General features: G+C 35.2%; 1 protein-coding gene across 1 annotated transcript; it reads right to left on the minus strand.

The window, feature by feature from the left end:
- Positions 1 to 3,905: 3,905 nt before the first annotated feature.
- On the minus strand, positions 3,906 to 121,095 carry LOC148942880 (endosome/lysosome-associated apoptosis and autophagy regulator family member 2-like). The gene is made up of 12 exons (XM_089102385.1): positions 121,069 to 121,095; positions 117,855 to 117,990; positions 114,562 to 114,717; positions 112,926 to 113,140; positions 92,576 to 92,726; positions 88,514 to 88,635; positions 39,509 to 39,744; positions 32,236 to 32,580; positions 25,796 to 25,981; positions 16,270 to 16,402; positions 13,914 to 14,198; positions 3,906 to 4,033 (listed from the first exon to the last, which is right to left on the minus strand). The coding sequence occupies exons 1-12, from the start codon at positions 121,093 to 121,095 to the stop codon at positions 3,983 to 3,985; spliced, it is 2,043 nt and encodes a 680-aa protein (XP_088958511.1). The 3' UTR covers positions 3,906 to 3,982.
- Positions 121,096 to 128,684: the final 7,589 nt, after the last annotated feature.

Raw genomic sequence — 128,684 nt, forward strand, 5'->3', positions numbered from 1 at the left:
CCTGAAACTAATAGTTGATGACGAGGGGCAACTTCTGTCTAATATTTCAGGTAGCACGTTACTTGTTTATGGATGCTATCGCCATCTTTCTGGTATTAGCATTCAACCGAAGAAAAAGAAAAAAAGATCTATCGCTCCACCAATATTATAAACCATATCATGTCTATATGTCGAAACTGCTAACTGTCTAAAAATAGTGTTGTAGACCATGAAATTGCAAGTAAAATGAAAATTGTATTAGTATATAATATCGCCAAGGAAATTAAAGGAAATTCAACGAAAATCAAAGCATCAGTGAACATTAAGAGTCAAGATAAAACATTAGGTATTATATTTGGAATGGATTCAAAGCATTTAAATTTTTTATTATGATATCAATAACATATAGTATTGTACGTGTCATGATTTCAATAAAAATATTTCATTGAATTACTTTGCTATGTTTCCGATTTTTGTAGAGAACGCCAGAATCTCCACCATTTAGAATATCTATTCAAAAGTCAGAGTTGCACGAACATGAATTGTCAGACATAGATACTACTACCAGGCGCACTTCAAATATTTCATTTCTGTCGTCTATTTATTTATCGTCATAGATGGCAATATTTTATTTTACTAACCCAAGTGCTGTCATCTATTTGACTTTGATATAGATGACAGCACAACAGATTTTTTACCCTCACACGAGTACCTGCAGCCAACCTAAAATCATATCCTTTTTTCAAATAGCTGCATTCAAGTTAGGCTCATTTAGGTTTACTTAGCCTAGTAAGCCACGCTGAGTGAACTGCTGGTAACTCCATCATTTAGAATGTCTATTCAAAAGCTAGAGATACAAGAGGAATTTTAAGACACAGAGACTACTACCAGGCGCACTTCAAATATTTCATTTGCTGCCATCTATTCATTTATTGTCATAGATGGCATATTTTTACTAAACCAAGTGCTGTCATCTATTTCAATTTAGGTGTATATGGAAGCACAACTAATTTTTACCATTACCCGGGTACCTGCAGCCAACCTATAATACCACCTTTTTTCAAGTAACTGCATTAAAGTGAGGTTCATTTAGGTTCACTTAGCGTGGCGTGCCACGGGTGAAGGCGCTCTACGGGTACCTTGGTGGAGTTAAAAATTAGTTGTGCTGCCATCTATACTTTTAATTGAAATAGATGGAAGCACTTGGTTTAATCCTTCGGCACTCCAAACACTTTCGACTATTAAAAAGGGCAGTAGCCCTTTCAATTTTCAATTGAATGAGCTTTTTTCTAATTTTTACGACAACAAATTCAGAATTTCTATGAAAATTTCTCAGTTTATTCCAGAATTTTTTTTAGATGTGTTTCAGGAAAGTACGAGGTGTGGGGGAGGGAGGTGCCAACCCTCCGATCACTCTCAAACTTAAGCGGGCACTAGAACTTTTGATCACCAATCCAATGAGCCCCTCCGAAGTTCACATCATCACCCTTTCTATGTATACCTTATATGCCTCCAGGGCATACTTATAACCCTTACCCTGAGCGTTGTTGGTTTTTTATCCTCAAAGACATAATTTCCGGACCTTTCAATTACTTTGAACAAAATGGCTATCTTAAAATTTGATTGGATTTATTTGGAGATATGGTGGGGGTGGGATGAAGGGTTAGTTGCCCTTCAATACCTTTTGAATATTTAAAAGGGCACTAGCGCTTTCAGTTTCTAGTCGAATGAGCTCTTTCCGAAGTTTCTACGACAACAAATGACCATCTTGAAATTTCGATTAAACGCATTTAGGGAAAATACGAGGCGTGAGTGGGGGGTATCCACCCTTCGATCACTCTGAATCTTAAAAAAGACACTAGAACGTCTGATTATCAATCCAATGAGCCCCCTTCGAATATATAGGCTACCTTATATGCCCCCAAGGCATAGCTTACAACCCTTTCCCTAAGGGGTCTGGGGGGTTGTCATCCTTAAAGTCATAATTTCCGGAGCTTTCAATTATGTTGAGCAAAATGGCTATCTCAAAATTTTGATTGGATGTGTTCGGGGAGATGGTTGGCGTGGGAAGGGAGTTACGTGCCCACCAATCACTTTAGAAAATGTAAAAATTTCTATCAGATTCATTTAGGGAACCCTTAATTTGAGAGGTCTGGGGAGGGGGGGGTTATCTTAAACACATAATTTTTGTACCTTTCATTCATGTTGAACAAATAGCTATCTCAAAATTTTGATTGCATGTGTTTTGGAAAAGGGTGAGCGTGGGAGAGGGGTAAGTCCCCCTCCAATCACTTAGATCTATAAAAAAGGGCAATAGCCCTTTCAATTTCCAATTGAATGAACCTTTTTCGAAGTATCTATGACAAAAAATGGCCATCTAAAAATTTCTATCAGATCCATTTTGGGAACCCTTGCCCTGAGGGCTCTGGGGGCGAGGTTGTCATGTTAAAGACATAATTTTTGGCCTTTCATTTACGTTGAACAAAATGCCTATTTCAAAAATCTGGATGTGTTTAGGGTAATGGTGGGCGTAGGAGTGGGGTTAGTTGCCCTCCGATCACTTTTGACTATAAAAAAGGGCAAGAGCCCTTTCAATTTCCAATCGAATCAACCCTTTTCGAAGTTTCTACGACAAAAAATGGCCATCTCAACATTTCTATCAGATATATTTCAGGAAAATATGAGATGTTGGGGGTATCTAGCTATGATCACTCTGAATCTTAAGAAGGGCTCTAGGACTTCTGATTACAAATCCAATGAGCCCCTTCCAATGTTTATACGATCACCCTTTCTATATATATATACCTTATATTCCCCCATAGCCTAACTTACAATCCTTACCCCGAGGGCTCGGGGGGGGGGAATTGTCATACTCCAAGACATAATTTCCGCGACTTTCAACTACATTGAACAAACTGGTTATCTTAAAATTTGATTGGATATGTTTGGGGATATGGTGGGGGTGGGATGAAGGGTTAGTTGCCGTTCAATACCTTTTGACTATTTAAAAGGGCACTAGCCCTTTCAGTTTCTAATCGAATGAGCTCTTTCTGAAGTTTCTACGACAACAAACGACTATCTTGAAATTTCGATCAAACGCGTTTTGGGAAAATACGAGGTGTGAGTGGGGGATATCCACCCTTCGATCACTCTGAATCTAAAAAAGCACACTGAAACTTCTAATTAGCAATCCAATAAGGCCCTTTTGAAGTTTATGGATCACTCTTTCTATATAAACTGTATATGCCCCCAAGATATGACTTACAACCCTTGCCCTGAGGGCTCTGGGGGAGGAAGATATAATCCTCAAAGATATAATTTCTGAACATTTTGACTTGATTGAACAAAATAGTTATCTCAAAATTTTGATTGGATGTGATTGGGGAAATGATGGGCGTGGGAGGGGTGTTTCTTGCACTCCAATCACTTTCGACTATTAAAAAGGGCACGATCCCTTCTATTTACAATAAAAGTAATCGTTTTTGAAGTTTCTACGACACCTCCTTTGATATGAAGTGCCCTGGTCTAAAAGAAAAAAAAACAAAAAAACTAAATAATATATTGTGGCCACATCGCTCTTTACTTGGGCAAATTTTCAGGTTAATTTTGTGATGAGGCAAATTTGACCAGGCAAATTTTCTTCTGGAGGGTAACTTTAGACTTGATGAATTTTATATCTTTAGAAACACCATAAAATCTGATTTTATATATACGATGGTTTGGCTGAAAATATTCTTCCCCTTTGTGCGTCAATGTTTAAAAATGCTTTAAAATATCTCTAAATAAAATGGTGAACTTCCTTTGGAAAAGCCAGCTTACCTTTTGTATGACAATTTTCAAAGACGGTGAAAAGAAAGCTACGTGTGTTTGGCTCTAAAGAAACAAAAAATACCCTGAACTGAGCTGGTCGAACAGAAATAGCCATAGAAAGATAAATACTTTAATCCAAAGCAACCAAATTTATATTAAATTACTCCTTATGAAATAGTTCAAGACAAGGAATTCACATCTTGGGATCTGTTAGCTTTATGGTCTCAAATGATCCATTCTCAGCCTGAAAAAAAAGAATTATTCAGGGCTATTACCAACAAATGTAAATTAACTGACACAATTTAGGCACAAATCAATCATTGGTCTGCATCATTGCAGATTACTATTACCAATATTCGAAAGCGTATTATTAAAAGGATTGTTTTACAATCTAACATTTTACAAAACATAATATTTTTATAAAATAAAGACTTTTGCTAGACAAAGTATTAAAGCTTGGCTCTCAAAACAAATCAGATAAAAACATCTAGTCGGTTCCTCGTCTCTACTCGGTTTCCTAAAAAACTAGAGTAAACCTACTGCTGTAATTCTTTGGTTTCCACGGTCGTTTTATGGGTGATCCCGTTTATCTAGCCTTAGCTGCTGAATTTTTTGGTGAGGGGACTAGTACTACACACCCAAATATTACGGATTATTTTGATGATATGAATAATAATACACTACGAAATTTTTCAAACAGGGTGTTTGGCTCAATAAACTACCTTTGAACCCCATAGTGTATCAGAGAATTCCTTTGCTTGGGCTGTTTGTTTCAATCCCGATGAACTCGAGGGTGTGTTGAGTAAATTGGTGGAATTCACACCATGCAGCAGCCCTACCGTTCACAATGAAGGTGAAAAAATTTGCACGGGACATGAAATTCCTGTAACGCCCCCTGTTTTCGCCAAAGTTCTACTCAAGCAATTGCCTTGCACAATGTATATGTTTATAGGGTTGAGTTTGGGGATTCGTTTAATTCACTAATAGTGGGTAGCATCATGACGGATCCGGTAAACATACTGTATGGAGCTGTGCCCTATATGAAAGGAGCTGTAACTATATGAAAGGAGCTGTGCCCTCCTCAACACCTCGCTCTTTACGCTAAAGTTTGACTTTCTCACAACTCTTTTTTTTAAACAATAAAAACTTTAGCGTAAAGAGCGAGGCGTTGAGGAGGGCACAGCCCCTTTCATATACGGAATAATTTCTGTTCGTTTTAAGTTTTAATGTCGCTCCTTACTTTCAGTTTAAAGAAATTTTTTTTATATTTAAAGGCTGCGAAAGCGGGGGGTTTGGGGGGCGGACGCCCCCCAACTGTTCCTCCTAATCCCTGTACGTTTTAAGGTTCGACCTTGTAACTCAGCCTCTTTAACTCTTTAGAAACCGTAGTTTTTTTCAAATAATTTCTGCACATTTTTGTACAGTTTACTGCTCAAGGGTCGACCTTGTAACTCAGCCTCTTTAACTCTTTAGAAAACGTAATTTTTTTCAATTAATTTTAAAAAGAAACCGATTTTTTTTTTAAATTTTAAATTCAATATGTAAAAAATTTTCTCTGACAGTGAATCGAATCCGATTGTTCCACCTGAGCTTCTAGAGTATCAACCACTAGACTCAGCCGACACACCTGTAATTTTTTTTTAGTAAATGGAAGCTATTTTCGACGCAAGCGAATTCCCATGAAACTTGATATTTGGTTTTTGGAAAACAGGAAAGGAGTGATCAGATTGAGCTGAAATTTCGAGGATAAGCTCCCAGGTCCCAGGAAAGCTCATCCTCTAAATTTCAGCCCGATCAAACATCGTTAAAAGGGGGTTGTGGTGGGAAAAATTAACATGGGCTAATATAGGAAAACAAGGTTTTTCGTAAATGTAAATTCGGGGGATAATTTTTTCGGTCTGAAAATATCAAAAGATCCTAACAGGTCGAAGACTGCTTTTACTGAGTCCTCATTGCCCCGGTTTCGGGTCCAACTGTTGCCTTTAGGCGTAGCTAATAAAAAAAGATATGAATTTTAAGTGGATCGATTTGGTTTTTTGAAAATAGGGAAGGAGTGATCGGATTGAGCTGAAATTGCGAGGATAAGCTCCCGGGCCCTATGAAAGCTTAACCTCTAAATTTCAGCCCAATCGGACAACGTTAAAGGGGGGCTGTGGTGGGAGGGTCCAAACTTCCGGCCCAGTTTACCCCATGAAGATAAAGTCGGAGGAGGATGAAATTTTGCAAGTTTCTTAGTTTGAGCTTGGGCTAGAAAATTCGATTACCGCCGTCTCTCTGCAACATCTAGGACCTGAAATCACTTAACATTGTGGTGGGTCGCCTCTTTATAGAGGCACAAGTGTGCCTCCTTGAGAGTAATTCGGAAGGGGGTGGGAAGGATGGCAGTAAGGCAATACTCGTATAAAAAATTAATTATTTAAGTGAAAAGACGGATGAGGTGCATTTTCGTTATGTACAAACTGAAAGGCTACCACTTCATCTGGACTTTCATAATTTTGAGGGTGTATTTCTGGACTGGGTGGGTAGTACAGTGACAAAATTGGATAATTGTAGTGAGAGGGGTAGTGGGTCGGTGGTTTTATTTATTGAGAGTTTAGATGTTAATGTAAGTAAATTTAAAAGAATTTTATTTTAAAGGGTGGGACGGGGAGTTAATCAATTATAACGCAGATTTAAAGGAACGTCAAGGTGTACAGCACTTATGTTTTGATACAAGGCTTCAGTGCTTCAAATATGCATTCCTCGTGACAGCTCACAAACCCCAAAAAGATGATGCTAGTAAGACAAAGTTTGACAATTTAACAGTTAATGGGGGGCCCAAAATTCCCTAAAGTAGATCTTAATTGTTTAAATGGCCAATATCCGGTAACAGTTAAAGGGACAAATATTTTTGAGTGGACTACTGAACATTAGAAGATTGGTTTTACTGTTTCAAAATATTATACAGAATTTGAGGAGGCTGGGAGCAGTAATCAAAAAGGGGGTAATATATCCTGTGAAGGCTCCTTCCATTGAATCGGTGAAACACTGGATATGGCATGCTTATAAGCCTGCCAGTGAACTCGATTCAATAGGACATTTTCTTCAAATACCAGATATTAGTCGGGTTTTAAATGTGGGTAAAAACCGTGGGAGAACATCCTACTATTGTCCAGCGTGTCTTTCTATTTCCCACACAGAAAAAAAGTTAAAAATATCATATGATGCACTGCAAGCGTCATGGGTGCCAATCTGTGGAAACAGTTAGCGGTAACATGGCCATCTTTGCGATTTAAGAACTTTCAGTATTCACTCCTACAGAGTAACAAGGTTATCTTACACTACGAAGCCTAACTCAAAGATGTGTACGATCCATCAAATTTAAATCATGTTAAAAAATGAACCCATTGCAGTCTCTTGTGCCAACGGACAAAAAGACTTGTGTCACACCATGCAGTTGGTAGAGGTTTGTGAGACATTGGGTGGGGAAGATTGTATGGGCGCAATCATGACAGCACTTATTAAAATGCAAATAATTTAATTTCACGTCTGCACAGTATTTCCGTTCCAATGACCCTATCACCAGAGTATGCGTTGGCCATTAAAAATAAAAATAGTGTCTTGTGTTTGTAAGAGGAAATTTGTTGGGGGTATTGGGGGAGGTGTGTTAGTCCGCGACCATGATCATATGAGAAACCCAATTTTATAGGAGGGATTAACTTTCGTTAAGTGGCCCATCAATCAAATAATGTAAACGATAAACAACAATATTATCTACCTGTTTAAATGCACAATTCCAACTATGATTCGAAATTCGTATTACCGGAAATGACACATTTGCAGTGATGTGAAGTTGTAGATCGCGCGTAGGTAGATGTTTTTTTTCAAATAATATCATACCCAAATCAACTGAGAAGCTGCTGCTCTTAGAATATAAATAGAAACAATAGATAATGGTAATACGTGCTTGAATAAAATCCGTTTTTTAGACTTCTAGGGTTTCTTCCCCTAATCCCTAAGTCAATTAATACAAGTACATAAAAGCAACAAATTTAATAGTTTCCCCCTCTTTTAACAGCTTTTTCCAGACGATGAAACGTATGATTTATTAATGTGTACGGGCATATACCCGTATGAGTACTACAACTCCACCCCAAGGCTTCTTGAGGATACATTACTGTCTATCGAATCGTTTTATGATTCACTTCAAGAGATTCAATGCACCACTGCCGACAATGAATTTGCTAAGATGGTGTGGGCTAAGGGGGGTGTAAAAATGGGGAATATTGTTGTAAAATATGCCTGGCAATTGATGTATTCACGTTGCTAGAGATTGTGTGTAAAACCACGGATAAAATCTATAAGGAATTTGGATTGGATTTCGTTTATTATTTTTCCACTCCTCATCTGGTGATGGATTTAATTTTTAAATTCGGCAAAGAGAAAATGGACTTGATCATCGCCTTGGATCAGCATCTTTTGTCTTGACAGATCAATGAGGGAAGGGTATGTTTTTGATGGAGATCATATGCTTGAAACTGACCCGACTGGACAAAAACAACTGTAAAGTCGGATGCAGTTTATTCTGGATATGAATCCCCTCTATCCGTATGCAATGTCTCACTAATCTTTGCCATGTATTAATTAAAAATGGCTTAACACGGATTTTGGATTTTCGTGCATAAACGTCAGTGACTAAGGACTCTTTAAGTCTATATAATTTTTTTTTGGTAGAGGATGGGGGTGTACTGGACACCTTCCAAACAAAAACTTATTGCCGACCTTCATCTGAAAAAGAATATTGTTTTACATCATGTTCTTTTGAAATGGATGCTAGCCAACGGTTGCAAGGTCCCAAATATACATAGAGACCTCCAATTCGACCAATAGCCATATCTGAAAAAATCGTTTATTGACATTTTTTCAGTAAACGTTCGGAAGCAGAATTGAAGGTTGAAAAATAAATCTTTGAACTCATTTTAAATTCATCCTTCAGTACAATGTGTGAGGGTGTGCGAAATAGAAGGTGTTGTGACGTTTTAACTGACCTAAAAGAATGTGCTCGAATCTTTGCCGATCCAAACTTCACATCATTCACCTTCAAAGACTCCAATATGGTCTTCTTACATAGGAAAAAGGAATGTTATTTTAAATAAAAATTTTGCTGCTGGTAGCGCAATTACAGAAATCTAAAAAAGATCATGTTGTAATTCTTTTACAGTGTGTGTAGGCGCCAAGGGCAAAAGGAGGGAAAAGTTCATGTATATTTTTGGGGACCGATTCACGTTTGCTAAAAGTTAAAACCGAAAAAGTATTAGACGATTTGGAAACCAATATGCAAATTAGTTCTCGATAGGACTTTATCAATTGGGACAATGCAAATTTACCCGGAGCTAGTGAAGCACTAGGCCCCAAATCAATTATTATTATTATTAAAATCCGAGACGGGGATCGATATGATTTCCACTGGTGCGACTGCAGGTCCGAAGGTATACTGTGTACAAACACACAACAAAGAAATAAAAAAAGTCTGAAAGGGGGTGTCTAGACACTATGTGAAAGAGAATTTCGACATGAGTGCTTATGCAAACTTTTTGGAAAATAATCTCATTCCAAAAGCAAAATTTGTGGTGATTTGTTCTTTAAAATTTCAAAACTACACAGTTAGAGGGGAAATAATGGCATGTCACCCGTATCGGATAAAGTCTATGTGTTTGCGGATGGTGTGAAGGTGCTAGTCCCTGGAAATTATCTAACTTCGGACCGAGATGTATGTCTAGAATACAGAGGTTGTCTTGGTCTGTAAAAAATTCTATACTAGCTGGTGGTGGGAACCATTTTTTTTATAGGTGGGAGGGGATCCTTGTTTTCCCTCATCTCATCAGTGTTTTATGTTCTTTAGCAAGGTAGAGTTGCTGTTTTATGTCAGTTTTTTTTGTAAATTAATTTTAAAACTTTTTCCACAAAATAAGTTTTTCAAAGAAAAGTAAAGAGCTCCATTAAACAAAATATGAGCAAAAATAAAATCAAATGACCTACAAAGCGTGAAACTACCACAAATCAGCATCGATAAATAAATGAACCCCAAAACGAACAGAAATTACAATAATTAACCGAGTCAAACTCAAAACAAGCATAAATTAACATAATTTGGGCACAAAACCCCTATGCCTTCCCAAGACAAGAACAAAATTTGCACTTTACTGAAAAAAAATAAATATTTTTAATAAATAAACTTTAACTTTTTTAAACTTTTTAATAAACTTTAATAAATAAAATAATATTAACATTTTGATTACTAAATATCAGTATATGTATGTTAAACTGACAATGCACATTCATTTGTATTTTTTCAGTAAAGTGCAAATTGCCTATGATATAATTGTAAAAAAAAAATTTTTTTATTGACCCCCACGCCTCAAGCCCGCCTGGGGGGGAGACCGGTTTTCTGCCGTCCGAAAACGGCCACCACTCGATTTGTTTTTTTTTAGGGGGGGAGGTAAATCCTTTCTAAGTATAAATATAAATGTGATAAGTTTTTTTTAATTTTCGTAGTGCCTTTTATTGTAAAATAAAAAAATGTATTTTCTTTAAATTTATTTTTGTAGTGCCTTTTATTTGTAAATAAAATACATGTTTTATTCTTTAAATTTATTGTTCTCGAACATAGGGAATTATTATTATTTATTCAAGGGACAGATACATTCTACAGTTAGTTGTAATTTAACATTGAGGGACTATGTACCAATTTAAAACTCCATTCAGATCATTTCTTTACCATTTCTTTATCCGTGTCTATCCACACAAAACTTTTAACAATAATATTTCAAAATTTTAATAGAATCTTTTTAGAAAATCCAGAAACATTTACTATTTCTGCAGTGTCTGGCAAGAATCCAACGATTAAATTAAGACTATTGCGCCAGACACGAAATTCATACAGGGACTGGACATTTTTAAAATAATTGAACCAAACTCTTGGTTTATTAGAGATATTACAATTGTTCACTGTCCAGGCTCATCATGAACAGACCCCGTAGCCCAAGTTCTACACAATCTCTTTTATCAGAGCAAGTGAGTGAGGAAACTTGCTTTGAATTGTACTTATTATATCATCAACAGGGTTGTTCGTCATTCGCGTTCCCTCATAACTTTAAACAGACAAATATATCCAGGTGAGCCGAAATTTCCACTCTCAGCATATAATCAGACTACAAATAAACTCTATGGTTATATTCCACTGGACCTCAATCAGAACACACCCGAGGATTTACGTGTAGCCACTGATATTTTTGACAATGAAATTACTGAATATCTGCCAATGGACAGTAAAATAGGTCGTTAGGTGCCATCATGACACTGAAAAACTACATGAACATATTTATTTTGAACAACATTTATTCACCGTCCTAGGTAATTCAAAACCGTGGCTTAGGAAGGTCATACTCAAATATGGTATGGACAGAGAATTCATTAATTTGATATAAGACCTTTATTTAAATTTAACTAAAGGCAATTTTCAACCGCCAGAAGTAGTTAAGCAACAAACAAAGCAACATCGTTCACTTTTCCGTGCCCTAGCAGCAGCAGCCAAAAACAAACGAAACGGTTTTAAAAGAAAACAACTTCCTCAAGTGGGTGGCAGCTTCTTTACACTTTTACTGCCCATCATTGCAGGACTTGTAGACAGTTTTATTTAAATGGCCAAACCCTACAAATTGACTCCACTAGAACTCGCTCTTTCGCCAAAAGAGCATTTCGAGGACAATCTCTAAAAATTCATTATCAATGAGACAAACACCAACAATGAAAAATTAATTTGCTTCAAAATGCAACTTGGCGCGTTGAGAAACATAAACCCTACCGTGAGAAAACAGTCAATATAAATGTCATTGATAACAAATAGGAAATAACTCAATATTCAACGCCACCATCACCACCACCGCCGCCGCCTACACCAAAAGAAGAAGATTCTTTCTAATGTTTTGACAAGTGTTGCATACCTAATACCTCATTCCTATCGTGAGCAATGTAAAAGACTCTTGATTTATCTAACTGAAAGTGAACATGTTCAAATTGATGCTAGTGATAATCAAGTTATAATTCATGGCAAGACCTATATTTTACTTGATTTTTTATCAGGTTTAATACAAAATCGTAAAAGACTTGTATCATTTGACAGTAATTTGCATAAATTTTTAAAATTGTCACTTAACACGCCAAGTGACAATGATTTGACGAGAGTGGGGGACTCAAGTGAAAGCGTCTTAATATTGCTACATCATCCTCACCTGTTAGTAAGCAAAAGGGCAGTGGATGCTTCACTACGTATTTACGTTCAAAATGGTTGAAGTCTTGAAACATGATCATGAGAACATAGGTGAAATGGGAAGTTTAGGTTCACCTACTACACTCGCTCCATTCGCTGGACGCGAAAAGAAGCTAGCGGCAGATTATTTAAAGAATGAATCAATTTACACCCTACATCGCAATCATAGAGTTCGTGGTAGTCACTATCGAAAAACTAACGCTTTTTTCCCCTTTTCAAATATTACAAGCAGATATTTTGACTCTAGATGAGATTCAACGGCGTCCCAATGAGCCATAAAAGTACACTCTACTTACAATCAGTGTTGCTTCATGATTGTATTCAATCCGTTTTGTAGTCTGGATATATACATTACATTCACTTTTGCAGAAAAACTTAATTGTTCTTCCATCTTCCATCCAACTGGGATACTGAGTAACTCACCATGCAACTTTTGTCTCAATGATCAAGTGAGGGGTATCGTGCGCCTGGCTGCTCGTATCCAAAGGCCCATTTAACCGAGAAATAACATCTGGGAAGTATTTAGAAGAATCTCCGTACCAACAAGAAATTGCAATAACGTCATACGTTTCTGCTCGGAATGATGGGGTACTTTGCGCTCAGAATGATGGGATATGGGCCCGCTTGGAGTAATGGGTATGGGTCCGCTCGGAATGAAGGGATTTAGACCCGCTCAGATGGATTGAGGGGATATATGTGTCGTCGGAATGAGGGGATATGTTTGTCGTCGGAATGAAGGGATATGTGTGTCGTCGCAGTGATGGGATATGCATGTTGTCGGAACTATGGGATATGTGTGCCGTCGGACTGCATACTAGCATACTACTTCAGTTGGACGGGCATTCAGATACAAATTGGTTCAGTTACACGGGGTTGAGTTGCACGGTGGTTACGTTCCCCAAAGGTTCAGTTAAATGGGGTTGCGTTGCTCGACGGTTAAGTTAAATGGGGTTGCGTTGCATGAGGGTTCAGTTACATGTACACTGGAAGGTATAAAGGATTCCATAGATCTAGTGGCCTTGGCCCTCCAGAACTTTTACTTCCTGTACGTCAAGATTGTTTCATTCTATAATTGAGACTCTTGGCAACATATCTACAGCCTCAGACACGACGAGGGGAAAGAGTTTTCCGGATAGTAGGATCCTGAAAATTGACATAGGTCCGAAGGACGTAGGGCCTTCCTTTGTCTCCTTGCAAAAATTGAAAGGTTCCATGAAAGCATGTCTCCCTCTTAAAATAGGGACCTTAACAAGGCTTAAAGACCGGCAAAGCCTGGTACTTACATAAGGAGGAGAACATTCTATCCCATGTCCACAAAGTCTTGGAACATATGATTTCTACTTTTGACTCTTATATCTTCCATTTAGCTAATTATCCCATCCGGCAGCATTGTGTTGAAAATCACAAGAAGATTCCTGTTTGTTCGCTAATAAAATTTACCGCTGCCATTCTTTTTTCGATTGGTATTCAAAGGAGCTTTTTTTCTATAAATTATATAGAATGAAGCCAAGACATTCTTTTGCAATGAGAAGTACCACTTTCAATTCACATGGCAACGTCACTTTGCTACCTATATTGTGTTTGTCCTAGGCATTTCCTTTATTTTGCTGCATACTTAAAATAATTTTTATGAATGTTTTTTCTTTTGTCATTTTCAAATTCAAACTGCATAAAAAAAAATTCAAATAACCCAACCAGCAGGATTATGTGGTTTAGAACTATTAAATACCATCTGATATTCTGTTTTAATTTTTTAATTACTAATATACAAATAAGATATAAGCGGCTAAGACTTTAAAATGAGTTTTGTACTTACGCGTTTTTGATATGTTGATCTAATTTTCCTTAAAATTTTGGCACTTCTAAGGGGTATTGTAATTGAAACCTCTTCATCTTCACCTTCTTCAAGAGCACAAGATTCAGCAGCTTCTAACTCAGTATCTTCATCCATGTCATGGTGCCCATCGTCTTGCTCGGTATTGGGCTTTGTGCTGGCAACTAGTTTCATATATTTATATTCTAATCGTCGAGTTCTCTTCCAAACGCAAAGCAATATAAGGCACAGTAATAATGCTGATGTGATAGCAACCACAATGATCAGCTAAAAAATAATTCTAATGTTTTATATCAAGAAATTTAATATTTTTGGCAGCCATCTCTTTTTTCTTGGTGATACTATCACTCATCGTTTTCATAACTTAATTCCAATCTACTCTGAGTAACTCAAAATTCATCTAGAAACCTAAATTTATCTCAAGCGTAGATACAACCTATGGAACCAGCTATGGTTTTTTGGGAGTTGGTCAAAATAGATCGTATATGAAATTGATTGGGTAAGATCAACTAAATATTAGTAGAATTTACAGGAGCATGCACACAAATACGAAAACAATCTTTTTCACAGCACGCTTTTTACCAATCTGAGCAGTTAAATTCCAATTCATACTGAATAAGATTTTTCTTAGGTTATAGCTGCCAGTTCCACCATGAGTGGTGTTTTTTTTAACTATTGTTAATAGCTATCAGAGCTGTCCTAGCCGAATGGTCAGAGCGCTAGCCTTGAAATCCTGAACACAGGGGTCCGAGTCCTGGCGGCACTGGTTATTTGGTTTGGGACAGGGTCAATGGTGTAACTCTGTAAGCTCAACCAGAGTCTACCCAGCTGTTGCTGGGAACCAGGGAAAGTCTGGGGGAACACAGGTATTGTCGGATGATTTGCCCCCAGCCATACATTGCATTCCCGGCTGAAGGCAGTGAATCAGGAGATCAGTAACTGCGCAACGCAGACCATTGGCCAGCATGCAAAAAAGTCAAGTAAGTTAATATTAACCATTCCAGGAGCCCAACCATAAATTTGCCGTTTTTAATCATCGGCATTTGATTCTTGGTATTGAGGCAAATTAAGCATTCATAACTTAGTTTGTAGCACCTATTCAGGACAAGGATGGATATTAATGATCATCCAGGAGTCCTCTACGGGGATTACCTCAACCAGTTGAACCTGCAGAAACGTATCCCCTTAATAAAATGTAAGGGAGAATACGAGGCGAAAAGTTTCAGGGCTTATAAAATAAATGTTACTTGGCATAATCCTACGTTTATGTTCAAATGGTGCCATATTATGTAGTTGCACAAAACTACTAGCTCGGACATCAGGTTATTTCTTTTACTTATTAGATCCATCAAAAAAAAGATTTCCTTTTGAAAAGCTTAATGTCGCCTAGTTTTTTGTCGCACCTGCTTTATCTTTTTTGTTGCCCGCTACAATTGTCACAAAGAGAGATAGGTCCTTTGGTCTTAGGCTCACAAATACTGAAACTTGTTATCAAACTTATAAAATTTATAGGATTAACACATTGTTGAAGTATTTAACGCTAATACAAAATCTTACTCAAAATGTATATTTTAACAGTGGATTTTTAATATTTGCTGACTTCATGGAAATTGTGGCTATTGAATTAGAGTAGGCTCTGTGCACATTATGTAAAGGTGAAAACACAACTCTGGCCATCAAATATCAGAACAAGGGTGTATTACCAAAAATAAAGTTATTTTACTGGCTATTGACCGATCCAGAAACCCGTGAAGTGGACGTAACCGTGACTACAAAATTTCTCAAGTTTTTTTATGATGATTCTTAACATTCTTCCATTTCTTTCGACCTGAGGATAGAAAGTTAATCAATCTGGCATGTTGCTGCCCTATTTGTTTGAAGCTTAATGCCCGTGCCACATCATAGTCACATTTATCGATAAAGAAAGCCAAATATCATGAATGGCAAGGCAATTTTCTTGATTTTAGCGTCACACATGTATTTAAAAAACAAAAAATTAAAATTGCAAGAAATTAGTTTGAAGAGTTTGCACCAACAGTAATTTGTGTCCAACTGTTCTCTATTAGTGCTAAGTCTTCTTAACTTTTGTCAGATTCCTCTCCCAGATAGAAAAACAGCTGTTCTAAGATTTCATCTTTTCTAGTCTTAAAAATTATGCCTTAAAACTTGACTCTGATTGGTCAGTCAAGAAATTTATGTTTGAAGGTTGAATAATGTTCAACTCGAGAAATTACGAACGGCGAAAGTAATTGGCGCTGTACTCGTGCGTAATTTGGATTTTATCAACAACCGTGACAATAATGTGGCACGGGCAAAAGTGATCAGAGAAACAACATACCTGAATCGTAACGGGTATTTGGGAAGTGCAAGGAAGTACTTTCTTTGTTGGACCGTTGGATGGAAATTGACAACTTTTGCTTGGAATGTAATGCACAATCTGTTTTCCGCTTACGCACTCGCCCTTGACAATCCTTAAAAATAAAGTGAGGTATAGACAAAATAAACGATAGCAAATGTTGAAAAGCATAAACGTTAACAAATTAGAAGTTCGGGTATTTTCCTCAGAAGTACATGTTGACATCATATTTAAAAAAAAAACTGTAGAAAGTACAAACTAAATTCAGAAAACATCTAAGTTTCTAATGAATATTTGACAAGTAGTCAAACTGAAGCTCCATTCGTATAATTGGCTATGGGCTCAAAAATGTGGTTAAACTAAATCATATTTAAATAAACTTAACAGAAATTGGCCGTTTAATAGGAGATTATTAATCAATTTTCCTGGAATGGAAAAACAAACATGCATTTACTATTTCAGGAAGCTTATGGAGGTAATATATGTCAGAAATAATTACATAGAGATTTGTGGGTATGTAAAACGTTCTAAACCTGAAACTATCCCAGATATCACTACTACTATGAATGCTACTGCTAATAGCTCACTGCAGCACTAGACTGCCAGTTTAACCTAACCTGAATGGAACTAGAGAGACTGTAGCTCCCAAAAGAACCTTATTATAACTTCACAACGTCAGCGTCTTTCACCAGCCGAATCTATTCAAAGCTTCACTCTTTACCGCTACCATAACTTCCAACTTCCTTTAAATCCTTCCTTAGGATCTCTTCCTATTTCACCTGGCAGTGACCGGTTTTTCTTTTAGCCCAAATGGGTAGCCAAAAAGACTTATCTTTGACAATCTATCATTCTTCTTCCGTAAAACGTCTTCTAACCATCTGAACCTTTTTTTCATTATAGCCCCAAAAGGTGGGATTGAACCGGTTTTTTTTCGCACAGCTTGTTGTGACAAGCCGTCATACGGTCAAAGGTTTGTCAAACGGATACCAAAACTGTTCTTTATACACTTCCTCTGGAAAATATTTTACAAATCTTCCTCAGCGTTTCGATGCTGTCGAGTTTCAGAACCATAGTTGACAACTATCAGTACCATAGCTCTCAATATTTTAATCCTGGTTCGCACACCTATCTTCCTATTTTTTCTATTCTTTTGGTTTCCGAGACGGGCAATCAAACAGTTTGTGGTAACGAACTGAAAGTAAGAAGCGACCCGGCTCAATAGTAGCCGAAACTCTAAAAGACGGAATTTTGATACCAATAGATATACTAAAAGAATCGGCTTATTATGCTTATTTTAAATATGTAAGTTTAATTAAGTTTAGTCTTACCATTTAAAGTGTTCGAGCCTGAGAAAATTTGCCTGATTTTTGAATAAGGGGGAAACACCCCCTAAAAATATTAGAATCTTAATGAAAAGCACACCATCAGGTGTTCCATATCAGAAAACCCTACTGTAGTGGTTGCATGCTCTTATCTGCATAAATATCGAATTTTGTGTTTTTTTGCAAGAAGAAAGATTATTTTTTTTTCCAGGGGTGATCGTATCAACCCAATGGTTCTTTGTGAGACGGCTCATTGGAACGGAAATTGCAAGTTCAAGTGCCTTTTTTAAGTTATCAAAAAGATAGAAGGGCAACCTGGCCCCCTCCCTCGCCACGTTTTTCCCAAAAGTTGTCCAATCAAAATATTGAAATAGCCATTTTAATCATTATATTTCAAAGGCCCAATAACTATGACTTTGGATATAGCATGACCCCCCCCGAGGCACAGGGGAAAGGTCTTTAAATAATAAAATTTCGCCCTTTTTTACACATAGGCCTAGTATTTATTATTGTGAAGTATGTATACGTTTTCAGGTGTGGGAGGGGGGAGGGTAGATAATTTTTTGCTTGGAGTTTTTCTACGGAGGAATTTTCTATGGGAGGGAAGTTTCCAGGGGTGGACCAGTCAGGGAAAATTATACACTGAAGGAATTTGTCAGAATTCCTACACAAAGTTTTTTTTAAATGTCTTGCTTTCTCTTTTCCGTCGCAATTTTACCTGTGGCGGGGCCAGATTTCCTGGCATTAATTAAAAATGATCAGAAATAAAATTTTAAAAAAAAGTTTTTTCAACTGAATGTAAGGAACAACATTAAAACTTAAAACAAACAGAAATTATTAGTAGAGGTCTAAGTACCATTTTGCGTACTGCCATAGGAATCTCCATGCTATTTGCGTACTGCCATAGGACCATGTCATTTGCTTGCCTGTATAGGACCATGCTATTTGCTTGCAGGTATAGGAATTCCCATGCTATTCTAAGGGATTATGTTCCCTCCCATACTATTATAAGGGCTTATGTTCCTTCCCATGCTATTCTAAGGGTGTATGTTCCCTCCCATGCTATTCTAAGGGTTTATATTCCCTCCCATGCTATTATAAAGGTTTATGTTCCCTTCCATGCTATTCTATAGCGCCATGTCCCTTCCATTGTTATTGTATGGGACTTCCGCACGTGATTAAATACGTTATGGAATTATTTTTTATATGTATATTCCCTATTGGTACCATTCCAAACGAGCAGGGATTCCACTCCAGTTCCTAAAAATTGGAAAAAAGATAGCAGTATGAATGGTACATGAAATGGGACAAGAAAACCCATGCATCTAGACACGTGCATTTTAAAAGTTAGCTCGTCACTAATTTCTTAACAAGAAATCTCTGAATAAAATATTTTTGGAGGGATGGGATGATTGGAGAAGGACTTCTTAGAGTACTTATATTGCTGTACTGTGGGCCGACTTGCTAGCGAAAGCTAATCTGCCTTGGAAACAGTTTGACGTGTTCGGGGAGATTACGTTCCTTGGTGTATGATTGACATTTGCAAAAAAGGGGTAATTAGTGATTGGATAATTTTTTAACATAAAATCTCTGAATAAAATATTTTTGGGGGGATGGGATGATGTGAGAAGGATTTCTTAGAGTACTTATAGTGCTGTACTGTGGGCTGACTTGCTAGCGAAAGCTAATCTGCCTTGGAAACAGTTTGACGTGTTCGGGGAGATTACGTTCCTTGGCGTTTGATTGACATTTGCAAAAAAGGGATAATTAGTGATTGGATAATTTTTTAACATGATATCTCTGAATAAAATATTTTTGGAGCATGTACATGACGATGGAGAAAAAGGGTTAAAATGATTAGCAATTACGAGCGAGGATTCCCCCATTGGTTCCTGGCACTAGGCTACGCATATCAAGTTGAAAATTTGACAGACTGAGGTATTTGAGGTGGAACTTGAACTAAATCAAAATACACTATGTGCACGCAGATTTTCAAAATGGTATATCTCAAAAAAAGGATTTGTGCATTAAGTTGGAACTCTCAGAGAGTGCTTAAAGGGAAAATCAATTCACCAAAAGGAAATATGTGCACGCTCAGGCCTGGATAAAAGGGTTAAGGTGATTAGCAATTACGAGCGAGGATTCCCCCACTGGTTCCTGGCAGTAGGCTACGCATATCAAGTTGAAAATTTGACAGAATGAGGTATTTGAGGTGGAACTTAAACTAAATCAAATACACTATGTGCACGCAGATTTTCAAAATGGCATATCTCAAAAAAGGGATTTGTGTATTAAGTTGGAACTTTCAGAGAGTGCTTAAAGGGAAATTCAATTCACCAAAAGGAAATATGTGCACGCTCAGGCCTGGATAAAAGGGTTAAGGTGATTAGCAATTACGAGCGAGGATTCTCCCACTGGTTCCTGGCAGTAGGCTACGCATATCAAGTTGAAAATTTGATAGAATGAGCTATTTGAATAGGAACTTGAACTAAATCAAAATACACTATGTGCATGCAGATTTTCAAAGTGACATATCTTTAAAAGGGATTTGTGTATTAAGTTGGAACTTTCAGAGAGTGCTTAAAGGGAAAGTCAATTCACCAAAAGGAAATATGTGCACGCTCAGGCCTGCCAGTGAAAAGAACGAAACCTCTTTGAGTCACATTTTTTTTTTCGTAAATTCGATGTTTCTCTATGATTCAATCCCAACGTCCCCCTGCTCTGAGTGTTGAAAATGACTTCACGACATTATTTTAGTTTTTTTTTCTTGCCCCAAACTATTTTTTTTATATCATGAACCCTTTAGAGATCAATTTGAAAAACTTGGAGAAAGTTCAAATAGAATCGTTACTGATTAGTGCGTAAACTACAAACTGACAAAAATATCCAGAACTTTTTTTTCTTATAGCCTTGACTTTGAAGACAATTCTTCATCTTAATTGGCTTTAGAAATATTTTTTTTAATGCAGTTGAAAATTAAAAATGTAAATGCGTATTTCAAAGAAATAATAGTCTTCTTAATAATTTAATGTCGATAAACAGTGGAAATTGGTTTTCTTCAGTATTGTTTGTGAATGATTAAAGATGGTGACTAACAAAAACATCTGAAACTAAAGAAAACCTTAAAATTTAGTAAATTGTCAAACAATAACAAAATGTATTCTCTTAGTTTAACTGAGGTATTGGACCTTTCATCTATGCCGAACAAAAAAAAACTAGTTGAAGTTGTGCTTAAATTCTTCATCAATATAAAATCAAAAACATGAAAATTAAAAATGTAAATGCGTATTTCAAAGAAATAATAGCATTCTTAATAATTTAGTGTCGATAAACAGTGGAAATTGGCTTTCTTCAGTATTGTTTGTGAATGATTAATGATGGTGACTGACAAAAAACATTTTGAAACTAAAGACAAACCTTAAAATTTAGTAAATTGTCAAACAATATCAAAATATAATCTCTTAGTTTAACTGAGGTATTGGACATTTCATCTATGCCGAACAAAAAAAACACTAGTTGAAGTTGTGTTTAAATTCTTCATCAATATAAAATCAAAAACATGAAAATTAAAAATGTAAATGCGTATTTCAATGAAATAATAGCCTTCTTAACAATTTAATGTCGATAAACAGTGGAAACTGGTTTTCTTCAGTATTGTTTGTGAATGACTAAAGATGGTGACTGACAAAAACATTTTCAAACTAAAGAAAACCTTAAAATTTAGTAAATTGTCAAACAATATCAAAATGTAATCTCGTAGTTTAACTGAGGTATTGGACCTTTCAGTATTATTTTGTCGTGGTTTACTATATCACAGTTACATTCTCTTGATTTTTCAAAGTTCATTTTGGATTTCTTTCCTTGAAATGCAAGAGTTGGAATATTTCAGTAGTGTGTTGTTATGGTTTACCTTGTCAGAGTTACATTCTCCTGATTTTTCAAGTGTCTTTTTAAATTTGTTTAATGAAATGTAAGAGTTGGAATATTTTAGTAGTGTCTTGTTGTGCTTTACCTTATCACAGTTACATTCTCTTTATGTTTCAAAGTTCCTTTTTGATTTCTGTCGTTGAAATGCAAGAGTTGGAATATTTCAGTAGTGTTTTATCGTGGTTTGCCTTCTCACAGTTACATTCTCTTGATATTTCAAATTTCATTTTGGATTTCTTTCGTTGAAATGCAAGAGTTGGTATATTTCAGTAGTGTTTTGTAGTTGTTTACCTTGTCACAGTTACATTCTCTTGATTTTTCAAAGTTCATTTTGAATTTCTTTCGTTGAAATGCAAGAGTTGGAATATTTCAGTAGTGTTTTGTCGTGGTTTACCTTGTCACAGATACATTCTCTTGATTTTTAAAAGTTCATTTTTGGATTTCTTTCCTTGAAATGCAAGAGTTGGAATATTTCAGTAGTTTTAGTTGTGCTTTACCTTGTCAAAGTTACATTCTCTTAATTTTTTCAAAGTTCATTTTGAATTTCTTTCATGAAATGCAAGAGTTGGAATATTTCAGTAGTATTTTTTCGTGGTTTACTATGTCACAGTTACATTCTCTTGATTTTTCAAAGTTCATTTTGGATTTCTTTCCTTGAAATGCAAGAGTTGGAATATGTTTTGTAGTGGTTTGCCTTTTCACAGTTACATTCTCTTGATTTTTCAAAGTTCATTTTGAATTTCTTTCATTGAAATGCAAGAGTTGGAATATTTCAGTAGTGTTTTGTTGTGCTTTACATTGTCAGAGTTACATTCTCTTGATTTTTCAAAGTTGATTTTTGAATTTCTCTCGTGAAATACGAGAGTTGGAATATTTCAGTAGTGTCTTGGCATGGTTTACCATATCACTGTTACATACTCTTGATTTCTCAAAGTTCATTTTGAATTTCTTTCGTGAAATGCAAGAGTTGGAATATTTCAGTAGTGTTTTATCGTGGATTAACTTTTCACAATTACATTCTATTGATCTTTCAAAGTTCATTTTGAATTTCTTTCCTTTAAATGCGAGAGTTAGAATATTTCAGTAGTGTTTTGTCGTGGTTTACCTTGTCAGAGTTACTTTCTTTTGATTTTTCAAAGTGCATTTTGGATTTCTTTCCTTGAAATACAAGAGTTGGAATATTTCAGTAGTGTTTTGTCATGGTTTACCTTGTCACAGTTACATTCTCTTGATTTTTCAAAGTTCATTTGTTGATTTCTATCGTTGAAATGCAAGAGTTTGAATATTTCAGTAGTGTTTTGTTATGGTTTACCTTGGCACATGGGAGGGAACATAAACCCTTAGAATAGCATGGGAGGGAACATAAGCCCTTATAATAGCATGGGAGGGAACATAATCCCTTAGAATAGCATGGGAATTCCTATACCTGCAAGCAAATAGCATGGTCCTATACAGGCAAGCAAATAACATGGTCCTATGGCGGTACACAAATAGCATGGAGATACCTATGGCGGTACGCAAAATGGTACTTAGACCTCTACTATTATTACATGTATGAAGGGGATAGCAAACCTCCTCAACATCTCGCTCTTTACGCTGAAGTTTGAATATTGTCCCAAATCTTTAAGAACAACTCCTGAAACACAAGAGTCGCTGGATTAGAACAATAGGAAGATGTTTTAAAATCGCTGAATAATTTTAGCGTAAAGAGCGAGGTATTGATGAGGGGGAAATCCCCTTAATACACGTAATAACTTCTGTTCGTTCTAAGTTTTAATGTTGCTCCTTACTATCAGTTGAAGAAAACTGGGTTTTTGTTTAATTTTATCTAGGATCTAAGGTTGGGGCAGTAGCTTACAAATCTAAAACCGAGAATGCCGATTGCTAATTTTGGATTGCAGGAATATCAATAAAGTGATGTAGATAACATGATAGTAAATACGATGTTAAGGGTAATTTTCTGGGATAAATTTTCACCGGGATTGAATTGTCAAACGGATATTTTTGTGGGGAGGAGGATTTTTCCGTGTATGTAGATCCAGATTTCGTGGCATTATTTATAAGACCATCAAAAATTAAATAAAAACCAAGTTTTATCAACTGAAAGCAAGGAGTAACATTAAAACCTAAAACAAACAGATATTATTACGCATACTAGGGAGGCTGCCTCCTCATCAACACCTCGTTCTGTATGCTAAAGATTGAATTTTGTTCCAGTTCTTTAAGAACGACTCCTAAAACACAAGAATAATTTAATTAGAACAATAAGAAGCTTTTTGAAAAGAACTAAAAAACTTTGGTGTGAAGAGCGAGGTGCTGAGGAGGGGCTACTTTAAAATTAGGCTACTTTAATTATTATTATTGATTATTATTATTTTTATTTATTAGGCTTTTTTATTTGGTTACTGTAAAAAGTAGAGTTGCGACAAAGAGTCAAACTCTAGCGTAAAGAGCGGGGCAATTAGGAGGGGACAGCCTCTTTCATATAATTTCTGTTCGTTTTAAGTTTTAATGTCGCTCCTTACCTTCAATTAAAAAAACTTTTTTTTCATTTAATTTGTGAACGTTTTACAACTAATACAGGTTCGAATTTGGCTCACCATACATGAAAAATCAAAACAGAATTTGCTATTAATTTTGGCAAAGTTTCCACCTGTTTGAAATTTCCTCTGGAAAGTTCACTTCCAGAAACCAGGGCAACCCTTCATATGCAGAATAATTTCTGTTCATTTTGAGTTTTAATGTTAGTCCTCACTTTCAGTTGAAAAAAACTTGTTTTTTAAAAGTAATTTATTATTGTTTTTCAAATAAAGCCGGTAAATCTGGCTAACTCTCCATGAAATATTCCCCCTCAAGGAAAACTCCTCCTTGGAAATTTCATTCCACGTAAGATACATATTCACTCCAGAAAGTTCCGTCCCCGCTGAAGTCCCTCCCCCCATCCCGTAAAATTTCTTGCGGACAATTCAGCCTGAAAATGTCTCCTAAGCATACTTACATTTGAAAAAGACTTTAATTTCTAATCGGTTTCTTGATCACTCTGGAAATACCCCTTCCAAGGCAATTGTTTCCTGGAAATCAAAGCACGCAGAAAATAGCACCTGGATAATTCCCCCTGATAATTCCAATAATTCCTGATAATTCCTGATAATTTCCTTATAATTCCTTGATAATTCCACATGCAAAATTGAGTTGGCAAAGATAATGTAAGACAATTTACAAGAATTTCGTATATGAATTCTGTTAAATCTTCCCAGTACAAAATTTCCCTGGAAAAGTCACCCTTCACTCTAAAAAAAAATCCCTACCCAAGGAAAATTCTCCCTATGGAAACTCACTCCAAGCAAAAAATCCCCCCCCCAAAAAATGTCTGTATACTTCCGAATAACAAATACTGTGCGTAAATGATTGGCAAATTTCATAGCTCATAGTCATCTCCCTACGGGATATGGCTGGTCATTTTACCCTTAAAGACACAGTTATTGGAACTTTCAACTATACTGAACAAAATGGCTATTTCAAAATTTTGATCAGATAACTTTGGAGAAAAAATAGGTATGGGGGGCCAGCTGCTCTCCAACCTTTTTGGTCACTTAAAAAGGCCAATAGAATTTTTAATTTTCGTTTGAATGAATCCAGTCCCGATCTTCTAGGACCATTACTTCGACACAACCATCCCTTGTGAAAAACCAACAAATAAACTCGCATCCGTGATCTTCCTTCTGGTAAAAACAGCGGAATTCTACATTTTTGTAAATAGGAGCTTGAAACTACTACAAAAGGGTTTTCTGGTACGCTAAACCTTATGGCGTGATTTACAGTAAGATTCCTTGAATTTTAGGGGAAATTTTCCCCCTATTCCAAAAATCAGACAAATTTTCTCAGGCTCGTATTTTTTGATGGATAGAACTACACTTGATGAAATTTACATATTTGGAATAAGCATAATAAGATGATTCTTTTGATGTATCTATTGATATCAAAATCAAAGTTCTGATGTTCAGAGTTTCAGTTACAATTGAACCGAGTCGCTCTTTACTTACTGTTCGTTACCACGAACTGTTTGACTATGTGTTTTTTTTTATCGATACCCGAATTCACAAGCTCTGCTCTTCGCTGGGGGTTACTGGTTTTTTGTTGTATTAAGATGTTTAAATGAAACAGTTGAAACAGAGTGACACCTGAATATAAAAACTAGCCTGTCCGCTGTACAAAACAATTAGGTTAAATTCTGAAACTGAGGGCAAACAAAAACTTACATGTAATCGGATGACGAACAAAGTGGACAGTTACTGGCTGACGTCCAAAGAAAATAGAAATTACAGCCATCACAAGTGCCATCTGGACAGTGGCTGGGTAGCTGAATAGTGCCATCTAATGACTCTTTGGGGTTGCAACGAAGAGTCACTGTTGTAGCTCTTCCTTTGGGACATGTTCGTGTCACGCTAAAAATGTTGTCTTATTTAACTATAAAATCGCTTAGATCGATCCAAAACACAGCAGCTCAAAAACAGATATTTTTCCAGGAGAGTGGGAGGTTTTCATGCGCATTACTTTTGTAGGTTAAGAGCTTGACTGACTCTTAAATTTATAAATTCAGAGACATACGTAGTTTTTGTACGTGTTTTAATAGCCTTTTCAATTATACTATATCATGACGCTATGAAAACAGTGATCTATATCAAAGATAGGCAAACACCTAACCAAGGTAGCGTAATATTTTCTCGACACAACTTTCACGTAAATTCAGGATTTGACGGTGGCTCTTCATAGCTTTCAGCCTTTCTGTAGGACGGCTAGAAGCATCTTCGAAAGCCCATAGCATTTTCTTAGGCTCAAAAATCCTTTTAATTTTAAAAAATCTAACGCAGCTTTGGCTATACCAGCATGGACATTCACAGCAGTCCAAGCCCAACATAGAAGTTCAATACTAGGCCCTATACTATTTGGTTGGCATGCGCTCGGGAATGAATTGCAAGTATTAGAATATTAACAGCTACAGCAAAACTAAAATGTCACATCTACACGTGCTGCTCATTTTTATTGTGCCATGTGGTATAAATATAGACGGTTCAACCATCATGCATGTAGTTACGTATATTCTGTTCTTACTCTTAATACTGACTATAGTTTTCTGTCAAAGGAAATGGTTATTATTATTATTATTATTTATTTCTAACCCACACTGTACAGAGGTACAATACGTTGAGTATCACGAGGACAAACACATAAAATGCAATACAAATCAATACAGAAATCAAAGATTATCAGTTACAGATTAACATATAAAAATTTGAAAGAAACTAAAACAAAAAAGAAATAACATGAAAGGAGGGGGAAAAGAAGAAGAGAGAAAAAACTCACAAATTGCAGAATCTAATAAGCAGAAATATAGACACAAGCTGTCATTATTATTATCATTATTTGATTTTTACTCACTCTTTACAATACTAAAAAATGTAGATGACCAAACAGAGAAAAACAACTAAACAAATAAAAAAAACTTACGACTGAAAAAACCTGATAAGGTGATGGTGCGGAGAAATACGGATACAAGCAGTATTTAAATTTTCTTGTGTAGGGCTTCCAGTTTTTCAGTAATATTAGGAACAAGAAATTTATTAATAATTACCCGGTTTTTGGTCCGAGGTGGAAGAAACAACCAAAATTTACAAAATCTAAAAAAATTAATCCAGATTCTTTTTAACTCATTTATCTTATGAAGGAGGAAAATTCCTGAAGCAAAAACAATTGAATGGTCACAAAAAGTTGAGTAGAGTTTGGCCAACGCAAGTTTATTATATTGAACTCTATTGGCAGCAGTCTTAGCATATCCTAATTTAATTTTAATATTAATATCTGAGACTGTGTGCTGGCGCAAGCTCGGAAGACTATTAGTAATAGAAATACCGAGCCATCGAAGAGAATCTACGAGAGTGATGGTAAAGCCACTACAGCGAAGGGAAGTACTAGAAGTGTTATTAAAAGAAAGAAATTTACATTTATCTACATTAAGAGAAAGGCCTATGTCTGAAAAAGAAGTGGCAACACAAGAAACCATATTAGATAAACCAGTTTTAGTACGGCTTATAAGAAGCAGATCATCAACGTAAGCCAGGTATGAAACATCAGAAAAACCAGAGAGATAGGTAGCCGATATCTTTGCCAGAACTCCTGAAATACATAAATTAAATAGGGTCAGAGATAAAACTCCCCCTTGCCTTAAACCTCTTTTCAATTTGATAATAGAAGCTGGCACAGATTTCAGCCGAAGAAAAGAATCAGAGTACCAGTACCGAAGAAGTAAAATAACCGATAGATTGACACCGCAACCACGAAGAGCAGAAAAAAGCAGACTATGACACACACTATCAAAAGCTTTTGATCGATCTAAAATACAAAGATATATACTCCTTCCCTTAGAAGAATTTTCAAGGAGCAAAGAAGATAATACACGATGTGCGTGTTGACAACCTAATCCGGGCTTAAATCCAAACAGGTTATCTCTCTCAAGCATATTATTAGTCACAAAAGGTAGTAATACATGGTCAAGAACTTTACTAAAAGTGCAAGAGACTGTAGTAGGTCGGTAAGAAGAGCAAATTAAAGGAGAATTTTCCTTTTTTAAAATTGAAGAGACAGAACCACACAAAAAACTCTCCGGTACACTAGAAGTACAAATACACATCTGGAGAAGTAGGTGTATATGGTCAATAAGGGGGGAGCAATCTAATAAAAGGTGAAATCTAGATATACCATCATTATCAACATTATCTGATTTAATTTTTTTAACTGCTTCAACCTACGGATGAAAGAGAAATGGGAAAACAAAGACGCTGAGATAGAGGGGTACTAAAAATTGCAGAAAGAGAATGAGTACACAAAGAATGCACACGGTAATTAACATTAGAAAAAATAGACTAGTAATGGCCATACCAAGCAGATGCAGAAACACAATCACTACTTGGCACATCACTTCTTATCGACTCAGAATTAATAACTTTTCGCCATTCTCTCTTTGACACTAGAAAATCCATACCACAATAACACATTGACTTAAGATATTTTTTATATTCACTGCGCGTCTTACGCTTAAGGTCAGATACAATTCCACAAGGCGGTGTATCACATTCATTCCAGACTTTTAACCAAAACTTAGCTTTATTTTCAAAGTTTTTAAATTAGGATCTAAAGACCAAATAGGTTTTTGCGTACCACATCTAACACGTTTTAGTGGTACTGCAACTGCCTCGGCATCTTTTCGACATTTAATTATTTGATTATAATAGCAATCCAGGTCCTTTTTGCAGTTCACTTGTATAGAGCTCTGAAGCAGATGATAGGGAACTCGTATATCAGACAGCAGGCTTGTTAGTGTAAACGCATAGAGAGGAACATCAGCTTTCTTTCAATTACTTTTTTCAAACCATTTTGAAGACCAGGGTACTTTACAAATACTTGCAGGGTTTAAACTCAGCGTAAGAGTAAGTGAGACAGGGAGATGTTCTAAGTCTTGTTCTTCAGCGTGTACAAACAGCGTGTAATACTATGTGAGCAAATAATGTGATCAATATTGCTCTTACAGCCTGAATGGTGAATATAAGAATACGGATGAGTTTTGGGTATAGTATGATAAGATGGAAGGAAATCTAACAACAAATCACTTCTCACTGATCAGTTATTTATATCCGTATTGAAGTCACCAATGATCATATAATCTAGAGAAATAGAAAGAATTTTTTCCACTAAAAACTTCAACATGTTACAAGCTTTAGCATATCTAGCCATCGATCTGGAAGAACGGTCATCATAAGGCAGATAAGAATTAATGAAAACTATAGTGCCCATACGAACAGCCAAAAAAGGCTCATCCGAGTAAAAAATCACCGGCGAAACCAAATTGGGATTGCGCTTAAAAACACAAGCTAGCCCGCCGGATGGGCGGCCTCTTGTGGTTCTGGCAGTAGTAAAAAACACATCATGATGAAGGCTCCGACGCAAAACGTTAATGCTAAAGTCTGTAAGAAGATGCTCCTGTAAACAGACCAAATCAAAATCATTGTAGAGCTCATCAATAACGAGTCCTTATCCTTTTTACCATTAACATTAAACGATATTATTGAAAACTCCAAATTCATTGCAAAAAGTGGAAGCGCAACATTAGTTCCTTAGATACAGGGCAGGACAGGCTTTAAGAACGTGGAACGAACAACGTGGCATAATGTCATTCGTTTAAGCAATACCGACCATCATGTGGACACCTTTACCTTCCCCTTTTTTATCCAGCTGGATTTTCAGGATGGACCATGCACATGCCACTTCAAACACTTTATGCAAGTCGTCCACATCTAACACAACTTGAATTAGCGCATTATTGTATGGTTTTTTGACATGACCACGCCAGAAGCCTCTGCAAGCTATAACACCCGACCTGCATCAGATGGTTTTTTATATTTTCGTTTTGTTGGACAACTTTTCCAACTATACCTTGTCGATAAATGCATTCGTGTTGAACGTGATCGTATGAAATGGACACAGTTGAACCTGAAAACTATTATGACCTAAAACTACGTAGCTGTTACAAGACTTATCAACGACTTAGCTGCGAAAAAGAATTTAGTTGCTGGCAAAAAAATTAATACTATCGTCATCATTCACCGGGTCAACACGCTACTATGCTTAATATTTCGAAGATACCATTGCTATTGTTCATCACCTTGGACCCCCTGATTTGTTCAGAACTATGACTTGAATTCCTGATCGGTCAGAAATTTAAAAATCAGCGCGTACTATGTCTGATGAGAAGAACTTTATCATAGAGCAGTCCACTCAAGAGCGTGTCGATCTCGTTGCTCGAGTTGCGAAACAACAATTTAACGAAATAATCTATAATATGGATAAAAGACAGGTGTTTGGAAAGGTGGCTGCATATGTGCACTTAATTGAAATTTAAAAACATAGACTACCACATATGCATTTGCTATGGATCATGAGTTTTGGTGATTGAATCAATAACCCAGTCGAAATTGATTTTCTAGTTTCACCTGAAATTCCAAATATCGACGACCCTTTATAACGAGAATTAGTATTACAATGACTGATTCATAACCCGTGCGGGTTGTTAAATCCATATGTCAGTTGTATGATTAATAAATAATGAAAATTTGCAGTGCCTCTTCGGTTTTCCAACGCAAAACAATTCAGTTACATCTCTATTGGGCGATAAAAACTAAGGTATCGCATATAAAAGGAGTTCGCATCATCTGCAGTTTGGTGACAAGCGACAGCAAAAATCCATATGTGCAAACCTGCCGCGTACCAAGTAACGGGACTCGGCCGAAACATCGGGCTCCCATCAGCATGAGTGACAGATTTTGTTGTTGCTAAAGTTGTGGTCGAAACCGATAAGAGTTTTGGCTCCTTTCATGGCGTTTGCGGTTAATTGTTTACTGAACACTTTTTTAAATCCCTAGCCGGTTCAGGATTGGTCTTAGTGGGATAACGAAAATTATCGGGAAAATTTCCACAAATTAAAATTTTAGAAAGGGCCTCGGTCCCTTTCCCTCCCTCATGTAAGTGCACATGCCAGAAGCTAACGAGTAGAATCTTTCAAAAATGAAAACCTAAACTCTTTTGCCCGAATGAAAACGCTCTATGTCACGTTTTTTCTTCTTTTTCTTTTATTTATTTACTTGTTAGTCATGCTGGCTCAGAAATTTCTCTAATATCAAATAAATTATCCAATAAATATTAAATCAAAATATAAAATAAAAATTAAATTAATAGAACAATAGAAGCTTTCAATATATTTCCCATTAAAAGAAAACGTCCCGAGAGCTTCAAATTCCTAGGACAAAAGGTGCTAATGTTCTTGCTTAATAAATTCTCAGCAAACAATTAAAGCTTCCTCACATTACCATTCAAAGACTAATGTGATAAATAAATGTATTATTAAGAGATATTCCAATAAATATATTTTAAAAGATTTATTTTAAAAACAGATATTAGAAACCCAGCTGGGCCAAATTCCCCTCTCGGGGTTAAAACAAAACCAGATTAACATAAAAAATAGATTTAAAGACAGAAAATAAAGATCTTACTCATGATAAAGATCTTATATATCCGAACTACTTTACGATAGGTCAGCAAAAAAGTACCAACAATATTACTTCTGAACAATACCAACTTGCCAATACGCAGGTTTGGAGACATTGCTCCTGCTGGAATTAAGAGTTCTGAAATTTACTTTCCTTTTCTTGTGTTTCTTCTTGAGAAATTCCTTCTTCAATTAAATCACTATTCAGCGTAAATATTACACAGCCTTTGCTCAAAAATCCCAAATAGGAAACAGACTAATAGAAAAGCTGTTTACTTTTAAATTCGCCTTCATAAAATGAGAAACTAAATACCACGTATGTAATCCCTGTATCTCCGTAATCCACATATGTAAATTACAAGTAAGCGCACCTATTTCACCTAGTTTTTTTTGTGTTGAGATGGTATTGAATTAGCGTTTTCATGTTTAAGGATATATATTACAATGACCATCATGGACTTTGGACAAAAGAAATGTCTATGTGGTTGCAGCTCCTCATTTGTAATTCTGTTGAACCACCACCAGAGTGATTATTGGATTAAGATGATATACCAATCAAGAAATCACTTTGACTACAAAACATATACACAAAGATTTACTTACGTTGAACTTGTATAGAACGCGTAAAGGTCAGACTTCTGTTCATCATTTTTAATAAATTCTTCAAGGACTTGAATCCCATTCAGTTGAGGCTTCCGACTAAAACCCAGGAGCTTATCGGCAAGATTGACAACTTGGGTGGATGATGGGTCTCCTGATGAATTGGGTATTAGGGTTGATCGGCATATCAATGATGTTACTGACTTGGATCCTCCTGGAATTGGACTAAGGGTTGCATTATTTCTGCATGTGACAGGAGTGATCCCACATATACTGATGTTGAATACGTGAGAATACTGAATCCCAGCTGAGGTGAACAGACGACTGCCCAAAACTTCTTTATATGACCTGGCAAGAAAAAGCATTAGGCTACATTTGGCTTTATGAAATAGTCGCAACACCAGTTAAGACAATGCTAGTGGGAAAGTATGATTTGACTGCCTGACCAGCCAGCTGAAAGTATTGCATCCTCAGAACAGTTTCAATCTGCACAAACTACTGTCGTACAAAAACAAGTTCCATAGTGAGAAAAGTTTTTTGGTGGTGGCCCTAGCCTTTGAAATATCACGCCCTCCCAAAGCGTAAAGACACCTTCAAAATCGGTTTAAAGTATTTTCAAAACAGAAAACTAAAAAATCTCCTTCGCAAGAGAGAGGAGAGTTCTGCTATACCTGGGACTATAAGATTGGAAATATTTCAAACTAATATGAAAGCCTGTTTATATTTAATTAAAAATTCCCCTTCCACCAGGGCGAAACAATGCATACTTATTACCGCAACTATAACCCAACGCAAATTTGAAACTATTAAGATAGCCGATATAAGCTTAATTTATGGATATTAGAAAGTGTATTGCCAATTAAGTAATTATTAGTATCTCAAATTGGTGAATTAAAGCAGCATTAGTGTACACAAAACTTTATATGACCAGCTTTTTCGAGACAAATGAGCATTAATAAAGTATCTGTGTAGGTAATTAGTTGTAAATTTTAGTTAATTTATTTATGCCTAGTTCATAAGCTGCACTGAATTCTAAACTAATATCCACAAGCCACTTGGGCTTATGATTAGTTCAAACGTCTATCCGTCATTTTGGAAATCTGCTCCATCTACCGTCAATCCATCTACTTTGGAAATTCTGGGCAATTGGATAAATATTTAATCTTATGAGCACAAGAACGATGCCTCATTCAAAAGGATGACTTGAAGAACAACTGAGCTACCATCCTTTTTAGCTACCATCCTTCTATAGTGTTTGGAATAACTACTACTGCTACTAGCAACTCACTTCAGTACCAAGCCACCTGGGGCCAACACAGCTACGCACGCTCTTCATCCATCCCAATCTATTCAAATCCATCCTTTTTAAACCTCGAAGTTCCCATTTCCCTTAAATCTTTCTTTGTGACGTCCTCCCATCCCATTCTGGGGTAACCCGCTTTTCGTCTGGCCCTAGACGGCTTTAATATCGCCCTGTTTAATACCATGTTAAATTTTACTACTGTTCAAAATAGATAGCGTGAAAGTATATGACGAAATTATCCCAAACACTATCACTAGACTTGAAATATTGGTAAAATAATACAGAAATACCCGAGATGATTTAAATTTAATAGGGGCAGAATATACGGGATTAGCTATTGGGGAATTTTGTCATGGTTATTCACTATGAAATATTTCTTTATAATAATATTTTGAAAAATATTCGATTTGGCTGTTGTTAAATTGAGCTAGGGGACAGTTGGGAAGTTCCAGCTAATATTCAATTACAATTAATTTAAATACTATTGGAAGAAATTTAGTCATTTTTCAATAGCGCTGCCTAAGTAAGGAACGACGCTGGCACAATTTATTATTTATTTTGTTTCCTTTAGCCCTGGCAGTTCGTATCAAAGGAGTTGTCGTCCGTGAAATTGAGCTAGGAGACATTTGGGAAATTCCAGCTAAAATTCAGTTCCAATTAATTTAAATACTACTGGAAGAAATTTAGTCATTTTTCAATAGCGCTGCCTAAGTAAGGAACGATGCTGGCAAAATTTATTATTTATTTTGTTTCCTTTAGCCCTGGCAGTTCGTATCAAAGGAGTTGTCGTCCGTGAAATTGAGCTAGGAGACATTTGGGAAATTCCAGCTAAAATTCAGTTCCAATTAATTTAAATACTACTGGAAGAAATTTAGTCATTTTTCAATAGCGCTGCCTAAGTAAGGAACGATGTTGGCACAATGTATTATTTATTTTTTGTTTCCTTTAGACCAGGGCACTTCGTATCGAAGGATTTGTCGTAAACTTCGAAAAGGGCTCATTCGATTGGAAAGTGGAATGGCTAGTACCCTTTTTAATTGTCGAAAGTGATTGGAAGGTAACTAACACCCCTTCCAGGCCCACCATTTCCCCAAACACCTCCAGTCAAAATTTTGAGAAAACCATTTTGTTCAACGTAGTTGGAATATCTGGAATATATGTCCTTGAGGAGGACACTTGCCCCCCCCCCAGCCCTCAAGGCAAGGGTTGTAAGTTATGCCCTGGGGGCATATAAGGTTTTTACTGAAAGCGTTGTTGTAGGAACTTGAAAAAAGGCACATTCGATTGGAAATTCAAAGGGATAGTGCCCTTTTTAATAGTCGAAAATGATTAGAAGGAAACTAACCCCCCTCTCACTCTCATCATTTCCCCAAACACATTCAATCAAAATTTGGAGACCCAAATTTTGTTCAACGTAGTTGAAAGGTCCGGAAATTATGTTACTCAGGCTGACACTCCCCCCAGAGCCCTCACGGCACGGTTTGTAAGTTATGCCCTGGGGGTATATACGGTTCTTTATAGATAGTGTTCTCGTAGAATCTTCGAAAACGGCTCATTGGAATGGAAATTGAAGTGGCCAGTGCTCTTTTCTATAGTTGAAAGTGATTGGAGGGCAACTAAACCCCCTCTCTTACGCCCACCATTTCCCCAAACACATGCAACCAAAATTTTGATATATTGATTTGGTTAGAAATAGTTGAAAATTTTGGAAATTAGGTCTTTGAGGATGATAACCCCCTCAGAGCCATCAGGGCAAGGATTGTAAGTTATGCCCTGGGGCATATAAGTTTTTTTTTATAGAAAGCGTTATCATAGAAACTTCCAAAACAGCTCATTTGATTGTAAATTGAACGGGCTAGTGCCCTTTTTAATAGTCCAAAGTGATTAGAGTAAAACTAATCCCCCTCTCCCCCCCCCCGTTTCCCCAAACACATCCAGTCAAAATTTTGAGATAGCCATTTTGTTCAGGGTAGTTGAGATTTCTGGAAATTATGTCTTTGAGGATGACAAACCCCCACAACCCTCAAGGCAAGGGTTGCAAGTTATGCCTTGGGGGCATATAAGGTTTTTATAGAAAGCATTGTCGTAGAAACTTAAAAAAAAGTCCAATTCGATTTGAAATTCAAAGGGCTAGTGCCCTTTTTAATAGTCAAAAGTGAATGGAAGGCATCTAACCACCTTCTAACGCCCGCCATTTCCCCAAACACATCCAATCAAAATTTTGAGATAGCCATTTTGTTCAACGTAGTTGAAAGATCTGCAAATTTGTTTTTGAGGAGGACTTTTCCCCCACAGCCCTCAGGGGAAGGCTTGTAAGCTATGCCGTGTCGAGATATAAGGTTTTTTATAGAAAGTGTTGTCGTAGAAACTTCAAAAAGGGTTCATTCGATTGGAAATTCAAAGGTCTAGTGGACTTTTTAATAGTCGAAAGTGATCGGAGGGCATTAGCCCCCCTCGCACGCCCACCATTTCCCCAAACACTTTCAATCAAAATTTTGTGATAGATATTTTGGTCAACGTAGTTGAAAGGTCCGAAAATTATGTTTTTGACGACAACACTCCCCCCAAAGCCCTCAGGGCAAGGGTTGTAAGTTATGGCATGGAGGCATATAAGGTTTTATAGAAAGCGTTTTCGTAAAAACTTCAAAAAGAGCTAATTTGATTGGAAATTGAGAGGGCAAGTGCCTTTTTTAATAGTTGAAAGTAATTGGAGGGCAACTAACGCCCACCATTTCCCGAAACAGATCCAATAAAAATTTTTAGATATTCATTATGTTCAACATAGTTGAAAGTCCTGGAAATTAGGTCCTTGAGGATTGTAAACCCCACAGAGCCCGCAGGGCAAGGGTTGTAAGTTATGCCCTGGGGGCATATAAGGATTTTATTGAAGATGTTGTCGTAGAAACTTCAAAAAGGGCTCATTGGAATGGAAATTGAAAGGGCTAGTACCCTTTTCAATAGTCGACAGGGATTGGAGAGCAACTAATCCCCTCTCACGCCCACCATTTCCCCAAACACATCCAAACAAAATTTTGAGATAGCCATTTTGTTGAACGTAGTTTAAATTTCTGTAAATTATGTCTTTGAAAATGACCAATCCCCCAAACCCCTCAGGTCAAGTGTTGTAATTTATGTAATTTATCTAAATCCTTTTAAATTTTTTGGTAATTTACCTAAGCCCCAAGCTTTCTAAAAGCCAGAATATAATTTGTACTTTATAGAAAAAATTCTTTTAAATGTTTTCACTTTTATAACTTTAAGAAATATAAAATTAATTAAGATTTTAAGGAATAAATATCAGCATATGTATATTAAACTGTCATGCGCATTCATTTGAATTTTCTTCAGTAAAGTACAAATTATATTCTGGCTCTTAGAAAGCATAGGGGTATTGAACCCTACTCATACTAATTTCCACTTGTTTTGAGCTTGACTCTGTAATTTATTTTAATTTCTGTTCGTTTATGGTTTCATTTATTTATTGATACTGATTTGTGGTAGTAGTATGCTTGGTAGACTATTTGATTCTATTTTTGTAAATTTTTGGTGTAATAGAGTTCTTTATTTTTTTGAAAAAGTTATTTCGTGGAAAAAGATATTTTAATATATATATATATATACATATATATATATATATATATATATATATATATATATATATATATATATATATATATATATATATATATATATATATATATATATATATATATATATATATATATATATATATATATATATATATAAATTGAACAAATCAAACAGTAACACTCAACACCTTGAAATCATAACTTTCGTGCCTCTAAAACATTCTCCATAAAACCTTCCACCAAAATAATTAGCTCCCTAGAAGAGATATCCAGGATACCAAGGAGCCGTGACGCAACCCCTCAAAAAAACAATTCCTTAAATTCTCCAAACTTCGGCTATTACTCATGTAATGTACAATGTATATGATGCACCTTGTCCGCAAAGAAATGACGTTTGTATATCGCTTAAATTGGCGTTATCTGGTGCTAAAACATTATAGAGTCATTCAATGTACCACTGCCTGCTTTTAATAGCACATATATGTATTCCTCAGTGAGTATTATTTCGCATAATTTCTTATATTGTGTTATAGACCAGCACAGCCTTTCAAATTTTCGTGGAGATTTGACAATTATCCCATGGATTTGACAACGATTCATAGTATATTCAGCTTAAATAAGCCCTTATAGAAAAGCAAGTTTCCATAGTATTTTTACCAAAAGGAATTCATCGTTATAATTAAAAAACTAGAGAATTCACTAATGCTATTGTCTTAAGCATTAATTGTGTAAAATGAGTTTGATCGTTCGCAGAGGACAATCAATTGATTAATACCAAAAATTGGTGCAATTAATTCCAATAGCCAATATGGAATATAATTTTAATTATTGTTTTACATTTCGTTTTTCTTTTTATTTAAATTAGCAACAATTATTGAACTTAATGTACAAGTGAATTTCATGCTATATTTCACCTAATCCTAAAATGATTAAAATATTACTGAGTATAATGCATCTTGATTCGATTCAATCTGTTAATTTGGCTCATCGGTTTTAAGGATTAGTTGTGCAAAATGATTTCGATCGTCCACAGGGGACAATTAATTGATAACAATAAAAAAATAGTGCAATTAAATCCAATAGCCAATTTGGAATATAATGTCAATTATCATTTTATATTTCTTTCTTCTTTTTTTAAATTAAAAATATTGAACTTAGTGCACAAGTGAATTCCATGCTAGATTTCCCTAATCCTATAATGATTAAAACATTACTGAGCATAATGCAACTTAATTTGATTCATTTTGTACTTCCTCTTTGAAATCGTCAAACGACATCGTGATCTCTCTTTCATTCAAATTTTAGTAGTAAAATTTTTAGGAATAAAAAGCACCCACCTTCACGACATAAGCGGAGCAACATTTATTGAACCCATACAAAAGGAGCTGGCTTTTAGCCATCTCTGTACACTCACTTTGATCTCTATGGTTGACAACTGAAGCCTTCAGCCATCGTATTCTTCTCATTACGACGTCATATTTCAGGACTTCAAATTTTCGCTGTTGTATAAAGATTTTTATAATCTTTGTCTATTTTCATCGTTTTTCTTATAAATCATTTGGTATAAATTTTCACGTTTCTAGCTGTGATTAGTTTAAATTATTTGTAAGTGCTAAAGAAAGTGTGCACGCACACGTCTGATTTACATATGGATATAGATGGCTTTGCTGCATGTTTTCTTAGCACAATATTACTCTCAGTAAAATAGTACAATTGGGTTTGACCAGGAACCAATATTTTGCCCATTTTTGGGAGGGGAGTATATTGAATAAACAACTTTAAAATAATATGGTTGAGTTATTATCAAGTTTTCAGACAATATTTCAGAAATATTTTCTTATCATCAATATCAGGCCCAAAGGTCTATTAGTCAGGAATATTTACCAGCATTTAGAATAAGCTTGTTTATAAACCAAAAACAACTTGGGGCTATTGATCAAATATTAATAATTATTTAAACACTTTGGCTAGTCTGCACTATGGTTTTCATCTGCGGATTTAAAGTTATTTCTGGGGTCAGAATCCCGTCTGCCAGCTATAACGGAGTTCCAGCCAGTTGAAATTTCACTTTTGAATTTAAACCTTCATTTTTGAGCTATTAAATAAATAAACTATTAGTTGAGTCTTCTCTTGTGAAATACTGTCATAAGAACCTCGTGTGCAGTAAAGACAAGTATTTTTTTTTCTTCTAATCTTGCACAAAAGAAACAAGACACATGGTGCTTATACTTTTGAAAAAGGTATCTTGAAAAGGAAAATATTTATTGAGTAATACTAATATTTTAGAATATCCTTCTAGTGTATAGATTGAATTTTATAAAATTTTTGAAATATCTTTTTAGGAACTTTACTCCAGCTACACAGAGATCTTTGACCTGCTCACCTTCCTGTCAATGAAATATTGTATCCAACTCCGTCTATTTTAGGCATACAGTCAGATCCACATTTAGTTCTGCCCTCAACAGGTACTAATCCATTAATGCACACTTCACAAGATGCCCCATTATAAGGCATAGCTTCAGCCGCTACTGTGCCATCGGGACAAGCAACACATTCTGCAGTACTTATCTGGAAATACTTGCCCCGAGGGCAAGTTGTACAGCTGGAAGAGTCAGCACCCTGAAATTAGAATTTAGACAGAAACTTTAAAAAGACAAATAAGTATAAAAGTCTAAATGTCCTCCAGAGCCAATGCTGGTGCATTTGGCGTCGAATAGACGTTTCAGTTGGTGAGTCTTTTTTACAGGGACAAGTAGCAAGCTTGTCGCCCACCTTGCTGCGGCGGGGATCGAATCCTTGACCCCGTATGGCCAAACATAACATCAATCCTCTGTGATACAACAGGGTGAAAAGGACACATAGCAACGTAAAGAATTCTCTGGGTGCTTTTGAAGAACCTGCCCGAGAAGTTCCTTCATAAGTGCAAATGAAAGCGTGCAAAAAAATATATTTATTTTAATTTTGAAAATTTGGTTTCTGTTAACATCGGTCCTTCTCCCCAGATTGATTGTGAGGATCTTTATATGGTGTTTTGCCTGTTAAGAAAATTTTTAACGATTTGGTATAAGAATAAAAGAATCCGATATTCAATATGAGTGGTTTACAGAATATTTGAAATTATATATCACAAGTAACAAGTGAAAAATGAAAAGATAAAATTCTATTAGCATTTTATGGTTCCAGAAAATGATTTCGCCGTTCTAAGCTAAATTTTAAACTTTTAACTAGTCGTTTCAACACAGAAAAGTTGAAACAAACAAAAAGAAATCATGGGATTAGGAAAATGAAAGGACCTGACAAAAAAATAACTGGAGCTAATGGGCTGTTTTAAGGTATGGAGTTAAGACGAAACTGCTAAGTCTTTTTATTGGGCCAGTCATCTTCAATAGAATACAACGTAAATTGCACATTAGTTCAAAATATGTGTGATTATGAATGTTTTTGGATGGTGTAGGACACCCAATTAGTTATAAGATAAATGTCCCTTTTTTCTTTTGTAAATTTTTGTAGTTACTGTTTCTCTATAGTTATGTTTATTGACAAGCTGTTCTTATTGCAAAACTCAGTCACTGTTCATTGTTCGACTTTGTAACTAACATTCAATATTTTTGCCTACAAAAGAATGAGTCACCATCTACAAGTGCTTCAACCAATTTGTCATCAAGTTTAATTTGAACTAATACATTCCCTTTTCTCGTACCACTATCTTGGTTGATCACATAAAAAGGCCGTGGTCACTTGTCCCATGCTTTGGGTAGTGAAGTATAAGCGAGCTGTGTAATTTTAGTTTTTCGATTTTTACAACTAATTGCAAGGAGAATAGAAACGATTTTTTTTGTATTTACTTCGTAATTTTTTACCATATTTTCGGACTAGGGTGGTAGATACTACTACTGCTGCTGCTACTAACAACTCAATGCAGCATCAAGCAGCCTGAGGTCAACACAGCTACACACGCTCCTCCTCCATCCCAGTCTGTTTACAGCCTCCCACTTTAAGCCCATCCAAGAAGTTTCAATCTCCCCTAAATCCTTTCTTGTGGCCTCCTCACACCCAATTCGGGGACTACCTGCTTTTTGTTTGGCCCTAGATGGTTCGCCCAAAGGACGTTCTTTGACAATATGTCATCCTTCACCCGCAGAACGTTTTCTACCCATCTCAACATTTCTCTCATCGTAGCCTTAGAAAGCGGGAAAGGACCACATTTTTGTGCATCTTACTGTTTGACATAGGGTCAGTCAGACGGGTACCCGAAATAATCCGTAGACTACTCCTCTGAAAAAATCTAATAAGTCTTCCTACAACTTTCAGAGTGCCTACGTTTTCGAACAATACTTGACCACTGTCATCACTGTAGCTTCCAATGTTTTGTATTGGCTTGTAGACTTATCTCCGTATTTTCCAAAATTTTTCAACTCTGAAAAATTCATGGGCCTTGGCTATTCTATTTGTAACACCAAATAGTTCGCGGAAACAACCCGTAAGTAATGAACGACACGGCTCAATACTAACTGAAACTCTTCAAAACGGAATTTTGATATCAATAAATACATCGAAAGAATTGGCTTATTGTGATGATTAAAAAAATATAAGGTTCATTAAGCTTAGTGTTATCCATAAAAGGCTATAAGCCCGAGAAAATTTGCCTGATTTTCAAAAAAGGGGGGAAACAACCCCTAGAAGTCAAAAAATTTTAATGAAAATCCCACCATCAGATTCAGCTTATCAGAGAACCCTACTGAAGTGGTTTCAAGCTCTTAAATGCAAAAAAGTGGAATTTTTAGTTTTTGGCCAAAAGAATAATCACGGGTGCGTGTTTTTTTTTATTTTATTTTTTTCTTACCAGGGGTAATCGTAAGGAACTAATAGCCCTAGAACACCGAGAAGGGACTCATTTATACGGAAATCAAAAGTATTAGTGCCCTTTATAAGTGACCAGAAAGATTGGAGGGCAACTAGCCCCCCTCTCTTCGCTCCTTTTTCATCAAAATCGTCTTATCAAACTTTTGAGATAGCCATTTTGCTTAGCATATTTGAAAGTCTCAAAACTATGCCTTTGCAGATAGCTTGACACAGCCTCTAGTCTTCAAGTCATTAAATAAAAAAACAAGTTTTTTTAACTGAAAGTAAGGAACGACGTTAAAACTTAAAACGAACAGAAATTATTCCGTGCATGAAAGGGGCTGTCCCCTCCTCAATGCCTCGCTCTTTACGCTAAAGTTTTTCATTGTTAAAAAAAAAATAGAGTTGTGAGAAAGTCAAACTTTAACTTAAAAACGAGGCGTTGAGGAGGGGACAGCCCCTTTCATGCACAGAATAATTTCTGTTTGTTTTAAGTTTTATCATCGTTCCTTACTTTTAGTTAAAAAAAACTTGTTTTTTTTTATTTAATTTTTGAACGTTTTTGAATTAATGCAGGTTTTGATTTTGGCTCACCGTACATGAATAATTAAAACAAAATTTGCATATTAATTTTACTTTTATTTTGTTAAATGGCTTTCTCGAAACTTGTTTAATTTTATTAACGAACGTTATTATTAGTAATAAATATATGTAACTTACGAGTTAACTTACGTATCGAACTTCCATATTCATATATTTTTAATAAATATATTAGAGGGTTCGCCCCCTAGTCAATACCTTGCTCTTTAAGCTAAAATTCGAATTTTTTTCCAATTCTTTAAAAATAACCCCTTAATCACAAATGCCGTTAATTAGAATAAATAGCTCTTACGAAAGTACAAAACAATCTTTGGTTTAAAGAGCGAGGTATTGACTAGGGGTTCAACCCAATCATATACGTAATGTTTTCTGTCGTTTTAAGTTTTGATGTTGCTCCTTACTTTCAGTTAAAAAAAATTTTTTTTGTATATAATTTCTGATCTTTTTTTAAATAATGCTGGGAAATCCGGCGCCCCCTTCATAGGAATGTCCCTTCCCCCATGAAAACTTCCTTCATGGACAGATCCTCCCACATAATCCCGACCCACTTCCCCACCTCTCCCCCTACCCCACTCCCCCCCATTACCAGAAAAAATCCCCCCTGAAAACGTCTGTATAGATCCCAATAACCAATACTATATGTTAACATTTGGTAAAGTTCATAACTTTCAGCCCTCCCCCCTGGGACTTCGAGGGATTAAGTCATCCTAAAAGACATAGTTATCATATTTTCGACCATGTTGAACAAAATGGCTATCTCAAAATTTTGATCGGGTGATTTGGGAAAAAATTAGCGTGGGAGGGGGCCTAGTTGCCCTCCATTTCTTTTGGTCACTTAAAATGGGCACTAAAAATTTTAATTTCCTTTTTAATGAGCCCTCTCACGATATTCTAGGAAGACTGGGTCGATACGATCACCCCTGGGGAAAAAAAAAACAAAAAAACAAATAAACACGCATCCGTGATCTTTCTTCTGGCAAAAAATGGAAAATTCCACATTTTTGTAGAAAGGGGCTTGAAATCTCTGCAGTAGGGTTCTCTGATACGCTGAATATGATGGTGTGATTTTCATTAAGGTGCTATAACTTTTATGGGGTATTTCCTCCTTTTTTCGAAAATCAGCAAAAAATTTCAGGCGCGTAACTTTTCATAGGTAGGACTAAACTTGATGAAGCCTATATATTCGAAATTAGCATTAAAATCTGATTCTTTTGATGTATCTATTGGTATCAAAATCCCGTTTTTTAGAGTTTCGGTTACCATTGAGCCGGGTCACTCCTTACTAACAGTTCATTACCACGAACTGTTTGATAAAATTTGCCCATTATTTACGTATAGTATTTGCTATTGGAGAATACACAGGCATTTTCTGGGGGGGGGGGGGTATTTGTACTAAGGGTGCGTTTCAATGGGGATAATTTTCCAATGGGAGGGAAACTTTGGGGGGTGAACTTTCTGGGGTAAATTTTACACAGGGGTTATTTGACAGAATTTCTGTAAATGTTTTGGGGGAATTATTCGGGAAAAATTCTCAGCGTGTTTGGATTTCCATGAAAAAATTACCAAGCAATGGGGGGATTTCCGGAGTGATCGGGAAAACGATTAGAACTTAGTCTTTTTCAAATAAAAGTATGTTAAGGAAATTTTTTCAGGCTGAGTCACCTGCAAGAAATTTTACTGAGGGGGGGGGGTCAACGATAAAGGAATTTTAACAGGAGGAGGGTCGAATTTTAAGTGGAAAGAACTTTCCACGGAGGAGTCTTCCGTGGGAGATGGGATTTTTTCATGGAGGGTCAGCCAGACTTACCAGCATTATTTGAAAAACGATAAGGAACAAAATAAAAAACAAATTTTTTCAACTGAAAGTAAGTAGCAACATTAAAATTTAAATCGAACAGAAATTACTCCTTATATGAAAAAGTTGCCCCCTCCTCTACACCTTCCTCTCTACGCTAAAGTTTAACCGTTTGTCCCAATTTTTAAGAACCACTCCTGAAACACAAGGGCCGTTTAATTAGAATAGGAAGCTTCTTTAAAAGTGTTTAAAACGTTAGCGTGAACAACAAGGGATTGAGGAAGGGGGCAACCCTTTCATATACGGAATAATTTCCGTTCGTTTTGAGTTTTAATGTTGCTCCTTACTTTCAGTTGAAAAAACTTGTTTTTTTTATTCATCTTCACTGCATCCACCTTCTTTACTAATAAAACCACATAGGTAAGCAAATCTATCCACTTAATCAATATTCTTGTTACCCAACATCACCTTCAGTTATTCCCAGCCCGAACGTCTTAACTTTTTAACATTAAATTTTAACCCTCTTCTTGCGGTCTGAGCTCTCAAAACATCCAAAGAATCATTCATTTTGCTAAAATTTTCATATATGACGCTCAAACCACAAAGACAGATCCAGGGGGCGGGTGGACCCTGGGCCTCCTAAGAATTTTTTTCTAGCACCCTCATTCCTTGTTTTTTTTCTTTTTTTCACTATTTTCTTAAAATAAATTTGTTAGTTTGGTCCATTATTAGTGCCCTTGTCACATTGCCACTCCCTAAGGATTTTGTTCTAGATCTCTAAATCCAAGATGTTGCCCCTGTTAAATCATCAGCATAATCTAAGCCTATGAGAGTAAATACTATAACATCACAATGTGGTGTAATTTGGAAGCGTCGAAATCTAAGTTTTAATTTTGGTATTCCAAAATCCCTACTTTTTTCATTCTTTTTATTTGCTTGCTTTGTCTTTGGTGGCTTAATTCTACATTCGGGGAAATATTCTGAGGGGCTTTCTATTCTATTCTACAGCTTTGGAATGTATTTTTTTTTCTTTTTCACGGACTATAATTCGTTTAAAATTATTTTAACTATCTAAGCGTTAAGACTCTTAAGTACTTACTTCAATATTTTTAAATTTAGGCCTATCTAAGGGAGCCTAAAATTGGCATTGGTCCAGGTGTTACGTTAATCCAGTCATGGATATTGCACAAAACGTTTCTTACAGGCTCTCCATGTCTCTGCATACAAATGTTTTCCGCTGTCTCCATTGTCTTGTTATCATATCAGCTTTCATATGAACGCTGGAGTTCTGACATTTAATTTCTAGTCCTGTTATTTATCTTACAAGACAATGCTTTTTTAAAACGTGTTTTTGAATTTTGATTACAACGGGCCTTAGTTTGGTCTTTACTAGGCTACCCCAAGGCCGTACTCAGGATTTTTTTCGGAGGGGGTTTTACTCAGATTTTTTTCGGAGTGGGTTTTACTCAGATTTTTTTCGTGGGGGGGAGGGGGGGGGGGGGGGGGGTTACACGAGAAAACTTCAAAAAACGCATGCAAAACTTGTTTATATCCATTTTTGTTACGTTTTTGCGATTCAAAAAAACATTTCAAACCCCCCCCCCTCTGGGTACGGCCTTGGGCTACACCTCCTGAGCAATCATGATCAAGCACATCTTGTATTATTTTATCAGACTTATTTAGTTTGAATAATAAGGGATCAGTTATACCATGGGCACCGGCATGGGGGGGGGGCAGGGGGCCATGCCTCCCTGGAAATTTAGAACTATAAAGTAATTATAAGGAAACCAAAGGAAAGAGAGCAGACTAGGGAAAAACAATGGAAAAAATGTTTGTTGCCCCATGGTTGGCTGCCTGCCAATAGATTTTGACCCATAATAATGAAAATATAAGTTCTAATTTGTGACTGAGTAACCCCTAACCCGTTTTCCACAAACATTTTTTCTATATGATTTAGTTGGAACACAAAAAAAAAAAATCAAATTCTTCACAGTAATGAATGGTAGCCTAAGTAAATAACGATCTTTGTCAATAATGAAAGCATAAAAGCCTAACTATTGATAACATTCAGTCAAAGAATCAGCTTTTTATGGTGATCTTAGTATATATTTGTTTATTAGTAATTAGTGCAGTTATTAGAACACAAGAAAGTTCGAATAATTATAGAAACACAGGGAAAACAACTTAATAAGGAGCAATTTCGGTAAGAATATGCCGTCAACTTTTGCTTGCATTGCAAGAGTACCCAAGAGCTGATATATGAAGCCACTATAATCAGAAATGTTTCACCTGAAAGGAATGCTGGGAATTTCTGTATTTTCCCCCTGAACGAAAGTAGTAATAGTTTTGTAGGTTTTTTTTGCACGAGAATGTTGGCAGAGAGCGGGCACGCATGTTCTTTTGAGGATTGCCTTAACTCGAGACTAGTTAGCTATTAAAAAATTGGATTTTGCAATCAGAATTGTTTAATTAACATTTCCAAAAAGGGGTAAGGGATTTGCGGATTGGAGTTTAACTCGATAGTAGTTTGCTATTAAAAAATTGGACGCTACAATCAGAATTGTTTGATTAACATTTGCAAAAAAAAGGGGTAAGGGATTTGCGAATTGAGGGTTATCAGTTAAGATAGCTCCTTGCCATGGAACATAGTAATCCGAGTGATCATTGGCTGATCCATTGCATGCGTAATTGAACCAGCATATCTGATGATGGAAGACCGGAAAAAATATGCCTTGACCTAGCTTTACTTCTTCGATGGGTTCCGTATGATACATAAGTGGTGGGTGAAGGCAGAAGGATTTCTTAGAGTACTTATAGTGCTGTACTGTGGGCCGACTTTCTAGCGAAAAACCCGTGTGATTGACTTTGAATAAAAATTTTTAACAAGAAATGGCTGAAAAGTGTTTTGGGGGAGATGGGATGATTGTGTACTGTATAATACACAAGTGATGTTTGGACAGTGTTGTCAATTTAAAATAGTTTAACGTTATACTATACGAAGAAGTTGATACGAAGAGGGGTGTAGATGACAAGAAAAGAATTGTAATATTGGATAGCTTTACTTCTTCGATGGGTTCCGTATAATACATAGGTGGTTGGGTGATGGCAGAAGGATCTCTTAGAGCACTAATAGTGCTGTACTGTGGGCTAACTTTCTAGGGAAAAACCCGTAAGATTGACTGGAAATGAAAATTTTTAACAAGAAAGGGCTGAAAAGTGTTTTAGAGGAGATTGGACGATTGTGTACAGTTTAAAACACAAGTGATGTTTGGACAGTGTTGTCAATTGAAAATAGTTTAACGTTATACTGTAGAAAGAAGTTGATACTAAGAGGGGTGTAGATGACAAGAAAGAAATTGTAATAACAGAAAGCTTTACTTCTTCGAAGGGTTCCGTATAATACACAAGTGATTTTTTGACAGTGTTGTCAATTTAAAATAGTTTAACGTTATACTATGCGAAGAAGTTGATACTAAGAGGGGTGTAGATGATAAGAAAGAAATTGTAATAACGGATAGCCTTACTTCTTCGATGGGTTCCGTATAATACATAAGTGGTGGGGTGATGGCAAAAGGATCTCTTAGAGTACTAATAGTGCTCTATGGGGGGCCGAGCTGCTAGCGAAAACCTCGTGTGGATGAGTTGAAATAAAAAATATTAACAAGAAATGGCTGACAAGTGTTTTGGGGGAGATGGGTTGATTGTGTACTGTATAATACACAAGTGATGTTTGGATAGTGTTTTCAATATATTGGTCTATGTTTGTCTCTTTGGATTGTGTTTCTCTTTGGGCTGTGTGTGTCTCTTTGGGCTGTCTGTGTCTCTTAGGGCTGTGTGTCTCTTTGGGCTGTTTGAGTCTTTTTGGTCTGTTTATGTCTCTTTGGGCTGTTTGAGTCTTTTTGGTCTGTTTATGTCTCTTTAGAATGTGTGAGTCTTTTTGGTCTGTGTTTGTCTCTTTGGGCTGTTTGTGTCTCTTTGGACTATTTGTGTTTCTTTGAGCTATGTGTGTCTCTTTGGGATGTTTGAGTCTTTTTTGTCTGTTTGTGTCTCTTTGGGCTGTTTGAGTCTTTTTGGTCTGTTTGTGTCTCGTTGGGCTGTTTGAGTCTTATTGGTCTGTGTTTGTCTCGTTGGACTGTTTGTGTCTCTTTGGGCTGTTTGTGTCTCTTTGGGCTATTTGTGTGTCTTTTGGCTATGTGTGTCTCTTTGGGCTGTTTGAGTCTTTTTGGTCTGTTTGTGTCTCGTTAGGCTGTTTGAGTCTTTTTGGTCTGTGTTTGTCTCTTTGGACTGTTTGTGTCTCTTCGGGTTGTTTGTGTTTCTTTGGGCTATGTGTGTTTCCTTTGGCTGTTTTTGTCTCTTAGGGCCGTTTGTGTCTCTTTGGGCTATGTGTGTATATTTGGTCTGTTTGAATCTTTTTGGTCTGTATGTGTCTGTATGGGCGTTTTTTGTCTCTTTGGGCTGTGTGTGTCTCTTTAGGCTGTTTGTGTCTATTTGGTCTGTGTGTGTCTCTTTGGGTTGTGTTTTTCTTTGGGCTGTGTGTGTCTCTTTGGGCTGTTTGTGTCTCTTAGGGCTCTGTGTGTCTCTTTAGGCTGTGTGTCTCTTTTGGCTGTTTGAGTCTTTTTGATCTGTTTATGTCTCTTTGGGCTGTTTGAGTCTTTTTGGTCTGTGTTTGTCTCTTTGGGCTGCTTGTGTCTCTTTGGGCTGTTTGTGTTTCTTTGGGCTATGTGTGTCTCTTTGGACTTTTTGATTCTTTATGATCTGTTTTTGTATTGTTTGGCTGTTTGTATGTTATTGGTCTGTGTTTGTCTCATTGGACGTTGTGCGTGTGTGTGTGTTGTGTGTGTTTCTTTAGTCTATTTTTGTCTCTTTAACATTTTTATGTCTCTTTGGGCCGTGTGTGTCTCTTTTGGCTATGTGTGTCTCTTTGGGCTGTTTGAATCTTTTTGGTCTGTATGTGTCTGTATGGGCGTTTTTTGTCTCTTTGGGCTGTGTGTGTCTCTTTGGGCTTTGTTTGTCTCTTAGCGCGGTGTTTGTCTCTTTAGCCTGTGTGTGTCTCTTTAGGCTGTGTGTGTCTCTTTAGGCTGTGTGTCTATTTGGGCAGTTTGAATCTTTTTGGTCTGTGTGTGTCTCTTTTGGCTGTTTGTGTTGTTTTGGGCTTTGTGTGTCTCTGTTGGATGTATACGTCTCTTTGGGCCATGTGCGTCTCTTTGGGCCGTGTGCGTCTCTTTGGGCTGTATGTGTCTCTTTGGGGTGTGGTTGTCTCTTTGTGATGTGTGTGTCTCTTTAGGCTGTGTGTGTCTCTTTGGACTGTGTGTCTTTTTGGGGTGTTTGAGTCTTTTTGGTCTGTATGTGTCTCTTTGGACTATGTCTGTCTCTTTGGGCTGTTTGAGTCATTTTGGACTGTGTATGTCTCTTTGGGCTGTGGGTTCATTTGAAGAAGGATGTATTAGCGAAGTTATAGCGGAGGACGAGTTGCTAGCGAAAAATCTAAGCTAATAAGGGTTTTTGATCGTAAACTCTAGTTTTTTGTAAGAAAATTATGGAAAATACAATTCGTTGGTTCATATGTGAAACTTAAGTCCGGGTTTGGATCAAAAATAAACTATTTCTGTTGAATCTGAGCTAATAAGGGTTTTTGACCATAAACTCTAGTTTCCTATAAGAAAATTATGGAAAATACAATTCTCTCTTTCAAATGTGAAACTTAGGTCCATTCTCTGGTTCAAATGTGGAAAAACCCGTGTGAATGACTTGAAATAAAAATTTGTTAACAAGAAATGGCTGAAAAGTGTTTTGGGGGAGATGGGTTGATTGGTAGATGGATGTATTAGCGTAGTTTTAGTGGAGGGCGAGTTGCTAGCAAAAACCCCGTGTGGATGAGTTGAAATAAAAAAATTTAACAAGAAATGCTTGAAAAGTGTTTTGGGGGAGATGGGTTGATTGCCAGAAGGATGTGTTAGCGAAGTTATAGTGGAGGGCGAGTTGCCAGCGAAAAATCTAAGCTAATAAGGGTTTTTGACCGTAAACTCTAGTTTTTTTTGTTTTTTTTTGTAAGAAAATTATGGAAAATACAATTCTCTGGTACAGGTGTGAAACTTAAGTCTATTTTTGGATTGAAAAATAAAACTATATCCGTAAAATCTGAACTAATTGTAAACTATAGTTTTTTTTTGTAAGAAAATTATGGAAAATACAATTCTCTGGTACAGGTGTGAAACTTAAGTCTATTTTTGGATTGAAAAATAAAACTATGTCCGTAAAATCTGAACTAATAATTTAATATTTTTTTTTCATAAAAACAGACTTTTTTTTAACTTCGAAATTTTTCATTTTTATTTATTTTTTTCTTTTTGTACATATCTTAAAATGTCAAAATATGCTTACGGTTCTAACAATTGTGCTCTATGATTGGTCAGAGACACGATGTGGGTTTTCCCACTGGTATTCTATGACCGGTTATCGACACTACCTTGTCTATTGCATGTATTAAATCAGTATTTTTTACGCAGTGGAACGATAAACACATAAGTCATATCTTTAAAAAAAAGTGAAGATGGAACATTTTAATAGAGTGTGTTCACATAACAAGGTTGTTGTAGCATTGAATGCCGACAAGGAGAAGTATTTAAACTATTAAACAACTACAAGTGGTAGCACTATTGGAAATGTATTTATGCATTGTCATGAAAGTAAGGAATTAAATTTCTTTGGAATACCGAAAAAATTCAACTCTTATGATGGTGTTTATGCGAGATTGAGATCTCCAAAGATGATTGCGCTCAAAGAGAATGCTAACATAAAAATAATTGTTGATGATAGAGGACAACTCCTTGCTGCAGGTAACACATTACCTACGGATACATCCAATCATCAGCTTTCGGGTATTAGCATTCAACGGAAGGCTAGTAAAAGAAAGGCCTACTCTGCTACTAATATCGTAAACCATATCTTGTTTACGTGCCGAAACTGTTACCTGTGTAAAAATAATGTGTTAATAGATAGTGAAATTACCAGAGAAATAAAAATGGCATTGTCAGAAAATATCACTACGGAATATAAAGATGAAACGATGAAAAACAAAGCACCAGCAAACGTTACTGGCATTCATCAAACAGTCAATGAATCAAATAATACCAAAGACGAGAAGCATAATGAGCCTGTTCATGAGAAACCAGTAAAAATTGTGCATGATTAAAAATGGAATAATGATTATTCCACTGATTACGAACTAAGAGAAGACAATAACTACAATATCAAGAGAGAACATGGTGAACTATTTTATGGAACAGATTCAAAATGTCCAAAGTTAATCATTGATATTAATAATGTATCAAAATATATTTTTGTCTTAATATTCTACATAGCATTATTTCATTAAAAATATTAAATTGTTATTTGTTCATTATTTTTTAAAGTAAGGTGGCATATCAAGCGTTTAGAATGTTCATTAAAACATCGGAGATGTAAGAAAAGGAATTTGCGTACATCTATTGTCAGACACACTATTTCCGTAAAATCTAAGCTATTAAGGGTTTTTGACCGTAAACTCTAGTTTTTTTTAAAGAAAATTATGGAAACTACAATTCTCTGATTCAAATGTGAAACTTAAGTCTATTTTTGGATCGAAAAATAAAACTATTTCCGTAAAATCTGAACTAATAAGGGTTTTTGACCGTAAACTCTAGTTTCTTGTAAGACAATCATGGAAAATACAATTCTCTAGTTCAAATGTGAAACTTAAGTCCAGTTTTGGATGCTCATAATGATGAGGACTGATGGTTTTAATTCATTTTTTTGTATCTTTTTTTGTACATATCTTAAAATGACAAAATATCTTTCTTGAATTCACCTCTTCGATATACAATACAGAAATTAAAAAAAAATTGTAATTTCCAGACTTCATTTGCATACAATAGATACCGAGAGTTCTATGACTCCTCCCCGCAATGAATTCTAAGGGTTTTATGACACCTCGCCACAATGAATTCAGATGGTTTTAGGAGTCATCCCCCTAGCCATATCTCCATTCAACCTTGAGCGAAGGTATAAAAGTTTGATGAAGCATTTCTCTTCTTAACAACTACATTAATAGCTTCCAAGATGACAGGACTCTATGACACAGAATTTATCGGTTTGAAAAAATCATCTTGTGGTGTAATATTTGAATGTGCATTTTTATTATTGTCAACGGAACTCGAAAAAATTGACTGTTATCATTGGATAGTGAACTATAACATGTTTGAGTATGATAAAAGCCTGTGGAGTACTACATTACATCGTATAAATAGACTGGGATTCTACGATAGAGTGATTACACCACTTAATAATAGCGCTCAGGAACTGAGAAATGTCCATGAGGAAGTCAGTAAAATTTGCAGCTTTTTCGGCGTTGAAGCACTCTATGTAAAGGGTAATGTACCTACAGATAAATTTTTAATTCAAAAGTGTGACCCTAGGATTCCACTTTTCAATTTAGAAGAATTTAAGTGTCCTAAATTTGAAGGGCTTTATCATCATCCTGAAGACGAGGTCAGGTTCTTCGCGCACTGGATACCTAAGGACGTACCTGATCCTGATAAATGCATAAGAAATGGTAAAAACTATTCTATATCATGGGACCATCGTTTCTGGGTGTTTAAGAGTGAACGTGTGTATGACTATTTGTCATAATATAATTTTGTATTAATATTCTACATAGCATTATTTCATTAAAAATATATTATGCATTACATTGTTATGTGTTCATTATTTTTAGAGTAAGCTAGCATATCAAAAGTTTAGGATGTCCATTAAAACATCGGAAATGTGAGAAAAGGAATTTGCATACATCTATTGTCAGACACATGAGGTAACATTGACAAAATCTAGGTATCAGAATGAATAAATTCTTTATCAACATCCGTTGTTGGATATGTCATTATGTCATTAGGAAAAAATTGTAAGTAAGTAGGAATTAGGTAAGTAAGTAAGTAAGTAACAAACTCTTTCTTGAATTCACCTCTTGGATACACAAAAAAAGACATTTCATTCAAGAAAATATGAAAATATTTGTAAGTAAGTAACACACTCTTTCTTGAAGTCACCTCTTGGATACACATTACAGATACTTTATTCAAGAAATTATGAAAAAATCGCAAGTAAGTAACAAACTCTTTCTTGAATTCGCCATTTAGATGCACAATACAGAAATTTAATTCAAGAAATTATGAAAAAAATGTAAGTAAGTAAGTAGCACACTCTATGCTTTTTCAGCATCAATTGTCGAATATGTTGAATAAAATATGCAAAATCGACATAGCTTTAATTCATTTTTTAAGGTTAATTTAGACGAGGTTACGTGCACGCACGTAATTTCTCAGTTCCTGACCACTATTATTAAGTGGTGTAATCACTCTATCGTATAATCCCAGTCTGTTTATACGATGTAATGTAGTACTCCACAAGCTTTTATCATACTCAAACATGTTATAGTTGACTATACAATGATAACAGTCAATTTCTTCGAGTTAAATTGACAATAATAAAAATGCACATTCAAATATAACACCACAAGATGATTTTTTCAAACCGATAAATTCTGTGTCATAGAGTCCTATCATCTTGGAAGTTATTAATGTAGTTGTTAAGAAGAGAAATACATCATCAAACTTTTATACCTTCGCTCAAGGTTTAATGGAGTTATGGCTAGGGGGATGACTTATAAAACCATCTGAATTCATTGTGGGGAGGAGTCATAAAACCCTTAGAATTCATTGCGGGGAGGAGTCATAGAACTCTCGGTATCTATTGCATGCAAATGAAGTCTGAAAATTACAATTTTTTTTTTATTTCTGTATTGTGTATCGAAGAGGTGAATTCAAGAAAGATACTTTGTCATTTTAAGATATATACAAAAAAAATAACAAATAAAAAAAATGAATTAGAACCATCAGTCCTCATCAATATGAGTATCCAAAACTGGACTTAAGTTTCATATTTGAACTAGAGAATTGTATTTTCCATAATTTTCTTACAAGAAACTAGAGTTTAAGGTCAAAAACCCTTATTAGCTCAAATTTTACGGAAATAATGTGTCTGACAATAGATGTACGCAAATTCCTTTTCTTACATCTCCGATGTTTTAATGGACATTCTAAACGCTTGATTTGCTAGCTTACTCTAAAAAATAATGAACACATAACAATGTAATATTTTTAACGAAATAATGCTATGTAGAATATTAATAAAAAATATATTATGATACATTATTAATATCAATGATTAACTTTGGACATTTTGAATCTGTTCCATAAAATAGTTCGCCATGTTCTCTCTTGATATTGTAGTTATTGTCTTCTCTTAGTTCGTAATCAGTAGAATAATCATTATTCCATTTTGGATCATACACAATTTTTACTGGTGTCTCATGAATAGGCTCAATATGCTTTTTGTCTTTGGTATTATTTGATTCATTGACTGTTTGATCAATGCCAGTAACGTTTGCTGGTGCTTTGTTTTTCATCGTTCCATTTTTATATTCCGTAGTGATATTTTTTGACAATGCCATTTTTATTTTTCTGGCAATTTCACTATCTATTAACACATTATTTTTACACAGGTAACAGTTTCGGCACGTAAACAAGATATGGTTTACGATATTAGTAGCAGAGTAGGCTTTTCTTTTATTAGCTTTCCGTTGAATGCTAATAACCGAAAGCTGATGATTAGATTTATCCGTAGGTAATGTGTTACCTGCAGCAAGGAGTTGTCCTCTATCATCAACAATTATTTTTATGTTAGCATTTTCTTTGAGTGCAATCATCTCTGGATATCTCAATCTCGCATAAGCACCATCATAAGATTTGAATTTTTTCAGTATTCCAAAGAAATTTAATTCCTTACTGTCATGACAATGCATGCATACATTTCCAATAGTGCTACCACTTGTACTTGTTTCATAGTTTAAATACTTCTCCTTGTCGGCATTCAATACTACAATAACCTTGTTACGTGAACACACTCTATTAAAATGTTCCATCTTCACTTTTTTTTAAGATATGACTATAGTGTTTATCGTTCCACTGCGTAAAAAATACTGATTTAATACATGCAATAGACTAGGTAGTGTCGATAACCGGTCATAGAATACCAGTGGGAAAGCCACATTGTTTCTCTGACCCAATCATAGAGCACAATTGTTAGAACCGTAAGCATATTTTGAAATTTTAAGATATGTACAAAAAGAAAAAAATAAATAAAGTTGAAAAATTTCGAAGTTTAAAAAAAAAGTTTGTTTTTATAGAAAAAAATATTGAATTATTAGTTCAGATTTTACGGATATAGTTTTATTTTTCAATCCAAAAATAGACTTAAGTTTCACACCTGTACCAGAGAATTGTGTTTTCCATAATTTTCTTACAAAAAAAACTATAGTTTACAATAAGTTCAGATTTTACGGATATAGTTTTATTTTTCAATCCTAAAATAGACTTAAGTTTCACACCTGTACCAGAGAATTGTATTTTCATAATTTTCTTACAAAAAAAAACTAGAGTTTACGGTCAAAAACCCTTATTAGCTTAGATTTTTCGCTAGCAACTCGCCCTCCACTATAACCTCACTAATACATCCTTCTGCCAATCAACCCATTTCCCCCAAAACACTTTTCAAGCATTTCTTGTTAAATTTTTTTATTTCAACTCATCCACACGGGGTTTTCGCTAGCAACTCGCCCTCCACTATAACTACATTAATACATCCTTCTACCAATCAACCCATCTCCCCCAAAACACTTTTTAGTCATTTCTTGTTGAAAATTTTTTTTCAACTCATCCACACGGGTTTTTCCATATTTGAACCAGAGAATGGACCTAAGTTTCACATTTGAACGAGAATATTGTATTTTCCATAATTTTCTTATAGTAAACTAGATTTTATCGTCAAAAACCCTTATTAGCTCAGATTCAACAGAAATAGATTATTTTTCGATCCATACCTGGACTTAAGTTTCACCTATGAACCAACGAATTGTATTTTCCATACTTTTTTTTACAAAAAACTAGAGTTTACGATCAAAACCCCTTATTAGCTTAGATTTTTCGCTAGCAACTCGCCCTCCACTATAACTTCGCTAATATATCCTTCTGCCAATCAACCCACAGCCCAAAGAGACACACACAGCCCAAAGAAACATAAACAGCCCAAAGAGACAGACATAGTCCAAAGAGACACATACAGACCAAAAAGACTCAAACACCCCAAAAAGACACACAGTCCAAAGAGACACACACAGCCTAAAGAGACACACATATCACAAAGAGACACACACAGCCCAAAGAGACAGATACAGCTCAAAGAGACGCACACGGCCCAAAGAGACGTACACATCCAACAGAGACGCAAAAAGCCCAAAACGACACAAACAGCCAAAAGAGACACACACAGACCAAAAAGATTCAAACTGCCCAAAAAGACACACAGCCTAAAGAGACACACACAGCCTAAAGAGACACACACAGGCTAAAGAGACACACACAGCGCGAAGAGACACACAACGCCCAAAGAGACACACACAGCCCAAAAATACAAAAAACGCCCATACAGACACATACAGACCAAAAAGATACAAACAACCCAAAGAGACACACATAGCCCAAAGAGACACACACGACCCTAAGAGACACAAAAAGCTAAAAGAAACACACATAGCCCAAAGAAAAACAAACAGCCCAAAGAGACACAAACAGCCCAATGAGACAAACACAGACCAAAAAGACTCAAACAGCCCAAGGAGACACAAACAGACCAAAAAGACTCAAACATCCCAAAGAGACACACAAAGCCCAAAGAAACACAAACAGCCCAAAGAGACAAAAGCAGCCCAAAGAGACAAACACAGACCAAAAAGACTCAAACAGCCCAAAGAGACATAAACAGACCAAAAAGACTCAAACAGCCCAAAGAGACACACAGCCTAAAGAGACACACACAGCCCAAATAGATACAAACATCCCAAAGAGACACACACAGCCCAAAGAAAAACACAACCCAAAGAGACAAACACAGACCAAATAGACTCAAACAGCCTAAAGAGACACACACAGCCCAAAGAGACACACAAAGACCAAAGAGACACACACAGCCCAAAGAGACAAAAGACACCCATACAGACACATACAGACCAAAAAGATTCAAACAGCCCAAAGAGACACACATAGCCCAAAGAGACACACACGGCCCTAAGAGACACAAACAGCCAAAAGAAACACACATAGCCCAAAGAAACACAAACAGCCCAAAGAGACACAAACAGTCCAAAGAGACAAACACAGACCAAAAAGACTCAAACAGCCCAAAGATACACAAACAGACCAAAAAGACTCAACCAGCCCAAAGAGACACACATAGCCAAAAGAAACACACACAGGCCAAAGAGGCACAAACAGCCCAAAGAGACACAAACAGTCCAACGAGACAAACACAGACCAATAAGACTCAAACAGCCCAACGAGACACAAACAGACCAAAAAGACTCAAACATCCCAAAGAGACACACATAGCCCAAAGAAACACAAACAGTCCAAAGAGACACAAACAGCCCAAAGAGACAAACACAGACCAAAAGGACTCACACAGCCCAAAGAGACATAAACAGACCAAAGAGACTCAAACAGCCCAAAGAGACATAAACAGACCAAAAAGACTCAAACAGCACAAAGAGACACACAGCCTAAAGAGACACACACAGCCCTAAGAGACACAAACAGCCCAAAGAGACACACACAGCCCAAAGAAACACACAAACCAAAGAGACAAACACAGACCAAAAAATTGACAACACTATCCAAACATCACTTGTGTATTATACAGTACACAATCAACCCATCTCCCCCAAAACACTTTTCAGCCATTTCTTGTTATAAATTTTTATTTCAACTCATCCACACTAGGTTTTCGCTAGCAGCTCGGCCCCCCGTAAAGCACTATAAGTACTCTAAGAGATCCTTCTGCCATCACCCCACCACTTATGTATTATACGGAACCCATCGAAGAAGTAAAGCTATCCGTTATTACAATTCTTTTCTTGTCATCTACACCCCTCTTAGTATCAACTTCTTCGTATAGTATAACGTTAAACTATTTTAAATTGACAACACTGTCCAAACATCACTTGTCCATTATGCAGTACACAATCATCCCATCTCCCCCAAAACACTTTTCAGCCATTTCTTGTTAAAATTTTTATTTCAGGTCAATCACACGGGTTTTTCGCTAGCAAGTCAGCCCACAGTACAGCACTATAAGTACTCTAAGAGATCCTTCTGCCTTCACCTCACCCCTTATGTATTATACGGAGCCCATCGAAGAAGTAAAGCTAGGTCAAGGCATATTTTTTCCGGTCTTCCATCATCAGATATGCTGGTTCAAATACACATGCACTGGATCAGCCAATGATCACTCAGATTGCTATGTTCCATGGCAAGGAGCTATCTTAACTGATAACCCTCAATTCGCAAATCCCTTACCCCTTTTTTTCGCAAATGTTAATCAAACAATTCTGATTGTAGCTTCCAATGTTTTAATGACAAACTACTATAGAATTACATTACAATCCGCAAATCCCTTATCCCTTTTTGGAAATGTCAATCAAACAATTCTGATTGTAAAATCCAACTTTTAAAAAACTAACTCTTTTCGAGTTAAGGCAATCCTCAAAAGAACATGCGTGCCCACTCTCTGCCAATATTCTCGTGCAATTCTTATCAATAACATAAAACCATGACTTTAGTTTCATTATATGCTTGACCACTTTGGGACAAGCCAACTTTTAAAATGCACGTGTCTAAATACAGTGTCAAAGGCATGGGTTTTTCTTGTCCCATTTCATGTACCGTTCATATTGTATACACTATTATCTTGTACCGTTCCTTGTACTGTTTAAACCTTTAACACTATTACTACTAACGGATACGTTTTTTTTATTATCATATTTTTTTTTGTTTCTAGAAGTGATTGTATTTATCTATTTGGCACTTTGAAAAAGAATTAATTTTTTACAGTTATGAAGTACAAAGGTGTCAAATATACTGGCTTTTGGCATTCAAAATTAAATTAAAAATATTGAACGAAATTTTTTTATTTAATTTTATTAATCCTAGTTTTAATTTTTTACATTGAACAAACTACTTTGATAATGCGTTACTTTTACAAACACTGAGTCTAAGGGCATTAAATATTTTGCTGTTTGATAAAAAAGTTCAAAACTGTCTATATCAAACAGTTCGTGGTAACGAACTGTAAGTAAGGAGCGACCCGGCTCAATGGTAACCGAAACTCTAGAAAACGGGTTTTTGATACCAATAGATACATCAAAAGAATCAAATTTTAATGCTGATTTTAAATATATAACTTTCATCAAGTTAAGTGCTACCCATCAAAAGGTACGCGCCTGAGAAAATTTGGCTGATTTTCAAAAAAAGGGGGAAAGACCCCCTAAAAATGCTAGAACCTTGATGAAAATCACACCATCATATTCAGCGTATCAGAGAACCCTACTGTAGAGGTTTCAAGCTCCTATCTACAAAAATGTGGAATTTTCCATTTTTTGCCAGAAGAAAGATCACGGATGCGTATTTATTTGTTTTTTTGTTTTTTTGTTGTTTTTTTTTACCAGGGGTGATCGTATCGACCCAGTGGTCCTAGAATATCGTGGGAGAGCTCATTGAAACGGAAATTTAAAGTTCTAGTGACCTTTTTGAGTGACCAAAAAAAAATGGAGGACAACTAGGCCCCCTCCCACGCTTATTTTTTTCCAAAAGTCACCCGTTCAAAATTTTGAGATAGCCATTTTGTTCAGCATGGTCGAAAATATGATAAATATGTCTTTTAGGATGACTTAATCCCCCGAAGTCCCCAGGGGGAGGGCTAAACGTTATGAACTTTACCCAATGTTAACATATAGTATTGGTTATTGGGAAGTATACAGAAGTTTTCAGGAGGGTTTTTCTGGTAGTGGGAGGGAAGGGTCGGGGGTTATGTTGGAGGATCTGTTCATGAAGGAAGTTTTCATGGGGGAAGGGAAACTGCCATGAAGGGGGAGCCGGACTTGCCAGCATTATTTTTTGGTTATTGGGAAGTATACAGACGTTTTCAGGAAGAATTTTTTTCGGGAGGGGGGGCTAGAGGATGGGGTTACTCTGGAGAATCTTTCCGTGGAGTGTGTTTCTTTGGGGTAAGGGACATTTCTATAAAGGGGGCGCCGGATTTCCAAGCATTATTTAAAAAACGATCAGAAATTAAAAAAAAAAAACAAGTTTTTTCAACTGAAAGTAAGAAGCAACATTATAACTTAAAACGAACAGAAATTATAACGTATGTGAGGCGGTTCTCCACCAAGTCAATACCTCACTCTTTACGCTACAGTTTTTTTTTTAGTGCTTTCAAAAGAGCTATCTATTCTAATTAAATGGCCTTTGTGATTCAGGGGTTTTTTAATCAATTTTTTTTAACTTTTAACGTAAAGAGCGTGGTATTGACTAAGAGCAAAACCCCATCATATACGTAATAAAAAAAAACAATAAAAAAACAAGCGATACCGCTCAATAGTAATCGAAACTTTTAAAAACGGAATTTTGATGTCAATCAATGTATCAAAAGAATGTGTTTATAATGCTGATTCTAAATATATAAATTTTATTAAGTTTAGTATTACTCATCAAAGGCTACGAGCCTGAGAAAATTTACCCAATTTTTTAAAGAGGGGGAAACATCCCCTACAAGTGAAAGAATTTTAATGAAAATCACACCGTCAGATTCAGCGTATCAGAAAACCCTATTACATAGGTTTCAAGCTCATATCTGCAAAAATCTGCAACTTTGTATTTTTGCCAGAAGAAAAATATACGAATATAGAAATTGGTTACGTAAGTTAATTTGCAAAGACATCCATTTAGCAAAAGAAAAGTAAAATTTTTATGCAAATTTTGTTTACTTATTCAATGACGGTTAGCCAAAATAAAAGCTGCATTAACTAAAAAACGATCAGAAATTAAATTAAAAAACAAGTTTTTTAAACTGAAAGTAAGGAGCGACATTAAAAATTAAAACGAACAGAAATTATTCTGTATATGAAAGGGGCTGTCCCCTCCTCAACGTCTCGCTCTTTACGCTAAAGTTTGACTCTGTCTCACAACTTTATTTTTTAAAACAATAAAAAACTTTAGCTTAAACAGCGAAGCGTCGAGGAGGGGACAGCCCCTTTCATATATGGAATAATTTCTTTTCGTTTTAAGTTTTAATGTCGCTCCTTACTTTCAGTTTAAAAAACTTGTTTTTTTGTTTTATTTAATTGTTAAAGAATCTCTGTCCAACATTTCGGCATTGCTCAACAGAACTGAATGCTGTGAGTTTATACCTTAATTTTTGTAAGTAGGCTATTGTTTTGTGTATTTTTGTATCTACTTACTTTTTTCATTTTTAAATACTTTTACTTTAATTGACATAATTTTCCATTGCCTTTAGAAAATTGTTTGTCTATAAGTCTAAGCTTCATTAAATAAAGAAAATAAAACAAGCTTTTTACAACTGAAAGTAAGGAGCAGCATTAAAGCTTAAAACGAAAAGAAATTATTACATATATGAGGGGGGTTGTCCCCTCCTCAACACCTCGCTCTTCAAGCCACAGTTTTTCGGCAATTTAAATAAAGTTACTTAATTGCTCTAATTAAACGACCCTTGTGTTTCAGGACTCGTTTTTAAAGAATTGGGACTAAATTTAAACTTTAGCGTAAAGATCGAGATGTTTAAGAGGGGACAATCCCCCTCATATGCGTAATAATTTCTGTTCGTTTTAAGTTGTAATGTTGCTCCTTACTTTCAGTTGAAAAAACTTTTTTTTATGTCTGATCGTTTTTAAATAACGCCAGGATACCTGGCTTCACCTCCACGGAAAAATCCCCCTCCCCATAAAAATATCCTCATGACAATTCAATACTGGCAAAAATTTACCCCGAACAATTACCCTTACACTCCACGCTTAAAATTGAATCGGTAAAGAGAATGTAAGACATATAAAGAAATTTCGTATATGAATTCTGGCAAATTCACCCAGTGTAAGATTTCTTCTGAAAATCCCCCCCCCGCCTGGAAACTATCCTCTCCATTGAAAATTCACCCAGCAGAAATATCTTCTTCCCCTCCCCACCCGAAAAATGTATGTATACTTCCCAATAACAATTAAAACAAAGGGCGATTTTTATAACTTAAAAACCTTTCCCCAGGGGCTGTAAGGGGTCATTTTATCCCCATAGACATAGTTATTGGGCATTTCAACTATGCTGAAGAAAAAAGCTATTTCAAGATTTTGATCGGACGATTTTGTGAAAAAAGTGACGTGGGAGGGGGCCAAGTTGCCCTACAATTTTTTTGATTACTTAAATAGGGCACAAGAACTTTTTATTCCCATTAGATTGAGCCCTATCCCGACGTTCTAGACCCACTGGGTCGATACAATCACCCCTGAGAAAAATAAACATCCAAAAAAAAAAAACAAGTAATCACGCATCCGGGATTTTTTTTTCTAGTAAAAATTACAAAATTTCCCATTTTTGAAGATATATGCTTGATACCTCTACAGTAGAGTTATTTGACACGCTGAATCTGATGGTGTGATTTTCATTCAAATTATATTGACTTCAAAGGGGTCTTTCCCTCTTTTTCGGAAAATCAGAAACATTTTCTCAGGCTCAAAGCTTTTGATTAAAACAAATATAAATTACTCTGTATATAAGGGGGATTGCCCCCTTCTCGACACCCTGCTCATTAAAAAAAGTTTTTTAGTGTTTTGAATTTTTTTTTCAATTGCTAATTTTCTTCAGAAATTTGGAAAAAAGCCAAACTTCACAGTAAAGAGCAAGGAGGCTAAGGAGGACACATCCCCCTTCATACAAAGAACAATCTGTTCACATACGTTTCAAATCTATGCCTTGCTTTCAGTTGAAAAGCTCTTTTTTTATTTAATTTCTGTTTGTTTTCCAAATCATACCTAGAGCTAACCAATATATGATTTGTGGTACCGGTCCCTTAAATCCCTGGTCAATTGCTTTTTAAATTTGTAAATCAATAATTGTACGTTGATTAGTACCTTCCTACGTTTTAATTTACAATTTCAATTTTGGATAAAAATTAAATATACTAAAAAAATTGACGGTGCATCGTAATTTTGGTGAAAAGTCTTTGTTAATATTACTACTAAAGAATTTTGGTTGGATGAAAAGGAGTATTATTGTTTGTATGGATGGAAATTCTGTTAGAATTTTGATCTTCTACATAACTGAAGCCATCAAAACCTCTACAATAGGATTTTCTTATCCATAAACACATTACATATATTTGTTTAAATACACTGAATTACTTAATATAAATAGAAAAAGAAAAATATTACCATTGAAAATTACTGAAGACTAAGTTTCTAGAAGTATTTGCTACCCCAAAGAAATTTCATGGTGGGGCTGATGATGACCTGCCTTGCCTTTTCCACCTCTGTGCTGATAGATATGGGAATGTAACATATTAGCTGTACAGAGAAACATTTTAATTAATTCCTGCCCGCCCTTCCTCTTTCAACATTTATCTGAAGCCTCATGAAGAGTAAGCAGTTTGTCATTAAAATGTTGTTTTGTAGGAATCTACCCTACCCTCACCTAAAGAATGACTCACACCCCACTCATTTTAGGTGATACACAATTACAGATTACCAATTGTAGCCTAATATCATTACAAATAATGCGAATCAACTTGGTTGAATCCAGTACTACCACTGTTTACCATTACTTCTTTTGAAAACCGGGAAGTATAAAACATAGCTATTGATACTTTTAAATCGATTAGCTTCTCAGGATTTTAAATTGACTGCAAATTAATCTTCTGTGGGGTAAAGTCGCAGTTTAGTGCCCTAAACCACCTAAACTGTCACCAGTAGAAGTGACCCTATAACTCCCACGATTACACCACCCCTTCGAATCCCGATCCGGACACTTTTTTTAAAACTCCCACGATCACCACGTGGTTTATGGTTTTCTCAGTGAGAATGAAAAAACAGGAATTTTCTCACTTGAAAAACCATGAATTTTGTCACATAGGGGAAATTATTGATTCACGAGGGGGAAATTAAGAAACACTCTGGCTTCTTTAATCTTAGGTCTGAGGGATAAACGTTCTTTAGGTCAGAGAGAAAAATTAATATTCTATTTTTAAATAGAGCTTCATTGATCTTTAGTGTCAGGAATTATAAATGACATCACTTGTTATCTTGGAATTATGCGGGAGTCTACAGAGATAGAAATTCTATTTTTAAATACGGCTTCACGGAGCTTTAAGTCGGAGAGATAAATGGATATTCTAATGAAACCCTAATAGTTTAGCTAGGAAAATTTATGAGATGAAGAGATTAACGTAGGAAAGGGTTTTCTAGAAATTTGAAATGCGTTAGCGCAGAGATGCCAAACAAAAGGAACACGCTGAAATTACTTTTAGGGATTATTTGGACGAAACCGTTTTATCCATTTTATGGGATTATTTCGGCGAAACCGTTAGAGACCTTGATTTAAAAGAAGATTTTAGGAAAGGTTTTAGAAGAGAATTTGAGGGTGGTCGTTATAATACACAAGTTCCATTTGAACAGTGTTGTGAGGTCCCCTACCCCAACCCCAAAGGGTTCCGATCCCCCCCCCCCACCCCGCAGGAAGCCCCCGGTACTCAAAGGTCCCCCAAGCTCCCAAAGAGCCCCAGCCCCCCAAACGCCCTCCTCAGACCCTCAAAGGCCCTGCTCTGGTCCTCAAAGGGCCCCCGGACCCCCAAAGGGCCCCCCCTGGACCCCACAGGCCCACCCCTGGTCCTCAAAGGCCCCCCGGACCCGAGAAGCGCCGCGGGCCCGAAATGCGCCGCATGGGGATGCGCCGCAGGGATGCGCCGCAGGGATGCGCCACAGGAATGCGCCGCAGGGATGCGCCGTTTTTTGTTAGAGTTCTAGTTTACTTTAATTTTAGTTAAGAGTTTGATGTTTTACCTTTTGAGTTTCAGTTAGAGTTCTTGTTTAGTTTTAGTTAAGAGTTTAGAGTTTTTAGCTTAGAGGTTTTGTTGAAGTTCTAGTTTAGTTTAGTTTTAGTTAATATTTTAGAGTTTTAGCTTAGAGTCTTATGTTAGAGTTTTTGTTAGAGTTCTAGTATAGTTTAATTTTATTTAAGAGTTTTATGTTTTACCTTTGAGTTTCAGTTAGAGTTGTAGTTTAGTTAAGTTTTAGTTAAGAGTTTAGAGTTTTTAGCCTAGAGTCTTATCTTAGAGTTCTTGTTGAAGTTCTAGTTTAGTTTAGTTTTAGTTAATAGTTTAGAGTTTTAGCTTAGAGTCTTAGCTTTCAGTTTTTTTTAGAGTTCTAGTTTATTTTAATTTTATTTTAGAGTTTAGAGTCTTAGCTTAGTCTTAGCTTAAAGTTTTTTCGTTAGAGTTCTAGTTTAGTTTAATTTTAGTTAAGAGTTTGATTTTTTTACCTTTGAGTTTCAGTTAGAGTTTTAGTTTAGTTTTAGTTAAGAGTTTGGTGTTTTACCTTAGAGTCTTAGCTTAGAGTTTTAATTTGAGTTCTAGTTTAGTTTAGTTTTAGTTAAGATTTTAGAATTTTAGCTTAGAGTTTTTTTTGTTAGAGATCTAGTTTAGTTTAATTTTAGCTAAGAGTTTGATTTTTTTACCTATGAGTTTCAGTTAGAGTTCTAGTTTAGTTTTAGTTAATAGTTTAGAGTTATAGCATAGAGTCTTATCTTAGAGTTTTTGTTAGAGTTCTAGTTTAGTTTAATTTTATTTAAGAGTTTGGAGTTTTGGCTCAGTCCTAGATTAGAGTTTTTTTGCGAGAGTTATATTTTAGTTTAATTTTAGTTCAGAGTTTAATTTTTTTACCTTTTAGTTTCCGTTAGAGTTTTAGTTTAGTTTTAGTTAAGAGTTTGGTGTTTTACCTTAGAGTCTTAGCTTAGAGTTTTAATTTGAGTTCTAGTTTAGTTTAGTTTTAGTTAAGATTTTAGAATTTTAGCTTAGAGTTTTTTTGTTATAGTTCAAGTTTAGTTTAATTTTAGCTAAGAGTTTGATTTTTTTACCTATGAGTTTCAGTTAGAGTTCTAGTTTAGTTTTAGTTTAGAGTTTAGAGTTTTTAGCTTAGAGTTTTTGTTGAAGTTCTAGTTTAGTTTAGTTTTAGTTAATAGTTTAGAGTTTTAGCTTAGAGTCTTAGCTTAGAGTTTTTGTTAGAGTTCTAGTTTAGTTTAATTTTAGTTAAGAGTTTGATGTTTTACCTTTGAGTTTCAGTTAGAGTTCTCGTATAGTTTAGTTTTAGTTAAGAATTTAGAGTTTTTAGCTTAGAGTCTTAGCTTAGAGTTTTTGTTGAAGTTCTAGTATAGTTTAGTTTTAGTTAATAGTTTAGAGTTTTAGCTTAGAGTCTTAGCTTAGAGTTTTTGTTAGAGTTCTAGTTATGTGTGTAAGTTTTTGTGTGTGTGTAAGTTTTTGTTTGTTTTTGTAAGTTTATTTGTGTGTGTTATTTTTTGTGTTTGTGTTAGTTTTTGTGTGTGTGTGTGTGTGTGTTAGATTCTGTTTGTGTGTGTCAGTTTTTGTATGTGTGTAAGTTTTTGTGTGTGTTTTAGCTTTTGTGTGTGTGTTATTTTTTTTTGTTTGTGTGTAATTTTTTGTGTTTGTGTTTTTGTGTTTTTGTGTGTGTGTTAGTTTGTTTTTGTGCTTTAGTGTTTGTGTGTTTGTTTGTTTTTTTGTGTGTATGTTTTTTTTTGTTTTTTTTAGTTTTTGTGTGTGTGTGTAATATTTTTTTTTTTTTTTAGTTTTTGTGTGTATAAGTTCTTGCATGTGTGTCATTTTTTGTGTGTGTGTTATTTTTTTTGTTTGTGTTTTTGTTTTTGTGTGTGTGTGTAAGTTTATGTGTGTGTGTAAGTTTTTGTGTGTGTGTAAGTTTTTGTGTGTGTGTGTGTGTATTATTTTGTGTGTGTGTGTATGTTTTTGTGTGTGTGTAAGTTTTTGTGTGTGTGTAAGTTTTTGTGTTTTTTTAAGTTTTTTTTGTGTGTTTAATTGTTTGTGTGTGTGTAATTTTTTGTGTGTGTGTGTTAGTTTTTTGTGTGTGTGTAATTTTTTGTGCGTGTGTAAGTTTTTGTGTGTGCGTAAGTTTTTTTTTTGGGTGTAAGTTTTTGTGTGTGTGTAAGTTTTTGTTTGTGTGTCAGTTCTTATGTGTGTGTAAGTTTTTGTGTGTGTGTGTAATTTTTTGTGTGTGTTTAATTTCTTGGTTGCCTGTAAGTTTGTGTGTGCGTGTTAATTTTTGTCTGTGCGTAAGTTTGTGTGTGTGTGTAAGTTTTATGTGTGTGTGAGTTTTTGTGTGTGTACCCATATCAATTCTATTTTCCTAAAATAACATAAAAATTTCCACTTCAATTCAGATTTTTCTCAAACAGATGAAAGAATTTAAAATACTGTTCTAAATTTTTCATAGAAGATAGAAAAGTTCGAGTTCTCTTCTGAATTTTACCAAAGAACATAATTCAATTCTAATTTCTCCAGAGAAAATAAAAAGCTTCCAATTCAGTTTTAAGTTCACCAAGACATGAAAAATTTTAAGTTCCCTTCTAAATTTTTCCGTAGAAGATAGGGAAAGTTATACTATGATTCTGATTATTTTCCATGAAGATAAAAAGTTTCACTTTAATTCTAAATTTTATTAAATTAGGAACTGAAATGGAAGCTTTTTCATTTTCAATGGTAAATTTCAGAATTGAGCTAACTTTTTTTCTCTTCTCTAAGAAAATTCAGAAGAGAACTTGTACATTTTGCACTTCTTCGAGAAAACTCAGAATTAAAGTGGAGCTCCATATCTTCATGAAGAATATTCACAATCAAAGTATAACTTTTCATATCTTCTATGAAAAATTTGGAACAATATTTTAAATTTTTTCATCTCTTTGAGAAAAATCTGAATTGAAGTGGAAAATTTTATATTATTTTAGGAAAATAGAATTGATCAATAACTTATTTCATTTTCATTGAGAAAATTCAGAATCGAAATTGAACTTTTCTTCTTCCGGAAAAATATTTGGAACAGAACTTTAAATTTTTTCATCTCTTTGAGAAAGGTCGGAATTGAATTTAAGAAAATTTAGAATTAAAGTGAAACTTTTTATTTTCATGAAAATAATTAAAATCATAGTATAACTTTTCCTATCTTCTATGGAAAAATTTAGAACTGAATTTTTTAAATTTTTTATGTCTTGGTGAACTTAAAACTGACGTGGAAGCTTTTTATTTTCTCTGGAGAAATTAGAATTGAATTATGTTCTTTGGTAAAATTCAGAAGAGAACTTGAACTTTTCTATCTTATATGAAAAAATTTGGAACAGTATTTAAAATTTTTTCATCTGTTTGAGAAAAATCTGAACTGAAGTGGAAAATTTTTATAATAATTTGGGGCAATAGAATTAATAAATAACTTATTTCATTTTCATTGAGAAAATTCAGAATCGAAGTTGAGATTTTCTTCACTTCTTTGAGAAAATTTAAAATTGAAGTGAAACTTGTTATCTTCATAGAAAATAATCACAATCATAGTATAACTTTTCCTATCTTCTATGGAAAAATTTTTTTATCTTCATGGAAAATAATCTGTGGAAGCTTTTTATTTTCTCTGGAGAAATTAGAATTGAATTGTGTTCTTTGGTAAAATTCAGAAGAGAACTTGAACTTTTCTATCTTCTATGAAAAAATTTGGAACTGTATTTAAAATTTTTTCATCTGTTTGAGAAAAATCTGAACTGAAGTGGAAAATTTTTATATTATTTTGGGGAAACAGAATTGATCAATAATTTATTTCATTTTCATTGCGAAAATTCAGAATCGAAGTTGAACTTTTCTTCACTTCTTTGAGAAAATTTAAAATTGAAGTGAAACTTTTTATCTTCATAGAAAATAATCACAATCATTGTATAACTTTTCCTATCTTCTATGGAAATTTTTTTTTATCTTCATGGAAAATAATCTGTGGAAGCTTTTTATTTTCTCTGGAGAAATTAGAATTGAATTATGTTCTTTGCTAAAATTCAGAAGAGAACTTGAACTTTTATATCTTCGATGAAAAATTTGGAACTGTATTTAAAATTTTTTAATCTCTTTGAGAAAAATCTGAACTGAAGTGGAAACTTTTTATATTATTTTGGGAAAATAGAATTGATCAATAACTTATTCCATTTTCATTGAGAAAATTCAGAATCAAAGTTGAACTTTTCTTCTTCCGGGAAAATATTTGGAATAGAACTTTAAATTTTTTCATCTCATTGAGAAAAGTCGGAACTGAATTTAAGAAAATTTAGAATTAAAGTGAAACTTTCTATCTTAATAGAAAAAAATCACAATCATAGTATAACTTTTCATATCTTCTACGGAAAAATTTAGAACTGAACTTTAAATTTTTTGTCTTGGTGAACTTAAAACTGAAGTGGAAGCTTTTTATTTTCTCTGGAGAAATTAGAATTGAATTATGTTCTTTGGTAAAATTCAGAAGAGAACTTGAATATTCACGATCAAAGTATAACTTTTCCTATCTTCAATGAAAAATTTGGAACGGAACTTTAAATTTTTTCATCTCTATGTGAAAAGTCGGAACTGAATTTAAGAAAATTTAGAATTAAAGTGAAACTTTTCATCTTCACGGAAAATAATCACAATCATAGTATAATTTTTCCTATCTTCTACGGAAAAATTTAGAACTGAACTTTAAATTTTTTTTGTCTTGGTCACCTTAAAACTGAAGTGGAAGCTTTTTATTTTCTCTGGAGAAATTAGAATTGAATTATGTTCTTTGGTAAAATTCTGATGAGAACTTGAACTTTTCTATCTTGTAAGAAAAATTTGGAACAGTATTTTAAATTTTTTCATCTCTTTGAGAAAAATCTGAATTGAAGTGTAAAATTTTATATTATTTTAGGAAAAGAGAATTGAGCAATAATTTATTTCATTTTCATTGAGAAAATTCAGAATGGAAGTTGAACTTTTCTCCTTCCGGGAAAATATTTGGAACAGAACTTTAAATTTTTTCATCTCTTTGAGAAAGGTCGGAATTGAATTTAAGAAAATTTAGAATTAAAGTGAAACTTTTTATCTTCATGGAAAATAATCTGTGGAAGCTTTTTATTTTCTCTGGAGAAATTAGAATTGAATTGTGTTCTTTTTGGTAAAATTCAGAAGAGAACTTGAACTTTTCTATCTTCTATGAAAAATTTGGAACAGTATTTTTAAATTTTTTCATCTCTTTGAGAAAAATCTGAACTGAAGTGGAAACTTTTTATATTATTTCGGGAAAATAGAATTGATCAATAACTTATTTCATTTTCATTGAGAAAATTCAGAATCGAAGTTGAACTTTTCTTCTTCTGGGAAAATATTTGGAACAGAACTTTAAATTTTTTAATCTCTTTGAGAAAGGTCGTAATTTAATTTAGTAAAATTTAGAATTAAAGTGAAAACTTTTATCTTAATGGAAAATAATCATACTCATAGTATACCTTTTCCTATCTTCTACGGAAAAATTTAGAAGTGAACTTTAAATTTTTCATGTCTTGGTGAACTTAAAACTGAAGTGGAAGCTTTTTATTTTCTCTGGAGAAATTAGAATTGAATTACGTTCTTTGGTAAAATTCAGAAGAGAACTCGAACTTTTCTATCTTCTATGAAAAATTTAGAACAGTATTTTAAATTCTTTCATCTGTTTGAGAAAAATCTGAATTGAAGTGGAAATTTTCATGTTATTTTAGGAAAATATAATTGATAGGTGTACACACAAAAAAGCATAAACACACACAAAAACTGACACGCAAACAAAAACATACACACACACAAAAACTTACACGCACACACAAACATACAACAAAAAAAAATCTTACACACACACATAAACTTACACACACACACAAAATAAAACAAAAACAAACAAAAATACAAACACCCAAAAAAATACACAAACAAAAAAACATACACACACCCAAAAACTTATACCCACAAAAAAACTTACACCCACAAAAAAAACTTACGCACACACAAAAACTTACACACACACAAAAACTTACACACACACAAAAACTTACACCCACACACAAAAAATTACACACACAAAAAAAATTACACACACACAAAAAAAAACTTACACACACACAAAAACTGACACAAACAAAAAAACTAACACACACACAAAAAATTACACACACACACACAAAAACATAAACACACAAAAACACAAAAACATACACACACACAAAAAACTAACACACACAAATAAACTTACAAACACACACAAAAACTTACACACACACACACACAAACTTACACACACACAAAAACATACACACACACAAAAACTTACACAAACAAAAACTTACAAACAAACACACACACAAAAAAAAATTACACACACAAAAAAAACTAACACACACACATAAAATTACACACACACACAAAAACTTAAACACACACAAAAACATACAAAAACACACAAACTTACACACACACACAAAAACATACACACACAAAAAAAAATACACACACACAAAAAAAACTTGCACACACAAAAAAACATACACACACACAAAAACTAACACACACACACAGAAACTTACACACACACACACAAAAACTTACACACACACAAAAACTTAAACACACACAAAAATTTACACACACACACAAAAACTAACACACACAACTAGAACTCTAACAAAAACTCTAAGCTAAGACTCTAAGCTAAAACTCTAAACTTTTAACTAAAACTAAACTATACTAGAACTTCAACAAAAACTCTAAGCTAACACTCTAAGCTAAAAACTCTAAATTCTTAACTAAAACTAAACTAAACTAGAACTCTACCTGAAACTCAAAGGTAAAACATCAAACTCTTAACTAAAATTAAAATAAACTAGAACTCTAACAAAAACTCTAAGCTAAGACTCTAAGCTAAAACTCTGAACTATTAACTAAAAATAAACTAAACTAGAACTTCAATAAAAACTCTAAGCTAAAAACTCTAAACTCTTAACTAAAACTAAACTAGAACTCTAACTGAAACTCATAGGTAAAAAAATCAAACTCTTAGCTAAAATTAAACTAAACTAGAACTCTAACAAAAAAACTCTAAGCTAAAATTCTAAAATCTTAAATAAAACTAAACTAAACTAGAACTCAAATTAAAACTCTAAGCTAAGACTATAAGTTAAAAAACAAAACTCTTAACTAAAACTAAACTAAAACTCTAACTGAAACTCAAAGGTAAAAAAATCAAACTCTTAACTAAAATTAAACTAAACTAGAACTCTAACAAAAAAAACTCTAAGCTAAGACTAAGCTAAAACTCTAAACTCTAAAATAAAATTAAACTAAAATAGAACTTTAACAAAAACTCTAAGATAAGACTCTAAGATAAAAATCTAAAATATTAAATAAAAATAAACTATAACTCTAAATGAAACTCATAGGTAAAAAAATCAAACTCTTAGCTAAAATTAAACTAAACTATATCTCTAACAAAAAAAACTCTAAGCTAAAATTATAAAATCTTAACTAAAACTAAACTAAACTAGAACTCAAATTAAAACTCTAAGCTATGACTCTAAGGTAAAACACAAAACAATTGAATGAAACTAAAAAGGCACTCTAGATTAAAAAAGCAGGTAAAAAAATCAAACTATTAAATAAAATTAAACTAAACTATAGCTCTAACAAAAAAAAACTCTAAGCTAGTATAGAAATAAGACTCTAAAATAAAAATAAACTAAACTAGAACTCTAACAAAAACTATAATATACGACTAAGCTAAAACTCTAAACTATTAACTAAAACTAAACTAAACTAGAACTTCAACAAGAACTCTAAGGTAAGACTCTAAGCTAAAAACTCTAAATTCTTAACTAAAACTAAACTAAACTAGAACTCTAACTGAAACTCAAAGGTAAAACATCAAACTCTTAACTAAAATTAAACTAAACTAGAACTCTAACAAAAACTCTAAGCTAAGACTCTAAGCTAAAACTCTAAACTATTAACTAAAACTAAACTAAACTAGAACTTCAACAAAAACTCTAAGCTAAAAACTCTAAACTCTTAACTAAAACTAAAACTTCTTATCTTCATGGAAAATGATCTGTGGAAGCTTTTTATTTTCTCTGGAGAAATTAGAATTGAATTGTGTTCTTTTTGGTAAAATTCAGAAGAGAACTTGAACTTTTCTATCTTCTATGAAAAATTTGGAACAGTATTTTTAAGTTTTTTCATCTCTTTGAGAAAAATCTGAACTGAAGTGGAAACTTTTTATATTATTTCGGGAAAATAGAATTGATCAATAACTTATCTCATTTTCATTGAGAAAATTCAGAATCGAAGTTGAACTTTTCTTCTTCCGGGAAAATATTTGGAACAGAACTTTAAATTTTTTCATCTCTTTGAGAAATGTCGGAATTTAATTTAATAAAATTTAGAATTAAAGTGAAACTTTTTATCTTCATGGAAAATAATCAGAATCATAGTATAACTTTTCCTATCTTCTACGGAAAAATTTAGAAGGGAACTTTAAATTTTTCATGTCTTGGTGAACTTAAAACTGAAGTGGAAGTTTTTTATTTTCTCTGGAGAAATTAGAATTGAATTATGTTCTTTGATAAAATTCAGAAGAGAACTTGAACTTTTCTATCTTCTATGAAAAATTTAGAACAGTATTTTAAATTCTTTCATCTGTTTGAGAAAAATCTGAATTGAAGTGGAAATTTTTATGTTATTTTAGGAAAATAGAATTGATATGGGTACACACACAAAAACTCACACACACAAAAAAACTTACACACACACAAAAACTTACACACACACAAAAACTTACACGCACACACAAACTTACACACACACAAAAAATTACACACACACATAAACATACAAAAACAAAAAAAAACTTACACACACACAAAAAATAAAAAAAAAACAAAAACTTACAAAAACAAAAAAACTTAAACACACAAAAAAAACATACGCACACACAAAAACTTACACACACACAAAAACTTACACCCACACAAAAAAACTTACGCACACACAAAAACATACACACACACACAAAAAAACTTACACACACAAAAAAGCTTACACACACACAAAAACTTACACACACACAAAAACTTACACACACACACACAAAAAATTACACACACACACACACATAAAAACATACACACACACAAAAAACTTACACACACACAAAAACTTACACACACACACACAGAAAATGACACACACACACACACAAACTTACACACACAAAAAAACTTACAAACACAAAAAAACTTACACACACACAAAATTACACACAAACAAAAACTTACACACACACAAAAAAAAATACACACACACAAAAAACTTACACACACACATAAACTTACACACACACACAAAAACTTACACACACAAAAAATAATACACACACACAAAAACTTACACACACACACAAAAACTTAGACACACAAACAAACTTACACACACACAAAAAAAACTTACACACACACAAAATCTTACACACACACAAAAACTTAAACACACACATAAACTTACACACACACAAACAAAAACTTACACACACACACACACACACAAAAACTTACACACACACAAAAACTTAAACACACACAAAAACTTAAACACACACACAAAAACTTACACACACACAAAAACTTACACACACAACTAGAACTCTAACAAAAACTCTAAGCTAAGACTCTAAGCTAAAACTCTAAACTATTAACTAAAACTAAACTAAACAAGAACTTCAACAAAAACTCTAAGCTAAGACTCTAAGCTAAAAACTCTAAATTCTTAACTAAACTAAACTAGAACTCTAACTGAAACTCAAATGTAAAACATCAAACTCTTAACTAAAATGAAACTAAATTAGAACCCTAACAAAAACTCTAAGCTAAGACTCTAAGCTAAAACTCTAAACTATTAACTAAAACTAAACTAAACTAGAACTTCAACAAAAACTCTAAGCTAAAAACTCTAAACTCTTAACGAAAACTAAACTAGAACTCTAACTGAAACTCATAGGTAAAAAAATCAAACTCTTAGCTAAAATTAAACTAAACTAGAACTCTAACAAAAAAACTATAAGCTAAAATTCTAAAATCTTAACTAAAACTAAACTAAACTAGAACTCAAATTAAAACTCTAAGCTAAGACTCTAAGGTAAAACACTAAACTCTTAACTAAAACTAAACTAAAACTCTAACTGAAACTCAAAGGTAAAAAAATCAAACTCTTAACTAAAATTAAACTAAACTAGAACTCTAAAAAAAACTCTAAGCTAAGACTAAGCTAAAACTCTAAACTCTAAACTAAAATTAAACTAAACTAGAACTCTAACAAAAACTCTAAGCTAAGACTCTAAGCTAAAACTCTAAACTATTAACTAAAACTAAACTAGAACTCTAACTGAAACTCATAGGTAAAAAAATCAAACTCTTAGCTAAAATTAAACTAAACTAGAACTCTAACAAAAAACTCTAAGCTAAAATTCTAAAATCTTAACTAAAACTAAACTAAACTAGAACTCAAATTAAAACTCTAATCTAAGACTCTAAGGTAAAACACCAAACTATTGACTAAAACTAAACTAAAACTGTAACTGAAACTCAAAGTTAAAAAAATCAAAATATTAACTAAAATTAAACTAAACTAGAACTCTAACAAAAAAAATTCTAAGCTAAGACAAAGCTAAGACTCTAAACTCTAAAATAAAATTAAAATAAAATAGAACTCTAACAAAAACTCTAAGCTAAGACTGTAAGCTAAAACTGTAAACTATTAAATAGAACTAAACTAAACTAGAACTTCAACAAGAACTCTAAGGTAAGACTCTAGGCTAAAAACTCTAAACTCTTAACTAAAACTTAACTAAACTACAACTTTAACTGAAACTCAAAGATAAAACATCAAACTCTTAACTAAAATTAAACTAAACTAGAACTATAACAAAAACACTAAGCTAATACTCTAATATAAAACACTAAAATATAAAATAAAAATAAACTAAAATAGAAAAAAAACAAAAACTCTAAGATAAAAACTCTAAACTCTTAACTAAAACTAAACAACAACTCTAACTGAAACTCAAAAGTTGAAACATCAAACTCTTAACTAAAATTAAAGTAAACTAGAACTCTAACAAAACACGGCGCATCCCTGCGGCGCATCCCTGCGGCGCATCCCCATGCGGCGCATTCCTGGCCCGCGGCGCTTCTCGGGCCCGGGGGACCTTCGAGGACCGGGTGAGGGCCTCTGGGGGCCGGGGGGCCCTTTGGGGGGCCGGGGGCCCTTGGAGGACCAGAGGCGGGCCTTTGCGGGTCTGCGGTGGGCGTTTGGGGGGCTGGGGCTCTATGGGAGCTTGGGGGACCTTTGAGTACCGGGGGCTTCCTTCGGGGTTGGGGTGGGGGATCTGAACCCTTTGGGGTTGGGGTAGGGGACCTCACAACACTGTTCAATGGAACTTGTGTATTATAACGACCACCCTCAAATTCTCTTCTAAAACCTTTCCTAAAATCATCTTTTAAATCAAGGTCTCTAACGGTTTCGCCGAAATAATCCCATAAAATGGATAAAACGGTTTCGTCCAAATAATCCCTAAACGTAATTTCAGCGTGTTCCTTTTGTTTGGCATCTCTGCGCTAACGCATTTCAAATTTCTAGGAAACCCTTTCCTACGTTAATCTCTTCATCTCATAAATTTTCCTAGCTAAACTATTAGGGTTTCGTTAGAATATCAATTTATCTCTCCGACTTAAAGCTCCGTGAAGCCGTATTTAGAAATAGAATTTCTATCTCTTTAGACTCCCGCATAATTCCAAGATAACAAGTGATATAATTTATAATTCCTGACACTAAAGATCAATGAAGCCCTATTTAAAAATAGAATATTAATTTTTCTCTCTGACCTAAAGAACGTTTATCCCTCAGACCTAAGATTAAAGAAGCCAGAGTGTTTCTTAATTTCCCCCTCGTGAATCAATAATTTCCCCTATGTGAGAAAGTTCATGTTTTTCCAAGTGAAAAAATTCCTGTTTTTTCATTCTCAGTGAGAAAACCATAAACCACGTGGTGATCGTGGGAGTTTTAAAAAAAAGTGTCCGGATCGGGATTCGAAGGGGTGGTGTGATCGTGGGAGTTATAGGGTCACTTCTACTGGTGACAGTTTAGGTGGTTTAGGGCACTAAACTGCGACTTTACCCCACAGAAGATTAATTTGCAGTCAATTTAAAATCCTGAGAAGCTAATCGATTTAAAAGTATCAATAGCTATGTTTTATACTTCCCGGTTTTCAAAAGAAGTAATGGTAAACAGTGGTAGTACTGGATTCAACCAAGTTGATTCGCATTATTTGTAATGATATTAGGCTACGATTGGTAATCTGTAATTGCGTATCACCTAAAATGAGTGGGGTGTGAGTCATTCTTTAGGTGAGGGTAGGGTAGATTCCTACAAAACAACATTTTAATGACAAACTGCTTACTCTTCATGAGGCTTCAGATAAATGTTGAAAGAGGAAGGGCGGGCAGGAATTAATTAAAATGTTTCTCTGTACAGCTAATATGTTACATTCCAATCAGCACAGAGGTGGAAAAGGCAAGGCAGGTCATAATCAGCACCACCATGAAATTTCTTTGGGGTGGCAAATACTTCTAGGAACTTAGTTTTCAGTAATTTGCAATGGTAATATTTTTCTTTTTCTATTTATATGAAGTAATTCAATGTACTTAAAAAAATATATGTAATGTATTTATCGATAAGAAAATCCTATTGTAGAGGTTTTGATGGCTTCAGTTATGTAGATGATCAAAAGTCTAACAGAATTTCCATCCATACAAACAATAATACTCCTTTTCATCCAACCAAAATTCTTTATTAGTAATATTAACAAGGACTTTCCACCAAAATTACGATGCACCGTCAATTTTTTTAGTATATTTAATTTTTATCCAAAATTGAAATTGTAAATTAAAACGTAGGAAGGTACTAATCAACGTACAATTATTGATTTACAAATTTAAAAAGCAATTGACCAGGGATTTAAGGGACCGGTACCACAAATCATATATTGGTTAGCTCTAGGTATGATTTGGAAAACAAACAGAAATTAAATAAAAAAAGAGCTTTTCAACTGAAAGCAAGGCATAGATTTGAAACGTATGTGAACAGATTGTTCTTTGTATGAAGGGGGATGTGTCCTCCTTAGCCTCCTTGCTCTTTACTGTGAAGTTTGGCTTTTTTCCAAATTTCTGAAGAAAATTAGCAATTGAAAAAAAAATTCAAAACACTAAAAAACTTTTTTTAATGAGCAAGGTGTCGAGAAGGGGGCAATCCCCCTTATATACAGAGTAATTTATATTTGTTTTAATCAAAAGCTTTGAGCCTGAGAAAATGTTTCTGATTTTCCGAAAAAGAGGGAAAGACCCCTTTGAAGTCATATAATTTGAATGAAAATCACACCATCAGATTCAGCGTGTCAAATAACTCTACTGTAGAGGTATCAAGCATATATCTCCAAAAATGGGAAATTTTGTAATTTTTACTAGAAAAAAAAATCCCGGATGCGTGATTACTTGTTTTTTTTTTGGATGTTTATTTTTCTCAGGGGTGATTGTATCGACCCAGTGGGTCTAGAACGTCGGGATAGGGCTCAATCTAATGGGAATAAAAAGTTCTTGTGCCCTATTTAAGTAACCAAAAAAATTGTAGGGCAACTAGGCCCCCTCCCACGTCACTTTTTTCCAAAATCGTCCGATCAAAATTTTGAAATAGCTTTTTTCTTCAGCATAGTTGAAATGCCCAATAACTATGTCTTTGGGGATAAAATGACTCCTACAGCCCCTGGGGAAAGGTTTTTTAGTTATAAAATTCGCCCTTTGTTTTATTTGTTATTGGGAAGTATACAGACATTTTTCGGGTGGGGAGGGGAAGAAGAATTTTCTGCTGGGTGAATTTTCAATGGAGAGGATAGTTTCCAGGCGGGGGGGGGATTTTCAGAAGAAATCTTACACTGGGTGAATTTGCCAGAATTCATATACGAAATTTCTTTATATGTCTTACATTCTCTTTACCGATTCAATTTTAAGCGTGGAGTGTAAGGGTAATTGTTCGGGGTAAATTTTTGCCAGTATTGAATTGTCATGAGGATATTTTTATGGGAAGGGGGATTTTTCCGTGGAGGTGGAGCCAGGTATCCTGGCGTTATTTAAAAACGATCAGACATAAAAAAAAAAGTTTTTTTAACTGAAAGGAAGGAGCAACAGTAAAACTTAAAACGAACAGAAATTATTCGCATGTGAGGGGGATTGCCCCCTCTTCAACATCTTGCTCTTTGCGCTAAAGTTTAAATTTTGTACGAATTCTTTAAAAACGATTCCTAAAACACAAGGGCCGTTTAATTAGAACAATAAGTAACTTTTTTAAAGTGCCGAAATACTGTAGCTTGAAAAGCGAGGTGTTGAGGAAGGGACAACCCCCCTCATATACGTAATAATTTCTGTTCGTTTTAAGTTTTAATGCTGCTTCTTACTTTCAGTTGAAAAAAGCTAGTTTTATTTTCTTTATTTAATGAAGCTTAGACTTATAGACAAACAATTTTCTAAAGGCAATGGAAAATTATGTCAATTAAAGTAAAAGTATTTAAAAATGAAAAAAGTAAGTAGATACAAAAATACACAAAACAATAGCCTACTTACAAAAATTAAGGTATAAACTCACAGCATTCAGTTCTGTTGAGCAATGCCGAAATGTTGGACAGAGATTCTTTAACAATTAAATAAAACAAAAAAACAAGTTTTTTAAACTGAAAGTAAGGAGCGACATTAAAACTTAAAACGAAAAGAAATTATTCCATATATGAAAGGGGCTGTCCCCTCCTCGACGCTTCGCTGTTTAAGCTAAAGTTTTTTGTTTTAAAAAATAAAGTTGTGAGACAGAGTCAAACTTTAGCGTAACGAGCGAGACGTTGAGGAGGGGACAGCCCCTTTCATATACAGAATAATTTCTGTTCGTTTTAATTTTTAATGTCGCTCCTTACTTTCAGTTTAAAAAACTTTTTTTTTTAATTTAATTTCTGATCGTTTTTTAGTTAATGCAGCTTTTATTTTGGCTAACCGTCATTGAATAAGTAAACAAAATTTGCATAAAAATTTTACTTTTCTTTTGCTAAATGGATGTCTTTGCAAATTAACTTACGTAACCAATTTCTATATTCGTATATTTTTCTTCTGGCAAAAATACAAAGTTGCAGATTTTTGCAGATATGAGCTTGAAACCTATGTAATAGGGTTTTCTGATACGCTGAATCTGACGGTGTGATTTTCATTAAAATTCTTTCACTTGTAGGGGATGTTTCCCCCCTCTTTAAAAAATTGGGTAAATTTTCTCAGGCTCGTAGCCTTTGATGAGTAATACTAAACTTAATAAAATTTATATATTTAGAATCAGCATTATAAACACATTCTTTTGATACATTGATTGACATCAAAATTCTGTTTTTAAAAGTTTCTATTACTATTGAGCCGTATCGCTTGTTTTTTTTTTATTACGTATAGGAGGGGGTTCTCTCCTTAGTCAATACCACGCTGTTTACGTTAAAAGTTAAAAAAAAATTTGATTCACAAACCCCTGAATCACAAAGGCCGTTTAATTAGAATAGATAGCTCTTTTGAAAGCACTAAAAAAAAACTGTAGCGTAAAGAGTGAGGTATTGACTTGGTGGAGAACCGCCTCACATACGTTATAATTTCTGTTCGTTTTAAGTTCTAATGTTGCTTCTTACTTTCAGTTGAAAAAACTTGTTTTTTTTATTTAATTTCTGATCATTTTTTAAATAATGCTTGGAAATCCGGCGTCCCCTTCATAGAAATGTCCCTTACCCCAAAGAAACACACTCCACGGAAAGATTCTCCAGAGTAACCCCATCCTCTAGCCCCCCCTCCAGAAAAAAATTCTTCCTGAAAACGTCTGTATACTTCCCAATAACCAAAAAATAATGCTGGCAAGTCCGGCTCCCCCTTCATGGCAGTTTCCCTTCCCCCATGAAAACTTCCTTCATGAACAGATCCTCCAACATAACCCCCGACCCTTCCCTCCCACTACCAGAAAAACCCTCCTGAAAACTTCTGTATACTTCCCAATAACCAATACTATATGTTAACATTGGGTAAAGTTCATAACGTTTAGCCCTCCCCCTGGGGACTTCGGGGGATTAAGTCATCCTAAAAGACATATTTACCATATTTTCGACCATGCTGAACAAAATGGCTATCTCAAAATTTTGAACGGGTGACTTTTGGAAAAAAATAAGCGTGGGAGGGGGCCTAGTTGTCCTCCATTTTTTTTTGGTCACTCAAAAAGGTCACTAGAACTTTAAATTTCCGTTTCAATGAGCTCTCCCACGATATTCTAGGACCACTGGGTCGATACGATCACCCCTGGTAAAAAAAAACAACAAAAAAACAAATAAACACGCATCCGTGATCTTTCTTCTGGCAAAAAATGGAAAATTCCACATTTTTGTAGATAGGAGCTTGAAACCTCTACAGTAGGGTTTTCTGATACACTGAATATGATAGTGTGATTTTCATTAAGGTTCTAGCATTTTTAGGGGGTCTTTCCCCCTTTTTTTGAAAATCAGCCAAATTTTCTCAGGCGCGTACCTTTGGATACGTAGGACTAAACTTGAAGAAAGTTATATATTTGAAATCGGCATTAAAATTTGATTCTTTTGATGTATCTATTGGTATCAAAAACCCGTTTTCTAGAGTTTCGGTTACCATTGAGCCGGGTTGTTTCCTTATTTACAGTTCGTTACCACGAACTGTTTGAAATAGACAGTTTTGAACTTTTTTATCAAACAGCAAAATATTTAATGCCCTTAGACTCAGTGTTTGTAAAAGTAACGCATTATCAAAGTAGTTTGTTCAATGTAAAACATTAAAACTAGGATTAAGAAAATTAAATAAAAAATTTTAGTTCAATATTTTTAATTTAATTTTGAATGCCAAAAGCCAGTATATTTGAAACCTTTGTGCTTCATAACTGTAAAAAATTAAATCTTTTTCAAAGTGACAAATAGATAAATACAATCACTTCTAGAAACAAAAAAAAACATGATAATAAAAAAAACGTATCCGTTAGCAGTAATAGTGTCTCCCGCACAAGCATTGCTTCAGGGAATCGATGATGTATATATATATTTTTTTTTTTTTTAAATAAACCCATTGTTACTTAAAGGTTTAAACAATACATGGAACGGTACAAGATAATAGTGTATACAATATGAACGGTACATGAAATGGGACAAGAAAACCCATGCCTTTGACACTGTATTTAGACACGTGCATTTTAAAAGTTGGCTTGTCCCAAAGTGGTCAAGCATATAATGAAACTAAAGTCATGGTTTTATTTTATTGATAAGAATTTCACGAGAATGTAGGCATAGAGCGGGCACGCATGTTATTTGGAAGATTGCCTTTCCTCGAAACTAGTTTGTTATTAAAAAATTGGATTTTGCAATCAGAATTGTTTAATTAACATTTCCAAAAAGGGGTAAGGAATTTGCAGATTGGAGTGTAACTCGATAGTAGTTTGTCATTAAAAAATTGGACGCTACAATCAGAATTGTTTGATTGACATTTGCGAAAAAAAGGGGTAAGGGATTTGCGAATTGAGGGTTATCAGTTAAGATAGCTCCTTGCCATGGAACATAGCAATCTAAGTGATCATTGGCTGATCCAGTGCATGTGTATTTGAACCAGCATATCTGATGATGGAAGACCGGAAAAAATATACCTTGACCTAGCTTTACTTCTTCGATGGGTTCCGTATAATACATAAGTGGTGGGGTGATGGCAGAAGGATCTCTTAGAGTACTTATAGTGTTGTACTGTGGGCCGACTTGCTAGCGAAAAACCCGTGTGATTGACCTGAAATAAAATTTTTAACAAGAAATGGCTGAAAAGTGTTTTGGGGGAGATGGGATGATTGTGTACTGCATAATGGACAAGTGATGTTTGGACAGTGTTGTCAATTTAAAATAGTTTAACGTTATACTATACGAAGAAGTTGATACTAAGAGGAGTGTAGATGACAAGAAAGGAATTGTAATAACGGATAACCTTACTTCTTCGATGGGTTCCGTATAATACATAAGTGGTGGGGTGATGGCAAAAGGATCTCTTAGAGTACTAATAGTGCTGTACGGGGGGCTGAGCTGCTAGCGAAAATCTCGTGTGGATGAGTTGAAATAAAAATTTATAACAAGAAATGGCTGAAAAGTGTTTTGGGGGAGATGGGTTGATTGTGTACTGTATAATACACAAGTGATGTTTGGATAGTGTTGTCAATTTTTTGGTCTATGTTTGTCTCTGTGGGATGTGTTTCTCTTTGGGTTGTGTGTGTCTCTTTGGGCTGTTTGTTTCTCTTAGAGCTCTGTGTGTCTCTTTGGGCTGTGTGTCTCTTTGGGCTGTTTGAGTCTATTTGGTCTGTTTGTGTCTCTTTGGGCTGTTTGAGTCTTTTTGGTCTGTTTGTGTCTCTTTGGTTTGTTTGAGTCTTTTTGGTCTGTGTTTGTCTCTTTGGGCTGTTTGTGTCTCTTTGGACTGTTTGTGTTTCTTTGGACTATGTGTGTCTCTTTGGTCTGTTTGAGTCTTTTTTGTCTGTTTGTGTCTCGTTGGTCTGTTTGAGTCTTTTTGGTCTGTGTTTGTCTCTTTGGACTGTTTGTGTCTCTTTGGGCTATTTGTGTGTCTTTGGGCTATGTGTGTCTCTTTGGGATGGTTGAGTCTTTTTGGTCTCTTTGTGTATCTTTGGGCTGTTTGAGTCTTTTTGGTCTGTGTTTGTCTCTTTGGACTGCTTGTGTCTCTTTGGGCTGTTTGTGTTTCTTTGGGCTCTGTGTGTTTCTTTTAGCTTTTTGTGTCTCTTAGGGTCGTGTGTGTCTCTTTGGGCTATGTGTGTCTCTTTGGGCTGTTTGAATCTTTTTGGTCTGTATGTGTCTGTATTGGTGTCTTTTGTCTATTTGGGCTGTGTGTGTCTCTTTGGTCTTTGTGTGTCTCTTTGGGCTGTGTGTGTCTCTTTAGGCTGTTTGAGTCTTTTTGGTCTGTGTTTGTCTCTTTGGGTTGTGTTTTTCTTTGGGCTGTGTGTGTCTCTTTGGGCTGTTTGTGTCTCTTAGGGCTGTGTGTGTCTCTTTAGGCTGTGTGTCTCTTTGGGCTGTTTGAGTCTTTTTGGTCTGTTTATGTCTCTTTGGGCTGTTTGAGTCTTTTTGGTCTGTGTTTGTCTCTTTGGGCAGTTTTTGTCTCTTTGGGCTGTTTGTGTTTCATTGGGCTATGTGTGTCTCTTTGGGATGTTTGAGTCTTTTTGGTCTGTTTGTGTCTCCTTGGGCTGTTTGAGTCTTTTTGGTCTGTGTGTGTCTCATTGGGTTGTTTGTGTCTCTTTGGGCTGTTTGTATTTCTTTGGGCTATGTGTGTTTCTTTTGGCTGTGTGTGTCTCTTAGGGTCGTGTGTGTCTCTTTGGGCTATGTGTGTCTCTTTGGGATGTTTGAATCTTTTTGGTCTGTATGTGTCTGTATGGGCGTTTTTTGTGATTTTGTGCTGTGTGTGTCTCTTTTGGCTTTGTGTGTCTCTTCGCGCTGTGTGTGTCTCTTTAGCCTGTGTGTGTCTCTTTAGGCTGTGTGTGTCTCTTTAGGCTGTGTGTCTCTTTGGGCAGTTTGAATCTGTTTGGTCTGTGTGTGTCTCTTTTGGCTGTTTGTGTTGTTTTGGGCTGTGTGTGTCTCTGTTGGCTGTGTACGTCTCTTTGGGCTGTATGCGTCTATTTGGGATGTGGGTGTCTCTTTGTGATGTATGTGTCTCTTTAGGCTGTGTGAGTCTCTTTGGACTGTGTGTCTTTTTGGGGTGTTTGAGTCTTTTTGGTCTGTATGTGTTTCTTTGGACTATGTCTGTCTCTTTAGGCTGTTTGAGTCTTTTTGGACTGTTTATGTCTCTTTGGGCTGTGGGTTGATTGGCAGAAGGATATATTAGCGAAGTTATAGTGGAGGGCGAGTTGCTAGCGAAAAATCTAAGCTAATAAGGGTTTTTGATCGTAAACTCTAGTTTTTTGTAAAAAAAAGTATGGAAAATACAATTCGTTGGTTCATAGGTGAAACTTAAGTCCAGGTATGGATCGAAAAATAATCTATTTCTGTTGAATCTGAGCTAATAAGGGTTTTTGACGATAAAATCTAGTTTCCTATAAGAAAATTATGGAAAATACAATATTCTCGTTCAAATGTGAAACTTAGGTCCATTCTCTGGTTCAAATATGGAAAAACCCGTGTGGATGAGTTGAAAAAAAATTTTCAACAAGAAATGACTAAAAAGTGTTTTGGGGGAGATGGGTTGATTGGTAGAAGGATGTATTAATGTAGTTATAGTGGAGGGCGAGTTGCTAGCGAAAACCCCGTGTGGATGAGTTGAAATAAAAAAATTTAACAAGAAATGCTTGAAAAGTGTTTTGGGGGAAATGGGTTGATTGGCAGAAGGATGTATTAGTGAGGTTATAGTGGAGGGCGAGTTGCTAGCGAAAAATCTAAGCTAATAAGGGTTTTTGACCGTAAACTCTAGTTTTTTTTTGTAAGAAAATTATGAAAATACAATTCTCTGGTACAGGTGTGAAACTTAAGTCTATTTTAGGATTGAAAAATAAAACTATATCCGTAAAATCTGAACTTATTGTAAACTATAGTTTTTTTTGTAAGAAAATTATGGAAAACACAATTCTCTGGTACAGGTGTGAAACTTAAGTCTATTTTTGGATTGAAAAATAAAACTATATCCGTAAAATCTGAACTAATAATTCAATATTTTTTTCTATGAAAACAAACTTTTTTTTTAAACTTCGAAATTTTTCAACTTTATTTATTTTTTTGTTTTCGTACATACCTTAAAGTGTTAACATGTGCTCACTTTTCTAATAATTCTGCTCTATGATTGGTCAGACACTCGTTGTGGCTTTCCCACTGACATTCTATGACCGATTATCGACACTACCTAGTCTATTGAATGTATTAAATCAGTATTTTTTACGCAGTGGAACGATAAACACTATAGTCATATCTTAAAAAAAAGTGAAGATGGAACATTTTAATAGAGTGTGTTCACGTAACAAGGTTATTGTAGTATTGAATGCCGACAAGGTTTTTTTAAACTAAACTAGAATTCTAACAAAAAAAACTCTAAGCTAAAATTCTAAAATCTTAACTAAAACTAAACTAAACTAGAACTCAAATTAAAACTCTAAGCTAAGACTCTAAGGTAAAACACCAAACTCTTAACTAAAACTAAACTAAAACTCTAACTGAAACTCAAAGTAAAAAAAATCAAACTCTTAACTAAAATTAAACTAAACTAGAAATATACCAAAAAAAAATATAAGTTAATACTAAGCTAAAACTCTAAAATAAAATTAAACTAAACTAGAACTCTAACAAAAACTCTAAGATACGAATCTAATCTAAAACTCTAAAATAATAACTAAAACTAAACTAAAATAGAAAAACAACAAAAACTCTAATCTAAGACTCTAAGCTAAAAACTCTAAATTCTTAACTAAAACTAAACTAAACTAGAACTCTAACTGAAACTCAAAGGTAAAACATCAAACTCTTAACTAAAATTAAACTAAACTAGAACTTTAACAGAAACTCTAAGCTAAGACTCTAAGCTAATACTCTAAACTATTAATTAAAACTAAACTAAACTAGAACTTCAACAAAACCTCTAAGCTAAAAACTCTAAACTCTTAACTAAAACTAAACAAGAACTCTAACTGAAACTCAAAAGGTAAAACATCAAACTCTTAACTAAAATTAAAGTAAACTAGAACTCTAAAAAAAAACGGTGCATCCCTGTGGCGCATCCCTGCGGCGCATCCTTGCGGCGCATCCTTGCGGCGCTTTCCTGTGGCGCATCCCTGCGGCACATTCCTGCGGCACATCCCCATGCGGTGCATTCCTGGCCCGCGGCGCTTCTCGGGCCCGGGGGGCCTTTGAGGACCGGGTGAGGGCCTCTGGGGTCCGGGGGGGCCCTTTGGGGTCCGGGGGCCCTTTGAGGACCAGAGGAGGGCCTTTGAGGGTCTGAGGAGGGCGTTTGGGGGCTGGGGCTCTTTGGGAGCTTGGGGGACCTTTGAGTACCGGGGGCTTCCTTCGGGGTTGGGGTGGGGGATCGGAACCCTTTGGGGTTGGGGTAGGGGACCTCACAACACTGTTCAATGGAACTTGTGTATTATAACGACCACCCTCAAATTCTCTTCTAAAACCTTTCCTAAAATCATCTTTTAAATCAAGGTCTCTAACGGTTTCGCCGAAATAATCCCATAAAATGGATAAAACGGTTTCGTCCAAATAATCCCTAAACGTAATTTCAGCGTGTTCCTTTTGTTTGGCATCTCTGCACTAACGCATTTCAAATATCTAGGAAACCCTTTCCTACGTTAATCTCTTCATCTCATAAATTTTCCTAGCTAAACTATTAGGGTTTTGTTAGAATATCAATTTATCTCTCCGACTTAAAGCTCCGTGAAGCCGTATTTAAAAATAGAATTTCTGTCTCTTTAGACTCCCGCATAATTCCAAGATAACAAGTGATGTCATTTATAATTCCTGACAATAAAGATCAATGAAGCCCTATTTAAAAATAGAATATTAATTTTTCTCTCTGACCTAAAGAACGTTTATCCCTCAGACCTAAGATTAAAGAAGCCAGAGTGTTTCTTAATTTCCCCTCGTGAATCAATAATTTCCCCTATGTGAGAAAGTTCATGTTTTTCCAAGTGAGAAAATTCCTGTTTTTTCATTCTCAGTGAGAAAACCATAAACCACGTGGTGATCGTGGGAGTTTTAAAAAAAGTGTCCGGAGCGGGATTCGATGGGGGGGTGTGATCGTGGGAGTTATAGGGTCACTTCTACTGTCACCTAGCCACCACTGCTATTTTGGCGTCTGCCCCCCCCCCCCGGAAAATTTTCTACCGGCACCCTTGAGTTATGCTATTCAATTTACAAGCATTAGACCATCTTAGGGGGCTTACCTTTAGACATTTAATGCAGCTAGTGGCTCCACCTTGAATTGTGTTTAAAATGTGAATGTTATAAATCCGAACTTCGTCATCATTATGGAATTTTGGCGTGTGCAAATGCTTCTTAATAGAGCCTGAAAATCAAAAGCATTTGTTAAACTATAAGAAAAGCAGTGCAACTACGGGGTGAAGAGATGTCAGGGAGCTCAAATCCTCTCTTCCCTCTCTCCTCCAAGTGTGGAATATATATTTATATTTATACTTTTTTTTTCAAAAACAGTATTTACGTTATTTTCGTAGGATTAGGTCTACATTTTTGTCTGTTCGTTCTAAGAAATTCTATGGAATAATAAAGGAAACTTTAAAAAAAATTAATATTTTCAGTTTAGGAAGGGTTGTTGGAATGTTGACCCACACCTTATATACTTACCCACCAAGGATCGCTAACCTTGGGTAGTGTGGTCTTAGACCACACTGCTTTTATATTTACAGAATTTAAGAGAGAAAAAGTGGGTATAATTTAAATAAAACAGTTGAGCTGTTCTATTTAAATTAGACCCGTTTTCTCTCTCTTAAATTCTGCGAAAAGACTCTGAGCTATGCAATTTGCAAACTGTTCACTTATAGTATTTGTTATTGGGAAATAAACAGATTTTTTTTAGGGGATGGATTTTCTCAAGTGAAATTTTCCACAGAGATATTTTCCCATGGGGAGGAAAGTTTCCGGGTGGAATTTTACGAGAGGGGAAGGAAGGGGCTTTCCTGGCACAATTCGAATTACAGTTGGAAATTAAATAAAAAAGAGAAATTTTCAACTGAAAGTAAGGTGCAACATTAAAACTGCAACGATGTATGAGGAAGGCTTCCCCTTCCTTAACCCTCACTCTTTGCGCAAAAGTGACTTTCTTTCACAATTCTTTAAGAGCGACTCCTGAAAACACAAGAACCATTGAATTTGAATGAGAACCATTTTTTGGCATCTTTAAGACTTTAGCTTAAAGAGCGAGGGTCAAGGAAGGGGCAGCCCCCTTCATATACAGAATGATTTCTGTTGATTGTGAGTTTCAATATCGCTCATTACTTTCAGTTGAAAAAAAACTTGTTAATACTTAATCAAACCAAATTAAAAAAGTTCTGAAATTGCAGTGAATAAATAGATGACACCTTAAGCCAACATAAATTGCGATGAAAAATCGAATGAAGATTGAAACAACATATACTAATAGGTTCTTACTATAGTCAGATGTACAGTATCTGGGATAGTGTCCTTCAGGATCCAAAACTGGGATAGCAGCTTTGTAATTTCCGAACCCAAAGATCTGGCTAGCAGACGGCTAGTTCCAATATACTAGAACATTCAATAAATCGTACCTTTACTCTGGCAAATCTTTAATCGTATTCGGAGGGGAGGGGTGAAAATTTCCCCCATATTTTCCCTCAGTTAGAGCAGCCATGGATACTTTATAGCATATTTCAGGTTGTTAGGAGGGTGGGTGGGGTGGAGGTATTCCTTAAGTAGGCCTAAACACTGGTTTTATGTTTTCTTCGATTTATATTACTTAGTTTTGCTTTTTTTAGAAAAGGATTTTGCAAGAAATTCTCCCGTGGATACCCACCCAATATAGTCTAATATTATGTGATCTACATTAATTTATTGATTCCTCTGAGTACCAAAACTAGCCATCGGCATAACTGATTTTAGAAACATTTAGATTTCTTGGGGACCGAAATCAGCTAGTTGTTACCCTGATTTTAGATCCAAAGAAGCCGACCAGGGTACAAATCTACCGACTTTATATAATGGTAAAAAAAGATAAACAAGGATTGACATGAATAATCAAGACAAATATAAAAACAGACAAACAGAAGTTCTACTCTAGACAGGTCTGTATCCAGGATTTTTTCGGGGGCGGGGGGGATTGCAAAATAATTCTTTTGGGAAGGAGGGGCTTAGAAAAAACTTTAAAAGCATATAAAAATTTGTTTATATTTATTTTTGTCACGTTTCCACGAAATGGACAAAAATTTCAAGCGGGGGGAGGGGGTGAAAACCCCCACCTGGATACGGCCTTGAATCTAGAATTAAGGTCATGTAAAATATCGACAGCTAAATGATATTGTTTCCATTTAGCCTGAGAAATAGTAGATAGTGAAAATCAAACTAAAGCTTTCAATTTGATTGTGTGCTTCTAATTAATTTGGCATGTCATTTCCTCTCTATAACATTCAAGCTATATGTGTAACTTTAATATTTCACTTCTAAAAGGCTCACCTATTGATCTATTAGATTTAAAAATAAAGAGTGTTTTTCATGGCCTCATAATCAGTGATCTGGCTTTAATATATGAAAGCTCATTCAATATATATGGACTTGATAAAATTGGAATCTAAAAAATTTTAATGATTGTTGCCTAGATGCAAAGTTTAAGAATCTTTTTAATCGTTTCAGATCTGCTTGTATTTGTTGTTTCTTCTAAACTTTTCGATGTTTTTTTATTAGTTTCTTAATTTTTATTGAACTTAAGCATGCTGAGGTTAGAAATAAGCTATTGAAGATTATGAATATGATTTTTGAAAAAGGGGAAGTACCTAATGATTTTAGGAAAACCTTAATTAAGCTACTTTATAAGAAAGGTGATAAACGTGAGTGTGGTAATTATCAAGGCATTAGTCTGGTCTCTGTAGGTAGCAAATTGCTTAGTAATATGATACTTTTTAGACTGAGAGATGCCGTAGACAAAGTTTTAAGAGAAGAGCAGTGCGGTTTTAGAAAAGGTAGAGGATGTGTTGACCAAATTTTCACTCTTAGGTTAATAATTGAGAAGTGCCTAAGTTTTCAAACACCTTTGGTCCTCAGTTTTACAGATTATGAGCAAGCGTTCGATTCTGTTGATAGAGGAGCTTTAGTAAAGGTTTTTTCCTTGTATGGTATACCACACAAATACATTAAAGTGATTAGTGCTACGTGTAAGAAAAACCTTGCTGCGGTTGTGGTAGGAAATTAGAAAGACGGCTGGTTTTGTATTGAACCAGGAGTTAAATTGTGTTGTGCTCTTTTACACTTTTTATGGATTATTTTGATGGTCTTCGTCTTAGGGAACATGGTAAAGACAATGGCAGACCACGGAATCAAGTAGAAATGGAAACGTCTCTTGGACTTGGATTATGCTGTTGATTTAAGCATCCTAGAGGAAGGTGTGAGCAAAATGAATGAAGTTTTAGAGGTTTTGCGAGTTCAGGGTGCTAGAATTGGTTTGAAAATTAATGTTAGGAAGACTAAGTCACTAAGGTTAGGAATAAGTGAAGATGAAAAGGTGACGTTGGGTAATGAAAAGATTGATCAGGTGGGCAGCTTCACTTACCTTGGTAGTATTATTAGTAAAGATGGTGGGAGCAGTGAAGATGTTAAAAATAGTAAAGCCAAGGCTCAGGGTGTTTTTTCACAGTTAAAAAAAGTCTGGAAGAATAGGAAGATAAGTCTGCAAACCAAGATTAGAATCTTAGAAGCTACAGTGATGACAGTGGTCAAATATGGCTCTGAAGCATGGACGCTCCAAAAAGCGGATGAAGATTTGCTAGATGTTTTCCAGAGAAATTGCTTAAGGATTGTTCTGGGTACCCGGCTGACTGACCGAATTTCAAACAATAGGCTATACGAAAAATGTGGTTCAATACCGCTTTCTAGGTCTATAATGAAAGAAATGTTGAGGTGGTTAGGGCATGTTGTGCGGATGAAGGATGACAGACTGCCTAAGATTGTTCTTTTCGGCCAACCATCTAGGGCTAAACGGAAAGCACGTCGTCCCCGTCTGGGGTGGGAGGACGTCATAAAGAAAGATTTAAAGGAAATGGGAACTTCGTGGGCGTGTGTAAAAAGGGAGGCTTTGAATAGATTGGGGTGGAGGAGGAGCGTGCGTAGCTGTGTTGGCCTCAGGCGGCTTGGTGCTGCGATGAGTTGTTAGTAGTAGTAGTAGTTTTTTATACTCGTGTTTTTTGAATTCCGTTGCTAATAATTTTTCCTTTAGGAAGACAATGAATTTAGTCAATGGTTGAATGATAAAAAATAAAACAAACCTCTTTTATCCCTCGAAAAATCCCAGACAAGCTTTTGAAATGCCCAGCTGAAAACGTAGGAGTCATTTTGTAAAACTGAAAATGTTAAGTTCTGTTTCTCTTGAGTGCCCGTCCATGTTCTAATGACGTTAATGCCGTGATGAGGGCTAGCCTATAAATACAAATTTAAATACAAGTTCTTTAATTTTAATATAAGAAAAGAGAAAAAAAATGGGATTAAATTAGATGCTTCTTCGATTAGGAAGTTAAAATGTAAAATAGCATCACAGGATTGGTCACTTCTTAATAACTATGAAGATCCTAGCTATCAAATGAACAAATGGTATGGTCGGTTAAATTCACTGCTCTGTTCAAGTTGCTCTAATAACCAGTGGAGAAAAGATGAACCAAATAAGCCGTGGATAACGAAAAGCCTTCTAAAGTGTATAAATAGAAGGCAAGATTTATGTCAAGAGAAAACACTGAGCCCAAATACATTTAATGAAGGGTTCTATAGACGATATAATAATGCTCTGAATAAGCTTCTCAGAAAATGAAAGCGGGATTAATATCAAGCTGCATTTAAGAAAAGCGAAGGTGATTGTGCGAAAACATGGAAAATAATTAAGTCAATAATTGACGAGAAAGGGAATGTATTACCTGAACAAGATGACCCAAGGAATTTGGCAAATAGTATGGCGGAACATTTTGTGAATATTGGGTTGGATCGAGAAGAATGACTAAACGAGATGTACTGGATTGTGAACCTTTCAAAGTATACCTTCCCCCAGAGAGTGAAGTAACCCTTTGGCTGAGTAAAGTTAAAGATTCCGAAGTTGAAAAAGTAATTAATGAAATAAAAATATCGGCCTCCAGTGCTGATTTCTGGTCACTTACTGTTATTAAATAAGCGTTGCCGGAATTACTTCCAAAGTTTGTTGAGATTGTTAATAGTTGTTTCAGGGTTGGTGTTTTCCCATCTTGTTTTAAAATAGCTAAGGTAAAACTATTTACAAAGGTAAAAAGGTATACACAGAATTATTTCAGTTATCGGCCGCTTTCCCTATTGCTTGTCCTTTCTCGAACAATGGAGAAGTTGCTGTATTATAGGTTGAATTCTTTTTTATGTAAGAATGATTTTTTTTAGTAATCAATTTGGATTCTGTGAGGCTAATTCGACGGAGCATGCTCTTCAGTTGTGACAACAGTGAACGATGGATTAGATGGTCACATGAAAGTTGCTACATTATTTTTAGATATACGGAAAGCTTTCGATACCGTTGACCACCATATTTTATTAGGGAAGCTCAGGAATTGTGGTATCTGTGGTAATGTGATTAAGTTATTTAAATCTTATCTAGCAGATAGGTCAATATTTATGGAAATAGGAGGTAACGTTACCCAATCCAGTGCGGTGTTCCTCAAGGATCTCCGCTCGGTCCACTTTTGTTCACTTTTTATATTAACGACCTACGCAAAGCAGTGTCTGGCCTGTGAGAATGTGGGATAATCATCATAACCTGACTAAATTGTAAAAACAGCAAAGTATGACTTTTTGAGTAATTATAAAGGAAACGAAGCATTAACTTTCTTTGTGTAAGGAAACAACATTATATTTGAATAAGAATACCTTTGATCCATCAAGGGCCATAAAATGCAAATACCGAACCTCCGTTTCAAACTCAAGGGGTCAACGGCAAGAAGTATTACGCGACTTGTATCGCATGACAAAAACAGAATTTTAATAGAGAAAGCGGAAACTAATCTTTTGAACAAAGAACTATTATCAGGATTACATCAAACTGGTTTCTGGCCAATGAGAGGAAAGAAGAACAAAATAAGACAGAACTTAAAATAGGGATTCAAGAACGAAAACAGGGTAGTCTTTTTTTGGATCAAACAAAGAGTAAGTGTTTTACTTGGTATTTACAATAAACTACCACTGTCTGTCTGAATTCCCCTTGGAGACAAAAGTTTGAAGATAAAATTAAAATAAGAAGTAAACCTCTAAAGATTTCTGTCATTTGGAGATAACTTTAATAGGTATATGGGAGAAAATAATAACAACTAGTGCTGAAATCCAGATTCAATATAAAATAGGTGATTTTGGGCTTAATTAGTATTTCCGCGTAGACAAGACTTGAGCTATTTGGAGAAATCAGCATTTTAAGGTTAAAATAAGCTAAATTAGATTTCTTCTCAGAAATTTCAGCTTTGAATATCTGACGGTTCAAAGAGGAAAGGAACCTTAACCAAAAAGACAAAGCTAGGACAGCCATTTGTGCTACCCCTTTTCAGCCTAGAGTCCCTTGAGGCTTAGCTTGACTTTATACGGACCTTATATCCAAAAAATGGAATTATCGGACAATAACATTACTTACCCCCCCCCCTCCTTTGTGCAATCTTCAGACGTTTATACGAAGAAGAAAACTGTTCCCTTTTTAACCATACTGTCATTTCGTTAACCCCGTACTGCACGTTTATACAAATGTTACATTAATGTTTAAACAGGTAGGTTAGGGGAAAAGGGAACAGTATTGTCAGCGTAAGGATTTCCAAACCTTTATGTCCAGATATTTTCGATTAAATTTTCCCTGCTAAAGTTAAAGCTTAATAAAGGTCTAAGCAATACACAGCCCTTTTCAAGAAAAAATAAGAGAATCTCTTGGTTTAGGTTAATGAAAATTGAATTAAAAGCAAGTACGGTTATTCTTAGCTTAGCTCAACAATAGCTTGAACTAAAGGATTTTAATAATCCAGAACTCAAGCCTTGACTAGCTGTTCAAGTTTAACCTTTTTAAGTAGAAACATTCGTTAGCCATGGAATGACTTAATAGTTGCATTTTTGGTAGCCATGGTGGATTGAACAAGTAGATCATTAAACCTTGGACCTAGAAAAGGTTTGGAAATAATTAACATAATAAGAACCAGAATATTTCTCCTTTCTTCTTCTTTAGTAAATAAATTCAGTTATCACTGAATTCTGAGTACCGATTTCTTACCCAACGCCTCAGTTTGTATCACGCTACCAAATTTATTGGCCCTGTTAGTAAGGGGAAAATTTACAACTGGTCGCAGAGGTACTCAGGTTCGGTATAACTGGTCACAGCGGTACTCAGGTTTGGTACAACTGGTCGCAGCGGTACTCAAGTTCGGTGCAACTTTCGTTTAAGTGAGGGAGGATTAATTAAATTTATAAAATTTGGTAAAATTTAGTCCTCTGTTCCTCACAAGAAAGTGTATGTTCAGTTTTCCAAACCTATCCAAGACAGAAAAGTTTGAAAAAGTGTTCATTAAAGAAATTTTTAACCTTAAAGGGAAGTTTAGACAGCCTTTTATCTTCCTAAAATTCTTTCTTTCTTCTCCTTTTCTTTCTCTTTGCTACAAGTTCTAGTGTCCGTATCATCTGTAGCTTGCTTAAATCTTTTTTAACACTAGTGTCATAGTTAAATCATCTTCAAAAGAGTAAGCATACTATTAGCCTTGAGGGTTAATTTAAATCGAGATATTGAGCTAATTCTTATGCAATTTATAAACTAACTCATTTTAGTAGTTTTAAACAATTTAAAGGTTCAAAACGTTTCCCACATTAAGAGTTTATAAGGATAGAACAATCATGAGTTCAAATGAAAACAAAATCAAAGAGTTAGAAATTGCACTACAACAAGCGCAGTCTAGAATAAAAGCTCTAGAAGCACAATATAGATATGCCACAGTCACAAGTGGGCTTCAAAACCTACTTGTGGAGCAAGTTTCTCCCATCCCGTTACTGACATACCCAAATTAAATCCATTCATGGATTTCCACCCTTAAAAAAATAAAAAGGAGTTAAAAACTTGTAAAACCAGGCTAGTGGGAACAGAAACAGGCTAGTGGGAACAGAAACAGGCTATAGGGAACCGACACAGGCTAGTGGGAACAGAAACAGAGTAGTGGGAACAGAAACAGGCTAGTGGGAACAGAAACAGGCTAGTGGGAACAGAAACAGGCTAGTGGGAACAGAAACCGGCTAGTGGGAACAGAAACAGGCTAGTGGGAACAGAAACAGGCTAGTGGGAACAGAATCAGGCTAGTGGGAACTGAAACAGGAGTCACTAGTACGGACAAGACTAGGACTATGAAGGTCACTAGCACGGAAAGACTAGGACTATGAAACAGGAGTCACTAGCACAGACAAGACTAGGACTATGAAGGTCACTAGCACGGAAAGACTAGGACTAGGAAACAGGAATCACTAGCACGGATAATTGAGAGGAGTTTTGTTCTGAAGATGAATGAGTATCTATTCTCGTTCAAGAGGTATTTGTCAGCCGACAAATATGTATAAAAAAGAAAAGAAAAAAAGAGTCATTCAAGAAAGTTCATCAAAAAAATTATTCTTATAGGGACCCTATCTAGCGTTACCGGAATTATATAAAAACGTCTTTTTGTTACACCAGTTGAAAACTTATAAACGACGGTTAGTAAATATAAGACAAATTAAAAAGATAAACAAGGAAGTGATAAGAAGTTCAATCCAAACAAAAAAATTAATAAAGAAAATAGAGACAGTAATCTTTTCTACTTCCCAAGCACAAAATAAAAGTTTCCAATTCATTATCACAGATCTGGCAGACATGATAAGGACAATTTTCTAAATTAAAAACTCCCTACCAATAGGTTATAGAATATCGGTTAATTATAGGCGTTACGGCTTACTGGAACTTTATAAATCGACTAACTGCAATGTGGCGACACAGCAATTGAAATTGTTGGTTATTTGTGATTTCTCAATATCAAATAAACACGATGGATTCAGAATGTTCGAAATGTTCAGCATTCCGTTCCCAGTGTCAAACAATTCGTATTACTTTCAAATAGAATACGATTTCAAATTTTTTGGGTTAAGTAAAGATCAAACGCGATATTTTTTTTAGAAAATGACAATATAGAAAAAGGATGTAATTCAAAGAGTATACCACTATTGTGCAACCACAAAATTATTATTAGAAGCGCACAAATGAACTCCTGCAGTTTAGCAAACTATATGGATAATAATGCATTAATTAATAAAGAGTGTCAAACCAAAATTATAAAGGAAAATAAAATATTAATCCAAAGATTTTGGAAGGGAAAAGTATATAATCACATATCCTTTCAAAGGAGAAGTAAGAATACATTCCGAAAGCAAAACAAAAAAAATACTAAATTCAAATCTCGATACCAAAATTGCAAGAAGAATGTTCTTTAACTGCAGAAACATCTCATCTAAACAGAAGGCTTGGGGGACAAATTACAAGAGAAATGGCACCTTTAAACATATCAAAAATTAGCCTACACTGGAACCTCTCCATAGCTGATATAAAAAATGAATGGAGCAAAAAATTTGAAGATTTAATCTCTATATATTTCCAGAACACCTCCAAGGTGCAGATTGTCATAGCTGAGTTAAGAAAAATGCATATTTCCTTAAAGGACGAAAAAGAAAGGAAAACGGCTAGCTACTGGAAATTTTTTCTCAATACCTTTAATCTATTTTTATCTTTATTAGGACTAGTATCTATAGGAATAATATTCAAAACGTTGAAAAAACTATGGTTAGACTATAGGAAACAAAAGTCTCAAGGATTTCACGTAAATGTAGAACAGGAAGAAATTGAACTAAATTGATTATTTGCAAAGTTATTATTACATTAAGAAAAATAACTGTACTAAGAATTTTAAGTCTGGGAGTCGCTGAGAATGTGGGAAAACAATCATAAGCAGACTAAATTGTAAAAATAGCAAAGTATGGCTTTTTGAGTAGTTATAAAGGAAACGAAGCATTAATTTTCTTTGAGTAAGGAAACAACATTACATTTCAATAAGAATACCTTTGATCCATCAAGGGCCATAAAATGCAAATACCAGACCTCCGTTTCAAACTCAAGGGGTCAATGGCAAGAAGCATTACGCGACTTGTATCACATGACAAAAACAGGATTTTAAAGCGGAAACTAATCTTTTGAACAAAAAACTATTATTGGGATTACATCAAACTGGTCTCTGGCCAATGAGAGGAAAGAAGAACAAAATAAGAGAGAACTTAAAATAGGGATTCAAGAACGAAAACAGGGTAGTCTTTTTTGGATCAAACAAAGAGCAAGTGTTTTACTTTGTAATTACGATAAACTACCACTGTCTGTCTAAATTCTCCTTGGAGACACAAGTTTGAAGATAAAAATTATAAAAAGAGGTAAATCTTTAAGGAGTTTTTGTCATTTTGGGGTAACTTTAATAGGTATATGGGAGAAAATAATGACAACTAGTGCCGAAATCCACATTTACTATAAAATAGGTGATTTTGGGTTTAAGTAGTATTTCCGCTTAGACAAGGCTTGAGCTATTTGGAGAAACAGCATTTTAAGGTTAAAATAAGCTAAATTAAATTTCTTCCCAGAAATTTAAGCTTGGAATAACTGAGGGTTCAAAGAGGGAAGGAACCTTAACCAAGAAGAGAAGGCTAGGAGAGCCTTTTGTGCGTCCCCTTGTCCGACTAGTGCCGCTTGAGGCTGAGCTTGAAGTTATACACACCTTCCATCCGGACTACGTAATCATCGTAAACTCACATTAATTACCCCTCCCCCCCTTTGTGAAATCTTAAGAAATTTATAAGAATAAGAAAACCCTTCCCCTTTTAACCACTCTGTCCTCTTGTTTAACCCGTACTGCACGCTTATACAAAGGTTACCTGAATTTTTAAACAGGTAGGTTAGGGGACAAGGAGACAATATTGTCAGCGTAAGAATTTCCAAACCTTTATGTCCAGATGTTTTCACTTAAGTTTTCCCTGCTAAAGTTAAAGCTCAATAAAGGTTCAAGCAATACACAGCCCTTTTCAAAAAATAATAAGAAAATCTCATGGTTTAGGTCTCTGAAAATTTGAGTTAAAAACAAGTACGGGTATTCTTAGCTTAGCTCAACAATAGCTTGAACTAAAGGATTTTTATAATCTAGAACTCAAGCCTTGACTAGCTGTTCAAGTGTAACCTTTTTAAGTAGAAACATTCGTTAGCCTAGGATTAACTTAATCTTTTTCTTTTCGGTAAACATTGGTGGATTGTACAAGTAGATCATTAGACCTTAGACCTAGAAAAGGTTTGGAAATATTCAACATAATCAGAATTAGAATATTTTTCCTTTTATCTTCTTTTGTAAATAAAATCAGTTGTCACTGAATTCTGAGTACCGATTTCTTACCCAACGCCTCAGTTTGTATCACGCTACCAAATTTATTAGCCCTGTGAGTAAGGGGCAATCTTACAGGCCTAACAAATGACCTGAGTTCAGATTTTAGAGGCCCAAAGAAGGTCCTTGTACTGTTCGCAGATGACACAAATCTCACGATTATTGCTCCTAGGGAGCAAGAGTTGGTCGGATTGTTAGAAGGTTACGTGCATAATATTGAACGATGGATGACAACGAACACACTGGCTATCAATTTTAATAAATCTAACTGGATTATTTATGGGAGATCTAAGAATTACTATCCTTGGTTAACAACCATGAGTGCTGGTCCGTCCCAGATATCTCGGAAAAGTACGGTGAAATACATGGCAGTCATTCTGGATGAGACCCTCTCATTTGTAGATCACATGCAGTGTGTATCTTCTAAAGTGGCCCATAATGTTGGAATGATGCGTAAATTAGAGCATTTCTTTCCTGTTAGAATACTGCGTCTTATTTATTCTTCGTTGGTGCACCCCTGTTTACTTTACTGTTATTCAGTGTGGTCGTCCACATTCATTGCACATCTTAGGCAGTTATGTGTTCTCCAGAATTGGGCTATCCGGATTCTTTCTCCTAATAATTCTTGTTTTTCGGTAAGGGATCTGTATAAGAGTTTAAATATACTACCGATTTCTGGTCTATTTGAGTTCTATAGAGCAGAGTTAATGTTCGATATTTTGAATAATGTAGCACCGGCAGGGCATAATATCTTTTGTTCCGTTTCTGAACGTCATCAATATGGTACTTGTTACACAGGTATGATTCAACGACCAAGGGAACCATCGACTCGGTCAGGCTTCTCGCTCAGACACCAGCTTCCGTTAACATGGGAAAGACTACCAGGTGAGATTCTTGACCAGACGGTTAGACTCGATTTCCGTAAGCTGCTAAGGGGCCAATGTGTTGGTTGTTATACTTTTGATTAATGTGTTTGTTTTTTTTTGCTTTTGTTTTTTTACCTCAAACAGTGCCAAAAAGTATGAAAATGGGTAGTGATTATTAATGGTACCCGTCGGGGAATTGAGTGATTAAGAGGAGTCTCGTCTTTTTTTTGTTTGTTTTTTGTTTAAAAGATGTGAGGATGTTAAGCTGAAAGGAGATAGTGCCTAAAAAGTCTGGATGACCAGGCTTCTGGAAGTTTGTAATTATTTATGTAAATAAAGTGATTTCTCTTTAAAAGAAAAAAAATGGCAAGCTTTTGAGTTCTTTTGTTCTTTGTATTTTTTTTGAGCTTATGACGGCTGATGGTGCATTTCGAAGCTTTTACAAAAGCCAGTTGAATAGCAACCCTTCAGGTTGTTTTGGTTGTTTTTTATGATGAATATTTTGAGTTTTTTCATCTGGACATATACCAGTTGAAGTTTTACTTTGGTTATGGTGTTATTAAGTTGTTTTTTTTTTAATAAGACCCTCATTAAAATTACAATTAATATTTTGAAAAAAATTTCTTTCGAAATATACGGAGGGCACAAATATTTTTCTGTTAATGTGTTTCTTTACCATTACAGATTACAGTGCAAACTAGTAAGCTAAAAAAAACTAACAAGACAATTGAGGCATTCAAATATTCGAAAGGTTGTCTACTTTGCAATGGTGGAAACAAGAATGCTTGAAGGGGAGGGAAGGGGTTCGAGCATGCATATTAAGCATAAATGTGTGCTTTATCCTATTTTGAGCCAATTAGTGGAAGAGTGTTAAGGAGGAACGCGGAAGGTCACCCTTAAATACCCAATTTATCATAAAAAGGGGATGCTATTGCCAGAAGGTAGTCAAAATTGAACAATGTCTTGCAATTTCAAGCTGTCACATCTAGTCCAAAATCAGAGGCAGTGTGGCAGTACTGTCTAAATAAAGAGTGATATGGTTTTTTTTCTCTAGGCCACTTCGTATGCAAGGTTGTTCTTAGAAACTTTGGAAGGGGCCCATTTAATAGGAAATAGAACGTTTTATTGTCCTCATTAAGACCCGGAAATGATTGGAGGGCAAGCAACCATACTTACATGCCGTTTATGCTACCCTTTCCCCCTTAACACCCATAAGATCCGACCAAAATTTTCGGGATGGCCCTTATGTTTAAAATAATCAAAAGATTCAATAAATATGGTACCACTGATAACTTGACCCCAACAACCGCATGGGGCAATGATCATTAAACCTGCAAGCTGTCCGTTATTTAAATATTGGTTCTTTAACGGAAAAAGAGAGCTTGTTTGATCCTGGGTCTTTGAACAGCTTAAAAATTTCAGGGGCCGTTTCTGGGTCAAAATGGAAATTTTTTTGTGTAGAGGTGGAGAGAGGGGAGGAGAAGATGGCCCAATAATAGGCCACTGACTCCTTTTCTCTGGTTAGTTGTTTCCTGAGAGAGCTCTTACAGATCGCTAGTTATACCAAGATTCCCAGTGTCCTCCAAGAGCATACTTTGGGAACAATATGTGAACTGAGTAAATCAAAAGGCTCTATTGCACCAGATTTGACATTATATTCAGAGTATCTTGGACAGGCTTAAGGCATCGAGTTGAAACTTTGAGAGAGTATTGGAGCGTATAAGAGTCAAATGTATTTGTAACTTTGACTTGGGGAAGGAGCAAAGATAAATCAAAAGACACTATGTGTATTAAGATCATTGAAATAGCATCTCCTCAATTTCTTGAAAGCAATTTGGAGGATAGGGCTTTAAATGTCAGGTACTGCTGGAGAAAAGAACAGGAGAAGGGTTGGTTCATTGAAATTTTAACTTAGTTTTGGGGAGGGAAGTTCTGTGTCTCCATTCTATACATAAGTAACATTTTTGCGCTATAAACATCTATGCGACCAGTGTTACTTTAGCTTGGTTAAGCAGCAAGATGGACAAAAAGGTACTATATGCTGCCGAGTTGTTAGTAGTGAGAGGGTTCCAAGCGGCAGCGCACACATCACTGTCATTAAAGGTTTGTCCTAGACCACAAATCCTAAAAACGCAGACTTTGTAAATAAATTTCTTTTAATAAAAAAACAGAAAAAAGCACTTAAAACTTGACAAATGGATAAAACAAAACATGCGTGAAAAGAAGAAAGGTATGAGTCCTAGAAGGGTAATTCCAGGGAGGGGGGTTGATATTAGAGTTAAATTCTTAGGCACTATTGAGGTATTTCTGAGAGTCCTTAATGAAAATACAGCTTATTTTAAGCCAAGACTATGAATATTTCACACCACCGTGACAATATGCGACTGCCCCCCTAGCAATCATTTCCAGACTGGCAGGGATTGATATTAGAGGCAAATTTAGAGCCTTATTGAGGTATTTCTGAGATCTAATAATGAAAATGCCACGTTTTCTTTGAGCTAAGCTTATTAACCCCACCATGACAATACGCACATTTGAATAATATTTTCTCATCACCCCAAAAGACATTTTTCAGACATTTCTTGTAAAACACCACGCGTTAGATCCATTGATTAAAGTTTTTACAACTCATACATGATGCTCCAAAAAACATCCCCACGCCACTACGGTATTACGCATCTGTCCCTTACTATCCGTATGACACCCCCCTCATCAATCTTTTTTCTCAACCTTTTCTTTTCTAGGACATTTTCAACCTTTTTCTCTCAAAAATAAATTTTGTAATCTAAAATAAAAACTGTTTTTTTAACAGAGAGAACTCGGCATTTCATTCCTAGAACGTGACACTCAAGGCAAATCACGCCACAGTACCACACTAGTACAGCTCTGTGGTCCCCTGCGAGACCCGTCATCAACGTTCTAAGTGTCTTCTAGGGTTTGAACACCCTCAATGGTTATATTTTTTATTGCTATTATTTTTCGACAATTCTCTGCACTGTGCCACACTATTACTGCTCTGCGACACTCTTTGACATCACATCATTATTCCCAAGACAGTTTTCAGACATTTCTTGTCAATAATTATGCTTTAAACCCATTAATTCAAGTTTTTCCGCAAGCTAAGCCTTTCGTAATAACCGCCAAAAGACAAACCACCACCACGGCATTACGCGCCTACCCCATACCATCCACGTGGCATTGCACAGCGGAACTTGGCTTTTCTTTGCCAGAGCCTGATACTCCAAGCAATTCATGTCACAGTGCCACACTGTTACTGCTCTATGACATCCTGTGACAACTGTCATCAACATTTTAAGCGTCTTCTAGTGTTTTAACACCCTCGGTGGTTGTATTTTCTATTGCTATTATTTTCCTCGCCCTGTGCCACACTGTTACTAATCCGCGGCATCCTCTGACATCACATCATTATTCCTATGATAATTTTCAGACACTTCTTGTTAAAAATTATGCTTTCAACCAATTGATTCAAGTTTTTTCGAAAGCCAAAAATTTCATAACAGCCTCCAAAAGACACTCTGCCACCACGGTATTACGTGCCGGCCCCCTACCATCCACTTGGCATTGAACAGCGGGGCTTGGCATTTCATAACCAGAACGTGATACTCTAAGCATTACATGCCACAGTGCAAAACTATTATTGCTATGCGGTATCCTCTATGGCACCCTTTGACACCCACACATAATTCATCATTCCTAAGACATTTTCAGACGTTTAATGTTAAAAATTACAAATTCAATTCAAGGATTCAAGTTTTAGCAAACCAGGCCTATCACTACACTCCCCAAAATACTCAACACCATGATGCTATTCCGTGGCTGGTAAATTTAAGCCCTATTAAGAGGTATTTTTCAGATTTTTTAACGAAAATACCCCATTTCTTTGAGTCAAAACTGTTAATATTTCACACCATCGTGCCACACTATTACAGTCCCTCTGCCAGCATTTTTCGGTGTTGTTTCATGGTTTATCTTGCCTGTCTTACCTCAGTTGATATTTCGAAGTGCATTTTAGAAAGTTTTTTTTCGTTAGAAACCTATAACTGAGGATGTTTTTATACTTTTGTCATTTTGGAAGTTCCTCGTTTGAAACGTGTGACTGTTTTTTAGTGTTATTTCATGGTTTATCTTGTCAGTGTTACCTCTGTTAGTATTTTCAAAGTACATTTTAGAAGTTTCTCGTTTGAAACATACGACTCGGGAAGTTTTTGTAGTATAGTGTCGTGCTTTATCTTGTCTATGTTACCTCTGTTGACGTTTTCAAAGTACATTTTGGAAGTTTTTTGTTGAAACGTATGACTGAAGATATTTTTGTAGTGTTGTGTTGTGGATTATTTGTCTCTGTTACCTCAGTTGATGTTTCAAAATGGATTTTGAAGAGTTTCTCGTTTGAAATGTGTGTCTCAGAATTTTTTTAGTGTTATTCTGTGGTTTATCTTGTCAGTAGTAGCTCTCTTGATTTTTTCAAAGTGCGTTTTGGAATTTTCTGGTTGAAACGAATGATTCAGGATGTTTTTGTAGTATTGTTTTGTGATATATCTTCTCTGTGTTACCTCATTTGATGTTTCCCAAGTGTATTTTGGAAGTTTTTTCGTTTGAGACGTATGACTCAGAGTGTTTTTTGTGAAGTTATCTCGTGGTTTATCTTGTCTGTGTTACCTCAGTTGAAGTTCTAAAGTGCGTTTTGGAAGTTTTTCGTTTGAAAAATTCAAAATGCACTTTGAAAACGTCAACAGAGGTAACACAAAAAGATAAACGACGACACAACAATACAACAATACCTTGAGGCATACGTTTCAAACGAGAAACTCCCCAAACACATTTTCAAAACATTAACAGAGATAACACAGACAAGATAAACCACGATTCAACACTCTAAAAACATCCTGAGTTTTACGTTTCAGTAGAAAAAGTTCCAAAATGCACTTTGAAGCATCAACTGAGATAACTCAGACATAATAAACCACGACACAACACTACAAAAAGCATTTCGAGTCATACGTTTCAAACAAAAAAAACTTCCAAAAAGCACTTTGAAAACATCAATTGCGGTAACACAGAGAAGATATACCACGACGTAACACTACAAAAACATCCTCACTCATATGTTTCAAAGGAGAAACTTCCAAAATGCACCCTGAAAATATCAAGAGAGGCAACACTGACAAGATAAACCACGACACAACACTACGAAAACATCCTGAGTCACACATTTTAAACGAGAAACTTTAAAATCTACTTCGAAACATTAACTGAGGTAACACAGACAATATAAAGCACGGCAAAGCACTATAAGAAGATCCTGAGTCATATTTTTCAAACGAAAAAAAAACTTCCAAAATGCACTTCAAAAGCATCAACTGGGGTAACAATGACAAGATAAACTACGATACAACACTACTAAAAACATTTTGAGCCATATGTTTCAAACGAGAAAGTTCCAAAATGCATTTTGAAACATAAACTGAGGTAACATAGATAAAATAAACCACGACACAACACTACAAAAATATCGTGAGTCATATGTTTCGACTAAAAATTTCCGAAATTTACTTTGAAAACATCAACAGGTGTAACATAGACAAGATAAAGCACAACAATACACTATAAAAACTCCCCGAGTCATATGTTTCAAACGAGAAACTTCCAAAATGCATATTTGAAAGCAGTAACAGAGGTAAAACTGACAAGATAATCCATGACACAACACTACAAAAAATCCTAAGTCATACGTTTAAAACGAGAAACTTCCAAAATAACAACACTATAAAAACAATCTAAGTCAAAGGTTTCAAACGAAAAAAAACCTTCCACAATACACTTTGAAACATCAACTGAGGTAACACAGGCAAGATAAACTAAGACACAAAACTACAATATGCTGGCAGAGGGCCTGTAATAGTGTGGCACGATGGGGTGAAATATTCATAGTCTTGGCACAAAGAAATGGGGCATTTCCATTAAAATCTCTCAGAAATACCTCTTAAGAGGGCTTAAATTTACCAGCCGCGTAATGCCGTGATGGCTTAGATTGTTTTGGGGAGCGTCGTGATAGGCCTGGTTTGCGAAAACTTTAATCATCAGACTGAATAAGTAATTTTCAACATGAAACATAATAGAATGATGAATGAGGTGTCAAAGGGTGCTGCATAGCAGTAATAGTGTGGCACTATAGCATGAATTGCTTGGAGTATCACGTTCTAGTAATGAAATGCCAAGTTCCACTGCTCCACTGTTTTTTGCGTGTAAATCCGTGGTGGAGGGATATGTTTGGAGGCTATTGTGCCATGGCTTGCGCAAGAATTTGAATCAATGGGTTGAAAGCATAAGTTTTATCGAAAAATGTCTGAAAATGTCTTAGGAATAATAATGTGATGTCCAAGGGTGCTGCAGAGCAGTAATCGTGTGGCACAGGGCTGGGAATGGTTGAAAAATAATAGCAATGGAAAATATAACCATTGAGAGTGTTCAAGCGCTAGAAGACGCTAAGAATATTGATGGCAGTTGTCGCAAGGTGCCAGCGAGCAGTAATAGTGTGGCTCTGTGGCGTGAATTGCTTGGAGTATCCCGTTCTTGGAATGATATGCAAAGTTCCGCTTTTCAATGCCACGTGGACGGTGGGAAAGGCGTGTAATGCCGTGGTGATGGTGTGTCTTTTGGAGGTTATTATAAAAAGCTTGGCTTACAAAAAACTTGAATCAATGGGTTGAAAGCATAGTTTTTAACAAGAAATGCGTGAAAAATGTTTTAGAAATGATGATTGAATGTCAGAGGGTGCCACAGAGCAGTAATAGTATGGCACAGGGCTGGAAATAGTCAGAAAATAATAGCAATAGAAAATATTACAATTGAGAGTTTTTAAACACTAGAATACGCTTAAAATGTTGATGACAGGTGTCGCAAGGTGCCACAGAGCAGTAATAGTGTGGCGCTGTGGCCTGAATTTCTCGGGGTATCAAGTTCTGGTAATGAAATGCCAAGTTCAGGTGTTCAATGCCACGTGGATGGTAAAGAGCAGGTGTGTAATGCCTCGGTGGCGGAGAGTCTTTTGGAGGTTATTATGAAAGGCTTGGCTTGCAAAAAAAATGAATCAATGGGTTAAAAGCATAATTTTTAACAAAAAAGTTTGAAAAGTGTCTTATAAATAATTATGTGATGTCAGAGGGTGCTGCAGAGCAGTCTTAGTCTGGTACAGGGCTGGAAATTGTCTGAAAATAATAGTAATAGAAAATATAAATATTGAGGGCGTTCAAACGCAAGAAGACGCTCAAAATGTTGATGACGTGTTTCGCAGGGAGCCACAGAGCAGTAATAGTGTGGTACTGTGGCGTGGAGTATCACGCCTGGCGATGTATCACGTAATTGCCTGGAGTATCACGTTCTAGCGATGAAATAATGAGTGTTCACTCTTCAAATAAAAACAGTGTTTATTTTAGATAAGAGAATTAATATTTGAGAAAAGAAGGTTGAAAATATCATAGGGCTGATGAAGTGGTGCCATGCGGATGGTAGGTGGCAGGTGCGTAATGCTGTGGTGGTGTGAGGGTGTTTTGTGGAATATCATGAATGTGTTGCGAAAACTTGAATCAATGGATCTAGTGCATGATGTTTTACAAAAATCTCTGGAAAAATGTCTTTGGGGGTGATGAGCAAATATTATTCAAATGCGCAAATTGTCATGGTGGGGTGAATATTCATAAGCTTAGCTAAAAAAATGTTTTCATTCATAGCTCTCACAAATACCTCAATATGGCTCTAAATTTGCCTCTAATATCAACCCTGCCCGTTTGGAAATCATTGCTAGGGACTGTATTTTTGTTAAGGGCTCTTGGAAATACCTCAATAGGTATTCCGAGGGAGGGTAGAGGGTAACCTCTACCCTCCCTCCCTGGAATTGCCCAGCCACAATTCATACCTTTCTTCTATTCACGCATGTTTTTCTTTTTCCCATTTGTCGTGTTTTTAAGTGTTTTTTTCTATTTCTATTAATATAAATTTTATTTACAAAGTCTGTATTTTTATGATTTGTTGTTTAGGACGAATCTTCAATACCTAAGTGTTTACATAATTTAAGCATCTTGTAGTCCCCTTTTGCCTTTGTTAGTAAAAATATATTAAGAACAATCCACAATATTATCTGGTATCATTTTCTAAAAAAAACATCGAAAACAATAGAGTATAAAAATAGAATTTTCCCTTTGTGCGTTTTGCTTCATCCATGGTACACCTGTTCGCGAAAACATTCCATGTGCTGGGAACAGGACATGTTGACGAAAACCTGGGGGGTGTTTCTTGTGACATCATGGAAATCTCAAGTGTCGTGGAATAGATTATTTCTAGAATATATTAACTAGACCAAAATACTGGGAACAGCAGGCTAGTCCTGGCGCTTGGAGCGTTGTTCTATTGGATGGAGATTGACCTTTCAAGACCCGAAGAAAACAAAGAACTAAAGAAAAAATGGCTTGAAAGAAAGAAAAAAAAGAATAAAAATAAAAAAAGAAATGCTTTGAACGTTTCGGTGAAAAAAAATCCCAAAAAAGTATTATTGTGTTTGCAAGTGATATTGATGTTTGCACTGCCATTACGTTAGATTTGCGCTGTCATTACGCAACGTATACGCTGTCATTAAGTTATTCCTAATAAATCCATGTATGATGGCATCGCCTTTAATAAATCTAATAAGTCACACACGATGGTGTCATCCACATTACACCTGGAAACGGGGGTGTGTTGCGGGAATCTTGCCAGCTCGCCGGTAGAAACAGGGATTGCATTGTACAGGTGCAATATCTTGAGTGACTAGTAGCTCCACGTATATATCCCCTATCTGACTTCCAGAAATCCTATGTTAATTCCCTATCTTACCATTTAAAATTCCATGGGAATCTTACCAGCTATGTAATGGGAATCCCGATACCTGTGTCATGGAAACCATAGGTGTGTTTCATAACGTAACAGGGCTATCGTGGAAATCCTATCAGGGGCAAGTCATTGGAATATTGCCGGGGATGTCGTGACGTAACAGGGCGTCGTGCGAATCCTCTGGGAATCTGCTATGAGTGTTATAGAGTCTGGAACCCTCTCACTACTGTTGTCAAAATGGCGTATATGCAATATCTAAGGAACGGCTTAGGGTGCTAAATTAATACTTTAAGCAACATTAAGGAGAGGAAGAGCAGATTTTTTTCAATTGTGGCTCGGGGAAAGGGTTGACCTATACCAAAAGACATTCCATACTTTAGGAAGAGCCTAAAAAACCAAATTTATAATCAGTATAGCCTGATCAAAAGCTGTTTTATTGGAACCAACCTTCACTAGTTTTTGGTTACTTCCTTTTGAGTTTCCACATTTTCCCATTCGAGTTGCCCACACGGTGAACCTTTTTAAGCATAGCAACGGTATTTTTTGGGATTTTTTGTTGTTTCTCCCACTTTACCCTAAACCCCAGTATCCCCCCCAGACCGAAGTTTCTTTCTCATCAAGCTGAAACGTTTCTTCCCCACCAAGCCTGCATAATTCAAGCATCAACAGAAACAGGTCAGTTTTCTTTAGTATGTTTTTACCTTTATGGTACAATATGGCTAATTTTTCAGTTTTTTACTCTCATTTTCATTTAATTTGGGAAAATTGGCTCCAACTTTGCCCCACCCCACCCCAGGATTTTGACACAATTACGCCACTGGTTTTGCGTTTACGTTGTTTGTCATTATATCAGGCATTATGTATTAATTAGCTATTTAGCGGTCTCATGTACTAGGGCAAAACAAGAGAAATAGTAGTCGTTATGCTGTATGGGTAGTTCCAGCAATTTGAGGCGCGTTTCAGAACTAATTTTCCTTAAAAATATCAAATTTTCCATAGCATAAAGACAATTCAAAAAAAGAAGATAACAAACAGATAACGAACAGAATTGATTTATCCTCAATATTTTTAGGGCAGAAGATATGTTCATGTTAGGTGCTGACACAGTTTGTGAACATATAAGTGGAAAATTTTTTTTTTATCCAATATTCTCGAAAGAAAGGTATAGTACTTAACATTAATGATAAGTGACTTCCCAATGGCACTTTTAGTGAATTAATCTGACGTTTACTTCCATTTAAATTTGTGATCAGAAAGAAGTTATATCAACAATATCACTTTCAATTGTTATTCGCTACTATTTATTTGATTTTTTGTTTGTTTTATAGTAGGAACCACATTCAAGTTTACCGTTGAAGAGTAGCTACAAACTAAAATGTTATTCCGAATTATCTGTCAAATTAAAGAGACTTATTATTTGTATTTTTGTGAAGTCCATACAGGCTTTATATAACCATAGTTTCTGTGCGTTGGATCTATATAATTTGTTGTTGAGTGAATGTGGAACAAACTAAGAGACGGATTAAACAATTTGTGGTAACGAACTGTAAGTAAGGAGCGGCCCGACATAATAGTAACCGAAACTCTAAAAAACAGAGTTTTGAAGCCAATTTTGGAATTTTGAACGGAATTTTGATTGGCTTATTATGCTGATTCCAAATATAAGAGTTTCATTAAGTTTAGCATTACCCTTCAAAGGCTAGAAACAAATTTATCTGATTTTTATGATAGGGGGAGGGGGAAGACACCCTAGAAGTAATATAATTTTAATTAAAATCACACCATCAGATTCAGCGTATCAAAGAACCCTACTATAGAAGTTTCAAGCTCCTATTGACCAAAATTTAGAATTTATCATTTTTGCCAGAAGAAAGATCAACGGGTGCGTGTTTATTTTTTTTATTTTTTATTTTTTTCAGGCATGGTCGTATTGACCCAATGGCCCTAGAGCTTCGGGAGAGGGTTCATTCAAACGGAAATGAAAAGTTCTAGTGTCCTTTTTAAGTGACCAAAAAATTGCAGGGCAACTAGGCCCTCTCCCACGTCACTTTTTTTTTCCAAAAAAAAATCGATCAAAATTTTTATATTTGCTATTTTGTTAAGCATAGTTGAAAGGCCCGATAACCATGTCCTTGGAGATAACATGATCTCCCAGAACCCCTGGGGTTGCGCATTGTTTTGGTGTAGTATTTGTTATTGGGAAGTATGTATACATTTTTCGGGTCGGGAGAGGAGGACAAATTTTCTGCTGCGGTGATTTTTCCCGGGGAGAATGCTCCATGGAGAGGGAAGTTTCTAGAGCGTGAACTATCTAGGAGAAATTTTACAGAAGGGGACTTTGCCAGAATAATTATACGAAATTTCTTCATTTATCTTGCTTTCTCTTTAACGATTCAATTTTAACCGTAGAGATGTTAAGGGTAAGTGTCCGGCGTAAATTTTTGCCTGGAAGGAATTGTCCAGAGGATATTTCCGTGGGTAGGAACATATTTCTGAGGATATCTTGGCGTTATTTAAATAAAAATAAGTAACATTTTTCAAAGTGCCGAAAAACTTTAGCGTTAAGAGTGAGGTTTTGAGGAGGGGGCAAGCCTCCTCATATACGTGATAATTTCTGTTTGTTTAAAGTTTTATTTTTACTCCTTACTTTCAGTTGAAAAAACTTGTTTTTTTTAATTTAATCAGATACAAAATTTCCAATTACCATGAAAGTGTGTATTCTCAGATTAAACTCATAATTCAGAGAATAAAATTGAATGAATACTGCTCACACAGTTTAGCAGTACAAAAAATAGATAAAGTACAATTGTGCTTAGCTACAAATTTACATAAAGGAAAATTATGTGCAACAGTAGCAAGCACCTATTCACATATCCATCACAACGATATAGATGTCTCTCTTCAAAATTCAAGAAGCTATGTCTCTCTTCAATAACCCAAAATTGTATGCTATGCGGTGCCCGGTCATAATAGCGCCATTCAAGAAAAGCTTATCCTTACGGAGAATCCTGGAAGCAGGATATTGGTGCATTATATTTGCCCTTTGGGCTAAGTAGGGCAGATTCCTGGCACTATTGATTTTTTGTACTTGTAATAGATAAATCATACTGAGAGTTACCTAGCGGCCAACTAGAGCTTGCATTAAAGATAAATGATGCGCGTGTGCCACTGAATTTTTTATATTTTCCATTGATTGTATAACTAATTAAAAACTTCAAAACATTAAAATCAAGCAAAGATTTATAATCTCTGTAACTAACGGCCTTCAGACAGGCCTCGAGCCGTCTCCCCAAAGCTCTTTTAGCAGAAAGGAGCTGGTTTGAACCCTCGTTAAATTTAAATCATGTAAGTATTTACAATTTGTATAATTCCCCCCCCCCTCTTATCTCTCAACTAAGACAATTAAAAAAGATTACCGTCATGAAAACAAATTCGCAATCATGTTTACATTTCGTTTCAAAAGTGAATGTAACAACACCAACAGGTCCTTGGTAAATTGTCCTTGGATTTACATTAAAGCCACCATCCAACTTTATAGAAAGTACAAGATAAACATCAGGTCGATGGCTTTGACTGGAATGTATAAAGTCCTTCTTTGTTTGCCAGGCGGGTGCTTTGCTACAACCAGAACCTGAAATAGAATTTATGAGAAAAATGAGAAATATTGCTGTAGCCTAATAAAGAACAGTACATAAACATGACTTTTTTCTGCTTGTTTTATACTTTAATTTGGCTCTTTAGTTTTCTTTGGAAAGCTTGATTTTTAATTTTTTTTTTCAGATTAACCCTTAAATAAGGTGTGTTGTCTTTTTCTTTCCGTCTTATTTTTTCTTCTTTGGGTAAGTTAGATCTTAACATTATTATTAATAGGATTAAAAATGGGTTGGCCAAGTCCGTTTGTTTGTACTTTTGTTGTCTGCGTTTCATTCGCTTAACGTTATCCTAATTGGGATTCTCATTATCTTTTCAGCAATTTTTCATCTATTATATCCAGCCATTGTAGTTTCAGAACTTATTTTACTTGGTCCTTTTATTTAGTTCTATGTTCCTCGCGTTTCATACCTGATTTCAATTAAATAAAGTAAGGAGCAACATTAAAATTTAAAATGAACAGAAATTATTCCCTATATGAAAGGGGCTGTCCCCTCCTCAACACCTCCCTCTTTACGTTAAAGTTTGACTCCGTCTCACAACAATAGGAAACTTTAGCGTAAAGAGCGGGGCGTTGAGGAAGGGACAGCCCCTATCATATACGGAATAATTTCTGTTCGTTTTAGGTTTTAATTTTGCTCCTTACTTTCAGTTAAAAAAACTTTTTTTATTATTTAATTTCTGAACGTTTTTGAATTAATACAGGTTTTGATTTTGGCTCATCGCACATGAATAATTCAAACAAAATTTGCATATTAATTTTACTTTTATTTGGTTAAATGGCTTTCTCGAAACCTCGAATACCATAAAGCAAAATGAACAAAATAACATAGATGAGATGTCAGTAGATGTATACAAGTGGACTATAAATAATATGTTTCAGATTATTTGAAAACCCGAGATTTTTTATCTCACTATACTGGAATCAGTTTTGTTAGATTCTAAGATTCCCATAATCCAAATCATAAATCAAAATCATCAACTAACCTTGCACCAAAAAGATATTGATTGAGAAATTTGAAATCATTTATTTCAGAGGCGCAAATCCCGAAGGAGGAGAAGGTGCTCGCTGGGGGCTAAAATCCAACACAAAAACTTTAAATAATTTTATAGGACGCTGGAGTTTTCTCTTATAGTATTTTTTTATTGTATTTATTATTGGGCTCAGTATTTATTTATTGGGATCAACTCATGAACATCTCCATCCCCTCAAAAAAAAGGATTTAAACTGTACGCCTAAATATTTTTTTTTACACTTTAAACATTTAACCAAGTTTTTGTTAAGTTCTGGTTTTTACGAGCATTTCAATTTCGTGTTTGATTTCTTCTTCTTTGTTTTGAGAACTAGTGTAATCGTAATCACACTGTCAACATTCATACTTTAAATTTGTAAAACTAGACCTTCAAAACTTATGCACTTGGATTCAATAACTGGAGGCATATCGCTATTCCATCTACTAAAAAACAGTCCAGTATTAGCTGCTGTGTTGCTGGGGCATTTCTTGCACGATCTATATCCATCTGAGTACCATCCTTTACGACAAAATTCGCATTCACCTGTAAGAGAATTCCTGATCATTACAAAGTAATGCCAAGGGCTAGTTTTTGTGGCATAATTTTGTCAAAATGATGGGGGGGGGGGGGGGCAAAGTTGGAGTCATTTTTCCCAAATCAAGCAAAAATGACAGTGAAAAATGAAAAACAGCTATAAAGTACCATAAAGGCAAAGATACACCAAAGAAAGCTGATTTGTTTCTCTGGATGCTTGAATTATGCAGAATTATCTTAATTTTGACAAGATTTTTTTTACAGAAACTAAATTTCAGCTAGTGGGGCAAACTGGGGTCTAAGGGAAAACAGGGGTCCGGAGGGGTCAATTACCCCCTTTTGCCCCGTAATGAATGAAACCCTTGGCTTGCTTGGGGCCCTGCCCCTTTCAGAAAAAAGGTAGAAATAAGAAAAATAAAAGTCAGAAAGAGAGAAGAAATATAATGTACATTTAAGAATTACATCCATAGATGTAGCCAGAAAAGGCCGCATTTCCAAACCCAAAATAATACAAGATGCATTTCTTAGGTTGAAGCGCGTGGGTTCAAAGGCAAAGTCACTCTAACAGTGACTTTAGGGGCAAGAGGGGTTCGTATTTGGATAACCAAGGGGCGTGGGATGTATAATAATTTTTCTCCACATTATTGGGAGGCAACTGTCCTCCTTGCACCCTCCCCTCCAAAAGACGCGTCTGAATACCTTAGGGGTGGGGTTCTTCAGGTCCATCTTCTTTGTCTCATTTAATTATTAATATATTGTCCTATAATTTTCATGGAGTTTGCCAGTTTCTTAGCTTCTTTTCAAATCTTGTACCTCCTCTTGAATAAATTCCTGCATACCAGTCTAAACATTGACTTAATCAAATCAAGAGTTAAACAACAATTATTAAGTTTACTCTGCTTTATTCTTATTTGTTTTTTTATTTGTGTAACGATAAATAAAGGTTCAAATAGGGATAAAATCCTTTTAATAGACAGTGTTAAATTTCACAAACAGTGATAAATTTCACAGAAATACTAGATATTTTGATATTTCGATAAATTTCACAAAAATTCTAGATAAATACTAGAAATATCTAGTAATTTTGTGAAATTTATCACTGTTTGTGAAATTTATCACTGTCTATTAAAATGATTTTATCCCTATTTGACCTTTTATTTATCGCCATGGAAAGGAAGTGTGGTCTCCGAAATTATCTACGTAATATTTTTGTAACAGGAAATAGTTACAGACAAAGTCACAATCTTTGTAGAAAGTTTATTCAACATAACGAATAACACAAAAAGAAAACAAAGTAAAATATTAAATATCCATATTAATTGTTCAGAATAACATGTAAGTAGGACATTAAGAATACAACATTACGAATACGAGAAAGAGTAAAATTCTGATGGAAGCATTTCACCATGGAGTGAAATTCTATGCTTTATTTAGATGTCTTTATAGAACGGTGGAGTTTTTTCTTATAGAATGCTGGAATTGGGCTAAATAAAGGTTAAACATGCACCATGGAGTGAAATTCTGGTGAAAGCGTTTCACCATAGAGTGAAATTCTGTATTTTATTTAGATGATTTTATAGGACGCTGGAGTTTTCCCTTATAGTATGCTGGAATTGGGCTTTATAAAGGTTAAACATGCACCATGGAGTGAAATTCTGATGAAAGCATTTCACCCTAGAGTGAAATTCTGTACTTTATTTAGATGATTTCATAGGACGCTGGGGTTTTCTTTTATAATATGCTGGAATTGGGTTTGAAAAAAGGTTAAACTTTCAACATAGAGTGAAATTCTGGTGAAAGCATTTCACCATAGAGTGGGATTCTGTACTGTATTGCGTATACATGATTAGTTAACTTTTCAAAAAACTAAAATGGTTGATCAAACAGTTCGTGGTAATTGGGTTTAAAAAAAGGTTAAACTTTTAACATAGAGTTAAATTCTAGTGAAAGCATTTCACCATAGAGTGGAATCATGGGCGCCCATATGGGAGGGGGGGCAGGGGGCTCCAGCCCCCCCCCCGGCTGAATGATGCTGCCTTTTTTTTATAATTTTGTTCTTAGTTTTATATTATATAGCATTAAAAGTGCCAATTAGATGAGGTTTGCCCCCCCCCCCCTGGAATTCAGCTTATGGGCGCCCATGAGTGGAATTCTGTACTGTATTGCGTATACATGATTAGTTAACTTTTCAAAAAATTAAAATGGTTGATAAGCATAAAAGATCATCTATGGAATAAGAATTCAATGCACTTAAGCAGGTGTTTTAAGACTTTTTTCTGGGTGAATTCTCGATGGCATGTCGTTTGACTAGTAAGTTAGTCTTGGTAAACTGTACCAGTGGTAAGATTTATGCTAAGTTTTAGCTTTTAGTTTCCTAAGGGTCGGACTAAGCACCAATTTTGATTTCAAGGTAATTATATTTTTAATACTCTTATTTAACTTTGTCTATTTAAGTGGTTTTAAAATCAAATCTTCAGAAATCACAAACCCTTTTCCAGATGCGGCATTCTTTTAATGAAATAGAGGTGGACATGTTCTTGGCATGATGTTTCAAAAGCGAAATTTGTTTGAACAAACATATGCATTGTTAGGATAAAATATGTAGATTTACTTTTCTGTCTTTGGTAAAGGCTTAATTTGGTAAAAAAGACTAAAAAGTTAATTTGATAAAAAAGCAAGTTACAAATTAAAAAAAAGACACAAAAAAAACTAAGAACCGTTTCATCTCCAAGTGTGCAAAAAAGTTTTTTTCCCTGGTTCTTGGAAAAACTAAAAATTTTAAACACCATAACTAAAAGTATGGTAAATTCATGGGACAGGGTGATGCAAACATACAGGCTTTTTATTTATCCCAGAGGAAATTACTTACGAGTTTTTAGCCGCTTTACGATATTATTCCTAATTTTTGGTCTTTGCCACTCTTCGTCCTACAGCTGATAACGACAAAAATTGAAGACATTAAATTTGTGGATACATTTTTGAGTTCGGGAAAAGGCCATAGAAACATGAATAATATTTATTAATTTGTGATAGGATCTACATGTGTAGCATGTTTAGATGGTTCAATCTTAAGTTAAATTTACTAATCTGCACTTTCTACCTAAATTTTGCTATGTAGTATGTCAAATATAATAAAATGAAATTACCACTTTCGGCACTGAATTCCATTCCTGGGTTGCATGGTGGACAATCTCTCTCTTGCTTTTCTGCGGGAAGCTGATTAGAGTCTACTAAATCATCACGGCAAATTTTAGGAGCAAGCCAGTTGAAACTAACTGTTGTCTAGAAGAGAACATTATGTGATTAATTGAAACTTTGATTGCAAGGAACTTTATCAATAAGGTGTCTAAAACCCTCAATAGAGAGAAATTCTAACCCTGTATTTAGCGATTTTTAATAGTTAAAATTTGTATTCCAATAAAATTCATCATCCCCGCAACAACTTAAACGGATTTTATTTAGCTGAGAAAGTGATAATGACTGTTTTTCTGGGGGTAATAATGGAGTTATCCTTACTGATTTACTACAAAAAGGAAACATTGTTGAGAAGATCGAAGAGAAAATACTTGAAGAAAAAAAAAAGATTCCCTCAGCACAATGTCCTGTCTCCCACATCAGCGGTGGTCATGGAATAAATCTATGATCGAAAAACTTTTGTTTTACCATAGTAAAATCTCAAAGGATTGAATAGGGCACGAGCTTAAATCTCTCCGCCACTTCCAACCCCTGCGTATTCAACTTTTTATAACTGGTGCTTTATATGTGCGATAAGGTAGTCCCAAACTGTCTATATTATTGTTTTTTTTCAAGGGTACCAGAGTTTTTAAGCAGTTCCCACGATATTTAGATAACCTTCAATTTCTTGGGTTCCTGAATGCTCAAGTTATTTTGTGTATTTTCGATCCCAGAGAGTACTATCCTAGTACCAAAGAGCCAATTTCCTTTGGCACTTCTAATCAAAGGTGTTGAATGGGCGTTCTTCTTTTGACTTTAGCTTCCAGGTTTCACACCTCTGCAACAAAATAGCTGCCAGGTTTTTGTACCTCTGCAACAAAATAGCTGCCAGGTTTCGCACCTCTGCAACTAAATAGCTGCCAGGTTTTGCACCTCTGCAACAAAATGGAGCAAATATGCACCACAGAGACTCAAATTTCGTCTTCGGCCTGATCTTTTTTTGGACCATAATAGCTTTCGTAGATGGTTGAAATGCTGTATGTTTTCTTATTCTAACCCTGATTTTGCTCTAGACCCAGCACTGATATCAATGTTAGTAGTAGAAGCAGTAATTGGTCCTGTTTGGGTTGCTCTGATTAATTAGAAATATTTTAGATAATTGGAATTGGCTATCCTTTTTGGAATTATTTAAAAAAAGTTCAAAAATCCAAAAGTTTTGAAATATTATCATCAGGAGGTAATTGTTTTTCAAACAAGCCAATTCTTAGTGCAAGTAAAATCTCACTCTGAAAAAACCGTTTAGCAGTACTTCTAAACCACTAATGTGGAAATAAAGTATTTAAGTGCGAAAAAAGAGTAGAATTATAGTAGGACAAAATCCGGAAGTAAATATTTTATCCTGTTTACTATTTGAACAGAAATGTTAACAAAATTGATTCCACTTCAAATTTTTTCAATCCCTAAAAGGCTGGTTGAAAATCGCTAGAAATCCCTATTTTCAATATCAAAATCCCTAAAATTTTCCCCCTTTTCTGACATTTTCTGACCCACAACCCTCAGGGCAAGGGTTTTAAGTTATGCCCTGGGGGGCATATAAGGTTTTTATAGAAAGAGTTGTCGTAGAAACTTCAAAAAAGGTTCATTCGATTGGAAATTCAAAGGGCTAATAGTCGGGCCTTTTAAATTTGAAATTCAAAAGGCCCTTTCTAATAGTCGAAAATGATTGGAGGGCAACTAGCCCCCTCCCCCACGCCCATAATTCCCCCAAACACATCCAATCAAAATTTTGAGATAGTCATTTTGTTCAGCGTAGTGGATTTTCAGATAGAAAATAAGTTTTTGAGTAGGACACTCCCCCACAACCCTCAAGGCAAGGGTTTTAAGTTATACCCTGGGGGCATATAAGGTTTTTATAGAAGGCGTTGTCGTAGAAACTTCAAAAAAAGCTCATTCGATTGGAAATTCAACGGGCTAGTGCCCTTTTTAATAGTCGAAAGTGATTTGAGGGCAACTAACCCCCCTCTCACGCCCACCATTCGCCGAACATATCCAATCAAAATTTTGAGACAGCCATTTTATTAAACGTAGTTTTAAGTTCTGGAAATTAAGTCTTTGAGGATGACAATTCTCCAACAGCCCTCAGGGCAAGGGTTGTAGTTTAAGGATTCTCCGAATCCTTCATATTATTTCTTATAGAAGGGATGCTCGTATAAACTTTAGAGAGGACTCATTTGATTGGAAATTGAAAGTTCTTGTTCACTTTTTAAGAGTCAAAACAGATTGGAAGGCAACTAGCCCTCTCCCCCTAACGTAGTCTAAAGTAATGTATTTTACTTAATTATCGCAACATTGCGTTAATTAAACTTGCTCTTAACGCAAGTTTATCGGATCAACCTATTTTGCGCCCCCACCCTAAAAAAATCCTGGATCCGCCCCTTGTGTAAGGGCACTATAACTTTTAATTTGTAATTCAATGAACCCTGTTCTAAAGTTTATGCGACCGCCTCTTCCACATAAAGTGCCCCTGGAAAAATAAATAAGTAATAATTCTTTGAACCCTTATGGCTCTTTACTTAGTTAACGCTATAGCATTGCTTCTGACCTAAAAAGTTGAGCAGAAATTTCAGCTTCCATTTTTATGAATATCAGAAATTATCTGAGGGGAATATGTTTGGGGGGGCATATTCCACGGCTGTGAAATTTCTGCTGGGTGGAATTTAACGCGGGGGAATTATCAGCAGGAAAAGAAAAAGGTCTTGGAGGGGGGAAGAATGTCCCAGGGGTGAGTTTTCCAAATGTGAATTATTCAGGGAGGGGACGACCAAACCCATTCGATAATATTCTAAATTTTACATCTGAAAGTAACGGGAATAAAGAATAAACGGAAATGTCAGAGATAGCACTTCAGGTTCCTTTAGACGATTATTTTTGTGTCTTTTGAAAAAAGACATTTTCAAAAAAGAGATTATTTTCATTTGTATTACTTTCTCTGTGGCTGCTCAATTACGTATGTGAGGGGGGAGACTTCCCCCCACCACTGTTTACGCTAAGGTCTCAGTTTTATCTCAAGGCTTAAAAATGAACGCAATGAGATAAAAGTATAACTCAAAATAACATATATAGAATAATATATGCACATAACACGGAACAATTAATCAAAATTGCTTATTATGAGTTTAGGCTCACCAAATCATGGGCCAGGGGGCTCACCATTCCACAATCTATGAAAGGAATCCTGCAATAAATAAAAATATAAAGTATTTTTGAGTATTTTAACATCTTCCACAACTCAAACGGTCCAACATTCTTCAGCCCAAAGAGTCTCTCTAATCTCTTAAATCAGGAACGGAGGAGATAAGTGAAGTTCCGCCACGTATTGGATGAGTCTTCAGCCTCCCCCTCTCCTACTTTCTATGCTAAAGTTTTCTTCTTTATGCCAACTACGCTGCCCCCACTCCAAAGGCTTTAATAAGGTAAGTAGAAAGGGGGGTGCTACTCGTGACAGGACCACGTGGTTTATGGTTTTCTCACTGAGAATGAAAAAACAGGAATTTTCTCACTTGGAAAAACAGGAATTTTCTCACATTTATGTCTGTTTGCATGGATGGTTATGTGTGTTGGTTGATTTATTTGATGCTTTTCATGGTTGTAAACATCAAACTATTGTTGTTTTATGGTTTTGTCATCGAGAATTTGTAAAAACAGAAACTTTCTCACTTTCATGTCTGTTTTCTTGGATGGTTATGTATGTTGTTCGATTTGTTTGATGTTTTTCATGGATGGTTATGGATGATTTATGTCTGTTCGTTGTCGGTGTGAATGGACATGCTCGATGTGAATGTTATGAGATTGTTAGGCGAACCTAACCTGAGAACTTGATTTACATAATAGGCGGGGAAATTATTGATTCACGAAGGGGGAATTAAGAAACATTATGGTTTCTTTGATCTTTAGGCGAACCTAACCTGAGAACTTGATTTACATAATCGGCGGGGAAATTATTGATTCACGAAGGGGGAATTAAGAAACATTATGGTTTCTTTGATCTTTAGGCGAACCTAACCTGAGAACTTGATTTACATAATTGGCGGGGAAATTATTGATTCACGAAGGGGGAATTAAGAAACATTATGGATTCTTTGATCTTTAGGCGAACCTAACCTGAGAAATTGATTTACATAATCGGCGGGGAAATTATTGATTCACGAAGGGGGAATTAAGAAACATTAAGGCTTCTTTAATCTTAGGTCTGAGGGATAAACGTTCTTTAGGTCAGAGAGAAAAATTAATATTCTATTTTTAAATAGGGTTTCATTGATCTTTAGTGTTTCAGGTATTATAAATGACATCACTTGTTATCTTGGAATTATGCGGGAGTCTAAAGAGATAGAAATTCTGTTTTTAAATACGGCTTCACTGAGCTTTAAGTCGGAGAGATAAATTGATATTCTAACGAAACCTTAATAGTGTAGCTAGGAAAATTTATGAGATGAAGAGATTTACGTAGGAAAGGGTTTCCTAGAAATTTGAAATGTGAAAGCACAGAGATGCTAAAAAACAAAAGGAACACACAGAAATTACTTTTAGAGGGTTATTTGGGCGAAACGGTTTTAGACAGCTTATGGAATTATTTCGGCGAAACAGTTGGAGACATTTTAAAAGATGATTTAAAAGATGATTTTAGAAGAGGTTTTGAGTGTGGTCGTCATAATACACAAGTTGTATTTTAACAGTGTCGTGAGGTCCCCTACCCCAACCCCAAAGGGCCCCGATCCCCCTACCCCGATCCAAAGGGTTCCAATCCCCATACCCCAATCCAGAAGGAACCCCCCGGTTCCCAAAGGTTCCCAGGGCTCCCAAAGGGCCCCCGGACACCCAAAGGCCCTCACCTAGTCCCCAAAGGTCCACCGGACCCCAAAGACCCTTCCCCGGTCCTCAAAGGTCCCCCAGGCTCCCAATGGGCCACCGGACCCCCAAAGGCCCTCCCCGGGCCCCAAAGGCCCTCCCCCAGTCCCCCAAGGTCCACAGGGCTCCCAAAAGGGCCACCCAGCCCACAAGGGCCCCCGGATCCCCAAACACCCTCCCGAGTCCCCAAAGAGCCCCGAGGCCCCCCCCCACCCCCCAACTTTTTGCCACCCCCCACCCATTTTTTAATACTTTTTAATTTGCGCATTTTGAGACAAAAGGATCCCCATCCCCCCAAATTTTGGCTCCCCTTCCATCATTAGTGTTTTGTCGTGGTTTACCATGTCACAGTTACATTCTCTTGATTTTTCAAAGCTCATTTTGGATTTCTTTCGTTGAAATGCAAGAGTTGGAATATTTCAGTAGTGTTTTGTTGTGCTTTATACTGTCACAGTTACATTCTCTTAATTTTTCAAAGTTCATTTTGGTTTTCTTTCGTTGGAATGCAAGAGCTGGAATATTTCAGTAGTGTTTTGTTGTGGTTTACCTTGTCACACTTACATTCTCTTATTTTTTCAAAGTTCATTTGAACTTCTTTCGTTGAAATGCAAGAGTTGGAATATTTCAGTAGTGTTTTGTTGTGGTTTACCTTGTCAGAGTTATGTTCTCTTGATTTTTCAAAGTTCATTTCGAATTTCCTTAATTGAAATGCAAGAGCAGGAATATTTCAGTAGTGTTCTGTCGTGGTTTACCTTGTCACAGTTACACTCTCTTGATTTTTTAAAGTTCGTTTGAATTTCTTTCATTGAAATGCAAGAGTTGAATTATTTCAGTAGTGTTTTGTTGTGCTTTACCATGTCACAGTTTCATTTTCTTAATTTTTCAAAGTTCATTTTGAATTTCTTTAGTTGAAATGTGAGAGTTGGAATATTTCAGTAGTGCTTCGTCGTGGTTTAACTTTTCACAGTTATATTCTCTTGATTTTTCAAAGTTCATTTCGAATTTTTTTCATTGAAATGCAAAAGTTGGACTATTTCAGTAGTGTTTTGTCGTGGTTTACCATTTCAAAGTTAAATTCTCATGATTTTTCAAAGTTCATTTTGGATTTCTTTCGTTGAAATGCAAGAGTTGGAATATTTCAGTAGTGTTTTGTCATTGTTTACCATGTCAGAGTTATATTCTCTTGATTTTTCAAAGTTCATTTTGAATTTCTTTCATTGAAATGCAAGAGTTAGAATATTTCAGTAGTGTTTTTTCGTGGTTTACCATGTCACAGTTAAATTCTCTTGATTTTTCAAAGAGCATTTTGGTTTTCTTTCGTTGACATGCAAGAGTTGGAATATTTCAGTAGTGTTTTGTTGTGGTTTGCCTTGTCACAGTTACATTCTCTTGATTTTTCAAAGTTCATTTTGGTTTTCTTTAGTTGAAATGCAAGAGTTGAATTATTTCAATAGTGTTTGTCATGGTTTACCTTGTCATAGTTACATTCTCTTGATTTTTCAAAGATCATTTTGAATTTCTTTCATTGAAATGCAAGAGTTGGAATATTTCAGTAGTTTTTTGTTGTGGTTTACCTTGTCACAGTTACATTTTTTTGATTTTTTCAAAGTTCATTTGAATTTCTTTCGTTGAAATGCAAGAGTTGGAATATTTCAGTAGTATTTTGTCGTGGTTTACCTTGTCATAGTTACATTCTCTTAATATTTCAAAGTTCATTTTGAATTTCTTTCGTTGAAATGCAAGAGTTAAAATATTTCAGTAGTGTTTTATCGTGGTTTACCATGTCAAAGTTACATTGTCTTGATTTTTTAAGTTCATTTTGAATTTCTTTCACTGAAATGCAAGAGTTGGATTATTTCAATAGTGTTTTGTTGTGGTTTACCATGTCACACTTAAACTCTCTTGATTTTTCAAAGCTCATTTTGGATTTCTTTCACTGAAATGGAAGAGTTGAATTATTTCAATAGTGTTTTGTTGTGGTTTACCTAGTCACAGTAACTTTCTCATAATTTTTCAAAGTTTATTTTGAATTTTTTTCGTTGAAATGCAAGAGTTCGATTATTTCAGTAGTGTTTTGTTGTGGTTTACCTTGTCACAGTTACATTCTCTTGATTTTTCAAAGTTCATTTGAATTTCTTTCGTTGAAATGCAAGAGTTGGAATATTTCAGTAGTATTTTGTCGTGGTTTACCTTGTCATAGTTACATTCTCTTAATATTTCAAAGTTCATTTTGAATTTCTTTTCATTGAAATGCATAGAGTTAAAATTATTTCAGTAGTGTTTTATCGTGGTTTACCATGTCACAGTTACATTGTCTTGATTTTTTAAGTTCATTTTGGATTTCTTTCACTGAAATGCAAGAGTTGGATTATTTCAATAGTGTTTTGTTGTGGTTTACCTAGTCACAGTTACTTTCTCATAATTTTTCAAAGTTTATTTTGAATTTATTTCGTTGAAATGCAAGAGTTGGATTATTTCAGTAGTGTTTTGTTGTGGTTTACCTTGTCACAGTTACATTCTCTTGATTTTTCAAAGTTCATTTTGGAATTTCTTTCGTTGAAATGCAAGAGTTGGAATATTTCAGTAGTGTTTTGTCATAGTTTACCTTGTCACACTTACATTCTATTGATTTTTCAAAGTTTATTTTGGATTTATTTCATTGAAACGCAAGAGATGGAATATTTCAGTGTTGTTTTGTCGTGGTTTACCTTATCACAGTTACATTCTCTTGATTTTTCAAAGTTCATTTTGGGATTTCATTCATTGAAATGCAAGAGTTGGAATATTTCAGTAGTGTTTTGTCGTGGTTTACCTTGTCACTGTTAGATTCTCTTAATTTTTCAAACTTCATTTTGAATTTTTTTCATTGAAATGCAAGAGTTGGAATATTTCAGTAGTATTTCGTTGTGGTTCACATTGTCACAATTACATTCTCTTAATTTTTCAAAGTTCATTTTGAATTTACTTTCATTGAAATGCAAGAGTTGGAATATTTCAGTAGTGTTTTGTTGTGGTTTACCTTGTCACAGTTACATTCTCTTGATTTTTCAAAGTTCATTTTGGATTTAATTTCATTGAAATGCAAGAGTTGGAATATTTCAGTAGTGTTTTGTTGTGGTTTACCTTGTCACAATTAGATTCTCTTAATTTTTAAAAGTTTATTTTGATTTTCTTTCATTGAAATGCAAGAGTTGGATTATTTCAATAGTGTTTTGTCATGGTTTACAATGTCACAGTTACATTCTCTTGATTTTTCAAAGTTCATTATGGATTTATTTCGTTGAAATGTGTTTTGCTATGCTTTACCTTGACACAGTTACATTTTCTTGATTTTTCAATTTTCATACGGATTTCTTTCGTTGAAATGCAAGAGTTGGAATATTTCAGTAGTGTTTTGTTGTTGTTTACCATGTCACAGTTACATTCTCTTGATTTTTCAATGTTCATGATGGATTTCTTTCGTTAAAATGTGTTTTTGCTATGCTTTACCTTGACACAGTTACATTTTCTTGATTTTTCAATTTCATTGGGATGTCTTTCATTGAAATGCAAGAGTTGGATTATTTCAATAGTGTTTGTTGTGGTTTACCTTGTCACAGTTACATTCTCTTGATTTTTCAAAGTTCATTTTGGATCTACTTTCATTGAAATGCAAGAGATGGAATATTTCAGTAGTGTTTTGTTGTGGTTTACCTTGTCACAGTTAGATTCTCTTAATTTTTCAAAGTTTATTTTGATTTTCTTTCATTGAAATGCAAGAGTTGGATTATTTCAATAGTGTTTTGTCATGGTTTACCATGTCACAGTTACATTCTCTTGATATTTCAAAGTTCATGATGTATTTCTTTCGTTGAAATGTGTTTTGCTATGCTTTACCTTGACACAGTTACATTTTCTTGATTTTTCAATGTTCATACAGATTTCTTTCGTTGAAATGCCAGAGTTGGAATATTTCAGTAGTGTTTTGTTGTTGTTTACCTTGTCACAGTTACATTCTCATGATTTTTCAAATTTCATTTTGGATTTCTTTCGTTGAAATGCAAGAGTTTGAATATTTCAGTAGTGTTTTGTCGTTGTTTACCTTGTCACAGTTGCATTCTCTTGATCTTTCAAAGTTCATTATGAATTTCTTTTTTTTTGAAGTGCAAGAGTCAGATTAGGTTAGGTTTTTTGAAGAAGCGCAAAATGTTCAAGTTCTCTTTTGAATTTTCTTAAAGAAAAGAAAAAAGCTATAGTCCAATTCTAATTTTTTCCAAAGAAAATAAAAAATCTCCAACCTTTTAATAAACATTCTAAGCATTTGACATGCTAACATATCCTAAAATAGTGGAAATATAACAAATTAATGTATGATATATTTTGAATGAAAGGAGAATATGTAGCATATTACCACAAAAATATGTTTCATATATTATTACACATTATTAAAATCGTTGAATAATGTTGGGCATTTTCAATCTGTTCCATGAAATAATTCTTCATGCTTTCTTTCTATACTAGAGTTACTTGCTTCTCTTAGTTCATAAGCGGTAGAATAATCCTTCACCCATTTTGTTTCAAATACAATTTTTAAAGGGGTGTCACCAACTGACCCAATCTGTATTTCTTGTTTAGTATTATTTGATTCATTGACTAAATGATCTATAGCAGTAATAATGCTCACTTATGCTTCATTTTCAATCAATTTATCCTTATAATCATTGATGATATTGTATGCCAATGCCTTTTTTATTTTGCCAGCGATTTCACCGTCTATTCTCACACTGTGTTTACACAGGTAACAGTTCTGGCAGGTAGACATGATATGATTTATTACACTAGTGCAGCAGTAGTCCTTTCTTTTCCTCTTTGCTTTCATTTGAATAGTAATACCAGAACGATGGTAATAGGATCTATCAATAGGTGTACGCGCGCGTACATAGGCTAACCTAACCTAATCTAGCCTAACCTAACCTAATCTAACCTATGGTTTTGTATTTCTATGTAGTGGGAAAGGGGAGAGGGTGGGAGGGAGGGGGCTCTCCGGGGATCCTTGGGGGGGTGGCCTTTGGGGGGGGGACTCATGATAAGCTAACCTAATCCAACCTAACTTAAACATGGAGAAATGTTTCTATTTATTTATTGATATTTATTCATATGGCTGTATCAATTATACTCTATGGTTGGTCATAGATACTATGCGGCTGTCTCAGTGATGCTCTATGGCTGGTTATCGACACTACCTAGTTAAATGTAGGTATTAAATCAGTAATTTTCACACTTTGGCCGGATAAACACCGGATAAACACCCTTGTACCATACTTAGAAAAAAAGTGAAAATGAATTATTCAGAGAAAGTGTGTACACACGATAAAATCATCGTCGTGTTGAATGCCGACATAGATAGTTATTTAAACTATGAGACAAGCATTAATGGAGATCTTATTGGAAATGTATATGTGCGTTGTCATGATAGTGAAAAGCTAAATTTCTTTGGACTATCAAAATCATTCAACATTGCCCAAGGTGGATATGCGAAAGTGAGAGCACCCGAGATGATATTGCTAAAGGAGAATGCCAACTTAAAAATAATAGTTGATGAAGATGGTCATCTTCTTGCTAATGGTTCTGGTAACACGATGCCTATTGATAGATCCTATTCCCATCTGTCTTGTATTACTATTGAAATGAAAGAAAAGAGGAAAAGAAAGGACTACTGCTACACTAGTGTAATCAATCAGATCATGTCTACCCGCCAGACCTGTTATATGTGTAAACACAGTGTGAGAATAGACAGAGAAATAACTGGCAAAATAAAAAGGGCATTGGCATACAATTTCATCAATGATTATAATGATAAATTGATAGAAAATGAAGCGTAAGTGAGCATTATTACTACTATAGATCATTTAGTCAAT

This window comes from Artemia sp. Qi Xiang Cuo, chromosome 16 (genome assembly GCF_049724085.1).
Source record: "Artemia sp. Qi Xiang Cuo chromosome 16, ASM4972408v1, whole genome shotgun sequence".
Classification (NCBI taxonomy): Eukaryota; Metazoa; Arthropoda; class Branchiopoda; order Anostraca; family Artemiidae; genus Artemia; species Artemia sp. Qi Xiang Cuo.

What these genes read in the sequence shown, in the direction of transcription:
- LOC148942880 (XM_089102385.1), bottom strand. Translation starts at nt 121,095, where the DNA reads ATGGTGAGCCCCCTGGCCCATGATTTG. An exon ending in GCTGCATTAAATGTCTAAAG is followed by an intron (nt 39,745 to 88,513) that starts GTAAGCCCCCTA and finishes TTCTAATTTCAG; the next exon opens with GGTGCTGACTCTTCCAGCTG. An exon ending in GATCAACATATCAAAAACGC is followed by an intron (nt 4,034 to 13,913) that starts GTAAGTACAAAA and finishes CTTTTTTTTCAG; the next exon opens with GCTGAGAATGGATCATTTGA.